Source organism: Mya arenaria, chromosome 4, assembly GCF_026914265.1.
Source record: "Mya arenaria isolate MELC-2E11 chromosome 4, ASM2691426v1".
NCBI lineage: Eukaryota > Metazoa > Mollusca > Bivalvia > Myida > Myidae > Mya > Mya arenaria.
The window spans coordinates 59235316-59379494 of record NC_069125.1 but is presented as its reverse complement, the minus strand read 5'-3'; the positions used below and the strand labels follow the sequence as shown (position 1 = coordinate 59379494).

The 144179-nt window shown below is 36.4% G+C and overlaps 7 protein-coding genes across 12 annotated transcripts; 4 read left to right on the top strand and 3 right to left on the bottom strand.

Moving 5' to 3' along the window:
- Positions 1–15758: 15758 nt before the first annotated feature.
- On the bottom strand, positions 15759–20996 carry LOC128229636 (uncharacterized). Of its 2 annotated transcripts, none has more exons than XM_052941403.1 (3): positions 20775–20996; positions 16462–16631; positions 15759–16201 (listed from the first exon to the last, which is right to left on the bottom strand). In XM_052941403.1, the coding sequence occupies exons 1-3, from the start codon at positions 20859–20861 to the stop codon at positions 16027–16029; spliced, it is 432 nt and encodes a 143-aa protein (XP_052797363.1). In that variant the 5' UTR covers positions 20862–20996; the 3' UTR covers positions 15759–16026. The 2 variants fall into 2 exon arrangements, with proteins under 2 accessions (XP_052797363.1, XP_052797364.1); XM_052941404.1 differs by lacking the exon at positions 20775–20996 and adding an exon at positions 19207–19516.
- A 7473-nt stretch (positions 20997–28469) lies between these two features.
- LOC128232396 (uncharacterized) lies at positions 28470–30983 on the top strand. Of its 2 annotated transcripts, none has more exons than XM_052945912.1 (2): positions 28470–28726; positions 28919–30983. In XM_052945912.1, exon 2 carries the CDS (start codon positions 30173–30175, stop codon positions 30563–30565), a length of 393 nt encoding a protein of 130 aa, XP_052801872.1. In that variant the 5' UTR covers positions 28470–28726; positions 28919–30172; the 3' UTR covers positions 30566–30983. The 2 variants fall into 2 exon arrangements, with proteins under 2 accessions (XP_052801872.1, XP_052801871.1); XM_052945911.1 differs by having other exon boundaries at positions 28919–30161.
- A 4285-nt stretch (positions 30984–35268) lies between these two features.
- Positions 35269–43326, bottom strand: LOC128230352 (putative ferric-chelate reductase 1). 2 transcript variants are annotated; one of them, XM_052942549.1, is made up of 12 exons: positions 42801–43326; positions 42067–42252; positions 41579–41674; positions 41152–41326; positions 40668–40781; positions 40334–40452; positions 38806–38892; positions 38524–38580; positions 38148–38247; positions 37778–37930; positions 36128–36174; positions 35269–35858 (listed from the first exon to the last, which is right to left on the bottom strand). In XM_052942549.1, the coding sequence occupies exons 1-12, from the start codon at positions 42897–42899 to the stop codon at positions 35757–35759; spliced, it is 1335 nt and encodes a 444-aa protein (XP_052798509.1). In that variant the 5' UTR covers positions 42900–43326; the 3' UTR covers positions 35269–35756. The 2 variants fall into 2 exon arrangements, with proteins under 2 accessions (XP_052798509.1, XP_052798510.1); XM_052942550.1 differs by having other exon boundaries at positions 42973–43326.
- A 5327-nt stretch (positions 43327–48653) lies between these two features.
- Positions 48654–74653, top strand: LOC128232277 (Na(+)/H(+) exchange regulatory cofactor NHE-RF1-like). Of its 3 annotated transcripts, none has more exons than XM_052945751.1 (5): positions 48654–49122; positions 56365–56886; positions 57465–57836; positions 66129–66181; positions 68405–71920. In XM_052945751.1, the coding sequence occupies exons 1-5, from the start codon at positions 48741–48743 to the stop codon at positions 68576–68578; spliced, it is 1503 nt and encodes a 500-aa protein (XP_052801711.1). In that variant the 5' UTR covers positions 48654–48740; the 3' UTR covers positions 68579–71920. The 3 variants fall into 3 exon arrangements, with proteins under 3 accessions (XP_052801711.1, XP_052801710.1, XP_052801708.1); XM_052945750.1 differs by lacking the exons at positions 48654–49122; positions 68405–71920 and adding exons at positions 51629–52484; positions 72911–74653; XM_052945748.1 differs by lacking the exon at positions 48654–49122 and adding an exon at positions 51645–52484.
- On the bottom strand, positions 74509–93705 carry LOC128232276 (transforming growth factor-beta receptor-associated protein 1-like). Its single transcript, XM_052945747.1, has 21 exons — positions 93532–93705; positions 91279–91331; positions 90156–90249; positions 89816–89914; positions 89452–89643; positions 89022–89156; positions 88026–88186; positions 86643–86775; positions 86250–86342; positions 85795–85899; positions 85091–85282; positions 82722–82915; positions 82366–82434; positions 80035–80107; positions 79183–79317; positions 78610–78710; positions 77486–77597; positions 77055–77215; positions 76655–76727; positions 76256–76446; positions 74509–75959 (listed from the first exon to the last, which is right to left on the bottom strand). Exons 1-21 carry the CDS (start codon positions 93604–93606, stop codon positions 75815–75817), a joined length of 2586 nt encoding a protein of 861 aa, XP_052801707.1. The 5' UTR covers positions 93607–93705; the 3' UTR covers positions 74509–75814.
- A 58-nt stretch (positions 93706–93763) lies between these two features.
- On the top strand, positions 93764–123348 carry LOC128230945 (nose resistant to fluoxetine protein 6-like). The gene is made up of 27 exons (XM_052943375.1): positions 93764–93833; positions 95563–95899; positions 96209–96403; positions 97051–97141; positions 97578–97674; positions 98475–98620; positions 99851–99919; positions 100566–100662; positions 102108–102206; positions 102456–102621; positions 105695–105813; positions 112359–112566; positions 114520–114853; positions 115174–115376; positions 116476–116566; positions 116801–116903; positions 117088–117317; positions 117505–117672; positions 118626–118722; positions 119751–119849; positions 120122–120284; positions 120683–120762; positions 121180–121299; positions 121456–121579; positions 121747–121936; positions 122591–122733; positions 122964–123348. Exons 3-27 carry the CDS (start codon positions 96254–96256, stop codon positions 123084–123086), a joined length of 3510 nt encoding a protein of 1169 aa, XP_052799335.1. The 5' UTR covers positions 93764–93833; positions 95563–95899; positions 96209–96253; the 3' UTR covers positions 123087–123348.
- A 2121-nt stretch (positions 123349–125469) lies between these two features.
- LOC128232953 (UPF0764 protein C16orf89 homolog) lies at positions 125470–135223 on the top strand. Its single transcript, XM_052946765.1, has 8 exons — positions 125470–126036; positions 128569–128719; positions 130411–130566; positions 130817–130928; positions 132490–132643; positions 132902–133091; positions 133480–133529; positions 135115–135223. Exons 1-8 carry the CDS (start codon positions 125865–125867, stop codon positions 135207–135209), a joined length of 1080 nt encoding a protein of 359 aa, XP_052802725.1. The 5' UTR covers positions 125470–125864; the 3' UTR covers positions 135210–135223.
- Positions 135224–144179: the final 8956 nt, after the last annotated feature.

Genomic DNA, 144179 nt, shown 5'->3' with positions numbered 1-144179 from the left:
TGTGGTGTTAGCTGAATTTGCTGCGGGACTGGGCTCCAACTGGACGGGTGACACGGTGTGGAAGAGATTTAAAAGCTTGCGAACTGACTATGGGAAGATTAAAGCCCTACATAAGAAAGGGAAGAGCGGGTCCGGGGCCAAAAATTTCACCCGAAAACAACAGTGGAAGTTGAGGGCCCTCCAGTTTCTTGATCCATACAGCCGCAAGGGAGAAGGCAACTCCGAAGAAACAGAGCTTGGGCAGGTAAGCAGTTGCCAGGGCAACGTTGTTTATTTATAACTTATGTTATCATCATTTTTGGTCTTGAAAAATATCTTGTTTCAGCTAACAATTGTATATGCCATTTGAACACGTTCTTATCCTTTCAGATACCCATACAACCCGACGATGATGATCTGCCTCCCCCGGACGATGCCCTAGTGACACCGACTTCTTCGACTTCGACTTCAGCTGGTTTTTCTCAGAGAAAGCAGCCGTCAAAGAAACCCCAAGGATCGTCAGACTTGGCGTCTTTTTTGAAGGAAGTTTGGGCTGCTGACCGTGCTCGTAAAGACGACGTCAGAAAGTCGGTGAGTTTCAATAGAATACTGCTTAAGGCGCTGCTAGGGGGCGTCAGTGGCGTCGCACATTCCATCGCCACTGATGAACAGCCTCAATAAAACCGAGGCTGCTGTTTTCTGTTTAATTTAGTAGATGCTTCTAAAGGATGAGAGATTCCTATTTCAGATTATATTCCATATGTTTGTATGGTTAGCAGTGAATTGAATGATTTACTGCTACATTTATTTTCAAGTCATTCATTGTAATTATATGTTGCTTACAGGTGCAGGATTTAGGAAAACCACTGGACGCCAGGCAGGCTTGGGCTTCTTGGTTTACCTCTGTTTGTCAAGACGTCCCTGATGAGCGCTTCAGAGAGTTCCAGCAGGAGACGTTTACAGTGTCCATGCCATACCTAATGGCCCCTACTCAACAGCAAGTCCAGCATGAGCCGATGTGGCAGCAGGCCCCGATGACCCAGGTCATTCAGCCTATGTGGCAGCAGACTCCTTGACCCCAGCAGCATTGGCAGACCTCCCCCCAAATTCCACAGCAACACATACAGCCTTTCCCGCAGCAGTCTCTGTCGTACACACCCACACAGGACGTTCAGAGCTACACTGTATGTACCTATTTTCTTGTTATTAGTTTGTCTTCAGCTAGTGTTTACTGTTGTATGGTGGCATTTAAATGTCGCCCCGTACATCAATACATAGTTTCATTCAGTTGGTGCCCTTGGGTAATTAATAAATGTGCATATTTCAGAGAACGTAGACGTGTTATCCTGTAAATTTTTGTTTGGGGGGATAAGTGTGTCCTGTGCTCTTTTGTAAGCTAGGCGACGCCGCCGAAGTTGGTGAAATTGTTTACGAAAGATACTTTATATCTAAACCCATTGTATTTGTATATTTCCAGGCTACTAGTATCACCACAGGTGAGATGGGTACCTCATCTAGTAACCTCAGGTCCAAGTCAGCCCCGCCGACATCCAACATCTTTCATCAGGCTTTTGATGCAACTTTGAGACCGGCCGCAGGTTCACTCACCCCGGTACTGACCTCGCAGTCCCCACAGTCGTCACTTTGGCGTCTTCTCAGTCACAAACTGCGCAGCAATCCACAGCTACCGGCTCTGCGCTTAGCTTTACATCGGAACTGCAGGATTCGAACTTTGTGTAGCAACTTAGTATGCATCATGTGTGCCTTTGGATTATTATGTGCGTCTGGGAATGTATATACTATAACATATAATGCGCTGCCTATCTGGGGACATTGTACTGAAGATTCTTTTTATCTGTGCTGAACTTTGAAATAACTTTTGAAAGGTTTTAACTTTTCATAGTTTTTGTTGCATTTGGTTCTATGTGTATTGCCAATTATGTACACGATCTTGTTTGTGAATGTTTCTGTTTTGTTTCATTTCATACCGTTGTTTAGCGCAATAAGTTGCAAGTCTAATGAGGTCAGGTAACAGGTCACTTAATTGTCGTTTGTTTGCAAATTATATAAATGATCTAAAAACATTATTTATTGCTTTGTTTCTTATCCATATGTATATTCAGCTTGTTTGCAAATGCTATAATTAAGTCTAATCAGGCCAAGTAATGGGTCAAATAGTAGTAGGTCAACTAAAACAACACACGGGATGAACACTAATTAGAACATTTTTGAAACTAAACGTATCAAATTAAAATATCCATAGATACATGTATGAAGATTTTTCAAACGTCTGTAGTTCAGCAAAAACTATTTGCACACTTTCATATTTGGTAAAATATGTCGACACATTATATTTGCTACAATTGACAAAACCTTACACTGCTATTTTTATTGTGATGATGTGAGTAAAAATGAACGACTGTAGAATTTAGGTGTTTATTGTTATGCTCCGTGTTTACTTATTAAAAGTATTTAAGTGTCATGTACATACACCACAAATAATACTTCAAAAGTATAGTACACAAAGGTCAATTACACTCTTAAACAATTGTCAATCACGTGCTGCGATGGCTGCCTCTGACACTTCCAACGTCACTGTTGTAATAGGCATTGAGATATGCTCGCAGTTCCTTCCCTTGTACGGTCTGTCGCGGCCCACGCCCCTCAACGCGCATCTCCGCCAAATCACCGGCATCTCTCCACGCCCCTGGCAGTATGGCCCCGTTATCCAGCTGAATATCCACTTCGTTAGCAGCAATGGAAGGACGCAGATCACGAAGTACATTGTGGAGGGTCACACAGGCCTTTGTTATCCACGTAGCGACTTCTGGTTTCACCCATAGGCATGTGTGATGCCATCTAAATCGAGCAGCTAATATGCCAAACGCATTTTCAACGACGCGCCTGGCCCGTGAACACCGGTAATTGAAGATGCGCTGGTCGTGGTCCAGTAACTTGTAGGGATACGGCTTTATCATGTAGGTGCGGAGGGGAAATGCGTTGTCACCAACCAGGAAATATGGGGTGTCTCTGTCGTCGTGGGGCAGGGGGGATGGCACCGGGAAATCCATGGTATTCAGCCGAAGCGCGGGCTCTAACTGCGACCTTTTGAATACGCCACAGTCCTAATACGACCCAGGGGACCCCACGTTGACCCAAATGAACTTGTAGTTGTTGCGTCAACAAGCCCTAGCAGCACGATGGAAAAGAATCCTTTGTAGTTGTAATATAGACTGCCTGACTTGTTTGGCTTCCGGATGCGGATATGCTTTCCGTCCAATGCTCCGCATGTATGATGGAAGTTCCACCTGGTGCTGAACTTCAAGGCGACTTCCTTCAATTATAGCCTTGCAAACCTCTGGCACAAACAGAGAAATAGTATTGTGTGCTACTCAAAAGTCAAACTCCAGCGCTTGGTATGAGATTCCTGTTGCCAAAAACCTCAGTGTTATGGCAAGCTTGATACCCGGGCTTAGCGGCGCTCGGTTCTTCGAACACTTTGTAATGCGGGGCGTCACTCTCTCCAGTATCTGAAAGGAAGGTTATATTACACTAAATCAATTCCCCTTAGGGTCCATATACAAATCAAAATAAATGGCATTTCGAGTGTTTCAAACATATAAAAATATATATTGCCAGAAAGTGTGAACAAAAAACCAGTCGATTAAGCCAATAAAAATGATATGGCATGTTACATTTAAGATTTTTTTCACTTTGAAGTAAGAGACCCTCAAAATTTTTCATAAGAACGCATTTTCCGGAAGAAGGGGCTCCATGTTTTGAAATTTAGAACAGTAATCTCTAACAGAAAATTGTTAAAATGACTGATTTAGACTGAAATTAAACTGATTTGCATTTTAAACTACATAATACATTCTAAATAATGCTATAACAATGAAATACTATGCATATTATAAGAATTTAAGTTTTAATTTAGAGGTTGCAAATTGGATTTATTCATAACATACCTGGAAGAAGATATCCACATCCATTCGCAGGAAGGATATAACCCCCCCACGATCTTCTATTCGAAGCTCGTTCATAAGGGTGTCATACTGGCCGAGAAACACTCTTCGCTGCAACCATGACCGCACCCAAACCGTCCATCTTCGTCGCTGCTGTTGGGCACGCTGTTCTTCTTCATGCAGAAGAACAGCAAGAACAAACTGCTGTCTTCGTTCATTTCTTCGAAGCCGCCATCTTAACTCCGCTATTCTTAAGTCTCTTAGTCGATCTGGTGCAATTAAGAACGCCATGGGAACGGTTATGTATGGTAATAGTCAATTCATTATAAACTAATGTCTGGTAGTCTGAATTTCCAAATTTTTCATACATGCTTCACATATTACAAATCTGTCATTGCTCAACTCCTGTAAATCACACTCTAAAACTTCAAAATGCTCTTTAAACATGATGTTTTGCATAGCAACATTTCTCAGATTTCTTAAATGTCCTTGTGCTTGGCTGTTACATGTTAAACAATGTCGTACAACCTTTACTGGAGTATCCATATTTGTGCGTTTTCATTTTTCACGACATTCTTATCAATATGACGTTTATATATATACTACATCTAAATAAAATACAATAAAAGAATAATTAAATAAATTGAACATTATCAAAATCTGCAGTAGATCACACAAACGGCGTTTAAATTGAATTGTTTTTCACTTTACAATTTTATAATTTTGACACTTCCGTGTTTAAGCCGCCATCTTGAAAAAGTAGTGCGTTCCCATCATGCTTAGAGTGCTTTCACACAGGTCAGTTAGACCGGTGTGTACACAATGTTCATCAAACTGGTTCAACACTGAACCATTAAACACATAGATCAAGCAGCCGTTACAGTAAGACATTTCCTACACGGATAACCTTCTTGAGACTGAAAGACAAACTTTGGGATTTGGACCTCATTGTAGAAGGCACAGACTGAATTGGGTTTAGGTAAGTGCCACCTCTACTTTATCTGTTACCACGGGTCATATTTTGTAATTGTATGCGGTTGTTTAACTTAAATTAGCATGAACCACTGATATTTGGAGTATACTGCATTTAAACAGATTCATGCAATTGACAATAATTATTCAATATATTGTGCATACGTTTTTTTTTTATCTAGCTACAATAATAAGCGATCAGGGATACTTTTCTTATGTATCCATGTAACGCTAGAACTCTCCAATTAAATACCGGATAAAAGTTTATATAGCAATATTATGTATCTTTGTTGAAAAATAATGATGAAATTGTTCCAAATTGGCAAATATACTTAAAAATTGCGCCTATAACATTTACAATAAAAAATAATAAAATTCATCACTTCAGGCCTTTTTCTATAGTACCCCTGGATATTTTTCCCAATCTTCATAAAAACATATCCCTATCAAAAGTAACCTTAACGTTATTGATTGAACGCATATCAACTAACGAATATTTAATGAATTCCATTTGGTTATAAATATATTACAGCTGAGAAGAAAGGAATGAACTGTTATACAGATGAACAATATGATTAATGCATGCCACTTTGTGGTGACAAAACAATCATAAAACGAAAGGGTCCAAACTGATTTCATATATCCCTCTTTCGTAGTTCATGAAATTTCGGCATCTTGTATAGACACACTCTCCGGATAGGTACCTTTCTATATATGAACTGGGGCTCTTTTTATTTACAACACAATACATATATAAACTTATTTTCTTATAACTGCCGAGGGATTTTAATCCGGATCAGACAGCTAGTCCATACACCATTTTATGTCTGTTTTTCAAAATAAAATGACAGGGATACCTCTTGCATACCTACAAATTTAGACCATTTCATCAAATTTATTATCTGATGATGAGTATCCCCCGGGAATGTGGCTCCAGAAGGACGAAGTCTTTATATTTCAATAATAGCAGGGGCCTAGGATAGACAGAATGGTGGATGGATAAACAACACCATAACTATATCCCTCCACCTTACAGATTACTGACATACCAGTTGACAAGCATCATGCTCAATCAACACAGATTCTGTAGTAATACAATGTCAATGTATATGGATAGATATTTTTCATAAATTTTGCGCTTTCAAAACTTTTTTATCTGGTTAACATTTACGGTATCGCACCACAACGTTAAACATACCTGCCAGGGAACCAAGCCTAACAAGAGCGTTGTCCAACAATATTAAAATTGTCATAACTTTGTGTGATCCATGCTGAAACAATTGACGTATTTGTTTATGTCTTCTTATGTACAAACTACTGAATTGACACTATTAATAATCAGTTTATAACCACTGAGTTGAAACATGTAATAGTCAATTTCTCATTCATACGCGAATGTTAACGTGTCAATTATATTATTTTTCCTTAAATGAGTAACTAAACAATCACACAGTCTTGAATGTTGTGTCGTTGGTCGAAGAGAACAATGTTTCTGTGAATGGCTGGATGTGTTTAGAAGATCCCTTTGGTAGATGCGATTTGGTTGATTCGTCTTATGTCTTTAACCAGTATATATCATGTCAGTACATTAGTATAACTTTTTCTCAACAAACTGCACATGTAGCGATCATTACTGCAGTACTACACAGTGAGCATTGGTCTTATCTGAAATACGTTTGAAAGTATTACAGTGTTTACAATCGCTAGAATTTTTTATGTAAATCGCGTGCTTGCCAGTTGACTACCACTTATGCATTTGTTATCGCCTGTATATCGATTGAGTTAGACATAGAAACATATTGTGAACATAGCTAAAAATGGACGCTCAAAATACTGAAACACACGCTTATCCTGCAAGTGATCTGCAAGTGTTCAAACTGGATACACCAAAGACAAACACAATTGTGGATAATTCTAATGAGAAGGAATATTTACCAGAACCGATGGTTTCAAGAGAGATCACAGAAAATTACAAAGAGCTAACGAAATGCTCGATAGGATCTGGATATAGTTGGGGGTCAGAAAGACGAGCGAGTGTTGGATCCTCTCAGTTAGAACAAATATGCTCTTATATGTTGGTTATTTTTGTGCTCGCAAGTTTCATTTACTGCGTATTGATGATAAGATTTGTTTATGTAATCTGGGCATGTGTGTGTGTTGTCCTGTTTTATTTATTTAATAAAGCAGTCATGCGTTAGTTGTGTTGCAAGGAGAAGATGTTGCTGCTGTGGAATTCGAGTGTTGTATATGGCCTTCCTCCAACGTGCATAGACATGAAGGTTACGAGTCTTGATGGCCTTTGAATGACTATAGTGTTATTTTGGCCAACTGACACTACACACGGGAAAAATAACAATATTTTTGTTACGTGTTTCCGAATTAACGAAGTTGAAATCCTTTTTGTTTTCGTTTCGTGAAAACAAGGAAAAGATGATTGAAAAAAAGTATTTCATTTATACTGCAGTAACTGTGGCTCAGTGCTCACTGCTGAATTGTTTTGAGTGAATGTTTAATACATCGCCTTTGACTTTAAATGGTTACCATGAATATTATCCTTGTTCTCCATCATTCAAAGTTTCAGTATGTATTATGTTGTTTTGTTTTACTTAAGGTGTCAGTACTGCAAATTGATTCCGGGTAACCACGGCATAACACTCTTGTCTCATTTTTTTTCATCCAGTGCTGTGACATACTTTTTCTAGGCACTAACTTGCCACTACAAACTTGAGCTTTTTTAACTGTGATGAAGACTAGATTAGCATATTCAGGAAACGTGACATGGACTCATTTTGTACAGAAACAGTCTTGTCGTTTGATAATTTCTCCGTTTTTATCTGTTTGATTGTTGACTATATAGCCAGATGAGCGTATATAAGAAATTTGTATAGGCACCTTTTTCTCAGTTAATTTACTAATCCCATGGTTTGGTGCTATTTTTGTAATTTAGATTTTGTACATACTTCAGAAGAAGTGTTGTAGCATTTCATTGTTGTATTTGCTGAAACACCTGATAAACAATGTTTGCTTTTCCAAACAATGTTGGCACTAATTGACCAATTGCTTTCTCTGACTGTATATCACTGGCATTGCTGTGATCTTTCAAATATTGACAATGAAGATCGCTTGAGCTGACACAAACTGTTCCAGTCACCCGCCTATACTTCCTTGGGAGCATGTTGTTTGTTTAATCAGTTGAACGTGTTCAATTAAAGAATACTTACAGTTATTGAAAAGGTATCAAAAGAAATGTGTTATGTGCTAGATATGGATATAAAAACTACCAATACATACCGGGAAAAAGGCAGAACAAGGACATCAGGACAAAACAGAACACATCAAGGAAATGCATCAAGCAAGGAGAACTTTATTGCATTTATATACATGCACAAAAAACATGGACATCGCGCAAGCAAGCCCGGCACATAATGCGTAACGTCAAATTACTTAATCCTAATACAAATCTTCGTCGTTCAAGAGGTTCAAACATGACCAAGATGGGCCGTTGTGTGATAATTGGCTCCCGTGCTCGTAACGTATCTGGTATCCGGTCAAATTGTCACACGACGGCCCGGATTCGCTATATATTAACCCCTACGTATGGCTCATTGTGTATTCTTGTGTTGAATGAAAAATATTCGTGTGTCGACTGCCTATGTAATAGAGAAGCGGATGGTATGTGTGTGTCATCGAAATGCAGTAATCCGGTAATCCCAGTTAATCTTGTTGTGATATATTTCCGCTAGTGAGTACACAGTTCGTCAATGTTTTTATCACATGTGTGTTGTCTATTATAAATGTAGGTTTTTGGATATGTTGATGAAATAAAATTCGTAGCCGAGTATTTGTCTTCTCTTCAAGAAATTGTTGACTGTAAGTGCCCCGTCTCAATAGAAAGAACTATTTCCGTAAACGCGTTCAAATTTACCCACTGAACTGCTTTTCGAAATAAAATTTAAAACACACACCCACCCACCCACGCACACACACACACACACACACACACTAGGTTTGCCTTGTGAAGCTAGAAGACATGCGAATGTAAATCGAAATCCATTTCATCAACAGAACGACAACTGAAGCTCATGTGAAGTTAGTTTCTTTTTCCTTATTTACCACTTGCTAATGTAAATATGTTTGTTTTTACATCCCCGCTTCGATATAGCCATGATACCCCCATTATATTACCCCATATCCAAATATAATCTTCAATTAACATTGCTTCAATGATAATGCGCTAGAATATGAGTCATCAAATGTTTAAACTAGACTTTAATCTTTGTTATCCATTCAAAAATTCAATGTTAAAACCAGCGTTTGCCACACATTTTTTCATACAATCGTTTACCAAAAAGAAGGAATTGTTTGTTTCTCAGACACTTTTTTAAAATGGGGAGGGAGCGCTATTTTTTTTATCTGCCTTAAGTTTTTTTATCATATTTTGAATTCACAAAATAGTTGACAGAAACATGCATGTACACAACTTATTGTACTAACGACTAATTTCAGAATAAATAAAGTGTCTAACATGTATTTAAAGTCATAAACAGAGAATTTACACGTTGACATATTATATTTAACCTGTATGGTTTGTAGACGATGTTCTTTGTACAAGTCTTAATACAGTGGCTGTTTTGTTCTTAACTTACATGTGTACAATTAAGTAATGAAATTAAAGAAAGAAATTTATATTTCTTTATATGTCCTGATTGTTATTTAAAGAGTGTATATTCCTTGTACATTTATTGGAAAACATAAAAAAGTAAAACATTGGCATTTCTTAAAAGATGACTGAAACCATAGTGGATATAACAAATTTCAATCTTGGATAAAAAATATGAAAATGATGTTCATTTTATACCATTATATATACAAATGCATGTGTTGGTTAATCACAATATTTGTTCAATACATCAGCTTACATTTTAATCTTGTTTTAAAAAGGTAGCCATAGTGGCCCATTTATCCATGTCTACCGCATGATCAACACTCAAGCCATGCTGATACCCTTTGCAGCCAATTGTTTTCTATTGTGGGTCTATATACCATGGACACTATGATAAAATACGCACAAAGTTCTAGCCACTTTACATGCATGTTAATGAAAAACCCACTTTCATACTTCTTAGAAAGTCTATAATTGTATTGTATAGCATCAAACTATTTCGGGAGTTTTCTGCGTGTTTATCCGTGTATTTCTCTGGCAGAGACAAACGCTGATCAATTCAAAGGCATTTGTGTGTGGTGATAGAGTTGCCACTTTTCACATTAAGTAGTGCAAACCTTTCAAACATTGCAACAGCTTCGTGTACTTTAACATCAATGTTCACATAAGCGAAGGCTGTTGTTTTCAAACCCCATGTTTTTGCCTCTGTTAAACTGAAATTGTGAGTAACACAATGACTAAATCTACGCAATAATGCAGGGAAATCAAAAGTAGTCGAATAACTGCTAAAAATTATCCAAGGCATTATTACGTTGGTCCAACATTGTATTAGGACGCTTATTTCTTCTGTATTCGGCCTGCTTGATCTATATCATGGCGACAATTATAAAAACAGCTTATATGCTTCAATGATCAAATCTGATTAAAATCGGTTGATTTTGAGTGAAAAAAACAGTTGTAAAATAGAATAAAAAATATGATGAAATCTGAAAAACGGATGAGGCGATGCCTGAGAAACTAAAGTGGAATTTGTTTTTGGTCATAGTGAAAGCAATATCCTTACATAATATTTGCCATGCCTATCCCTAGACATATGTTGTTATGAATTTTTTCTCTAACTTATGGCTGTTTGATACTTAAATGCTTCGCCTCTTCTTACCACAGTGGGTGATAAATATCTTCGTGAACCACTCGAAGATCTACGTGGCCCAAGCTTTATTAATAGTCTTGCCTGTCAAGAATTTATTAGTATAAAATTTTCATTCTTAAGAATTTAAAACAGTTATTGTATATATATATATATATATATATATATATATATATATATATATATATATATATATATATATATATATATATATATATATATATATATATATATATAGTAGGGTGAAAATTACTATTCAATAATGAAAACCAATCCTGATATATGACTATCGACATTTTTTTCTCACAGCGGCAAAGCAGACGTGCGCCGTGATGTAGGTTCCCATCCGCTTTGAGATGCCTCCAAATCAAAAAATACAACCGGTCTCGTCGAGGTCTAAGATCTGTAAAATAATGCATAAATTACTACCACCGTTATAATCTGTAGGTATAGAACATACTTTGGAAAAAAGAAAACGTATGTAAATTTTGATTAAAAAATCTAAAGTGCTCAAGGTAAGCGTAGCCACCAGTGAACATATTATTTTTGTGTTACCGAGTGAAATAAAATAACCACTGTGTCAAGTTTAGTACTATTCGCGCGAGAAGCACGTCCACTAAAAATAGTTCCCTACTATATGGAAATGATTGTTGCAATTGAAAAATATTTTTTTATCAAACTCTAATACCATGAACGGAACCCAAGATTTTTTTACATTTATTAAGGCTTAAAATAAGTATTTAAGCAAAAGCATAGCGGATAGAAAAAAACTAGATCGCGTAGAAATACAAGTGAATGAAACTTGAACACGTGACATAGATTCAAAATATTTATTAAAGTAACTTATCCATATACATGCTTCTCGTTACATGATATTATGAGTTAAACAAACATATCATCAACGTGAATATTTTTAGAATAAAACGTGAAATAGAAAGAAAGAAAAGAAAAGAAAAATATTACATTAAACAAGTTTGTGTTAATTCACGAACTATTTCAACAGATTTAAACAACACATATGGACTTATAGTAGTGTGTATGCATACAATCAACAAAAGATTGTGTTCAGTGTTTTCGTAGTCTATTTATTCATTTGAGATAGTTCTATGTTTATTAAAGCTGCACTCTCACAGATTGACCATTTTACAACTTTTTTGTCGTGGAAAGAGCAAATTTTTTGGTAAATATCTGCAAACTAATGATATGAGATTGCTGACAAAAAATCAGATCGTAGATTTTCATACTTCCGTTCGAAAATCTATGTTGGTATACACACACTGCGATATGCATGTACTAAAACCTTGTTACAACCTCAGGAAAACGTTTTGTTTAAAGTCTCGCAAAGTCCTTAACACACCGTTAACATAACGTTGACTCATAATTGAAAATTCATTTTCAATTAAATAATTCATCATGAATTATTTATTCCATTACGCATTATTTGAATGATAATTGGTGATTAAAAGTGTATTTAGGCACTAACGTTGCCACAATACAATAACTTTATCACTTAGTGGTCTTGATGTCTGTTTTAATGAAAACATGTCCTCTCTAAAAACTGCCAGTTTTCAACAGCAATATGTGTATGCTGTATTGAGTTAATCTGTTTCTATTATAAGTGCTATATTATTGTAAAAAGAACTTACCCCATTTCATCATTTAATATCTTATATCTCGAACAATAACGCGAAAGCATCCCATAGTGCATTCATGGCACTCGTTCAGTAATCGAAACGGGTTGATTCAGTTGATTTGTCAGTATTTGACCCAGAACATTATGAGTTTCAAAATTCGGACCAAAAACTAAGATGAATCGACGGTGTTTATTTTCTGCGAATAAATTGTAGATCAAACTCGTTGAATACACTTCCACCTTTTGATGGTTTATCCCAGAATTAGCGAAATCACCCACAAACTTGAAATGAAAGTTTAAAAAAGTTTATGTAATTCACAAATAGTTATAACCATAGTGTACTGATATTTATAAATGGGCATATATATTTGATTATGAATTAAGTAAAAACGTATCTTGAATTATCTCACTACTGAAAGAGTACAGTCGACAATTATTTAAATTGCATTACTTCCCTTTAATCATAAACTATATTGCATGTATTGTTTATTATATACTGATGTTGTACACTTCAATAGCACTTATTAATCGGACTTCACATAGTAATAGTTTCTTTCTTCAAGTCATGCACACATAATATGATGTAGTTTATAATAGCTTCCGAAAAACATGAACAACCAAACCTACAGGCGACATTGTTAAACGGAATTCAAATTCCAACTCCGTTGAGAAGTATCACATATATTTTCACAAAAGCTGAGAGAACATAAGAATGGTCTGCCCGAAGGCCGACCGAGAAACGCCATGCTTCTGGGTGATATCAGTGTGGTGGGCCCGGTCGCAGAAAAAAGAAAGGCAGCACACAATCGACAGGATATGAGGGAGAGGGTCGTTCCTCATCGTTGTCGAGCCGATGGTAGGCCCCAGGATGTAAAATTACAATAATATGGATTCTGGATTTATTCTGTATCTGTATTTAATGCTCTCAATATGTAGCACTGCTTAAGGGTTGTTTCCGTCGACAAACACCCGCGGTTTACGAGGTAATCGAAAGCGACGGTACCGGTTATATCGGTCGAGTTATCTCTCCGCCATGGTAGTTGAGATCAATCAGCTTGTGAGACAATACTGCAGAAGACTCACAGACTCAAGAAATCGAGTCAGAGTCTCAAAATAAATTTAGTCGGTGATAGGTGAGTCTGAGTCCAGACACAGATTTGGTACCTAAGTGGTTAGACATAGAAACGGACTTGTTTTTATATCTGGGCCACGATCGTTTTATCTAGGTTAGCCTCAATTCCAGATTCACTAATTCACTGTCACATTTCTTTGGATATAGCGTTAGGCTTGCTTTTTTCTAACTTTGGAACATTATGTTCAGTCTGGTACTCCTGAAACGTTTTTGAAGAACATGATAAGTAAGACATATTATAATGGTATATTGTTAACAATAAGCCTTTCGAAGACCAATGGAGAGGTTGCCATGTCAAATGACAATGTTTCACCACTTATTCATAAGGCTGTTACTGGTCTGTTCTCCTTAACTACTGAATTCTAATGGCAATGGTGATCCACAGTTCGTTGAAGAGAAATACCTGTCCACGTACAATCATTGGTAGAAAATGGTCATCATAATTTACCTTGGCATTTACTTGTCATATATGTATGCAAAAAACTATGTATGGTCCCAACGAATATTGTCGGATTTTCAGCACAACTACAGCATGTGACAACCATGAGCTTTGAGACGGCCCCATCAAATAAACAAGTAACCCTAACATGTCAACATGCCCTCTAAAATTCAAAGTCATGCTCCTGACGTGTACCAAAAGGGCTTATCTAAAGTTGTCTTCCACGCAAACTTTAGAAAACTGACTATCATATGTAATATGTTACGTTTACACTATGTTCCCGGTAGCCACGGCAGCCCCGTTTGCCCGAAACGTATTGCGCCGTGGGATTTTGGCCATTTCTGTCTCCATAAACAAGTTTTGTTAGGTTGTGCTAAGTTTCCGCACGTTTTATCAAGGTAACCGTGACAAGCCGTAGGGGCGAAAAAGTGGTTCGTCCAAGGCGCACTAAGGTCCGGGCGCGGTCTACCAGGGATGCATGTACGTTGCGTCCCGGTCCGATACGTTCTGATGGGATCCCTCACGTTGTTCACGTCTTTATCTACGTCTGATGCGTTTTCCACGTTTTGTCAAGGCCTCCTATGCATCGAACGCGAACACCGCAGAACGTTGGATTACGTTTGTGTTCACGGTATAAAGAAAATCCCCCAAGCAACAGCAATCACTGTATCAGAATACTTCGACAAGTAAACATGAATTCCCAAGATGAAGAAGATTTTGTTTTCACCGCAAATGAAACGTAACGAAACGGCTATCGTCCACCCTAGCTTGCCGTGAAAACCGTGACAAAACGAAGCACAACGTGACAAAACTGGAAAGGAACTTCAGATGCCGGGGATTACATATGATACCCGCCCCCCTACGGACGATTTATAAGTTGTGTAACGGCCTATTACGTACTGTCACGAACTGTCACGTACTGTCACGTGTCATTGCGTTTTCCCCGTTGTATTACGACTTACTACGTTTCTCATCCACACCGTGGCTGCCGTGGCAAAATTGTTGACAGTTTAAAATTCTGGCCCGGCATGCACGGCAATAACGGTCTGTCACGTTGGCATATCTCGTTCCCCGCGCTGTCTCACGTTTATCCCGTTTTCTCCACGGTGGTCTGAAACGGGGCTGCCGTGCCCACCGGGAACATAGTGTAAACGTAGCATTTATATATATAACGCTTTTAGGGTTGCATGGCATCGCTATCTTTTCCTTTGCCCTACTCGTTCCCAATATCTTAATAAAATACACTCCTATTTTAATGTACGCAAATTTTAATTTACATACGTTCACACGAACTCTTCCCCAAGACGCACATAAACATACGTACACAAGCACGCAAGTATACACACTCGCACGTTATCCCGAGTACAATGCACTAAAGACTTCAAGGTCTGATAAAATCAATGGTTTGGTAAAATTCCAGACGTATGATGATCTTGTACGCTTGCTGTGACAAATACATTCGTATGAAAAATACAGTCAAAGAATAAGTCACATGTGAATAATGTGCTCCTCATATGTCTGCCAAATGTGTAAGTGTGAAATATTTAACAATGCATTGAATGAAAGTTATGGTTTGTCAAAGAAAGCCAATTAATAAACGACTTTCAGTCATTTGAGTAAAGAATTATGTTCTGACGAAATGATTCACAGATTCTGAAATAGAATTATATTTAGAAATGACCGAACAGACCTGAGATCATACGTGTTTAGTAATAGTGGATTGTGCAAACGTAATTTCAGAATTAAGCTTCGTCCACTGATCACATACATCATATAAAGTAAACTACACATGCGAAGAGGTATAATGCAATAACACTTAAATGTTTCATTATGTAATGAAGAAAATACATGTACATGTTTGTAACAGTTATAAATAAACAACTCGCATAATAATATTAAAAATATATATAGACATACACGTGAAGAGTACATGGCGTGCAAAGTCAAGAACAGTCCAAGCAAAATAATTGTCCATTGCATGTGCGTTCCCTAATACTTGAAACGAGATCACAGATCAAATCCAATGATGGCCTTCATTATCTACCCAAGACCAATCGTGCCAAGAGGTACAGTTCTCAAAGATGTGACTGCTCATGTCATCTATCGAAGGAGACAGCAGGTGAGCCATATGACATCGCCTCTTGTCGGCTGGCGGCGAGACTGAGACTGGTGCGAAATCGCTCGAGATAGAACTCGCTTTTTTCCAGTCGCTTTCGTTCTAAACTGCGCCACCTGGCAGAGATGTCGGCCAATCGAGCCTTGTTCTGGATTCTGGAATGCAAGCATATCGTTGAAAACATTTCTAGATATGCGCAAATGAGGGTCTACATAATGAACACAACTACAGTTCATGTTTCTGGCCCCGTCTGAGTTCACAGTAAAGTCCAACTCATTGAAACGGCTGACTTTAGTACAGCGACATTTTGAGATCCAAATGAATCATCTGTTTAACTTTAAACAATATATATTTTAGTATGTTAAACATAATAAACTACCGACACGCGTCCCCGAGGCTTCGTAAGTAGTTTCACCTCTTTTTAGATGAAATATGTTGTTGTTGTTCGAGCTCGTTCTTGCGCTTTGAGAACTCTTGGTCCCAGCTGCGCTCTTCTTCCTGTTGCCTTGTGTCCAACAACTGCACGTGCTTCAGTTCTGTCCATGTCTTCCGGAGAGTATCCAGGTCCGTCTTGGACCGCTGGACCTGCAAATATAATAAATCAACCATAAACTGTTATATACGACTTTGAAATTGTTTAAATTATATATATAGATTTATTTGAAATATATGGGTTTTACTACTTAGTAAAACCCATATATTTCAAATGAATCAACTTAGTAAAACCCATATATTTCAAATAAATATATATATATAATTTAAATTATCGATAACCCGAATATTGCACACGTTATCAGTATGTGTATACCACGTGATAAATTACGTCATATATGCTACGTGGGAGGCAAAAAATTGCTTTAAATGAAGACTTAAATCAAAGATAACTTTTTATTTACAACACCATTTTAAATTAAACAAAGGCCAGTCTATGCCGCTTAAAGACTCCCGCATTTTTTTATTTCCGAAATTTGATGAGGTCATTAGTTTCATCAAACACTTCGACAAACCCGTTTCCAAAAAAAAATGACAATGCTCCTCAGACGGCCGTATTGTGAAAAGGTTGTCGAAGAGTTATAAGGAACTAAACTTGCAAACAAATTCTGGTAAAAGACCGCAGGTGGGGCTCCATAAGCGGCGTAGACTGCGCTATGTTTCATTTAAAATGGTGAACAAATAGTTAAGTTATCTTTGTTTAATTATTTTTTTCAAATCAAAATATTGCCTTCCGACGTAGCATTTATGGTGCAATTCACAGTATACACACACTCTTTATAAGTGAAATTTAGTGTAGATAATACGATAATGTCAAGTAGGTCTTTTTTCATTTAGAGAGCTTTTAAACCTTCTTTTGAGTACGAATAATATTTAGATTTAGTACCTAGTAAGAGTAGTAAGAGGTGTTAAACTAAAAGGTTTTGTACACCCGTTGAGAATAGAAACATGATAAACCATAAGTTAAAATATATATCTCGAAACGAACGCGATCGTTTATGGTGTAATGAAAGGCAAATAGAGGGTATGAATGAATTCAGAAATTATGTTATTGTCAATGTCATTTTTAACTACGAAAAAACCTATATCAAACATTATGTCTTGGTTAAACCATCTGTATTAATTTTTTATGAATAACTGACTTCACCTGATAAGAAAGAAATCAGAAATATTGTAGCTGTGTCAAAGAAGCGTTTGTTTATGTTATTCAATTATTGATATTTAAACATGGTCGATTTTCCTCATCGCCTATGTTAACAAAAGTTGTAATACTTGTGTTATAGATCTTTCTATAGCTTTAAAATTCATCATCATCATTATTGTTTTTGTAATAGTAATAATGATATTTTCATAATGTATTTATGAAAGATATGTGGCACCCCGGACGGCGAGCGAACATGAAGAAAAATCTAATAATCGTATATACAAGTGTCAAGGGATGGTCAATCTAGTAATTGTGGAAATGTCCCTAATGACTATTGACAGACATTGTATAATGCCTTGGGAATAAAGGTTGTGTTTTTAAACAAAATCAAATATTTTCAAATCAAATATTTTGATAATTGGAACCATACGTTAATTGCCACATTGATTTGGTTCATACTCCGTTGATTCGACCAACATTTGACCCTGTTGACGCCGTTTATAAAGCAATAATAAAAAAGATTATTTTTAACAAAAAAAACCCGACAACAACAAAATGAAATACATTAATGGTATTGATAAATCTATTTGAAGTGACTTGTAATAAACACTATAATATATATAAATACTATTAGTAAAACTCTGTTTACAGACATAGAGTTTGGGCCAAAATGACAATGAACGAGAGACGAACATAATCCAGTAAAACATTTTTAGGGAAATTGATATTTAAAACAAAATAAAAAAAAAACAAGTATGTTTTTTAAAACTAACGATTAACTTCAAAACTAATATGCTAAATGGAGGTCGGTAGTTTTTAACTTTAATATATTGAAAGATTTTCACACTCAATGCTTTTAAGAGACAATCTTGGCCGAGAAGTTTCAGAATTTTTTTTAAAAGAATGAAGAATAAATTATGCAATTATACCAGTTTTCTTTCTATAATTTTGTAATTTTATCGAATATCACTGAAAAAAATCCGAAAATCTATATATCCCCGGGGAAATTCAGGTGTTGCGTTTATATGACATGAATTCACATGGGGGGGATTTACCCACCTCCAAACATGCCTACGAGGGTAACCGGGGTATTTGTCTCAAATTAGGCAACGGCCCGCAAGACCAATCACGATGAACGATGCGTTGAAAATATTTTTAAGCGATAACGGGTTACATTCTAAAAACCAATCGCCTTGTATGCCTTAGCGGCTGTTTTATTCATATTTCCGCATGTTTTAGTGTTAAGATATTTGTGGCATGATCCCTGTCGTGAATGACCCCCACATGTGTAAACGACACATAATATAAACGACGCACGGTGATAACGCACGTATACAAACTAATAAGACCATTGATACTTCGATCAAAGGAAACTTCAAAATAAACAAGTTTAATACTCATTGACAAAGAGGATAAAGAAATTATACATGTGAAAGAAATGAAAAAAAAATCTTAAGTTACTAGATATATAAAGAATATTGATATTACTTTTGAATTATTTGACATCATTTTTGTATAACTTACTTTTGGCTTATCGCGGTTCATGGATGATACAATAATCCCAAAACCACATCCAATATATATATATATATATATAACGTAGACCTTATCAGACTGCGGTCACACAATACTTTGATAATCCAGCAATGTGCATACAATGTTTGCTATAGAGAGAACAAAGTCTAAAACATATCTTTTGAAAACGTTTCATCGAAGGTTAATCTGATTGAAAAATTCGATTGTTGTTTTCAATCCAAACATTAATAAGAACTCTTGACAAGAGTCTATGACTGCAAAGATTTAGGAAAGCATAATATGTGACAGCTTTTCATGGCTTAAGATTAACGATTCCTTCATTCGCCTTTATACTTTCTGATTTATAAGTTTGTATTATAATGCGTTGTGTAATTATACACCAGAAATCAAATTTATCGATAACATTTGTCAATGTGGTATAATTGGTTAGATCTAAAATTCCAAAATAATTAGTCGTCCCACAACCCTTGTATAAACAGTGTTTTCTATTTCAAAATGTTGTTAATAGTGGTATAGTAGTAGCGGTAGTAGAGCTGGAAGTTGTGGTATCAGGGTCCGTATTTCAGAAGCATCTTTTAGCATATTTTAACTGAAGTGTAATATTCGGAATTGTTATATTTCTTCAAAAAATATAAATCTTAAAATGAAGTTTTCGTTTTTAAAAAATTAAGTGTCCATATTTTAATTGCAGAAACAACACTAAGCATAACATTTTGTTAGCTGTGTAATAAAACAGTTAAGGAAATTGTTGAATTTAAGGAAAACGTAAAGTTTTAACTAAGTATGCTTCTGTTATATGGCCCCTGTAGCAGTAGTTAAAGTTGTAGTGGTAGTTGAAGTGGTCGTAGTGGAGGTATTAGCGGTGTTTATGGTAACAATGGTGATTGTAAGTGGAGGTGGGGAAGGTGGTGATGGTGGTGGTAGTTATGGTGTACAAGTAGTGATATTAGTAGCAGTGGTAGTGGTGGTGGTGGTGGTGGTGGTGGTGGTGGTGAAAGTAGGAGTAGTAATAGTAGTGGTGGCGGTTGTGGTGGTGGTGGTGGTGGTGGTAGTATAGTTGTAGTGGTTGTGGTAGTGGTTGAGGTGGGAGTGTTGGAGTTGGTGTGGCGAATGTGATGGTGGCAGTAATTGGTAATGATTGTAGTGGTAATACTAGTAGTTTGAGAAAAAATGAAAGACAGCTTTAAATTGTAATTGAAACTAAGTGTCAAACAAGCTAGTAACTAAGATATAGTTAAAAAGGTTCCGTCCGTCCGTTTTTTGATAAAAAATATCTTAAATGTTAAAACATTACCGTTGAAAAATTCTTAATATCGAATCAAAATATAAATCAAAATAGAATTTCAAGATATTATTGACAACTTCTGAGTTTAAAACAAAACTGTTTTTCTCACATTAAGCGAGTTAAGTTTTCTGCAAATATGAACGAGTTTTTGTTCTTGTTGTTTTCGTTTAACAGTATGTGAAACACGCAATAGATGAAGGACGCTAAAAAAATACAATATTAAATCACATCAGAGAACAACATGTATTACTTCAATGACGACTTTCCTTACCGGCCTGCCGTTGACTATATTCCACATGTTAACAAAATCCATCACGTTTACCATGACCAGATTGTGGACATGGGTCCGTTCAGTCATAGTTTACACCTTCATGCTGCATGCATTTAGCATTGGCTTTCATTTCTTGGTCTTTCACTATGAAAGTTTAATTGTGCATATGCGGCCTTAAATTATAAAATAATTGACAAAATATCCTCACATGAAAGCAACGCAGTCCGTATTTCCGGACAAAAGCCGTTAATCGACCTGTTTTTGAAGAAGAAAAGCCATTTGTGCAAACATTTGTAATGGAGCCCAGAGACAATCGCTCCCGTGTAAACACCCGGGCTCTGTCAAATGTCGGACTGAATTGTTACCGAAGCTGCTGTAGCGTTTGTTTGTACTTCCACTTTAATATGGAATGGCAAATCGATCTTAAGTTAGATAAACGCATATTTCAATCTGTTATTTCAGAATTGAAGTTCGACGAAGAAACTCCATGGTCTTTGCTGCGTTGAACTTTTACTCAAAACCAAACACAATGTTAATATTTGTTGTCGACAATGAGGTCTCGTTTACTTAATCAGCGGGTTATTTGGGGCGTTTTCCTTTCGTGTGTTCCGCGCGTTCTATAATGATGTTCTACGTCAAAGGAGCAGTTTAAACAATGTGATTAATGCAGAACAGTGCTTTCAATGGAACAATTAATAACAGCGTTCGTCTTTCCACAACACTGCTCTGCTGAAAGGAATATCCAAGAATAATGGCTGCCCTCGTGAAAAAGAACAAGGACATATTCTAGATGAAAAGATTTTTGAAGAGATATGTGATGAGCAATATAATCAAAGTACTACTATGGTGATGATGGTTATCCATGCGTTGATCATCATGTGAAAGCTTTATTTTTCAGCTACCTACATTTTACTATAAATTTATGTTGAATGTATACCGCTAAACACAGCAAACACTTTTCAATAGCGTATAATACTACAGCCACAAATGTCATATCGAGAGATTGAACGATTCCAAAATAATAAATACAATTTAAGATAGCAAATAAACCTCAAAAACAGCTTTAATTAAATTTCAGGTTAGCAGTTGCTAAAAATTAACATTTAGTTTGAGTGAGAAAATGTTGCCCTATATCATACTTGCTTCTAATAGGAGGTAGAGAACATACTAAGCGTAAAAAAACAACTTTACTTACACTTCGGTTCCTTGCAACATAGGACAAAACACATTGCAGACAGGTTCTATGTTACAGAATTCTCTATTGTTAGGTGAAGAAATCGAGTCTAATATTACGTGTTCCTGAATGATCTATAGGGTAAGTTTCTTGTATGGCCAAGGCACAATAAACAGCAGGCTTTGAAAGAAGGCAAAATTCGCTGACGTTGTTGGAGTAATTGAAGGTACGCATAAATATATAAAAGCCCCAAAGGAACACAAAGATGTTTATATTAACTACAAAGGAATTGAGTCAACAGTACTACAGGGAGAATGCAGAGAAGATAATAGATTTAGCCATGTGATGGCTAGATGGCCTGGTAGTTTTTATAGTGCTAGTGGTTTGAGTTGGAACAAAAAGGCAAAATATTTGTGGTAAAGCCCATCCATTAGCGTATTATGCATATCCTGTGTTCTGTGAACTTGGTTCATTACACTGAAGAGAGACAATGGATCGTCCTTTCTATCACCCGAGTAACCGTAAAGCGTCCATTAGGACTGTTGAAAGGTCGTTTCCCAAGACTGCAGCAATTGAGCACCCGTGAATTGAAAACAACATATGATACAACTGGGAGATTTATTGAAATCATTTATAAATAATATCCTCGAACTGTTTTGTCAAGATCTAGATTGAGTGCACATTCATTTAAAAATAGAAACCGGCAGATTCTATAACATTGTAAAAGACAAAAGAAAATGTACAATATGTAATACCAATACAGATGAATCAGAGTATCACTTCTTGTATATTTGTTCTGTGTATACTGACCTGAAAACTAAGTATAATATGAATCAATATCGTCACACTTTTTATAAATTTGTATCCATTTTAATATTTCTAATACTATCAGTCGTACTATTAGAAGTCTTTCAAGATTTGTATTTAATGCTGTAATGATACAACGTAATCTTGCAGTCGTTGCTGTTAGATTTGTTGTAATGTATTGCTTCATTTATATATTGACCATGGTTAGGTAGAACGAAAAACCAGTCTAAGGCGAACTAGTATGGACGAAGGGAAAAACAAACACGTTGATTGAATGAAAAAAGGGCATTTATTCAAAATGCCATAAAAGTGTTCTAAACTATTATATATATACATGTAGTTTTTCCAAAAGATCATATCTGGGTGGATAAAACCGCCCCATAAGTGTTAAGAACCAATATATATACAAATGTAGGTTTTACATAAAGGAAATAAAAGTTAAACATAGAAATCATGAAAAGGAAAAAATGTAAATAAAATGAAATAAGAATATTCTATAATCAAACCGCATAGAAGGAGGAGGGGAGGAGGAGGTAATCAAAAATTTAATAAGTTTGGCGAGGCAATCGCCCACGCCGAAAAATATCTGAGAATGGTCAAGAAACAATGTCATTGGCTTAGGCGTGTCACGTGATAAAATCTAGTCAAATGATTGGTTAAAGATAATAAACAATGCTAAGAAAATACCCTAACGGCTAAAAAGGTGACACACAACTAATAGGTTATTGTTCAAGTTTATAAATGATTTTATGTTTTTCCATAAAGTTTCATTTATATATTGACCATGGTTAGGTAGAACGAAAAACCAGTCTAAGGCGAACTAGTATGGACGAAGGGAAAAACAAACACGTTGATTGAATGAAAAAAGGGCATTTATTCAAAATGCCATAAAAGTGTTCTAAACTATTATATATATACATGTAGTTTTTCCAAAAGATCATATCTGGGTGGATAAAACCGCCAACAGGAGAATCCTACGCCACCCAGAGATTTGATGTATTTCGTGTAGGTACATATTTAACTTTTAGATAATAATCGGTTCATTTCTTTTTCTTTTGTGTGGCTATTTGTTTATTTGGTATGATGTTTGTGTTTAGCAAAATACATGTATTTGCTGATATTGCCAATAAACTGAAACTGAAACTATTGACCACAATATTTGCATTTTAAATGAATATGGAATGCAAGAAATTGCAGATGACAATATTGGTTACTAATCACAATATATTCTTCTAAATGATTGTTATGGGAAAAGTTAACGCGAGGTAATTAAAAGACGTGATCGACTTGTCCGGATTGATCTTTGAAGGACTGTTCTGTGATGAGCAGAACTTGACAAAATATGTCGTTTTGATCAAATTCAAAACGGCTTTTTGCTACAAAGGCATATTTCCCCCAAGCCAAAAGCTTGAAGGCACTCAATTCACAGTATTTACGGTGACATTTATTGTTTTCGAAATTTTGTTTTATTGGATTTTTTAAAACTTTTTTTAACAAACACTGCAGGCATATTCTTATCTGAACAATTTCGTAACTCCATGACTAAACATAATTTTTAAAGCGTAACTTTATGTTAGATCTGAAAATCACAGACAGCCTACAATTAATGAACAAAAACAACTACAATTTCAATAATGTGTATTTGGGTCTCTAAATGCAGTGAGCATTTCTCTGAATAATTTCTGCTCTTCTGTTATTCTCTTATAATAGCGTTTTTGTTGACTTGTCATAAACTGATATTTACATCTTTGATTTCGTCCTGCTTTCTTTTCTTTGAGGCAGGACCTTCATTTTTAATAGAGTCAGCTTTTCTCAAAGCTGATGTTTACGTCCCATTTTCAGTCTGTACGATCCACATCATTTAAGACCAAACATTAGACGAATCCCTTTATATATGCGCAATATATATTTCGATACTGGAAAAATCTACGACAGCTAAGGATGAAGACTAAATTAATACCATTTGTTTACCAAACTATGTTTATGGGATTGATGGTCCAATAACTGACAAAAGTCTTTTTGCAAATCCATTAAATGATCACTTCATTCATTCATTCGTTCGTTCGTTCGTTCTTTCGTTCGTTCGTTCGTTCGTTCGTTGTTCGTTCGTTCGTTCGTTCGTTCGTTCGTTCGTTCGTTCGTTCATTCATTCATTCATTCATTAAAACTTCTTTAATCATTGAAACAACATTTCTAAATAACAAACTTGAAACCTAAACATTGTATATTAATTGTGTTACGCCAGTTGAGGTAAAGAAGTCCAAACAACAACAGAAGACATCACTAATGTAGATGGGATCGGGCCTAACAATTGATTAAGTATTCGATAATCGTTTTGTTTTGCCACAAAAAGTACATGTGAATGGATCTTTCAATATCCATTAAAGAAAGCATTGTAGTGTATTTGTATTTATCTATAAAACATTCGGTAGAGAAAGTAATAGACCCAATTCGATTTTCGCTAACAATGTCCTTTTGTTAAAGTTGTCTCAAGTGGGAAAGTACTTCACACGTGCACACATATAACATACATATTAAACAGGGTTACGAGAGAATCATTCCAGTCACACGGCACTAAGGATTAAAGTGTTCCAGGTGTCCGCCACTCACCCAATAAGTCGTGGGTTCGATCCCCACGAGGGGAACTTTCTCATGACGTCTCATGAAGGATGCAATGCTTGTTTCTGCCCTGGAAACGGACTCGATTACCTTTCAGCTGTATGCAAAATCGAGCTTAAATATATCAGTATAAACCACACTGCATTAATGAGTTTCCTTAAAATTTCAAACATACAACAATACATAAAAGTTGGAAACATCACATTTTCAAATGTTCTCTATCGAAATGGAGTGCCCCAGGGCTCCATACTTGGTCCGTTTCTATTCATCTTGATTACGAATTATAGCTAATATTTTTTTTTGTAAAAATACCTCTAACATCGGAAGACGCAAATCTCTTGAGTGTACGATAGCACCGGTGGTGCTGTAGCTGCAGTAGTAGCCGGTATGATGTTCGAAAAGGAAAACAAATAATTAATGGACTTTCTTCGTAGCAGATGTATACTTTGGTATTTATCTAGATTTTGGACAATTTCATATAAATAAACGCGTTGTTTAAATACAAGGCAAAAAAAGGTTTTGATTTGTTTATATTTTACGTTGCCGAGGCACTAAATGGTGTTTTTTTAATATATTTACATTGCATGCTAGTAGAAACATATTAAATATATGACATGTGTAACTTTTTTGTACTAAAGCTTGAATGTTCCAAAACCTGAAACGTTTTTTTCATGTACATATAAACCACCCATGGTATACATAACTATAATGGAACGTGTTCCCCTTGACCAGGAACACCCAAAGTAGACTCTTATCTTGGTCGAGGGAGGTGGGATATTGGCTAATTATAATCTAAAATGGTCCATTTTGGTTTAATATTATGCCAAACGCTGTTCTACCATATTGACATGAAATATTCATTTGTATAATTTAAGGGGTATAGGGGCGCCTCTGTGTTATTTTTGTCAGTGACCTGGAAACAGTTTGATCAATATTGCATTGTCGAGATATTGAAATGGTGTCTTAGATACTTCGTATATATTCTACATGTATAGGTGATGGGTTTTTTTTGCAGACGTATTTATGGAAGCTAAACGTTTAACTTTGAATAAAGATTTCCAAATAATTGACGCTGCAGTAACCTTATTTACGGTTGAAATAAAAACATCTGACAAAGAACGCACCTAACACGTTTTTCCCTACCCCTTAATTGTGTGCGTGTCAGAAACTGAGTCATTATGAACCACAGATGTTTGTTAACATCGTGCTCCCTGAGCGATATGTTGCCAGAAAGATTTGGACACTTGAATTAAATACGCATGGACCGAAATATACCACCTGATTTGACATGATAACCTCAAAATCATGTACTGGTCATACCAAACCTCTACGTCGAGTTTGAGGCTCGTCGGTGCAGGCATTGTCAAGTTTTCACTCGGACAAGCTTTTAGCGTTTAATGTAACTGCACCTTTGACCTTTGATCTCAAAATAGGGGTTATCTACCTCAGGTCAGGTCCAATCTTCATGACAAGTATGATGGCGATAGGGAAGACATGTTCAATGTCACTGTGACTTTGTCATTTGACCTCAAAATCAATAAGAGTCATCTACCTCAGGTCAGGACCTATCTTCATGTCTAGTTTGATGGCGATAGGTGCAGACATGTTCGATGTCATTCCGACTTTGTCATTTGGCCTTAAAATCAATAAGGGTCATCTACCTCAGGTCAGGTCCAATATTCATGTTTAGTTTGAGGTTGATAGGTACAGACATGGTCGAGTTATCACTTGGTAAATCTTTTCAAGTTCAATGTCACTGCACCTTTGACCATTGATCTCACAATCAATAGGGGTCATCTACCTCAGGTCAGGTCCAATCTTCATGTCTAGGATGTGAGGCGAGCACGGACACAGCCAAGATGGACTTCTCTTAAAAGTGTGTGGTTATTTGTTGTTGTTGTTGCTGTTGTTGTTGTTTTTCAAGAAAATATAATATTCCATGGGATTGTCTTTGATGGGCATATGGGGAGTGTATTATCAGTATCATCAATCAACATATGTTGAACTTTAATACAGTTAAAAACTGCCCACATAGCCGATAAAGAATCTTAATTACTTACAATAACAGTTATGATCAATCATCTGGCCCAAATGATTTGTCTTATGCTCCTTGATTGATGGACGAGCGTTGGCATGTGCATACAAGGCCCTTGTTTTTTGTATTATCGAATGAGGATTCATGAATATTATTCAGTTTGACAACAACAAAAAAGATGCATTTTAAAATACGCAGATCCTCATTGTTTCAATTACCTTTACTTCTTATTGCTCTTTAATAGAAGTATGAAACTTACGACACAAAACAATCAGACAAACTATATGCTATCGTTTAAACTCTATTGGCGAACAAACAAATAATTACGGCAATTCAAAAGTCGATCGATCTGGAATTTAAATATTTTGAAAAATGCTGTCATTCGACCAAAAAAATACCGATATTAAAGATTTTTTACGAACTGAGACTGAGCTCGTGAAGTTAATCAGCACACGTAACTCCAACATGTTACTGGTGCATTTAGTGGACCAAATAGCAGTTTCTTACTCATGGGGAGTTTTGAGTATGCTACATGCAGGTACATCTAAAACATTAATAATTATTCATTTTGCCCAAGTCCAAAAAGAAAAACAGGAAGTAGCAAATGCATTTTTAAAATGCGGTTAGTTATAAATAATAAGTCTATTCTTTTTTTCTGTGATATGGGTGATATGGCAAAGTGCTTCCCGGACTTCAACGTTCCATTTTCATGACAATAACACTTGAGTTCAAGTGACGATCAAACAACTTGATTTCCCGAAGATACATTTTTCTCATGGCATATTGCTTTACGTTTCCACTCGGCACATCTTCATATGCCTGATAAATAATATCAGAACATGAGCCGCTGATACGCTTTAATGCAATATCCCTTGATGTTTTGAATGTATGTACATAAATTAGTGAAGTCCATTCAATCTTGTAATCCGGTTCGATCAATTAGATAGATTGTGATCAATATCGGATGTCCGTATGTCAATATATTATGTACACCTCCAAGCTTGAATCTTAACAATGCTCTTTTTTGTGATCACGATTCATTCAACGAAGAAAATTACAACCCATTTACGTGCTTGTATAGGGTTTGCTAGGAGATTACAATAAGTAAAAGCCGAATTTTTATATACCAATGAATAAACGTATTTAGTCATAAATTGTGTCTGAATATCTTTTAAAGACTTATTTCTTTGTTGATCTTTGTATTAAATGTGAATACGAGAGCAAAATATAACATATATAGTGAACACAATTATTTGTCGTTGAAAAAGTTTAAACAGGGCGCAGTTGAAATGATGAAAGATGTCTGACGAGGAAAATGTAAGTATTTTACGTATAATATATTACTTGAAGTCCTAAATAATGCAGCTTCATCTTTGGTTACAAATCAACGCAAAACAAGATTAGCACTGAAGTGCTTGCTTTTATTGACTAGGTCGGAAAAAGAGAACTGTTAATGTTTATTTATCAATTAAATACATAAAATACAATTTCGTTAATATTTACATACAGCCGACAAACACACCTGTATCGGACGATGAGGGCCAGGAGGAGGAAGACGATCTCCATGCTGAGTTGGTGCCTTCGGAAGCAACCTCAACAGATGACCGGTTTGACGTAATTGACACCCCGAAATCGTCTCGCGCAGGCATTGATATTGACGTCATCGATGACGTATTGATGTCGGAACAGGAAATTAAGGAACTTGACAGACGACTGGAAGAAGTGGTTGATCGTCTGCAAAAGCAGAAAGGCGATTATGAGAAATGGGAAAGTGACATAAACACCCGGAAGCTTAGAGCGTTCGCGAGACTTAAGGCGCTGGAGCGCTGTCACAGGAAAAGGCTGGAGGTGTACGAGACTATGAAGGATTACGTCCAGAACAGCCAAACTAGGGTGGGAAATACTTGACTTCTAATGGAACTGTGTTTGTATTATCCATTGTGCCAAAATAGCAATTGTAGCAATAGTGATATTAGTGAAATGCTTCGCTTTGACACACTCTTGGTCTGGGAATGCCGTTGCTTTGTCCCAAAAGAAACCATAAATTTTATTAATGTACTCTATATATTAACACTATACTGTGAAATATAAGTCGCATTATGAGTTAATTGATTAGATCTGACTTTAGTGTTGACCTCTGGCTATTATGTTTGACAACGAATGAAATGGTTCTTATAAGGGTTGGGGGTTTGCTTTTGCTCTTTCTATTTCATAACAGTCGAGGGGAAATTAAATCGCATTTATTATGCATTTTAATAACCATCTAGGTTAATTTAACTTTTAATCTCATTTTTGATACTTATGCTCTTTACGGGCCAATCTTGTTAGTTTATTGAGTAAATATTGAATATCGACCATCGTTTTGTTTAAATATTCTTACAGACAAGATGCTAATATAAAACAACGGTGTTTGTTTTATCATTATAAAACAAATCATTGAGGGATTAGTAGAGACAAGATTGAAACAAGTGACTCGCAGTACGTTGATGCAAGAAAAATCGAATAATAATATTAACAGATATCATATGTTTTACAGTATAATAGAGAGTAACTTTAAAAACATGCATGGTAGCTGGATTTTAGATAAACATTTAAAGTGGTATTAATAATAAAACTTTTGAAAGTGTTTAATACTTGGAATATTGTTGTGACTTCGCGGTCTTATAAAACGGCAGATTGTCTATCTTCAAGAGAACTATTAAAGATGTAAGGCGGTGAATGATATATTGTATTTTAAACAGTTTAAATGACATTTGAGGAAGCATGTCGAGTAATGTAGATTCACTCTCGGATATTTCGGACATAAGCAGCTCAGACCAACATGGAGAGGTATTTGAAGACCATGCGGGCAGCCCCGACGGCAGTCACAAACAAGCCACCGGCGGAGACGACGATGTACTTGTGTCCGAGTCAGAGAGGGACTTGCAGGAGAGACGGCTCCAGCAGTGTCGAGAGGCTCTCGATCACAGCCGCAATGCTCACGAACAATGGGTTGACCGCTTGACCAGGCGCCGGATGTTTGCAATTTCTAGCTTCCGGAAACTGCAGCGCGCCAGAAAGGACCGGATGAAGTTTTATGACGACGTGAAGGTATACATAGCCGATAATGAAAACATTGAAATTAAAGATATGACACAAAAACCAGCAGGGTTGTGACAGAGGCCATTCATTGGAATGTATGTGTGTTGCATGTCGCCAGGTAGTATAGAAAAAGAGGTTTGGAATGCAGCTTTCAGACTACTTTTTCGATGTCCAGGACGAAAAAACATACATAGCAAATGTATAATTATATCAGTAGTTCACTAAACTAAAATACATGTAGATTATTATTTCAACCATAATTATTATACTGCAACTGAATCAAAATATGTATCGTGTGCTTTCTTCGTTCGTGCAAAGGAAAAGCGCTGGAACATAAAATACAAGTTATACACTTAAATGTTGAGAAAGAGTGTCATGTACATGCATGTTAATAAATATATTTATCCGAAAGTGTAAGTAATGTTCTCATTTTTTAATAAGAAACCAATAAAGTAAACGACAAAGCACATGAACAAGATGTTGAATTTTTGAAATACGGTGATAGACACTATTTAAGCTATAATACGTGAATATAGCGCATGTATATATAATGTGCTTCACAATAAAAAAATGTTTGACATGCGTTTTGTGAAATCAATAGGGCCTTTGATAGATTTAAACACTCTAATCAGTTGCATGAGACAGCATTATATCGGGCAAGCACTTTGAGCAAACGTTGGAGCATCTTTTAATAAAAATCGCCGCCAAATATCCTTAAAAGCCTGCTGATTCAGACAAACATTCAGCTGCATGTTATATGACAGTGTATGGAAATTCAGCTCCGCCTCTTTTGGTGTCTTGGAAATTGTCGTATATTTTCATCTGATGAACATTTCAATTAAATATTTGAGGAATCGGTCCAGAATATTTGTATTAAAGCCATATCAAGATGAACAGCCCCGCCCTCTGTCGGACCTGTCATTCCAGAAATAACATGCATTTCGGAATATGGGTAGTACAAAATAAACAGTAACTCTACATTTCTTTGAAGGTTTCAATTCATTAAAGTCATCATTATATGTTTACAATAGACATACGTATAATGCATATTGTTGCATTTGAGTATACATACAGTTTGTGCTGATGAAATTTCAGTACTTCTTTGTATTTTTATCAGTTTTGACGATGTAACAGAAATGACATTGTGTAATGGAGTTGACAACAAGTAATGGAGTTGACATTTCATATGGAGGCATTTGCTAAATCACAAATCTAATGGATTATCTGGACACTCTTAACATTTATACATTCATAATTTACACAGAAGATGTGATTATATTTTCAATACAGATATATTTAATACATATTTTCATAGATAAAAAACAAGCAATAGCTAGCGTTAAACAATATCAGTTAAGCGTTTAAGATATTTTTCAGTATATGTACTGTGTACTTTATGTTTCATTTAAAGCATTACTTCTTATAAAGATTATGGTACTAATTTTATTAAACGTTTTCTACATTGTTGTATATACAATATACAACATTTATTTATAAATGGTTATCAATTTATTATACTAGTAATGGATCATGTGCTATAGAGTTACTTGAAACTTGAATCTATTATATTTTCAACTGTAGCACCAATAGACACCATGATGTCCATTTCTTTTTCAATCAGCTTCAATGTTTAGAGTGGTATATACAATGTAGCAATGACGAGAAGTCACATGTTGTGGCTCTTGATGGAGAAGAGTAATGACTTTATCTGCAGTGTACCAACACTGGTCGTTGATTAGGGGAAAGAAGTATCGGTTGTTGCCGATCTTGTGCATAAACTGAAAATTGTTCATATACATGTATTAGCTACTTGTAGTTCGCAGCTATGGGTGTATGAAGCTGGCATCAACATAACTATGGCACATGTTATAATTCATGGAATACTACAAATACGGAACATGTTTCAATGCATGGTTCTGCGGTCAAAAGAGAGGGACAAACATGGAATTACTTACCTTAAAGTCCATGTAATCCTCGTCAACCCCCAGTATTATGCCAGGAAACGGGGACCCGTCATGTGAGACCACCGCGTACCTACCGATCATAGGCTCATCTATACGTATGTATCAGCCAGTACCTCAAACGAGGATATATACCAAAATCAATATCTAAATCATTTTAATATAGTTTACCAGGGACTTTTAGTATTTATGTGTTTTATTCATGTGTGTTTGGAAAATGCAGTATATAGTGTTGATAAGTAAGTTGTTGTTTTCATTTAAACTGATAACAACAAATATGTGAGTATGTCCGTTGCAACTACCTCATGGTAAATTTGCGGCAGAGGTATTTACTGCTTGATCTTAGAGGTTGTAGTGTGTGCCCTAGTCAAATGGTGGGTTCGTCACCTGTTCCGAGCCCAATTGTGGCTTGGCCATCTGCCCTCAGTGCCCTGAGTCCACTGGTGGCTTGGTCACCTGCCCCAAGTTCTGACTGGTGGATTGGTCACCTGCCCCGTGTCCGCTTGGTCACCTGCCCCGAGTCCACTGGTGGCTTGGTCACCTGCCCCGAGTCCAATGGTGGATTGTTCACCTGCCCCGAGCCCAATTGTGGCTTGGCCACCTGCCCCCAGTGCCCTAAGTCCACTGGTGGCTTGGTCACCTGCTTCGAGTCAACTGGTGGCTTGGTCACCTGCCCCGAGTCCACTGGTAGCTTTGTCACCTGCCACGAGTCCAATGGAGGCTTGGTCACCTGCACTAGGGGCGCTTTGTTTTGAGAAGAAAAAAACATGTATAAGCTTTGTTGTTTAAACTGAAACCTTCGATGCGCATCAATATTTTCATTGTGCCATTAATGGAAAATGTTGCCTTTCAGACTCCAACAACTTTTTAAGACGCTGTCATTACGAAAGTACGAAATACTATTTTTCAAGACTCACGATGAATAAATGTTTGTAGTTCTAGTGACGACTTGACATCCATAAAATATTGTTTATTTAAAAAAATCATTAGAGAGAAACGCAAAACATACGCAGTAAACGTATTGAGCAGGCACATGTAATACATTATCGTCTGCAGTTTATGTTCTAGTGTTGTTAAGAAGAAATTATGAGTAATTATACTTCAAAGGTTGTTACCACTCTAGCCCCTGCATGTATCTGAGAAATGAACGGCTGAAAGGAGGGTTGACTTCAGAATCAAGGAAATTTCACGCCGTTTAAATTCATTCAGTTTTAAACGATAAGTTGCAAATATTAAGAAATGAATAGAAGGATAATCCATTTAAAATTTTCAAATTGTATGATATTGAGTTGTGTTTCTTTGTTATTTAACAGTTTTCAAAACAATGGGCTTAACCTAACCATTTATATTACGTTTTATAAAAGTGTGTTTACCTGATGAATATTCATTGTACTGGAAATAGGAATTAGTGCACTGGGTAGTAACTGCCCGACATCTATTGACGACTCTTCAACAATAAACAACTTCACAGAAAAGATGGTTGGACCGTAGCAATCAACACTGCAGCGCATGAGATTTCATGGCCCTTTTCATGCTTTTACTTGGTGGCCATCAGTCCTTTTTATCGTTGCACCTGTATCATTAGCGGCGCCTTTTCCGTGGGGAGCCTCTAAGAAATTCGATGTTGCGAACTTGAAGCCGTAAAACCATATTCGTCCAGAGATAAAAGTTAATTTTATTTCGGTTATGAGTTGTTGGCCCGTCTGTTAGGAAATGTATTACGGATATTGGTTTGATAGTTTTGACGTAACGGTTGACTGCTTCCACGTTTGCCTATTTTAGTCATCAGAGAGGAGCATTAATTGCTTCCATGCAGCTAATTTGTTTAAAGTTATTTTTTTCTAAATTATTGCATTCTCCTTGCACTTGGTTATTTTGTACCCATTACGAATATTCATGACTCTCTCTCTCTCTCTCTCTCTCTCTCTCACACACACACACACACACACACACACACGCACGATTTTCGCTACAGCCACCTACCTCTCCAGTGGTCATAATTTACGAATTGGATATCAATAGCCAATTAACATTATTTGGTGTGAAAAAGAGTGTGTGTTCTTTTCAATTACTAGCTGTTAGGATTATGAGATGCCAGTTCCCCATCGTCCAGCACTGATTTGTTAACGTGGCCAAGTCTTAATGAAACGTGGCCAGAAATGTTCGAGGTTAACACATTTGGCTTTAAAAAAGAACTACACGATTGATCTGAAACTATTTCCTGCGTTTCCCTACTCCTAAATATTTTGAGTTTAATACCAGAAATAGGTTCCGCAGTGTGTATAGGTATATTAAATCTACTTTTATACCATCATAGTGTTAATGAATAGCATTTCATGTCACCATTCGTAACATGGACTGAAGACTGAAGCCCCATGTTATTCATATGTCTGTTTCTTTCTTATTTTACCAAATCTTTACCATACCTTGTAACTGTGTTAATGGGCATATTAATTTCTCGGATGTATCATATAAACAATCTTTTTGTTTCGTTATTACACGTTTGTTGACCTTATGTTTATTTTGAACATTTTCAGCATACCTTTACAAAACGCTGCTGCAATGTGTATTGCCATCAAATACCTTTCATGGGTTCTATTACCAGTTTGATCACTTTAGTATCTCGAGTAATGCCCTTTCATTTTCACAATTGTCCTTGTTCGCTGTGAAAGGTTATGATCAAATTTTCCCGCACGGGTCTGACTAAATAATCAAAATTTGACCAGAATAGTATTCGCATTGTCAACTCTCGTTTTCATCCGTAGTTTACCTACTTGGTTGGCATAACGTCTTCGACGAATTAAAAAACACACACAATATTATATGTCCCTTTAAGTATCTACCAACTTGACCTTGTCCATTCTCTAACTCGACCAAAGCTTATCCGATTGTTATTAAACTTGGTTACACAAACTAAATTGAAAACCAACCTGCTGAACACTCCCGTAACATGTGAGTTATTTCCCTTTAATTATCACAAATTTTCCAAACTAGTTTTGTCCATTCACCACGTCCAATCTTGTCTAAACTATTGCTTTGGGGCATTATGTCTCGAAAGAGTTATATAGCAAACCATATCGAGACATAAAGGCTCATAAGCTACATTTTTGTTGCAATGAAATGTAAACTATTACTAAAAATATATTCTTGTTCACAAAAAACAAATACAAATGTACAACAAAGCTTATAGCAATACAAAAACTAACTAATATAACAGTATGATTGATCGAAGTCCACACGAGCAGTGTTTTAAGTTCATGTCACCGGTTTCAATGTAAGTTTTCAATATCGTGTGTACGATTTGGTTATTTTCCCCCAGCAAAGAGCACCCAGAAGGCGATGGACAGCGCCAGAAGTCCGACAACGTATACAGCTGTGATCAACACCCGGACATTGTCCAGCGGCTCCTGGAAGAGAATTTAAGTAATGGATGCCATTTACTTAAGCTTTAAAAAAGCATTTAGTTTTATTAGGTATCACTCTAATTTCAAATTTAAGCTACAGCAACCACTAATTGTCTTGGCCATTCACTTTATTTCATGTAAATGTGTTGATAGTTAGGCTTTGTTAAGCCTCGTACATGGTGATAGATCAGTTACGACAAGTACATTCTTACAATTATATCCTACAACCAAGATTTGAGAAGAAAGAGTTAACCTTTAAGTTTAAGACCAACCTTTGTTTCTTGCCCAGAATCGTATGGTTCAAGCTCTACTTCATTTGCTGAAAAAAACAAAATTCTAATTATATGATTTAGGCTTTGAGCGTTTTGCGAGTACATTATTCTGTAGTTTGTTATTCATTCTATACATAAAACGTGTCATGTTTATATTCACATTTAATAGTCAATAAAAAGCGTCGTGCCTAATTCGTTTCGGGAATCGGAAATAAAATCCCTGAACGTACGTATTTGGGATTGAATTCCAAGTGGTCAACAGGTGCTCCGTCATGTCACTGAGGATATATATGGTGTTTAGCATGATTTTTATTGTTTTCAGTAGCCATAAGTTATCAATGTGGCTTAAATCTGGGGACTGTGCAGGCCAGAACAAGACAGGAATGTTATGTTTTTTTCTCTCCATACTGTGGCATCATGTGACTTGAGGGCAGGAGCATTGTCTTCCTGGAATGTCCATGAGTTATCGTCGAAATGTGTAGATACTGATGGCCATAAATATTCATCTAATGTCTGAATGTATGTCTGAGTGTTCAAAGTTTTATCAAAAAAGACAAGCACCCCAAAATAGTAGATGCAGCGTCATCTGGACCATAATCTACACGGCTAGCCACATGCCCCAGATACTGCGCGCTACAACATTTCACACAGAACATTGTTCAAAGTTGAACTTATTGTAAAAAGAAGTGACGCCTGTCCTGTTAAAGAATCTGAAAATTTTTTCGCGTCCCTCGTTTACTGTCAAATATCCACAGCCTAATAACCATTAAGTCATAGAAACGATGGTGTATTTGTCACCCTCTGTCATCTTTTCACCGAGTTAACCCACAGAAGTTTCTCTCGATTTTGTTACCCTATATATATAATCTATTTGACAATGGGTTGAAAACACATTTTGCATTTCTCAAAAAAAACCACTGTATAACAGTTAAAGTTTTTTATTGAAAAAACAACAACACTAATATATGTATGAAAAGTGACTTCTGAAAAACCGAAATCAACAAAATATTGAGCTACTCAACAAAATATATATATTGTTGCATTTAGACACGCGTTGGCAAAAATCCAAAATATAAATTCAACTGACTAAAAATATGTTGTGGGCAAATGCTGTATGAAAATAAATATCCAGTTCAATGAAGATAAAGCAGATGTTTGCAATTGTAGTGGGCGACTACCTCCGCCAATTTCGTGTATACGAGTCAATGCAAGTTGCTTCCCTTATACCATATAATTTGACTAAATGAATCAAAATAACGAATGTAAAAAGTTTCACATATTCATGTCATGGCGGTGTAAATGCTTGCTTTTGTACAATACAGCAGTATTGCTTACTCAAACACCGAACATAAAAGCGTGACAATGTAGATTTCAGGTTGCAACCTGTGATCAACCCCGCCATCAGCATGTCAACCAAATATACCGGAATCGACATGCACTCGAACTTACCACAGAAAGTTGAATGTACTCGAACCGGAATGAAAATTTACACGAATTTACCACCAAAGTAACGTGTACTTGCACTAACCACCGGAATTGAAATATACACGAATTTACCACAAGAAGTTACGAGTAATCGAACATACCACCAGAATCTACGTGTACTCCAACTTACCGCAGGATTTTTCATGCACTCTGGGATATACTTACACTTGTTTTGTTTAGGCTTTCGACTGAAAGCGAGGTAAAGAAAGGCGGCGATAGGGACGACCACGATCCAGACGTTGAAGACAATCAAGACGATCCGAGTGGAGGCGGGGGCGTTCGCAGCCGACAGACTCGCCCCCGTGTACAGGTTAACCGCTGAGGACATGGACAGACAGAATATTTTTGAATGGTATGGTGCAAAGGGGAATTCAACCGAGATTATAGGTACACACCAATTAATCAGTCAAACATCTTAACTCTGGTCTGGTAAACGCAAAGAACAAGATAAGGTCGAATCACTGATAGTAACCTATTTTTTTCGAAAACAATGAAAACATTCATCAAATTAAATTATTTGTTTCAATTATTTTACTTGCAAGAATAATGGCCAGGTAGCCGACGAGTGTGTGAGCTATCCTGAAGATAATACGTCTCGGGTGGTCAGGCTTCGGACGAAATGCCGCCATAATGGGCTGAAAATTTGCGGTACATTGTATAAGCTGGAACCGTTGGTGTGTTGAAGTCCATTCACACAGTTTGATCCTGATTGTAGTAATGTTTTATATGAACTCTTTTGGAAACATTAAACACTGTAATAATTAACCCTACCCTATGTTCAGCAATGACATGAATAATGGTATAGGACAACACTTTGTTGTACATCAGTAAGAATTGGTATCCAAGCTAGCCTTATACAGTATTTTTGTCATCTTTAAATTATATGAAGCATAGTAAAACGCTATACTTACATTGATGAGAACTAGACAGGTAACAATGATGCCTATAACTGGATGTGAAGCAGCGTTCTGTTGGGGAGCAAAATATGTGTGTAGGTTATCATGGAGAGGTTTACAAAACATAATTTGTGTGAAAGCAAATGTAATGACCAAATAACGTGTATATAATACTCTGAGTTAAGTTTGAAAGAAACGAAAAACGTTATAAAAACAAAACATTTGTAAGTTAAATGCCTTTGAGGACTAACAACTCTATTGAATGACTAAAGTGTTGTGTGAAAAATTGGGACCGGCCTTTGAGTATCCCTCGGCGTGGACAAATATGGCGATGAATGCTACTAAGGTCAGCAACGTGCTCCCCAGCATGCATCCTATGTGGAACTGAAATCAGTTGACACATTCCATTTTGTATAGTTGTTTACATAGAGTGAAATGAAGGCAAAGCTTTTTAAGGCCGGAGACCAAGCACTTTCGGTCTTCAAGAGAGCCGTGTCAAGCGCCATCTGGGTTGGTAGGTGTGTAGGTCCTAGGAAATATTTAGGTGAATAATTCAAGAATGTAATAAAGAGAACACAACAAAAAATCATGACTTATCGGTTTTGATAAAAGAACATCGTATTAGGGTTGAACGCTCTTCAGCGTTAGTCAAGTACAAAGATGACCCACTTATTGTAGGTAAAGCGAAATCCCTTAACGCATTATAAGTAGGGATGCAAACGAATGGCAAAATTGATATTCGAATATTCGGTAATTCTTTCGATCGAATATTCGAATATTCGATAACAAAAATACATCTTTTCGAAGTTGTATTAAACTATTATTATCATTCGCCAATTCATTTTGATCCTTCTTTGTCGTAGCAACTACGCGCGGCGGACTCTGATTTCCCCATATGAGCCTCTGAAATTCCCCATTTTTATATAGAAAACGGTAATTCATTATGAACAATCAAAAATCAAAATCGAATAATTCCGCTGCCTTCATATTGTGAAACAATGTGAAATTAGATGGATTCCTAATCATATGGCGTAATGAGCCAATGGAGGGTCTTTCCGTAGGACGAGCAGTCTCGTTCTGGGATAGACCTCTACCTTATATACCAAACCAACTCGGGAACTAGTAAAATGATAAAAAGAAACATTTATGAATTTGATTCTTCTACATCAATAGAGGCAATATATCCTAAAACGCTATACTATACAGTAACATTTCAAAGCAAGAACAGTGCATCGAAACATGGAAAACATTTAACAGCACATACATCTGCATTATTGTAGCAAATGCCATACATAGTATCACGGCAATTTGAGCAATGTTGCATAGCTTAATCTGCAACCAAGACAGCACATTAGTGTGAAGGCCGTTACCTTAAATCCTTAATTGGCAAAGGCATTGGTGTCACTTGTCCAATAGCAAGTTGTAAAATTACGGGGACTTTTTATAGTACCCGGCGATATGTCCCTAAATGACATATGACGCGTGTTTAGTGTATTGTCATCACATTCACACCTCTGGCATTAGGGGCCAATCATTGTAAAAACATGACAAAAGAACTAAATACACAATTGCAGCCTTGTAGGTCAAAGGTTTTTTTATTTTATTTATTCAACTTTTTTTTCGAATAATCGAATACCGATTTTGCCATTCGAATACCAAACGTTTGATCGAATATTCGAATATTCGTTTGCATACCTAATTATAAGCATACAAAAACAACGACGACGATTGATTTAAAGTTAAGCTCATAGCTATGACATTTTCTTGTATACGTGAAAAAGCATTAAGTTTTTAATATGCCTGTAACAGCGTCAAAATATCTTACCACGAACCAAGGTTTGAGGCCGAACCAAAGGGTGGAGTCCGGCCACGTCTGTTTGTTGATCGACGCCATGAACACACCCACGTGGGCAAACAACATCCACACCAGCGACATCAAGATACCTGCAGTTGAGTTGTATACTTTATGGCTATTGTATTTATAATATAATAACGCTAAAACATATACAACCTTCACATGTTAATGGCAACAAACGTAGCACACATTATAATTCAATTAATTAACTAGTTTTTTTATTTTATTTCTTACAGTAATTTACAACATTCTATCACCCCAATCCTAGAGCGATAGCCCTTTTGTCCCGCCCTAGGGATCCTACCGTGTAGTTTGACGAGCGGGCGGTCAGTGGCGCTACATCCTACGTCGTCGGAGCTCTGGAAGTCGGCAGTCTCCAGGGAAGCGCACGGATTGGAGCTGTGCTGCTGGATAGAACCTGGAAGGAGGAATGAAGAGTTGGACATACTGAGTTAGTTTTAACGAATTAGTATATATCAACAAATTTAATTTCATACAAAATAGAACAACAAATCTTATGTCTAGCGCGACGCGTATATATCATCATCGTTCGACCAACTGAAACAAGGATGAAACCTAGAAACGAGTTCGTTTCGATGTTAGATATTCAACAGCACTGCTCGAAATCCTTTCATACACAATTGCTCTTATGAGTATTGCTGCAGCGGCTCCCAGTGGCTCCCAGTGGCATAAAAGAACGACCAAAATGGCAGTACCAGTCTTTGAAGACATATATATGGTGGTAAAACAAATTACGCGCATAATAATAGAAAACAACACACACTAACCACCTGACGAGGACCCATAAGCATACAACAGCGTCCAGTCACTGTTCATATCGAAGTACTTGGTTGAGTCTGCGACCGACGCTGACGCCAGAGTCGCGGTCTTTTTACGTTTGAACGTGCACGTGAATATCCCGTTTGTGTGGGATGATGACGTCAGTGTCAGGCCAAGTTGGTTCTTGAAACATGCATTAAAATGGATCAGTTATGACTAGGATCCAAGGCTGTTTGAACTCCTTTGCTATTAAAATAATTGCTTAAATATCGACTAAAAGATACACCACTGAAAATATGTTACATACACACACAAATAAAAGTCTTATTAGGAAATGAATTTGAAAAATAAAATCAGGAACAAGATGGTGTGTTGATATATTTATAATAATGATGTTGTCAGTGAAAGTGTCTAGGTTTTTACTAGGACGTGCACCTGCGACAAGCGGCTGTTGGAATAGCCGGTGTTGTATGAGACGTAGACGGCCGGGGTGCTGCTCGTTGATACACACTCTATCACACTCGCGCTCGCCTGAAATGAACGGGTGTGAAAGACGTGGTGACAATTATACGTATATATTATAAGCATGGGCGTTTTTTGCCAAATTTCCAATTCCTCTTCATGGGAAAATAATACTTTGAAACAAGCAGTATCCTTACAGTGAAAATATTTCTTTGGAAACAAACACTGTCCTAAAATATAGAAAATATCATTAAACAGCAGCTACGCACAGTACTGTAACTGTCTAAAACTAAAATACACTAGCATCAAGTACGAACCCCTGAATGTTTCACAGTCTCAGAATCTATACGATTATAAATTATTCACATATTGATATATATAATTTGAATCAGGACTCAGGAGTATTTATATGTCTTGCAGTGACATGCATCTTTCTAGCAATATATAAATGATTTAATTACCATTTTGGAGTCGCTGGAGAGTCCAATGGCGCAGTACTTGTCGCCGGTGCCTATACAAGTCAAGGTGAGATCAAGGTCATCGCCGCCCCCGTCCTGCCACTTGAGCAGGAATTCGCAATCGTCCGACGTGCATCCGTTATGGAAACATCCGGTGGAGTCCCCACAACTGCTTGGCTTGCTTATAGTCTGGACGACAAGAAAAAAGATATATGGCTACCAGGGGCGTAGCTAAACAAGCTTAATAAGTACTGATGTGCAGGCCCGTATGCTCCTCCGCGACTGTATGCACTATATCTTGAGGGAAAACAAAAACATAAAAAATCCAAAGAACGCAAAAAAACAAAGACTGGCAAATAGTTTTACTTGAAGCTTATATCCCCTGTCCCTACCCCTTAGTTTTACATACATTTTTTGTTATTTAAAAAAAAACACACTAAAAAACGATGTGCATGCCTGTGCCGTTAGTGCCCATGTGGATCTACCCCTGTTGCCACTTAGTTAAACGTTCGTGAGTTTGGATAACATTATGTTTTTGCTAATTGACAGTGTTGGTGGCCGGTGATATTAACGGCATAAATAAGGCACGGTATAAACGTCAGGAGTCCCTCAGAAGCCAGGCAAAAGGATGGATATGTTAAACTAATATTCCACATCATGTAAACTACAACTAACAACAACAATGCCAAAATATACCCAACATGTTGACAGGTTATCGAAGCGAACACTGTACGTACTTGAGCGCAAACGCTGTTCAAATTGGACGACACAATACCCAGTATCAAAGCTTTCACCAACACGTATCCCGAGTTTGGCCACATCATGTATATTCTCATGTAATTTGCTTCCTGTTCATATCATAGCACAACTCAATACACACACGTTTTAATAATATAATTTGTAATTCACCTTTAAAACAATAGAACCGTTTTTACACTCTTACACTATAAATATTTCCCGAGGAATGCAAATTCGTATTTTGCACAATTAAAATAACTAACTTCTTCGGTGTCAGCACAAACAAATTCCGCCAATATCAAACGAATATCAGATTACCGAAAATTATTTTTAGTTAAAGCGCTGTCTTTGTGTATACGCCTTCTGCTTTAAAAAGGAGATATTGACATGCCCGTAACCGACCACTCGTTTCAACAGTTTATAATAAATAATATTTTGAAGAGACTTCTTCAGATTCATAAATACAATTCGGAAATACATGTCAACACATGCCACTCATTAGCCGATACCTGGGACCACTCCCAGCCGATACTAAACGTATAACAAATAGTATTTTGAAGAGACTACTTCAGACTAATAAATACAATTCTGAAATACGTGTCAGTCGATAACCGATACTAAACGTATATACATAATAAATAAAGTACCGGGTTCCGTTCATTATGCTATAGAACACAAATAAGGAAGAGAAAAAACATTGTTCACGGATGACTTTAGAATATGTTGAAGACCCCATAGTCATGTTCACGCTTTGGAAGTAGATTTGTGCCTTAGTAAGTGCATTTAAAAGTGATGGCAAATCACACCAATTTGGATTCGACTGTTCAGTGTTGAGTACGTTTTCTTCTTTTTGTTTTAACACATGGCAATGAATCAAGGCATGTCTTTATCATTTCAGACCATTGGGTACATTCCATCTTTGTAGGTTTTGAAGCTAATGGTTTGTGATTGAACTTGCTGAACATGCTGAATTGACTTGATCTACTTTTTAACACTTTCAGTGCAATGGTCGTACTCCTACGCATGAGTGTGTAACATTTTGAATATATAGTGATTATCTCTCTTTCTTTTAAGACACTAAACTTTTTCTAACATTTTTATTGTACACAAGTGGATTCATACTTTATATGATTTTTGGGTCGTAAAACACTAGAACTCAGATTAAATTCGCATATAAATTCACTATAGAATATATAAGAAATTTATTTGGTGTTATATAACCTATGACAATCAATACATCTCGTGGACTAGAGAAAGAAAAAACAACAACATTTTTTTTTATAAATTGCCAATGATTCTGGTCAAAATAGACGCTCTGCACAAGATGCCAGATCAGCTGTGAATTAAGTCCTCGAAATAGTGTACGCTCCTTCAATATACATGTACTCTATATACACTTTATGGATTAAAACATAAAGGGTCATATTCCTCGTGATCTGTGAAAGAAGACCCTCCAAATCGTTAATGATCCATATGGCATGGATTTATCATCCCGTTATCGGAATGATTTTGCCATAAATATCGACGCGACATCGTTTAAAAATCGGCCCGACATCAGTCCGCCCTTGATTTTGCAACACAGCTTGGCATCTGTCCAACATTGGTTAATACCACCACCTCGCCATCAAAATGAAGTTGAACCGACATACTTTATCGACATCGGCCCGAAATCAAGATATATGGTGCAATAATATTATTGGTCCGATATCGGTTAAAATCGGTTTTATGTCGATCCACCTTAAGTTGGCAACACGGCGATACATCGGTCCAACATCGGTTAACAACATGACAATGATATTGGACACGGTCAAAACATTTGCTGCTGAACAAACTCGGACTGATATTTTAGGCCAAACGCTATCAATATATGTTAAATATGAGGCCTATGTTATGTTAATGTAAAAGTCTGGACACGGCTTTTAAATCATCATTTGCATTTTTTTTATTGCTGAGCAAAGAGAGAAATGCAGTTATGGCTACAAAAAAATCGTTAGTGTGCAAATGGTGCGGAGATGTCGAACCTACGTTAAGTTGATGTCAGTCAGACATCGTAAATTGTGTTATGTGTTATAACTAACGTCGATCCAATCGGTATGTTAGCTGGTGAGGTGTTCGTCACTATAGATGAACAGAGGGGCCATAATTTTGGTAAACAATAACGCAACACTAAATAATTTCTTTTCGACCATATACCCATGATGCATGACCATCTCTTATCGTTTTGGAATGTATAGCGGAGGACAAATTAAAAGTAGTTCTTGATCATAAACACATGATGCATGATAATATGTGAACGTCTTGCGTAAATTTATCCGCTATATACTGTAAGAGGATTCCAACAGACAAGACCTCGAAACGCATGTGAATATAGATGGACAAGGACAACTTTGTGTCCCTCTCACGTTTGAATAGACATAAAAAAGATGTGCTAGAACGGATGGTCGGATTGGTGAAAGATAAATCCTTGCATCAAATCTATTTTTCATGTGCCGTATGTACAGCATATTATACAGCATAGTAAGAGTTAGATACAGTATCACTTTTATCCTTGACATTTGCGCCGATATTGTCCGGTCATAGTTCCACAATGCTGGTAGATAAAAACTAAACTACTTCTGTTCTTCCAATGCAAACACAAATATTTATGGAACAATTCTGTTGTTTAAGCCACTCCAAAAAAACCTTTAGAACTCTTATTTTATTGTTCATTTTTTATACTGACTTCTTCGATAATGTCCAAACCTCTGAGCATGGCCTTGACCTTTGACTATTTGACCACAGGGACAAAATGTGCCTGCATCTGGATATGCCATTTGGAGATGCAAGTTTAAAAAGTCCAGCATGCGGTCGGCCAAATGATACTTAACTTAGTAAATAGTTGTATGAAAAGCAGCGCGTTTCCACAGGGCCTTCGTTTGGTCACCAGAGAATGAACCACTGGTGAAGGATATACATGGCCGTCCGTTTTCAAAAAAATTGGAGGTTCGAGTTCTGAAGAAAATATTTATAACAAACATAGCGGGACTTATGGTTTCAGACAAGAATGATTATGAGAGGTCTGTGACTTTCTATTTAACATACATATACGAATAACAATGACAACTGTTGAGTTTACTATAGAAGAACAGAACTAGGCTTGCGACTGTGTATATATAACGTAAATTATAAAGATCCCAAACCATTATTAAAAAAACTAGGTTGAATACCTTTATATCTCACGCTACAAATCATATTATTCAGACCATCGTCGTCAACTCCGGTACTTTATCCCGCTCAGACTACATTAGTTCTCCTTTCAAGCAGAGCAATCCTACGGTAGATTCAGACAATAGTTTTTATGCTGATTCAACTCTTCATTTTTAAGCAAAATGTTGCCTTCCGACGTAGCATACATGTCGTACTTAATCACGTGGTATACACACACTGAGTCAGTGGAAGCAAGTTTTAAAGAAATTGCCCATGTTGTTCAAGAGAAGCCGATTAATACATTTGTTGACGACGGATGGTGGATAAAGGAAAGTCATAATCACTTACTTTGAGCATCATCTGCTCAGGAGAGCTAACCGCAAGTTTACAGTTATATTAATTAACTTTTATAAGAAAAAAGTAAAAATAATCTGAGTAAGAAAAACAACAATATGATCAGTAATGTAGTATATTATAGCACATGACAAACACTATTTGTACAATAGAGGTCTTTAATCAACTCAAAAGATTAAATTTGTTTTTAAGTCTTTGCCCAACGCATATGTCTTGACTTCATTGGAAATTGTCTCCGCCTTTTTGGTTTTGCACACCAACATGACAACAAGACACAGAAAGTTGCTTTTCGCTGCTTGTTAGACTTTCTTTTTCGGTAGAGCCCTTCCAACGGGTATGTTGCCGCTCTGTCTTTTAACTCGTCGCAGACACGGTCAAAGTTCTGTAAAGATCTGGCTGAATTGATCGCTTGACTGCTTTGTATCTTCAGTCTGGACACCCGCGATAACGGTGTCCTTGGTTGGCCTACCGGGATAATGTATTTGTCGAGATCAAAGCTCTCTGATATTTGGCTTCCTAGAGTGCATTTCCGCTCATTTTCTATTCCTTGATTCTCACGTTCTAATTCTTCTCTCGCTGACCTCAACGATCCATACGAGTTTGTACTAGACTCCCCAAAAGAAGTTATAGTGCGCTCCCGAACGTTGTAGCACTGACCACGTTTTCCGGCACCCTTTTCAGAACTTGTTGTAATAAATACATTTTCACAGGAATCTTCACAATGGGAGCGATCAGAAGCGGTAACAAAACTACAACTGTCTAAAGTGTTACTGGAACCCCATGCGTCAGGGTCAACACAGTTTCGTGTCTCAGCAAAAGCTGCTTGTGCGACTAGAGTGTTTTCTGTGCGGTACCGCCGCAATGTCGGCCGGTCTCCGGGACACGACTTGCAGCTTGAATCGTCGACAATCGTTGAACGCGATTGTTGTCTCAGAATGATAGCGATCGGCTGCGCTTCGTCATTAAAGTGTTTAAATTTTGCACCAGGTCCAGATATTAGTTGTTCGTCTTGGACACCACCCTTGTTGTGTAAGAGGTCAGGGGTATTTCTGGGCAGATTGGCTCCTGTTTGCTTATTTTTTGACCCCGATGGTGAAATTTTGTCATTTAGAATTGTTCTGACACTAGGACACGTATTTTGATGTTGTTCACCATTATCTGCCGGGTATTCCTTCACGTGTCCTAGTTCTTTGCTTTCGCCTACAGTAAGTCCCAAGTACATCACAGGGTTGATCCGGGTGTCATCATCCGCCAGGTTTCCAGCAGCAAATACCTCCGCCACCGTCCACTGTAAAAGTAAAGACATGTCATGAAAACTGGAAAATTTATGAACATGATTGCAATAAAACGAAAAACAAAGAATGCTTCATTATGCGCGCGGCATTGTTTCGTCGATTGAGAGTAAAACGTATATACATGTACATATGGTAATACAGATTGGACGACTATTCCAGAATGTCTACGGAGACCGATCTCAGTCCCCTTCTGTTTTCAAGTTATACATTATTTTTTTTCGATAGTCTTGGAATACTATAAGTTGATGTTATTATCCTCAGTGGAACGTTCTTTGAAAATATTATAATTTGAAATAAAAAAGTGATTGAAAGAAGATACGAACCTCAAAATGCCAAGGGTGCAGAAACGATTTCCTTCTTCGAACAGATGTCATTGTGCTTTCAATAATAAATTCTTGGGATTAATTTTACATTTTATCAAATTATGTTTTATATGAATGCGAGGGTTAACGTGTGGTCTATTCCCATTAATCAAGAGTAAAATGAGCAGGCGCCGAATACCTTCAGTCCGAGTGTTTTGAGCAAAACATTCGCACATTCCGATAGGCGCTAACAACAAAAATGAAGACGTGGAGACCACTCGCGCACAATCTGTCTAGCACCACATGAATGAACTATTGAACATTGTATAAAGAACCCTAATTAAATTAAGATAGTTAATTAAACAGTTTTATGGGAGAAAGCAACACTTAAGGCCACTTCATATTGCATGATCGCATGAATGACTTTCAAGAATGAAATGAATGCATTAAGAGGAAATTAACAAGTCAATAATTAACTAAATAGCCGTAAATTAATGAATGAATATAATGGTTATTTCTGTAATCATATTAAAATCGCATAAAAATATAAATAAAGTTGTTTTCATGGATCAATACATAACATGACAGGTTTTTAGGCAAGTTCAAAGGCTGCGGGTCACCAATTATCACCTGTGCATGACCGTTCGTAAAACACACCTGAGTTACCTGTCCTATCTATTTTTAGCGCATTGATTGGTCGATCTGGGTCATGTGACCGACAGTTTTGACAGCCGCCATATTGTTCCTTGGTCCAGGTAAATAGGAAGAACGATAGCTTAAATTATTGATAAATATCTACAAAATGGGTGATGAAAATAGCTTTGCGCCAAGATTATGCACTATACGAAAGTGGCCTGATTTTGGTGGGTATGGTTTTAACCTGCATGCAGAGCGAGGGAGAGCGGGACAGTACATAGGGAAAGTTGACGACGATTCCCCTGCTCAGGCGGCGGGTATGAAGGAAGGTGACCGAATTGTGGAAGTGAATGGCACCAACATTGGCAACGAGAACCATTCCCAGGTGGTCACCCGGATCAAGGCAGCCGGTGATGTGGTGACCATGCTGCTCATGGACTCGGAAACTGACAGCTACTTCAAAGAAAGGAAGGTTGTTGTGTCGAGCGACATGCCCGAAGTTGTCCGAATGGAGACCCCGCCCCGTTCCGGACAAGAGGAAGAAGAAGGTATAAACATGTTTAATATATTATACAAGCATGAAGTAGCATCAGGCAGATATTTGTTTGTATGCTTTTTTGATTGATTGTCTTTTATATACATTGCAGTAGACGTTATGTTAATCAAAATGCAAGCACAGCTTACATACATCTGTACATGTACATTCTGTCATTGAGTTTGTTTCCGCCAAGTTCTGACACAACTGTGTAAATGTAGTGATATACAATTAAAATGTACACATTCAATTGTGTCAGTATATTTCTGATGGTAACCAGTTAACATGCATGTAAGTCATTGAACTATCACAAAGAATGACACCATGTCACTGGGATATACAATTGACATGTTCCTTTTCTGATTATGCACCAGTCAATTGTAACCAAGCCCCCCCCCCCCCCAGGTCCGGGGGTATACCGTGGATAGCGGGGAAAATGCAGTGGTTTTGTCTTTGCTCAAAATATAGCGGGAAATGGGCCTAACCTAGGGTCCCTTGGGTGCGGGGGCATTCGGCAGGGATTTTATCATCGGATTATTCCAGCAGTGCAGGGATTTTACCCGGGGTTGGCTGGACCGATAGTCAAAGTCCCCACTATTCCCAGAACCTGGAGGCTTGTGGCTACAATTGACTGGTGCATTATATTGTCATTTGTCACACACACTTTGAGTGGTTACACTAAGAGCTACTTAGAACTACTCATGCATACTTGAAAACACATTGAAATGTTACTAAAGTTTATAATGAAATAATAATATTAACAGTAATGTTGGAAAAGGGCTTGAAAAATGAGTGACAGTACTAAGTTATATTTATTTTGATACACCAGTAGTAAAAGTAATATAATAAAGTATTTTCTTTTAAATGATGCTTCCCCATGAACAGAGTTTTTAGAAGTTTTTATTAGTCCTCAGTAGCTCTTAGCAGGACCCCACTTTATTCTACTTGACTGCACAAGCCCAAAATTTTTATAATGTTTGAATGTTTTGAGGCATTCTGACAGTGGATTAATCTGATCAGTATTTTTTTAACTGGCACCTGGGAAATACAATTTGAAGACTAGGCCAGGTTTCATATATATTTTTTTAAATCTCTGAACCCAAGGGATATGAAAAATTCATATGTGCCATGTCGAGATAAATGCAGTTTGACAGTGGTTGATATTATTTCTGTTTATATATCTTATGATGTAACTCTGCTTGATGGAGACCATTAAAGACATGTTTATATCAAATTGTGGTGTTAAGTACATGTACATGTCACTCACAGGTAACTTGCCAATTATCAACAATAGGGGGATTTTGATACATTCATTACAAAAATCTACAATGTCTCAGACTCAGTTATCTTAAGTGTCTTAAGAGTGGTAAATGACTTCAGAAGACGGCTTAGATTATGTTCTGATAGTGAATGCATCATTTACAAAATTAGTAGATCAAAAGAATAGTGTATCGTTTATGATTATGACTGTGGCAAAATATCAGAATGCGTATATCCTTGCCAATCACATACATGTATATGTTACGTTATAGTTGGTTAAAAGCTGATAACAATTTATTGTAGCAAGATTTTTCTACATAAATAATACCAAAAACATTTAAATGCTATATATACAAATCAGTTTTATATACATGTACTTTCACCTTCTAATATAATATTCAAATGGCTCAGCCATGATGAGTGGAAGTTAGAGAAATCTACATTGTCATGAAAGGCGTAACAGGTAATTAAAGTTTAAAATCTATGATATTTGAAACATCGGCTGATAAGATTATTAAAATCAGTGAGAGCATTTCAGTTGACAATCCCTTAAAAGTGTTGGCAATTCTTCCCACACATTAATTTGGGTAAAGAAAATCAAACTAAGTATTGAAGATAACAGTGTTTTATAGATGAGTCTCAATATAGATATCAAAATTGTGAAGTGACATTTTGAAATTTATTGCCACATGAAATACTTTCGTATGAATTAAGAAACTTTTAAGTTATTCATAAGACATCTCCTTGAGCAAGCATCAGAATGTTAGCTGTCTACAACAGGTTGTGTGACAAATTAATGTGTTAATTATTTTCTATGAAAATGCATCATTAGAAAATAAAAGCTCATTTCGTGAGACATGATCATTTAATAATTTGATTAACTTTTATATACTTTCATGAATCCCTACAACTGCTACTAATGCTTTTAAAAGAAATATTAAGTCCGGTTTAATTGAATTGAAAAGAAAGCATTAGTCATAAAGTTATATATTAAGCATCACAAGTTTTTTTATTTCACTGACAAATTGTAAATAAATACTGAAGTAAGCTCTGTTTAACTGAGATAAGAATTTAAACAAAATAAATTACATCTTGAACTCCAGTGTTTTTCTGGCGGATATTTAAAATGATGTTTAAAGTAACAATTGAAACATTTGCACTCAATCATCTACAGTTTACTTTCCTTGTTTAACAGTTGTATGTACACAGTGGCAAAGTGCAGGGTTGTTCATGTCACATGAATGTATTTTATGCTTGATAAGAGCTGGGGGTGTAACCACTGCGTTGTACAGTCGTGGAAACTTCTTGCGGCCAGTTCTCATTCAGACCAGGATTTACCTTGTGAAAGCTTCTTGTCAGTTCATTGTGAGAACTCATGATAGATGTTGACATAGGATTACTTTAGGAATTTGCATTATTGTATCCTAATTCCAGATAGTCTTAAAAGAAAAAAAGATATTAATTTAACAGTAGTGATAAAACAAATTACTGAAAAGAACTATGTAAATAAAGGTTATAAATTGGCCTCACAATTGAAAACAATACATTGATAAACTATAGATTTTCATTGAAGAAAGTTTTTGGTGCTGATTAAAATCTTTTGGAACTTACTTGCAATTCAATATAAAGTTTTTTTTCCTTAAGTAAGAATTTAAATCAAGAAAAAAATCAGCATGGATTCTACACCAGAACAAGCCAGTGCACCTACAGAGGACAACAATGTAGAGACTGAAGACACCACATCAAACATTGACAACACCAAGCAAGATGTGGAAGACAACAAGCCAGGACTAGATAAAGAAGACGATGCCCCACTGTATGCAACAGTTGATAAAACCAGCAAAGAAGACCAAACAGGGTATATGGTTGATGGAACAAATGAAACTGCAAAACAAGAAGAAATTACAGAGTCAGTAGGTGATCAGGAAAAGGAGACCAAAGAAGTGGCTCAAGCAGATTCTCCAGTGGCAGCGAGGGCAGACTCCCATAGAGCTGGTGGGGATCAGGCTTACACTGATGATGCAAACCCTTATGAAGAGATTGAGGTACAACCTGCAACACAGGAAGAGAGCACTGGTGTTACAGAAACACAGGAAACCAAAGAAAATGTCTGCGGTATGTAATGATGTGACAAACACATTTCCTGTCATGAATACTTAGAGAATAATTATACATTTTCTATACTTCCTGAAACCTAATTCATAAAATTTGCATTGATTTCATATTTCACATAAACTTACAACATTAAGGAATAATAAACAAGTTTTGAAGTGAAAGAAATTATCCTGTCAATGCTTGCATGAGTAATTTTTAACTTTTGAATGACATTAAGTCTGTGGATAAAATATTCAAGTCATGATTTTGTTTAATTTTAAATATCAGGTTTTGGATAAGTAGGTTTATTGATGAATCACTTGCATTGCACTTATTATTGAACAATGAGTGCAGACTTTTGCTGCTTACTTAACACCACACATGCTCCATTGAATGCCATGCTCTGATGGAATTGAGTTGTATAAATATATATATTTATGAACATGAAGGTGAACTTGAGCTGTCTGTTAAAATGAGCTTTTTAAATCTTACATCTTATGTAGGGAAAATAAATGGAATGTCAGTCACTTCATGCATGGGCAATTATAAAATTCATCATTGTTCTAAAATCTGCATCATCAGCCGAGTCCTAATGTACAAATACCCTGGGCTGGTATTAAAACAACTTAAGTCATTTCCTATCTTAAGTCATTTTCCTTTTAAAAGTACAGTATCTTTAATTACTGATCATATGATCAAATAATTAAAAAAATATCTAAAATACTGAATAGACATTGGTTTTGTTCAATATTCATACTTCCATTTTTAATTTGACTACGAAAAAATTAAGAAATCAACTTAAGTTAAAAAATGACTTAGGAGGTTCTGTGAATACCAGCCCAGTGTAAATGCTGCTGTGAAATTGGCAACATATCTCTGTCCTTGAAAAGTGTTGTCTTTTTTTTCAAATGTTTACAGAGTGTAGATATGAAACGTTTTTTCATTGTCTCCATTACAAAGTTGGTATGCTGTTTACTTGGCGAGGAAGAATATCGGAGGTTTGCATGTAAACCTTGGAAGGACATGACAAAACTTTAATAGTTAAAAAGGAAGTTGTGTGGTGAAAACAAGACTGGCATTTTAGCCTTTGTTATTTTTCAAAGCAATGATGTGTCACATGCAGCTAATGTCTCCTGATTTTTAACCTGAGTGTACTGTCTCTGTATTTACATGATTGGTATACAGGCTTGATTTAACCCTTAGGCTGCTGATGGCGATTTTAAAGGCTTTGCAAACAGCTTGGAACCAGACCAGACGCCGAGTAACTCGGCGCCTGGTCAGGTTCCAAGCTGTTTGCCACTCAGTCAATAAATGCCCAAAGCTTTAAGTAAATTGAAAGAAATTTAGAATAAACCAGACGACATTTTTGAGCAGACGACAATTTACCCAGCATGCAAAGGGTTAATATATATATACACCATATGATTTGCAATGAATATTAAATTGGCAGACATTTTCATCTTAAATTTAAAAGATTTAGCCTTTTAATATAGCAATTCTCTACATTTGAAGGCCTTCAGTGATGGTTGAAAGGAAGTATTATAGAATATTTATCGCTGAACAATTATGCAGTCTCCTAAGGACACTATCAGACCTTTTTGGTTGGTCATGTGATTAAGTGCTTGTTTATGATATAGAGGACATAATTAACATTATCTCATACTTCCTTATTGACATAACTGTAGTGTCCAACCAATACAGGCCAGCCTCTTGACCGACACGCCTCCTGACCAGACTTGAACAATCCTTTATGTATAAAGCATCATAAAAATCTATGGTATAATTTAATGTATATATTCCAAGTTTGACCACAATTTGTTAAATAACGGACAAGAAAGTTTAAAATCACTTATATCAGTCATTGATTGACAAAATGTACTATTAATGCAGATTTCTGTACAGTTAAGGAATTTTACTTTGTGGGGGTTGAAATGTAAAAGATAAAGGATTGAGCTAAGATGTACTTGATATGGGTTTAACTGCCACACATGGCCTGTGAATAAGCTTAAAAATTGTCAGCTACTCATTGGAGTCATATATTTTTTTGAAGAATACTTAAACATCTTTCAGAATACTGTCTTACATAAAAGTATACTTTTGCACCAAGCAACCATTGCATGTATGTATGTTTCATGTAAAAAACACCGACTTGCGTTAATGTGTAATTGGTGAAACTTGACTCTCATGCATGAATTATCTTACAGTACTATCTTACACTGGTACAACAGTTAATTGATCTTAAAGGGGCTAGATACCAGATGGTAAAAAATCAGCAAATACCGGGTACATGAATATCCACAAGGCAAGCCCAGAATTGTCAATGTGAATTAAGGAGTCCAATAAGGAGTCATTTTACATGATTAAAATAATAAACACAACAATCATGTCAGGGGCGTAAATGAATGTTACGCACGAAAGGGGGAGGGTGTGGTAGGTGAACATCCCTGTAGCCGTAGGGGGGTTCGGGGGGGGGGGGGGGCTCCGCAGGGAAAAAAAGGTAGATGGAACTAACAAGTTGAGCACTGATGTGTATTTTGAGGGATTTATAGGTTCGAGGCCGCCGACTTTGTAGTTACCAAGTGATTGATTCATGCTCAGTTAGCCGTATCTAGCACAGAGAAACAATGCTTGTTAAAGCTTATCTTCCCTTTATTCTGATATCAATAATTAGCTTAGCCCTCGACTTTGATGCCATTTATGGCCATATTTATTTTTTCCATTCTTCAAATTGATGTGACGCACATGCGTAAGTGCGTAACGCTGGCTACTCCCCTGCATGTTGCTGTCTCATCTGACTGTTTCCCTGTTTAAAAATATTGCACAATGGTTTCCCAGTTTATATTATATTTGTTTATGAGTACAGATAAATATACGAATGCTATTTTGTAACCTACTGGAATTTACGCCGTAGAAAACCCCAGTAAATTTTGAATGGGAAAAATACAACAAAATTGCGAACGATGCATGTGGCGATATGATAGTCATCATGCAGTAAGTTTTTGACATTTTTTTTTTTTTTTTCAGATTGTATCATCTGGTGTCTAGCTCCTTTAAGAGAAGCATCTATATTCAGTTATCACATTCTATTGTTTACCTCAGGCCCCAGTCTCTCAAAAAAAAACACCTTATCGAACAGGCTTAGAATCTTATTTCAATAAGTCAAATTACATAATCTTGATTTCATAAAATGAACAATTACAGTTTTTGGTGATCGTCATAAAAAACTCCTTTAAAAGCATCAGAACTCATCATTTGCCAGAATAAAGCTTGATCTTGTTATAAGATGGTTCAACAGCTAGTGCAGACTTGCAAACATTGGTTTGGATGGTACATTATATACCAGTCTATGAAGACACTTTCTAAGCTGCATTGTACAAAGAGTTCTTTATATTTAAGGGTTATAAAAAACAGTGATTTGTTAGGGAAGATTTGATAATCTATCACAGGTTGATGTATATAGTGCATCTTGTCATGATGAATACATTACATGTTATATTATGACGACGCCCTGTCAGTTCTATGATGTATTGTCATTACTTATATCTGTCCATTACGGCCAATAAGATATTAATATGAAGTCAGTGTTTTATATGATTTGCCTTTTCCAGTCTGATTAATCATAACGAACCAACTGTTAATTTTATTGTCTGTTATTTGCGCATTAATATCAACAAAATATAGTCATTACATACCAGTGTTATAGCTCCACCTATATTTGCTTTCAAAGAAATAAATAGATTTCAGTTTGCTTGCAACGGGCAAAGGGGTACATCTCAGATATTATGTCAGTTTGTTTATTTCTTCTTACTAGCTCTATTAGACCTTCTAGTGGTTGCCAACTCCCTGAATATTTGATACTGTTTATCTTCAGTATGTTTAATGTTAACTGCCTTTATTACAGAAGAAAGACCCCCTACCCCTCCTGCCAGTGAGACACCTAGTGAAGAGCCTCCCAGCTACAACGACGTCCAGGATGATGACCAGCAGGAGCCTGAGGAAACCCCTGAATCTGAACCTGAGCCTGAACCAGTTCCTGTCCCTGTGGTGGCTGACACCCCTTCGCACGATTACCATCCCCGCCAATGTCACATACGCAAGTGGCCAGACTTCCAAGGGTACGGTTTCAACTTGCATGCAGAGAAAGAAAAGAAGGGTCAATACATTGGGCTTGTCGATGCAAACTCACCTGCTGATGATGCAGGGCTCCAAAAGGGTGACCGAATCATTGAGGTCAATGGTGAGAATATTGAAGACACAACCCACCAACAGGTGATTCAGAAAATCAAAGCTGGTGGTGAGGAGACCATTCTTCTGGTGGTCGACCAAGATACTGATGACTTCTACAAGAACAACGGAATCAAAATTACGGCTGACCTTCCAGAGGTCATTAAGGGCGAGACCACCCCAAGGGACTCATCTTCAGGTAATAGGAATAATATTGCAGACATTTTTGTGTCTTTCTTGCAGCATTCAGTGATTTATTGCCTCATCTAGCTCTTAATATCTTTGATAAAATGAGACACTTAATTTGTTCCATTAATTAATTGCTATGAGATTAACAAAAAGCTGTTCGGTTCACAATTTCCTCATACATATTAAATGTAGAATAATTATTCATTTAAGGAAATAACCACTTTCAATCACAGTGCCCTATTGACAGTAGCTGTTTAGTGGGACTTAATGTCTCCTATTTGTAAATGACCCAACAAAGCATATTTCAGATATATAGATACAGCGAAGCAAGAATCTGAGAAGAAAGACAATGTACTTTAATGCCTTACTTTTATTGTTTAGACAAATTTGTTGAATACCAGGTATATAAGGTATTGAAAGAACAAGGAGTTTTGAATGTCTTAATAATGCAATACTTCATTTGAAAATGTTGTTCAAGCTAATTGACACAACATTTTGACATTGGGAAATTCCTGTGAATCTTTAAACTTAAAAAAAAGGTCAGTTTCTCTTAAACAAGTTGATAAAGATGGTGTTTTATCGTATCAGTTCCAGAGTCGAGTCCATACAATCCCCGTCTGTGCCACATCATCAAGTGGGCGGACTTTAACGGCTACGGCTTCAATCTGCATGCTGAGAAGGAGCGAGGCGGCCAGTATATCGGGAAAATTGATGCCGCATCCCCTGCCGAGGATGGGGGTCTGCGCGAGAACGACAGAATCATCGAAGTGAATGGTGCGAACGTTGAGAATGAAACCCACCAGCAAGTTATCTCTCGGATTAAACAAGGTGGCGACGAAACAAAGTTGTTAGTGGTGGACAGAGATGCGGATAAGTACTACAAAAGTAAAGGAGTTACGGTGACCTCAAGCATGTCCGAAGTGAAGAGAATGGCAACAGCTCGAAGGTCCCCAAAAACTAGTAAGTATATTACCTACATACTTGAATCATACAAATCATTTTCAACAAAATAATTTGTTCATTCAATGAACAAATTATTTTGTTGAAAATGATTTGTTGACATATTGATAAGCTTTTGATTTTTTGAGTATAGGTTTGAGTAGATGTAGTGCATGGTTTGTTTTTGTTTCTTGGAATTTAAAGTTTATGACAGGTAGTAAGTTATAACGAAACATCATAATATATATCATTTAACAACTTAAAACCTTGGACCCCCAAACCGATTTGTCTGGAAGAGTTGATGTTTATCACATTCCATTACAATTTTTTATTTTTGTCGATTTTTTTTAAGCATTCCTGTTCATTTGTAGGAAAATTTGGAATTTCCAATTTGACTAAAGTGACGAGTTTTTCCCAATTTGAAAGGATTCCCAAAATGGTGAAAAAAGCACTGTAATAATTTTGCAATGGATGGTTTAATGGAAATTGTGTAAAGTTTAATGGAAATTGTGTGAAGTTTTTTCTTTTAGAATATAGAAGTTGTCTGACTCTTCATGCCTTTATGGAATTATTGTTTACATCTCTTATCATTATTAATTCCATTTAGCAAACAATTCAAAGTATGACTTATTAAACGGCTGTCTGAACATTCTAGGAATAACATTTCATACACGGTTATTATTATCCTATAAAAAGTTAGTTATGGTACATAATCCTCTGAATTGCCACTTCTTATGTTACAAACTTTGCTGATAATCATTTTCAAAGTCATTCTTTCTTCCGTTTTAAGCATGTGACTTTAATAGTGAAGTATTAATTTTTAGAAAAAAATGCTGTACTCTTGTGTGGTCAATGCATGTTCATAGATAGGCTAATTACCTTGATGATGACAAAGTTAGTTCAAACATGATGGTATCATGTGCCCTATAGGCAAAACGTCTGTCCAGAATGACCTATGTCCGAATACTTTTGTTAGCTTTTCAGTTGATTTAACATTGGTAATTGTACCATTGAGTTTGAGTCATTATTTTGGTGGTCATCCTGTTAAAATGCTTAAAGCTGCACTCTCACAGATTGAACGTTTTGACAACTTTTTAATTTTTTGTCTTGGAACAAGCCAAGCGAAAATCCATGGAAAGCAGTTAAATAAGACTCCTTCGAAAAATTAGATCGCAGACTTTTACATTTAAGTTCAAAAATTTATGTTTTATGCATTTTTCTTAAACCATTAGTAACGGTTTAAGCTATAAAACAGTAATTTTTTAACGGAAATATGAAAATCGGCGATCTGATCTTTTGTCAGCAATCTTTTAACATTGCATCGCAGATATTTATGCAAAAATTTGCTCTTTCCAAGACAAAAAATAAGAAAGTTGTGAAAACGGTAAATCTGTGAGAGTGCAACTTTAAAGATAACTATGGGCTTGATCTTTGGCTTGATTGTTGTAAACAAAAAAGATAAGCAGTGGGAGTGTCATCGGAGGTATTTGTTTATTCTCTAAAATAAAAAGTACTGAATCAGAAAAGATGTACATGATAATCAAGATATTTGTTCTGATTATCCCCACAGATGGATAAATATTTGGTGGTCTATATTACGAAAGGAGTTGCGTTCATCGCATCACGACCCATCTCATCATGTTTTGGCCCTTGAATCAGTAAAAAATGGTTAGAAAATCTTTGTGTAACATGTAGCACCAAAATTAGTGTATCTACATTTCATGAAATTTCATCTGTATGTTAGCCTGTCACCTTTCATTCTGGCTAACAAGAGTAATTGCCCATGAAATAAAAAAATGTCTGAAAAAAGTTTGTTAAATGCATCACACAATATACAATGATAATAATGCAAATGCTCATGTTGTTAATTCAAAAACATGACAAAAACATTCCAGGCTTTGCATTTGGGGATATTCATCATTTTATGTTGTTTCAGAATGGATAAAACTCTTCCATGTTTGTTATGCTAAGCATTAAACATGTCCAATCCTCATATGTCTTAAACATGTGTTCATGAAGTTAGTATTACGAAGATTACAAATGACTATAGAACACACAATTGTTCCTGGCAGGCAAAGAGTTTATTTTGTCTTATAAATAAGTGGTTCTAAAGACAGATAAATAACCATTTTCATAAGTGCTTTTTACATAGCTCACCTGCACGCTTTGTGCTCAGTGTGAGCTATTGTGATAGGGCGAATATCCGTCGTCTGTCTTCAACGTTTTCCTTCAGACAACTTTTCAGTGCTATTGTGACAGTTTCAACCAAACTTCACAGGAATGTTCCTTGAGTGGTCCTCTTCCAGATTCATTCAATAAAAGTTGTTCTATGCAGACATCTGGTTGCATGATGGCAAGGAAAACGTTAAAAATCCTTATCTCAGAAACTGCTGGCCCTTATTCAAAAATAAATTAACCAAAATGTACCTTAGGTGACCATATAATTATATCAAATGCCCTCCTCCCATTGTTATTCATATAAAAACATGTTTTTCACTATGTGTCATTATGGAAAACAAAATATTTTCACAGAGATATTTTTTATGTGACCCTTTTATCATTTATTTTTTTATTTTACTTTTTAGCTCGACTATTCGAAGAATAGGTGGGCTATACTAATCGCCCAGGCCTCGGTTTCCGGTTAAAGTTTTAGGGCAAGTTGGGATTTTCACTTATAAGTCCAATACCTTCATTCAATTGAGTTAATACTTCACACAGTTGTTCAGGGCCATCACATGATGAGGTTAGATAACTCCATATTATTCTTTACACAGATTATGGCCCCTGATTGACTATGAGACTCAGGTTAAAGTTTTAGGGCAGGTTGGGATATTTATAAATGACTTCTATACCCTTTGTTCAGTTGACTTAATACTTCACACAGTTGTTCAGGACCATCACACAATGAGGTTACATAACTCCATCTTATCCTTAATACAGGTAATGGCCCCTGATTGTCTTAGGTTACAGTTTTAAGGCAGGTTAAAGTTTTAGGGCAAGTTGGGATTTTCACTTAAAACTCCAATAACTTTCATTCAATTGAGTTAATACTTCACACAGTTGTTCAGGGCCATCACATGATGAGGTTAGATAACTCCATATTATTCTTTACTCAGATTATGGCCCCTGATTGACTATGAAATTCAGGTTAAAGTTTTAGGGCAGGTTGGGATATTTATTACATTTTAATAACTTCTATACCCTTTGTTCAATTGACTTAATACTTCACACAGTTGTTCAGGACCATCACACAATGAGGTTACATAACTCCATATTATCCTTAATACAAGTTATGGCCCCTGATTGACTTAGGTTAAAGTTTTAGAGCAGGTTGGGATATTTATTATACCCTTCATTCAATTGACTTAATACTTCACACAATTGTTCAGGACCATCACCCAATGAGGTTACATAACTCCATATCCGTAATACAAGTTATGGCCCCTGATTGACTTAGGTTAAAGTTTTAGGCAGGTTAAAGTTAAGGGCAAGTTGGGATTTTAATAAAAAAAACTTATATACCTTTCATTCAATGCACTTAATAAAATTCAAAATTATTTACAACCATCTTACAACAAGAAACATAACTCCATTTTAACCTAAATACAAATTATGTCCCTTGAATATGTTTTTTTTAATTATTATTATTTCTTTTGACAGGCAGATTTTTACATTCTTTACCAGTTTTTTACCAAGGGAAAACAAGGAGGGCTATACTATATGGTCATTGATTTTTTTTTTTTTTTTTTTTTTTTTTAATTTCTTTTGAAAGGCATATTTGTATATTTTTTACCACATTTTCATAATGGGAAATCAATTTATTTCAATGACTTGCTTCATTTTTTGGGTGGTGGGAGGGCAGCATCAAAGTCACCTTATGTAGTGAATAATTTTAGTTAGGTTTGACATAAATAGAGCAAACTTGGTAATATTACATTGTTATTGTATTCACTTCTAAGTCAAAGCGTCAAAGTCGAGCGCGCCTTACGACGGCTCTTGTTTTATAAATAATTTCATTGTTTTACAATCATTTAGGATATTAATTTCAAACTTCATGAACTTATCCACAGTAACAATAACTTGTGCTCTTTCACGTTTTTTATGCCTGTAAAAGAAACTGGACATATTATAGTTTCACCTGCAGCCTAAGGGCGGGGGTCGGGCAGGCGTTTTGGCTTGCGACGTGCAGTAAATTGTTTGATCAGTTATCTAAAGAACTCTTTGTTCAATAAGGCCATCTTGGCCCTCTTGTTTCAATATTTTCTCCGATGATGACTTGTCTAGCAGCATTCCCTTTTCTGTGGGATTGTGTGATCTTTACACCCGATGTTACAGGGTAAATTCGGCTGTATTGAGCTGTATAAATGGCCAAAATGTTATCTGGAAAAGAGATTTGATGGGTGGAAATGTCAGGGCATCCCAAATATTGGATAAATGATCAAATTCCTGTATTGAAAACTTGAGGCTTTATCTATCTGTCAATTTATGGTTCCTAACAATTTAGGAGTTGATGATTGTTTGTATTGATCAGTGGGTTTTTGTAAAAATTATCACTTGTCTGAGAGCAAATGGTATTTAGGCTAACATTTGAGGATAAATATGGATCTGAAGTCTCTAGTGTCCACAATGAAATGTGCAATGAATATAGGTCTGGCAGAATGAATCAACAATCTATTACAGCAGATGAACCATATTTAGCACTTTGCATCGCGTTAGGTAAATCCAGAATAGGCACCATTATACCTCATTTTGCAAGACAGCTAATGGTATAGTCATGTTTTTTGTTAAGCCTGCAAAGCATGGTAGACACAAAGGGATTACCCTAGCTGTCTGGTGTCAGTACCTGCGTAGTTGGCCGGCGTCACACTTCTTTTCGAATTCATTACTTTTTAATGACTTTGTGTAGTCTTCAAACATTGTATGCACATTGCTCATGATCAGAGGATGGCCCCTATTTATTGTATGCTCAGTTAGTGAAAGGTCTAGGTCATGGTGACCATAACTAGAAACAATATGAGCGTTTTGACAGGGGACACATCCAATTCACATAATTCCAGTTTGTTGAATCTCTAGGGACGTAATAAGGTGTACTTCAGTATGCCTGGGTGAACAAATCAATTTTGGTTCTCCTAAAATGGCACCTGCTCTTTAATCTCGATGTCACGTTTTAAATTTAAGGCTGAGGGTATACATGTACATGCCACATTTTACTAGTTAAAATTTGTAGTTAGTTCACTGAATGTTGGCGTTCAGAATGCATGAAACATGTTTTCTTCAAAATGTTCCTAAAAGAGGGGGCAGCCCCAGGAGTGTATAATATACCAAACAAAGTTTAAAAAGCTCTTATTCACATTTTGACGGCTCCCCCAACATACAGGCATACAATTCAAAATGCTTCATGTAAGCCCTTGATGATCTCTGTTATTTTCTAGAATATCAGTTTGAAATCAGACAATATGAAGAATAATGCTGACTGACCAAACACTTGGAGTTGTTATAGACTATTAAATCCCCCTTTTATATGGGTGAGATTGGCTTGACGCTCAATGTCTGATTTTGATGTTTTTAATCCTGTCAATCCGGTATTTACTCACATGCCATTGCTTTCTAAAATAAAACATTTCTTATCTTCCCTACAACCATTAAGATTTTGGAATGCAACTTCACAGTATAATAAATGATATGAATGAGTGCAGGTCGCCTAGCTTCGTCTTTTCTGAAATTTCATCTATCAGATGTCCAAGTTGCTCATATAGAAAACAATTACAAATTCCGTAGTTGTCACAATTGGAGCAATTCTTTGAACCAGGATAATTAATAGATTAATTTAAGTGATGTATAGCCTATACATACATTTTTGCCACATTTGCTTGGTTGAATAGTTGATTGCTGACAGGATTCCACAAACATGACTCCCACACAGTAGGGTGGGGGCTCCAATATTAGCAACCTTTCCATCGCTAGGGAATGACACACTGTGGTTAATGCACTTGAGTGGGTGGCAAATTTTTCTATCAACAGAAATACAAATGGAAACATTAATTTTCAATCTTTCTGCAATTTTGAAGAAAAGTCATGGAAATATTGTAATTTGGTGTCATGTGCAGCAGCTTGATGCATTGATTTTAAGCAACTCGAGGTAGTCACTTGAAACTTGGCTCATCTGTTGTCATTGACATTATACTCAGTTATGAAGAAAGTCACTGGCTTTTAGCTGTGTTGTGTAAATGTATGCCAATGTCTAGTACTGGTGGCTACAATTACAATGATTGTTGCAGTATTTCACCAGCAATGTTTAATATTATGGTTCCATTAAGTTGTTGTCAGTTATGTCTGCAGTAGGCAGGATTATAATGGCATAATATACAGTTTCAGAGTTTTTAAGAGGTTTATTTTAAGGTTTTTATCCCTCTCATTAGGATATAAAAGTCAGCGTGATGTGTAACCTACCAAAAGTTTTATAAAAAAATTTTTTTGTCCTGTTTCACATACTGTTAGTGCTGATTATAAGCATTCAGTTACATACTTGTTTGCTCAAAATGAAGGGTCTTTAACATATAAAATGTTATTGAATGGTTCTACCCTGTTCATGGCATAGTCTCATCACAATTTCTGTTAAGTTGCAATATGTGATTAAATTATTCAATGAAAAACAGAAAGTAAATGAAATAGTATTACCTTCTCTTGATAGTGTTACCCCTCAAAACAATGAAAGTTTGGAGGGGGTGTAAGAGCAATGGGCTTATCGGTCAGTTTGTCGGTCAGTCAGTCAGTCATGTCCAGACAATAACTCATGAAAGGGTTCACAGATTAAAATAATTTTTGGAGGAGTAACGGCCCCTTTTTAACTTTGCTAAAATATGGTGTCCAGATTATAACTAAATTAGGGTCAACATTTGTTTTGGTACACATGTTTTAACACCATGTTAAAAAAAATACAGGTCAAGTTTAACTTGGGAACTACTATTTGCCAAAATTAATCTCTCCTGTCACAGCTCAGTTCCAAATTAACTCTAACTAATCCATGTTGCAAAACTGAAGCTTAATTGTTGAATAAAAGTCATTTATTCTCAAGATCTACTGAAGCTGGCATTTACTCATAATTGCAACTTTCCATTTTTTTTTTTGCATGACCTATGGCATTTTTCAGGTTATGAGAAATTTTAGTGGAGGTTTTCAGAGATCTGCAGCTTTCTGGCAATGTTCCCGATAGTTGCAGAGAAATTGCAGAGAGTTCAGGGAGATCTGCGACCCAGCAAACATATTCAGTCTGGAACAAAATACATTACATTACTAGCTGATAAATCCTGAAGGAAAATAAGTTCTAAATGGAGAATTTAGGTGAAAGAGAAAGTTCAGAGAACAACACAGGTATTTAGTATGATAGTGCTTTAAGCTGCCATAAAATTGTGTTGTTGAATTTATTGTCATGCCTGTTTATAGATAGTGGTTAGTGTTCGAGGGATAGGTCTGTATCATTTAGTTATGTTCCGTAAAATTTATATGGTAATGGTTACGTATTGTTTAGGTAATAAGGAGGAATACAATATATAAAAATTACAATCTGACTTATAATGTTTATTTTGGGTTTTATTTAACGATGAAATTGGCAGGCTGGATTTAGCCAGGCGCTGACTAATATTTTAGCAGGCCAAAAATAAATGCTATATTTTTAGTGCTCTTTACTAGCCAGTGAACATGCGCAAGCTTCTAGATTCCTCACTTCATATTCACCAATTTATGACTTAAAGGAAATTTGGTGGTTGTTATCTGCTTCATAGAATTTTGGTTGTCACAGCTCTTCTGGATGATTGAACCAGGATCAGACTGGCTGATCTCATTGGTAGAGGCAGGAGCCTGAACACTTCTAGTTTGATAATATCTGCTTATTATAAGACACTTGAGCTATCCTTTGATTTGACATGTTCAGGCAATTATAAGTATTATAATGTTTTGTCTTTGAAAGTATTGCCAGCATACTAATTGTTGAAGCTCCAAAAAAGTGTACTATTTTCTAAATATAATCAAAATCAAAGCACTGACCACTTGTCAGATTTGCCTGGTCACATTTCATATGATGCATTGCCATACATTACATATGAGATGACATTCTGCGTGTATATGTCTGTGAGCTTTCAGGACATTTGACGGGCCATTAGTCTTCTTCTGGGACAGACAGAATTTTATCGCCATATGATGTAAAATGCTTGACTCATTTTGTCTCTAAAGATGCCTCAGGGATTTTACATTTCCCAGATTTATTATTGAAAACCATGATACTGAGTTTTTACTATCTAACTTGTATTATTTCAGGTTCTGCAGTAACCAATGGTGACAGCCGCCCAGCCCCCCAGCAAACAAGAGTGGTGAGTCTTAAGCTATTGAACCATGACTCATGGGCTTATGTTTTTGTGCCGCTTTAAATTTTATGTTTCTGTCATTTTGTCCAAGATTTATAGGATTAACGAGAAGTTTATTTCTTTGCAACATACACTCTATACCAAGTAATGTATAACTTGCGTTGATACCACACTTACCATTTACTCTGATTCAAAATTGCCATTAATTTTCTTTAAAAATAAATGTCTTAGAATTTGGTGTGAACATTTCCTAAATGAGTGAATGACTGTCAATGCGATACTCAGAATACATTTCGATACTAAATCAACTAAGTAAGTGTACTGTATCAACTAAGTAAATTGTCAGTGTGATAAGACGAGGTGTGTATAATTGAATCTAATGAAATCGCCTTAAATTATCTGTCACAAATTTGCTCAAAGTGTATAGATAATAAAGGTCAGTCAATCTGCTATCATATAAACTAAACATTTTAGTGTGTGGTAGTCGAAATAAGAGAAATCATTTATGCCTATTGTGCCATGCTGTATTGTGATGTTCTATGTGTTTATATGAGTATACTTCTGCACATAATATCACTACAAGCGGTCTATTAACAACTCATTTATTATCTATAGTATTATTCACCAATGCTAATAGTCTGCTATAAACGAACATAGACATAATCAAGTATAGAACCTAACAAACCATTGTTATATAATACAGTGCCATAATTTTATACAAGTAGCTTACTTTTTGCTCAGCTTTGGATAGGCTTTGAAAGCAGCATGAACTTCAGCATCATATTTTGTTAAGAAATCAATGTTATTTAGACAAATTTCAAATTTGAACAAAGACGCAGCTGCAAAATGGTTTGGTAAACTGCTGTTTTCAATGAATTAGGGCTGCTTTCAGAGTAAAATTTGCTTTTACCGTTTTGCTTTGTTTCACAACATACATGGAAACTTATTTATAATTACACCAAAATAGGGCACATTATGACAAAAATGAAATATGGTAACAACTTCTAGTTATAATTCTTTGTATAAAGCATCTGAGGTGCAATTGATTTGTACAGAACGTTGTGAAAGGGGAAGAACCATATATGACAATTATGATAAAATAAAAGAGTTGCAGACACAAGGGAATTAATTAGAATTGAAAACTATTAATTTTACTCTTAGATTTAATTAGTTTAATTGTTTCATTCAATTATTAGGATTTCCCACAATGTTATTTGATGTATTGTAATTGTGGTGTGGTTATTTAATATTATTTGAAAATTAAACTTCAGGTAACACAGCAGAAATTTCACTCAATTATATTCTTGTCTGAACAGCCTTAAGAATTTTGATGGATATTCAATTAAGCACTTTAGTGGTTATAAAAAGATGCATAAATTTATCAGTGAGTTGGTAAGTAGGTAATACACTCTTGGCCTTACATTGGTAGTGCTCTGTCTAAACAGATAATAACTTCAGATATTAAACACCATTCAACTGCATTTGATACATAAATTGTAGAATTTGATCTTGAGGAAATGGCAGGAATCATTCATAGTCTTAAAAGCCAATCATTTGAAGGTATGTTTTCTATGTATAGTAAGGCAGTCAGCCTGGTGCTGACCTTATTGTTCAGAAGACCAAAAATACATGCTAACTGTTCATTAATGACTACATGGAAATTTGGCAGTTGTTTTTGATAGAGGCTTTCTACATGTTTAAATGTGAAACCCTACAAGTGATCTCGTTCGCAGAGACATGAGCGTGAACACTAAGTACTGTAAAGCCAGCTTTATTAATCCAGTGATCCCATTGGCAGAGACATGAGCGTGAACACTAAGTACTGTAAAGCCAGCTTTATTAATCCAGTGATCCCATTGGCAGAGACATGAGCGTGAACACTTAGTATTGTAAACAGACCAATTAATTACTGCTATATGTCTATTTTAGTTTGAGATAAGACTTTTTATGTGTCTTTCCTTCCTAAAAGTCCAAGCAGGACTATGTCAGTTAACACAAACTGTAGGAAGAGCTCCAATTATTGAACACTTATAACCATCAAGTGCAACATCTCAAGCTCTTTCCTCTATAATCAAAGTGCTTAACCTAAGCCTCTCCTCTATAGTCAAGTGCTTAAAAATCTGAACCTCTTGCAAATACCCAGAAATTAATGCTTGGTCAGTATTTCAAAACTTCCTGTGTACGACAGATACTTTGACGGTTTCCATGTGTGTTTTCTCTGTGTTACAGGAGCCAGCCATCACAAACTCGCAGCCCACGCAGGCTAATGGCACTGACTTCCTGTCTATGAACGTCTCGGCCAAGGAGATGAGAGAACGCATCGCATCCAAAAAGAAGAACGACCCAAAACAAAAATCCAACATGGACTTTAAATCGAAATTCGAGATTTTCCAGAAAATGTGATCATTTTATAACTAGTAAATAATTGTGTATTCAAATTCATTATACATATAACACATAGCAGTGACTGTATTTAGAGATATATATATTATATTGTTTGGTCAGACCTTTTTGTTCTACCCAAATAAACTGTGAAGTAACTTTTTATGGGAGTTGATGTGGAATATTAACTTTTGAGACGAAAATATACCTATAAATTTTGTTTACCCTGATTTGCCTATTCAAATATACTTTATCTGCAAAATTGATAAAGCTGCCATAACTATGAATGCACATTTTTGAAGCTTGAATATCTAACATTTTATATACCCAGATATATACGGAACAGATTGCAATGCAACTTGTGTAACAATGAATAATTTGTTTACTCCCTTTTTAGGCATTGTGTTATAATAATGTAATGGGAACGGTTACATGTATTTGACCAAAGCAAAATGTGATGTTTGTATTTCGCTTATACATTTAATAGTATACCTTTCATTCGCACCTGAATTTGTGGGGTTAACAACTGTGGATTCACTTGTTGTTATCAGATTGTGTGCTCATGTACAGTGTTTGTCCATCTTATAGTGGTAATATTATCAGTGTTAGTGTGTGTATAGATGCAAGATTAGGAAAGAAAAAAAATCAAATGTATTTGATAATTTCCCCATATCTATTCCAAGTAAATTGAGTTTGTATTTAAAAAGGTGAATATTATGAAGAGCCTTTCTATTGCAACATGGGAGAGTTTAGACATGAAAAGCTTATGATTAAGTTGTGAATAGTGCATTGCAAACTATCACAAGGGAAATCAACAGTTATCAAGTTGATGAATGGATTTGTGTTTGAGTAGGAATAAATCGTACATGTGTATAATGTAGCGCAAGCGTATCTCAATAAACAATCACTTGATTTTTATACCATTTTTGTGCTCACAGCATTATTGCTTTTTTTCTAGCGCAGTAAAATGCTCACACACTTAGCTCTTTTCTTTGCCTTTGTATTTAAAAAAAATGTATTGTCTTATAGATAGCAAAATGCCTTGACACATTTTTTTGTCATATGTGAATGGAGCAAGTTTGTTTATGATGAATATTTAAGGAGATTTTGTTGTTAAGAAAGGTTCTTGGCCTAACAGTAATGGTCGTATTTTGTTTATGGTTGTTTCAGCACATGTGCTCATCTCATCTGGGCCTAGCCACTTACATTCCAGGTGTAATTTACCAAATCATCGTACTTTGTTCCAATTATTGATTGTCCCCCATGAATTTATTTTCATAAAAAATATTTCTCTCATTTTTTGTGACATTTATGAATGGATATTTGATATTTTATGAAGTTGGAGAGATTTCAAGTGTATTTTAAAAAAGCTATTGCAGTATTATTTTCTCCTTGCTTGGGAAAGAAAAAGAACTGCTTTTTTTGCCTAAGTTGTAAATGTCACCATTCATTAATGTCAGAGGTTTTTGTTTAAGGAATCCAATTTACTTAGTCTAGAGGAGTTGATGTATTGTATATTCTATGCATGAGATAACTTTATGTGAGAATGACAAACTTTCATATCTTGGGCTCAGCACAACACAAACACACTCCTTCTACTTAGTAAGGAATTATATTCGTCTTGCTCTGAGCCCTTGAATTTTTATATCTTCTTTGAGTTTGTCATCATGCTTTGTCATGTTGTTTTTTCATGTTTGTAAAATCATTTATATCATAAGCAGAGTGTGTACACTTTCTTTATGTATAATTCTACTTCATACATGTTATACTAAAACTCTTGTTCTGTTGAAGAAATCTTTATAATAAATGATCTATTTGATGTTAAAGTTTATTATTTTTTTAGTATGTTTTTGCTGAAAATGAAAAGCAATTAGCTGTATAGATTGTTTTTTGACAAAATATTTTAACTTGCTTAATTGGTGCCAACAAAGAATGACCAGTAGTGAGACTATGTATTATTGATTATATGACCGGTTGAAGATAGCCAAACCCATATGTATCTGACCCTGGTCACTGAGTCAACACAACTGTCTCTTTGCCTTGTAAAACATAGCAACTTATATCTGTATCGACCAGTGTAGGACATGTAAAGTAGATTCAGTGTAGGCCATAAATATCTAAGTTCAAATTTGTTTTAGTTTGTATATCCATAAATCTTGTAGAACAGCAGTGAATGGTTGACATTGATTGATTCCTTTGCCCATCTGAGGGAATAAAATACCATAATCTTTGGTTAATCCACAACTTGTCTGCAGCCAACAAATGTGAATCTTGCCTCTTATCATGTTTGGCCAGAGTTTTGTCTTGTAATGTTTAAAGATTCTGTTCTATTTCTGGACTGTGATTATAGATCATTAATGTTGCTGTTTCCAAATTGTTCTCAAGTTGCTCATTGTTTTAGAGTGCTACCAAAGAAACAAGACAATTTTTTTAATTGGATTTTATAAAGAGTTCTTGTGAATATTTGTTGAAATGGTGCAATAATATGTTTGGGTAATTTCATTTCCTCGAAACATAAGATATTATTGAAATTACAAAAATAATAATTGCTCTCAGAAAAAAGGTTTTAGAAAGATCTCTCTATTTTTAAAGTTCATGTATTTTTTAAGTGCTAGATAAAGTAACTGTTTGCCTGAGACTCCGAGGACAAGATAATTGTGTTGCTTCCAACTAACCCACATGTATTAACCTTTAGTTCCTTGTGTAGAATTAACATGAAGTAATTCAATGATGGCATTTGTATATATTTCATATTTCTTATGTGATTGATCATTATGCCATTATAACACTGCAGAATTTTTTCAATGAAATATCTCAACTATAGACACTGTTCATAGAGCGGACTTATGGTGACTGGAGCTTATGCTAAAGTTATGGAAATAGACCAGAAATGTCTAGTTCCATAGCAGAAATCTTAGCTTGTAGTAACAGAACATTTCAAGGAGAACTACAATTATTATAAATTGTTATCTTGTTAAATTGTGTTTTCTTAAAAGGATTTTTTCTGTGCGTTGTAAATAGTGATAGATCAGCGGGAACATTGTTCATACAGCGACCACACATAGATAGAGGCTGTCATTTCTTCCAAACACGCTTCTCCATTGTATAGCAATTAGCAGTCAATCATGTCGAAATTTAAGACTTAATATCCTTAAATTTTAAGCAACTAAAGATTACTCGAAGATGAATGTCATGAATTTGTTCACCATTTGATATAAGCCTGTTTGGTTGAAGTGTCAGGAGTAGGGTTTTGTTTCTGCTGGCCAGTGCCTATAGTCTGATGTACGTATTGGCATATACTTTATTACATAATATTCCAGGAACAAAACATATATTTTGTTACAATAAAGACTATAATACAAATGATCTTTTCTGTTTTTCTGTCCAATAAGCATCAAGTATAAACCTTAAATGAAAGAATCTATTGAATCCACTTCCACATGTGTTCCTGTTCAGGTTGGCTGAGCATCTTGTCAGTAGTGAACTGTCATAAGCTAAAAAGCAAAACAAATGGGCAATAGAAATCAGATGTCCAGTTATGTGAGGCCAGGGGAAGGCAACCCACCTGGGAAATCCAGGAACTATTGGGGTCTGCTACATTATAGGCATCACGTTCCACAACCCTGACACATTGTGATCACAACAGATTAATTCCAATGATCAAATGTCAAGAATATTGCCTAACAAAATAAGAAGAACTATCTCTCAAACAAAGAAGAAAGGAAAGTAAAATATGGTGAGATAAATGTACGGTAAGTCTCATTTGCATATATCCATATAAATATTTCAGACAGGGCCAACATGTTAGCACATGATGAAACATTTTGGCTCTTTTTGAACCATACTGTAGACAACCTTTCAACATCATTAGTCACTAACTGCACGAGACTAACAAGGAAAGGCTACCCACATACACTTGATTCATTATGCAAATTATACAAACAACCCAGGATTAGATGCACAAAGATAAGATGCCACGATGTAAAATTGAACTTAGTAACATTTTTTTATCCTGTGTAACTAGCCTTATGCATCTAGACCATGTTTTGTTTTGTCCTATTTTGTTGTGCAATTTTAGGCTTGTAGGCTGCTTTTGCTATTATGTGGCAGACAAAAATTGCTTCAAGGTTGATCCTATCATGTAGTTATAGTTATACGTCAATTGACAAAATCATATTTTAAAAACTTCTTGATTATCTGAACAGTTTAAAAATAATACAATTGAAGAAACACAAATTTAATTTCGAATTTTTATGCTATATACCGGTAAGTACTTAGCAAAAAATTGGAAATAGTACCAAACTTTTACAAACGTATTGAAAGCAGGTAAAATAAAGTGTTGTTACATTCCAGATGTTCAAGAAGCACGCCCCATCCCCTCCTCGCTCCCCAGAGGTAACCGAACAGGAAATATTCACCCTATCTGCCAGTGACATCAAGCAGCGGATACAACGGAAAAAAAGCGACAAACGTCTGCAGCGCCATAGTATGCGGGAAAAAGTGAACATGTTTGACCAGTTGTAATTTAGCAGAGGAAAGCTGTGAAAAAGTGAACATGTTTGGCCAGCTGTAGCCCAGCGTAGAAGGCAAGCAGAGAAAAAAAATACAAACAAGTTGATTTATTTCAATGCCCAAATGAATTCTTTTGTATATACTGTACATAGCTTAAAGCTTCAGCGAACACTCTTATATCATATGGTACAGGCTGAGGCAGGTAATTTTTTTCCATTAAAAGTGGTAACATTTTACATAATGACAGCCATTAATAATATGAGAAGCACATTATTGTAGATGCACAATGATTGAGTAAATTGTGGTAAGGTAATGTGGCGTTATAATTCAAGTTATGATTTTAAATCAAATTTTAATGTCAAAAAGATATTTGGAAAATAAAGCAATTGATTGTAAAATATTGAAAGCACATTTCTGTGGCAAATTCCTCATATGTTAGATGAAAATGATATAAATGTTTTTCAGGTGCTTTAAGGTTTTTGAATATTGTTTCATTTTGTGCAATGAGAGCTTAATGGTCTGGGTAATTCTGGTTGGGGCATTATTTTTTTGACAGACACCTGTTTCTCCCCCATGTGTCCTGTCAGTTTTGTTTTATATTATTCTTATATTATTATGTGTGTTTTTGTTGTTCCTATTTATATGTTAAGGAAGTTGGAAAAGTATTTTTTTGTTAATTCATGCTCATGCATCTTTTCACTGAATCATATCATCATTATTCATGCTAGCTATTTTAAATGATAGAGGAGCCATTCTACCAACACATGTATCATACAACCTCTTCCGAAATGTTATTTCTGAGTACTTATTATACTTTTCTCGAAACTAAAAGCTGTTTTAGTAAGACTTTCAAAGGTTATTTACTTTTGCAAGTACAATTTTTAATTTTAATTCGTCACCTCCACACTATTTCACTGAAATTCCTGATGAATGTCTGCAAATTTGTGTTTGTTTTTAAAATCTTGGATCATTCCAGGGCTTCAAATGTATACTAGTGCCCATGTTTACGAAGTCTACTGGAATCTACTCTCTTAGAAAGCCATTTTTAACATCTTAAAAACATTAGATTTATTTACAATAGATTAGGGCTATTCCAATGACACATATAACCCCTGGGGTAAAGGTGCTTTTAAAATATACCGCCTCCTACAGGAGCAAATTAACCCCTTCTGGGTCCAAATTAGTAAAAAGACATCCACCCATATACTACCAGTATTTAAATAATTGCCTTCCCCCCCTTGGGTTATGTTTTACTGAAATAGCCCTTCATATTTAATCGATATAATAAGGTTTTAAGCTTTCAAGTCTTGAATCATACTGCAATATCTAATCATGAACTGGTACATTCCTGTGTTTTGTAGTAGGTAATTGTTGTACAATATGTCCATGCACACGCCGTATATCACTGTAAAAGTATTTGAAAATAAGAATACATATACAAGAATTTATTGTATTTTATTATATTTTTTATACAGTAATTGCTATCACATAATATTTAAGTAAACAAGACAATAAACAGAATAAAAATGTTAAAATGTAGCTTTGCAATGGGTTGAATTGGGAAATAAACTAAATGCAAATGAATTATGGTTTTGTCGTTAGCCAATGAAAATATCGGCCATATCCATACCGATAAATAACAACCTGAACTGCAATAGAGAACTTGAGGAAATACCCAGGTAGGTTGGCCTCATATGTTAATGAGGATAAACATGTCCTTTGACATACAGACGTCATGAAACTTCCAAATTACTGAAAATAAAACCTTAGATATTCACAGATACTTGGATCTATAAGTACCTGTGCCCACCTAACTCGTTTAAAACATTAATTTCTTACACAACTACAACAGAGGCTGTACTACAAAAGCATCTTGAGAATATTTTACTACAGTGAAATTTTTCGAAATACTTTATTTCTCAAACTAACTAATGCGTTAATTTCTTTTATCATATTTCGATTGGATAGTACAGATTGGGCATTACACATTCTACCTAAAAATTAAAACAGTTACAGGTCAATTTTAAGGAAAAGATGCAATATTAATAAATTAGATGTTTCTGTAGTACAGTGCAAGAATACTGATGTGCTTTAAGGGCAAGTGCATTATTCTTATTTTAACTATAAATCAAAGAAAGTCTCCAACATCTTAAATCCCTTATAACAGGATCAAAATAAGCTCATTATTTTTGACTTTGTATATTTTCACATTAAAGTAAATTATCTATATGATGATCATGATAAATGAGTTTTAATTTAGTAAAATTTATTAAGTTTGTTACGCTACAGAACTTTGGAGAAATTTGTGCCAGTAATTTACAACACTGACCTCATAGTTTAGTTCAACATTACAAATTAACTTGATGTAAAATGTCAACATACACATGAATTAAGCTGACTCAAAGGCTAAACATGTCTCATAATACATGCACCTTATCTCTGCTTACATTGATTCTACAAAGTAAAGAAAAAGAAGATGAAATAAATTGAAATGAACACAAACATAAATATCACAACATCTAGGTTTTGTGGATTACTGATATTCTGACTATTCTGAACGTCAGCAACATAAAGATATTTGTCAGTTCTGGTAAATTATAATGCACCTAAAGCTGAATATGATTATCTGTTATAATTTTCTCTTCCTCACTTATCAAAGTTTAACTTGATACAATGGTGTGACTTCTTTGGCACAAAGCTCATTCTAAGCTACTGTATGTAGACTGTTTCTGTGGTTTCCTGCTGTCATGAGTGTTTAGTTGTGCTGAAAAGCCTACCAGTCACTGGACACACATGTTTGTTCTTAGCACAATGTATATGAGTCACAATGCCATTTGGATATCTGACAAAGGCTGGGTCGGAAAACGTTCTATTGCACACCGCACAAGCACTGAAAATATATATGGATATTTGAGAATGTCAGACATAAAGTGTTACATTTCAAACAACAATAATTCTTAAATTGATCATTAAACCATTCTTGAAAAGTAATAACTTTAAGTGGTTTGAACTTCATGAAATTGAAAGAACTTTCTAATAAGTGCTGTCTAATATTTAAGACAATATTAAAAGCTGAAACTGACCTGAATAATGTGATGATCATTTATCCATAAATTTGAACAGATATTGCCTTTTGTAATTGACGATTTTACAGCACTGACCCAGATCTATATCACTGAAACTCACCGTTCATCATTCATGACTACAGGCTCCCGTTGCTCAGTTATAAATCCCTGTTTAACAAGCAGGTTCTCTCCCCGAGACATCATGCACTGTATACGTGTGGTCCGGTTTTCGTGCATGTTTGTACGGAGGGCCTTTTTTAGGAACTGGGACATCAAGCCTATTGACCAAGAATCTGGGATGATCTGTATCACCTGACATAGAAGACACATTTATAGGACTCAAATTTAAAATAAAATCTGCATTTTAATTTTGTACAAGTTTTGGGAAAAAAATACAACTATGGTCAAGCATTTAGGTGTACATGCTTAAATACGTGGTCAATCATTTTAATTGTTTTGCTACGTCAAGCAGTCTGTGGTGAGTTTAGAAAGTGTTTGAATGACAGCGTTCAAGAGTTACCTTTGCAACATCAAAGTCACTGACATTGTTGTTCAATAAGACTATGGCAGGTTCTATCAAAAAATCTTTTCTCCTGAAATTTAAAAAATATTTATAAGAATAAAAAGTTGGTGAAACATGTGATCTATTAAACATAAGTGTGCCTCACATTTCTGAGTAACAAGGCATAAACTAGAATGATTCTAAAGTGAGATTCTTACTTACAAACTTCACCATGGATTTATACCTTTTTTTGCCCCTCAAAAAGACACTATTACTGCTTTGTACCCAAGAAAACTATTAAACCTTGACTCATGGCAGCTCATAACTGTCGTCACATTCAAAGTTAAAATGAATAAGTATCAACAAAATTTGAAATCAAGGCACTGTAGGGCAGTCACGCCAGTATAGAAGCACCTACTCGTTGGCTGGGTCCAGGTAGACACTGAGAAGGATGTGGAAGAGGCGTTTCCTGTAGGTGGGGTCACGACCCTCTGAGTTGACAAGGCAGTAGTTCTCCGCAGCTGTGTAGTCCCGTAGCTTGTGCACCAGGATACGGAGAGCCTTCTCATGGTCCTCCAGCTAGGATACGTATATGGAGGTGTAGTAAATGAGAATTGATAATACAACATGACGGCATTAAACAAACCTGCCAATTACTTAAACTTTATTAACAATAAAGCAGTTTTATTTTTTCATGAATTTCTCTATAAACTTGTTTTAAATTCATTGCATCTCAATAAGTGCATATAAAAGTCATTATTCAGTTCTGTAATTGAGGTGATGTTTTGTAACTTAAAATTAGAACTGATGTAAAAGATTGTTACAAGGGCAAGAGTGTTGCTGTGTTACCTTCCCATAGAGTATGGCACACTCAGCATGCATCTCCTGTTCCTTCGCCTTCCCCAGTATCAGCTGTACCCGGTATAGGCTTGACATCTGTAGCATTGTACGTAACTTGGACCTGTAACACAAGCTACTGGTGAGAGGCAGAGGATTTATATCAGCTGTACCCTGTACAGGCTTGACATCTGTAGCATTGTACGTAACTTGGACCTGTAACACAAGCTACTGGTGAGAGGCAGAGGATTTATATCAGCTGTACCCTGTACAGACTAGACATCTGTACCATTGTACGTAACTTGGACCTGTAACACAAGCTACTGGTGAGAGGCAGAGGATTTATATCGGCTGTACCCTGTACAGACTAGACATCTGTAGCATTGTACATAACTTGGATCTGTAACACAAGCTACTGGTGAGAGGCAGAGGATTTATATCAGCTGTACCCTGTACAGACCAGACATCTGTAGCATTGTACATAACTTGGATCTGTAACACAAGCTACTGGTGAGAGGCAGAGGATTTATATCAGCTGTACCCTGTACAGACCAGACATCTGTAGCATTGTACATAACTTTTACATGTCAGAGGCTACTATGAGATCTGAGGGAATTTGATTACATAGTTTGAATAATATTGAACAATTTATTATACAAAATTTGACAACCAGCTAAAGTTTTTAATACAATCTTATGCTTAACAAGTTTAAATATCATACTTAATTCAGCCAAATTACTTGTTTAAACTGGATTCATAAACCCATATATATTTTATCATGTTTCTTTTAGAGTAATATTCTTTAAGAGTCTCAAAACTCTTTAAAAGGAGAAAATTACACAGTTCAGTTCAAAACAAAAATATTTAGCTTAGCTTGATCCTGTTATAAGGGTCTTGAGATTCTTCAACAAGTTAGGGCCTTCATTTTATTAGCAAACTTTATTTAATGGAATTACATAAAACAGTGGAATGAATATATTCAAAAGATCATTCAATTTCATCAGAGAAGTTACTAGACTAGAAAAGTATATTTGACTTACTTGCATTTTTGTAGATTTAGATTTTTTGATCTGCTTGGAAAAGCAACTATTCAATACAATGATTCGTCTATATTTAATTGAATATCATATCATTACCTTGCCATGTCAAGTTGTTCCTTTTTCACATTGTTGGTTTTCATCAGCTTCAAAACATTGTCTAAATATAAGACAGCCAGGTGGGTATGATACTTCTCTTTCTGAAGAAAACAACACAACATGTTTCAATTTCTGAAAATTGACATCAAGATCATTGGAAAAAAACAACAGAAAAAGGATAAAAAACACCTTGCTCAATGAACGTTCCAATACATGTGATAGTTTATATGTTTGAATATTATTTTATATGTTTTATTTTTATATTTTAATTATAAAATAACTAATTATTCATCATGAATATTTACAAGTTTACAATTTATTCATCGTGAATATTTACAAGTTTACAATTTATCACTTCTGGTTGAAATCAAAATATTATAAATTTTTATTTCTTGTTCCATCTTGCTAAGCATTCGTAGAAAAAAATATTCTTATTTTTATTTGATCTTTTTTCGTTCTCTCTGACAGAAAACTTTTGAAAAACATTTGACTATCATTTGTTGTTATTCCTTAATTTAAGTTGTTACGTTCATGTCATATAGGAGTCAGAGCTAGGGATAATAATGGCTTTACTTCAAGTTTTCGTTGAAAGACCAGGTACTCCAGGTATGTGACCACTGCCATAGGGAATCTATGAAGGTAGTCTATCACAGTGTCTGGTCTCATCCTCTCAGAGGGGGGCTCCTGGGATGGACGCTCTGTGAATATCTGCAAATTTAGAGCGATGATGCTATGTATACTTCACTCTGGTTCAATCGCCTGACCTGAGACAAGAGTCCAGCTTTTCATACTTCTTGTATGTTGATTAACTGACACTTATACTGCATGTTTCTTTATAACATCTTCAATCAGTTATCATTATCAAATCTCTAATGAATGAAAATGGCTTTAAGTTGCATGGCTAGTAAAACCTACTTGTAATTGTTGCTATGTACTACTGCAATTTGTTTATAAACAAATTAATAATGTACTAAAACACTGTATGTGAAACTACATCAAGTAGGTGAGAAGGCTCTTTCATTTTCCTCAGTTTCACCCCAATTTTAGAAATTGATATACTGTGTCATTGTAAACACGTGTAACAATTTAAGCAATATTTTGGTCTTTTTTTTTTACCTGGGTAATTTGTGGCCACGTAGCTATTAATTGAAAACGTCATTTATAAAGGACTTATATCTATACCTATACCTAACACAAGTCATGCTTGTTTATCATTTAAGTCAAATGAATTAAACACAATAATGCATTAAAGTGAATATGTTTCTTTTGTACATCTATCAAGTTTATACCTATATTGCATCCCTTCAATGCCATTGTCCACAGCAATCATGACACGACTACTATGATAAAAAATTATATATTTTTTTCAAAACAACTACAAGCTTGAATGTTCCCTTCTTCATATTACCACAGTTGATTTCCTACCTTTATACTCAGTTCCTGGTCCCTTTCTAAGGCCCAGTCTACATACTTCCACACCAAATCATGGTCACTTAAACTGAAAATGAAAACTTTTAAAGTGGTATTCTTATTTATAGTCAATATAACAAACATAAATTTTGAGTGATAAACCTTTAACTACTTACTAAATAGTGCCTTTATGGAAAATATCAATTGCTGATAACCAGATTGTAACCGTGTATTTAATAACTGAAAACGCACAAACATTAAATGACTGGTGGGTACTTAAAGATTTACGGAGAGTATATCATATTGAAAGTATATCATTTCATAAGGTGGAAATACCGTGTTTTCTGCACCTTTCTTTCAAATTAGACATGGTATCTTTCATAAGAATCATTGTTTTTGATATTTATCTATCCTTTTTGGTAAATTAAAACAATTGTATTAATTGTGGTACTGCTTATTTTGAAGTAAGAGTGCATCTTTGATTAAACAAACTCAACATCTAAAACAATGATTCAACTAAAATGAAGTAGTTCTGACAGTGATACACAACTAATGTATGGAAGTTTTCAGTCATGTTTTCAGCAACTCTGTGAACAACATGAACATGATGATGTCATCAGTGAAATTCTGTCCAAAACAAGAGCTGTCACAGAGACAGCGCGCTCGACTATTCCGCCGCTTTTCAATGTAAGGATTGAAAAGTTTTGGCAAAACATGCATGGATCACTGTTAGATAAGATTTCAATGCAATACATGGTGTGCTGAGATATAAACATAAATGTGGTTCCATGCAAAATATTAACGAGAATTTCTAAGTCTAATAATAAAGGGCCATTATTTGCAAAATATAGTTATCTAACTTGGTTATTCAATTAAGTTTGGTGGTTGAATACCATTGTATGAAGTCTCAATGCAATACATCAAATAGTTGCTGAGATATTATCCTATGTGTGCTAACATGCAAGACCTTAACCAGAATTTCTATGTTGCATAATAAAGGGGCAAAAATTATATATTATAAAAGATAGAGTTATCTTACTTGATTAAATAAGAAGGTTAAATAGATGGGAGCCTGTGTGTAAATTTTTAATGCAATACATGACGCTGAGGTATTGACTTAAAAGTGGTTACATGCAAAACCTTAACCAGAATTTCTATGTCGAATAAAAAAGGGGCCATTATTTTAATTTAATGCAAACTGGAGTTATCTTACTTGGTTATTTAAGTAGATGGTTGAGTACCATTGCATAAAGTATCAATGCAATCCATCAAGTAATTGCTGAGATATTAACCTATGTGTGCTTACATGCAAAACCTACAGCAGAATTTCTAAGTCAAATAATAAAGGCCCATAATTTGCATTATATTCGAAAAAGTGTTATCTAGGAATACATATCTAATGTTTCAATGCAATACATGATATATTTGCTGAGATATTGACTTAAATGTGGTAACATGCAAAACCTTAACCAGAATTTCTAAGTCGAATAATAAAGGACAATTATTTTGCATTAAAAGCAAACTAGAGTTATCGAACTTGGTTAATTAAGTAGGTTGGATGGTTGACTACCATTGTATAAAGTCTCAATGCAATACCTCAAGTAGTTGCTGAGATATTAACCTATGTGTGCTTACACGCAAAACCTTAACCAGAATTTCTAAGTCGAATAATAAAGGGCAATTATTTGCATTAAATGCAAACTAGAGTTATCTTACTTGATTAATTTAGTAGGTTGGATGGTTGAGTACCATTGTATCAAGTATCAATGCAATACCTCAAGTAGTTGCTGAGATCTTAACCTATGTGTGCTTACACGCAAAACCTTAACCAGAATTTCTAAGTCGAATAATAAAGGGCAATTATATGCATTAAATGCAAACTAGAGTTATCTAACTTGGTTAATTTAGTAGGTTGGATGGTTCAGTACCATTTTATCAAGTATCAATGCAATACCTCAAGTAGTTGCTGAGATATAATTAACCTATATGTGCTTACACGCAAAACCTTAACCAGAATTTCTAAGTCGAATAATAAAGGCCTATTATTTGCATTATATTCAAATAATTGTTATCTAACTTCATTAATTTAGTATATAAGATAGTTGGGAATACATTTCCAAAGTTTCAATGCAATAACTGATGTATTTACTGAGATAATGACTTAAAGGTGCTTACATGCAAAACCTTAACCAAGGTGTGACGCCAACGCCACCGCCGACGCCAGGGTGAGTAGTATAGCTCTCCTTATTCTTCGAATAGTCGAGCTAAAACTAGTCTCAGGAACTGTTTTAAAGCATACATTACTGAAGGATATTCTCAACCAGGGATCTTTGTTCTGACTCTTACCTTGACAAGAAATTAACCACAAATTCAAAACCAGGGAAAAGATCATCTTTAATTTCTCCATTTACTAATCTGAAAATGAAATAAACAGATTTAATAAATAAATAACAATAATATATATAAATAAATGTTCATATTATATAAATAATCTGTTATAAGCAATTCATGACATACATCCTGTAATTGAATATTTTAAGTCAAACCTGTCTTAAAAACGCAAAAATGGGAGAATATCTAAAGTGTATTAAATATAATTATTTTCATAGTTCTTATATGATACAGCCTTGTCAAATGATTTGCAGGTGGAAATTTTGACTCCATTATAAAGCTATCTTTCCAACCATTTAACTATTCCTTACCTAGACCATATATTAAGAGCCTTGTCATTATCTCCATGGTATTTACACAGCATTGCCAGTGCGTGGTGACGATCATACTTCTCGAGACATTCTGCGCAGTCCTTCAGGTTACAACCAGAGTCCACCTCTATCAGAGGCAGTAACTCTGGGGAATTTATCTCTGCATACAGCTTGAGTAAGGCAACATCAACCTCCTGGAAGGGAATTCAGAAAAATATATAAATAGTGCTCACATTTACCATTAATTCACAGTTTAATCATTTCCTTGGTTTGCTGCAATTTAAATCAATACCCTTTTTAAAAAAAAACAACACTTTAATATAAATGTAGGACTAAGGCAGGTCCAAGAAACTGCCATGTTTCCATATGGGGCATTTATGCACTATTTTTAAACATTTTCCATTAACAGGCTGTTTTTCAAAATAGATCCCTACAAATGGGCTTATTTGGATTCCTACTAGATTTTGAAGTATTGGAAATACAGGTAACATCAATAAGGTCATCATAGCATTAATTTTTTTAACCTTTCAGAGGCTTTTGGAACAAGTACACATTTTTTCTGTCTTTTTCCCTTTGTAAAATTTGTTACATGCTGCTTATTTAGTTAAGATCACAATATATTTATTAATTTTTATGTAGAACTTTGATGCATTTGCTTTTCCTATAATTAATATCTTTTTACTTCTGTGATTTTCAAAAAAAGAAAAGAATTTTAACTACTTAAACAGCTACAACAATATCATTTCAAGATATGTCGTATTTTGTAACCCTGTTGATCATGAAAACAATCTATACAGTACAGCAGAGGTGTGAAGGTGATAGCCCCTATAATTATTATCAGCTTATATTACAGCTAAATTGCCAAATGAAATGTGTTTGAAGTAAGACAATGATAAACAAGAGCCGTCGTAAGACTACGCCGCTTTGACTAAGAATACAATAACGATGTAATAATACCAAGTTTGGTCTCTTTAATACTTTATGTCAAACCTAACTAAAATTATTGGATACATAAGGTGACTTTGATGGTGCCCTCCCACCAGCCCGCCCAAACAATGACGCAAGTCATTCAAATAACTTGATTTCCCATTATGAAAATGTGGTTAAGAATATACAAATATGCCTTTCAAAGGAAATAAAAAAAAATCAAAAAAATTAAGGGCATAACTTGTATTTAGGCTTAAAACGGAGTTATGTTTCTTGTTGTGTAAATAATTTTGAAATTTATTAAGTGCATTTAATGAACGGTATAGAAGTTTTTTTATTAAAAATCCCAACTTGCCCTTAACTTTTACTTGCCTAAAACTTTAACCTAAGTCAATCATAGGCCATAACTTGTATTAAGGATATGGAGTTATGTAACCTCATTGGGTGATGGTCCTGAACAACTGTGTGAAGTATTAAGTCAATTGAATGAAGGGTATAGAAGTTATTAAACAATATCCCAACCTGCCCTGAAACTTTAACCTAAGTCAATCATAGGCCATAACTTGTATTAAGGATATGGAGTTATGTAACCTCATTGGGTGATGGTCCTGAACAACTGTGTGAAGTATTAAGTCAATTGAATGAAGGGTATAGAAGTTATTAAACAATATCCCAACCTGCCCTTAAACTTTAACCTAAGATCTATAGTCAATCAGGGGCCATAATTTGTATAAAAGATAATATGGAGTTATCAAACCTCATTATGTGATGGCTCTGAACATCTGTGTGAAGTATTAAGTCAATTGAACGAATGGTATTGGAGTTTTAAGTGAAAATCCCAACTTGCCCTTAAAATTTAACCTGCCCTAAAACTTTAACCTAAGTCAATCAGGGGCCATAACTTGTATTTAGGATAATAAGGAGTTATGTAACCTCATTGTGTGATGGTCCTGAACAACTGTGTGAAGTATTAAGTCAATTGAACAAAAGATATAGAAGTATATATATAAAGATATATAAATATTCAAACTTGCCCCAAAACTTTAACCTAAGTTCCATACAATCAGGGGCCATAATCTGTGTAACGAATAATATGGAGTTATCTAACCTCATCATGTGATGGCCCTGAACAACTGCGTGAAGTATTAAGTCAATTGAATGTAGGGTATTGGACTTATAAGTGAAAATCCCAACTTGCCCTAAAACTTTAACCGGACGTCGACGCCGACGCTGGGGCGAGTAGTATAGCCCACCTATTCTTCGAATAGTCGAGCTAAAAATGTAAAATGCCTGTTTGTTGGATTCTAAAAATAGATCTGCCCATTTGTGGAGATTAAACTATAAATAGCCCTAAACCTGCCCACTTGTGGTAATTTGTAGGACCCTGTCCAATAGGAAGTCTTCCATACACATCAACATACAAGGAGACACATCATTTAAACCTGTTTAAATCCTCTTGCATCCTTGGTTCCACGAATGTCCTCCAGATATGCCTGCAGGAAGTCCTTATATTGGCGTACAACATTCTGGTCCCCCCGTGCCAGCTGGTTCACGTCCGCAATCTCGTGCAGTGGTGGCATGGAGCGCTGGAAACTGCAGCCTGACGGCATCATGCGGGGATACAAACTGATTACCTTTAAACAGAGGATAGATTGGTACAAAATTGCAATGTATCATGCAAACACAGTGATTTTCTATTTTACTGCCAATATATTTAGTAAACACCAACCAATACACAGTGTAAGGTATTTATAGTAGATAACAACAAGTAGTTAAATCAGAACTCGAGTACTCTGATCTTTTGGCCCCAATTTCTGAACGTCTTTAGACCCTTAAAACAGACATGAGCTAAGCTTAATATTTTGTTCAGGTATATTTGTGCAATCATTCTTAACAGTTATTGGACTTCAAAAGGAAATTATCTTTATGCTTACCACCATAAGCTATGTTTTATTTAGTAAAATCACAATTAAGTATGATATTTGGCTTAATGAAATAAGATGTCTTTGTTTATGAAATCCTTGCAGCCACAGCTGGTGGCACAAGAATGTACCCCCACAATGATGAAATCAGAGGTTCTAGCTTTAACATCCATGAAACTAACACAACCAAACAACATTTATAACTTGTTCCACAAGATACATACCTCTCTGACATCCACCTCTCCATTTTTAAACAGATCCTGAACATCATCAAAATTACGTTGAGAAAATTCTATAAATGCTGCCTGTTGTTGAATTCTTTTGAATATCTGGAAACAGCATTTAAACAAAGCATATTATGTTTGAAAATGGAGTTTTCTAACAATAATTCAAAGAATTGTAACAAATTAAAGAGCATGTCATACTGCTATGTTGATGTTTCTTACACTGTGCCAGCACAGCAAGTTGCACACAATAACAACTGACATCAGGCTTCATTAAAAGATGACCAAGCTTTATTCAACACTAAATATTTAAAATAAGGCTATCATTGGCAATGATGTATGCTCCCAGATAGGGTACACATTTGGAAAGAAGGACGGACAAAGTGGCGACTATGTGTGCTCCCTTTGGAGAGCATGATACAAAAAAAAAAGTTTTTCATTGAATTTGATCTTACCTTCAGAAACTTGTCTCTTGAGAGGCCATGGTTTGCGTTACGGGCAAGGTCCAGGGCCTCTGTGGTTCTCTTGTCTGCCAGCAGACCCTGAACCTGCGAGGAAAACAAACTAATCAATTAAAAAAGAGTAAAAAAAGTTGCATAAAAAAGAATAGAAAAAAGAAATCAATGTATTTCAATGATAGATACTAGTAGTAATTACATGGCAAAGTCCTTATAACATACACACACACATGTTTAATAATAAGAATCATTGCATTACCTTTAAAATGAAAAATCATGTCCTTGCAATTGCACTTAATCCATTAAGTTCATTGAATTTAAGAGGGTCTATACAATTTGAATTAATTTGTTGTAAAGATTCATTACATGTGATATAACATAACTTTTCACCTGCTTCTCCCAGGCTACTGGTACTAGACAGTAGACCTCTTTTGCAGACGCCACAAAGATGCGACCATCATAGTCGTTAAGGATGACTCCGCCTTGGAACGGGATAGCCTGCTTCTGGTGCTGGTCAAGTATACTGCAATCACACATCAGACGTATATTTACACAAAAAGGAAGAAGTAAATACCATGAAGAAATACAAACAAACCAATATCAATTCCATATGCTAGGTCTACCTTAAAGAAAGAATAAAATCTGTTTCAAAAAAAAAGTGTAATATTTACATGGCAAGACTTAATGAAATTACAATGTAGCATACTTTCTTGATAACAGTCAAAAATATGTGATTAGGGTCATCACAAGCAATGCAAACTCTCACAAATCCCCTTCACAGAATATTATAACATAGGGTCAATGAAAAACTGTTACAATCCACTGTATATTGTAACGTTGGTAGGTAGATATGGCATTTACACCATTATAAACAAATACAATTAAAATCTACAGAATCCTAGCAACAAGTACCAAGGAGCTCATGTAACATGCCTGTGTATGGTGATGAACTCATCATCCATGGCAAGGATGTATGGATGGGAACCTGAGTATGGCAAGGATGTATGGATGGGTACCTGTGTACCATGATGAACTCATCATTCATGTCAAGGATGTATGGATGGGTACCTGTGTACAGTGATGCACTAATCATTCAAGACAAGAATGTATGGATGGGTACCTGTGTACGGTGATGAACTCATCATTTATGGAAATGTTGATGGATGGGTACCTGTGTACAGTGATAAACTTATCATTCATGGCAAGGATGTATGGATGGGTACCTGTGTACAGTGATGAACTCATCATTTATGGCAAGGATGTATGGATAGGTACCTGTGTACAGTGATGAACTCATCATTCATGGCAAGGTTGATGGATGGGTACCGGTGTAGAGTGATGAACTCATCATTCATGGCAAGAATGTATGGATAGGTATCTGTGTACAGTGATGAACTCATCATTCATGGCAAGGATGTATGGATGTGTACCTGTGTACAGTGATGAACTCATCATTCATGGCAAGGATGTATGGATTGGTACCTGTGTACAGTGATGAACTCATCATTCATGGCAATGATGTATGGATGGGTACCTGAGTATGGCAAGGATGAATGAATGGGTACCAGTGTACGGTGATGAACTCATCATCCATGGCAAGGATGCATGGATGGGCGCCTGTGTACGGTGATGAACTCATCATTCATGGCAAGGATGTTTGGATGGGTACCTGTGTACAGTGATGAACTCATCATTCATGGCAAGGATGTTTGGATGTGTACCTGTGTACAGTGATAAACTCATCATTCATGGCAAGGATGTATGGATGGGTACCTGTGTACAGTGATGAACTCATCATTCATGGCAAGGATGTATGGATGGGTGTAGCCAACACAGAGCAAGTTTTCTGACCACTGTAGAGGGGGACGTTGGGAAATTCCCTCTGATGTCACAAACATACCCAGAGCACTTGGACCAGTCAGCAAAAACTCCTCCTGAAGAACAGTAACAAACAAGCCATATCATAGCAGTCAGTAAATAGGAACGAAATGTCTCTTTCAACATGCCGCTTACAATAATTTACTTGAAAATTTGTACAGATGTGCGATGTTATTCATACACCAATATATTGCGATATGGAACATAAGTGACACGTATCCATACAAAGGGGCAATCAAATCATTATTTTCTTTCGTCTTTTACATGTATGCATATGTGTTGCCCATTTTAAATGCATTTTAATTGTATTCATTGACATCTTTAATAAACCTATTATATAATCATTTGGTACAAAATAATTGATTCTAGTAAAACTCTTCAAAAAGTATGCTCGTCATTCAAGCATTACAGTGGAGAAAACTGTCACACTGCAGCCAAAAATGACAAATAAATATATAACTTATATAGCAATATTATTACATTTACAAGGTTTTCAAAACAGAAAGTAAAATAAGTATGAAATTAATTCTAAAAATAATTCAATAAACATACATCATCCTTTAAATTTTCAAATGATATATATCCCGATACACTGATTCACTGAAGAAATATCTTGATATATCGTGATACATGTTTGCCTTCAAGATAACTCCTTGTAATCAACCATTCTTAGCAATAGATATGCCCATGTTTCATTGCACGCGCTGTGGCAGGAGCTCAAACATTTAAATGGAAGCATCTCTGCTTTGACAACTCATAGACTGTTCAACATCTGACATGTCAATTATTCTGAGACAAACACCCTGGCTTTTTTTCCAAATAAATGCTTCGAATTTTGTGCGCAAAAAAATCCTGTGAACTGACCCAGTACTTAATGTACAATTTATCTACCTTGCTGACGCGTTTGACAATGGGTCGTACATGCTCGGTGTCGATGGGGAACAGGTCAGTGTTCTGGCCTGTTTCGTAGTCCAGCATGCAGTACTGGGACATTAGCCCCGCACAGATGACATGCCCGTCCAGAGCCTGGATACAGTGCAACAATTTTGTTAGAATTAATAGGGTAAAATACTGCAGTTTTACTTATTCAGGATTTTCTATTTCAATTTTTAAAGGGCTTAACATTTCTAATACAAAACAAAAATGATGAATTATAAATAATAATTCTGTTAAAATAAGTCTGAAAAAAAAAAGAAATTCAAATGGTTTTCAAGAAAGTAAAAAAAAATCAGGAAGTAAATAATTCAATGAGTTCAAATGTGCACCTCAATGTCAATGCATACATTATTAAATCTTTAAGACTTAAGTACAAACAGCTTACAATGACAGAAGCCGGTTCCTGTATGGAGATGTCCCTGTTGTGTGTTATTCTGTCATCGGAAATGGAGTATAGAGCCAGCTGCTTCTTCTTCATGGCAACACACACCTCCACCATGAATGGACTGTTCCCTACTGGGTTCTCATTAAGGCAGAAATGGGTCACTCCCTTGATCTTTGCACCACCCATTGCAGGCTGCAAATAATTTACAATAGCTGAACACAGTTAAAAATTATACTAGCGTATGTCAAAATGACAGCTTTTAAACAGCAATAAAGATTTACAAATTTAGGGCTATTTCAAGTCATCAAGATGGTATGCCATGTTCTGAACCTCTTTGTACCGTGCTACATGAAGGTTTGCATACCTCTAGATCTAGCATGTTGAGCAGGGAGACAGTGTTATCACAAAGCACCAGGATCCTCTTAAGAGCAGATGCTGCCTTCAGCTGGACTATGGCCTTTTTCTGCAAAGGATTAATGTATTATTATTACATTTGTAATTACATTTGATAAATTGCATACTGATGGTCTCACTTTAATTATAATCAATAGTGTTTATAATATTAGTAAATATAATTAAAACAGCAAACATCTTTGTTCAGAAACTGCTTATAATACTATCATTTACCAGTGTGAAGTGTGATTATTACTAGACATTATGTTGAAAATTGAATTCATTCTAATGTATACAACAGTCTACATTACCAATCCAAGGTGCTTCTGTCCTTGGTTCTGGCTTTGGAATGTGACTTTCCCACTTTGATTTGCTCTTTCTTCAAGCATAAAATGCATAACGAAACTGAAAAGAAAAGCACACATATCTGATTGATACCTTTTACAATGAGAAATCTTAAAAATAAAGATATGGCTAACATAAGTAATAATATAACAACGAATTTCCTGTGTTGATTCACAATGTGATATCATACATGTATACATAATGTATACATGGGTACAGGATAAGTTGTACCAACACAACATCATAACACTTCAACATAGTATCATATTTGAAAAACTTGTCTAATATGATACATATTCTATTCTGTTGATGTTGGGACAAAGGCAATTTGTCACATTTCAAGTCTTTTAGAGAATGCTTTTACCTATGTTACATTTATATGGAACAACTTCTCCAAATATGGTTGTCCAGTTAGCACACTTGCTTCTCACCTATGTGACCAAGGTTCAATTCCTGGCCTAGGTGCATATTTGCTTGGTTTGTGGTCACCAAGCCGGACAGGTGGTTCTCCTTCAGGTACTTTGGTTTCACCCACAACACAAGACTACAATCTCAGGACATATTGTGCCATGGAGAATGATTAAAACAGTGTTGAAATAACTTGTTTCACAATCGTTGTACAATAATTAAGTTTAAACTAAAAATGGTCGTGTCTTGTAATCATCGGTGTTATTTCCCATATTTCAGTACATGGGGCAAAAGCCCTTAGAATTGTGAAATACAGACAAAATGCTTAAATTGTGAATTTACTATAATAGTATATTGCAAACAAGGAAGCAAAGCAAAGCACCCATTGAGATCATGTATTTGAAGAATTTTATAAGAAACAATTGTTTTTAAACATATCTGTATAAGTTTTACTTGTAAATGTTGATACATTTGTTTTTTAGTTTAGGATTGTGAATTTTGAGTTTATTGTAAAAAAAGTATACTTTTTGGGATTATGAATGGGGGCGAATTTTGGTAAAAACAACAACAACACTGATCATATATTGTTATAAATAAAATAATGTATTACATGTACAATTTATTTAAATAAATACACTATAACTTTTAGTATTATAGCTAGCGACTATTTAAATTTCCTACCAATCAGATGTTCCAAGGTACATGTTTTTCCCACAGACATCCATGCACTCTATCTGAAAAATAAATACAAATTCTCACTTACATTGAGTGCATTAATTACCATGGGTATCTTCCAGAGTCAATAAGATCTCCAACTGTTAACAATATACATGAAAATCTGTAAATTCTGAAATCATTAAACAGGAGGCAAGCACACAGCATACATGCTCAAATGTATACTTAATTATGCTGATATTTGGTTAGGTAGTCCAAGCTTCTAAGATATCCCTTGCTTATTTTAGCAACGTATAATACTCTCAGGAAGCCTAAGTCAAATAATAAGAGGTAGTCAACAGCCTCATGTCTGAGTTTCAGGCAGGCTGGTATTCAAAAATAATGGAAATTGTAATTTTCAAAAAAACTTATAATGTATTAGACCGATACTCCTCCTCTAAAATGGGAGCTATTACTAAAGCATGGGCCACCGTACACCGCTACATACTGTTAACACTAAGTCTTGTTCATTTGATGTTTCTGACTGTTTTAAGTAATATTTTTTAAGGTTCAATGTGTTGATAATGTTAATATTTCTTCACAATGTAACCCAGCGATTTTTTTGGAATTATTTTCACCACCTGCTCCTTCCAAATTGGGATTTTTTTCGACATTGAGAAAAATACAAAAACATGCTAAAATAGCCAATATAATAGCAAATAAACATCTTTTAACTTTTTTATGCATGCTTTATGCTCTAAAAGAGCTAGTATTACCAAGATTTTGTTTATTTATTTATAAATTTATTGCTTTTTTATATAAATTCATTGCTTTTTTATTCATTCACAGGACCTGCATTCAATTAGTTCGGAAAATATCATGATTTTTTTGGAAAAATGAACACTTTTTGCTAGGGGAAACAGCCTTTAGAAGGCAGTAAATTGCACCAAAAAAGTCACTGATACCAAACTGTTATTTAGCAACACTGTAGCCAAAACAGTTACTTTGACAAAAAAATGGTAGCCTGGTAATAAAACTGGCAGGCTGTGAGCTCAGGGTTTGTTACACTTCTTCACCAGACATGACACTGTATATACAGTGGAAACTCACTAAACTGGATCTCCACAAAACCGGAATCCTCAGGATACCGGACTTTTTTCCCAGTCGCAGTTTTCCCCTTCTATTTTCAATGTAAAAATATCCCTACAAAACCGGAACCCCGGAATTCCAGATACCGGATAGAAATTCGAGAAAATTTGTTAGTTGTCAACGTGATTTTACCTCACAAAACCGGACGTCTCAAACATGTCAAAATAATTTTGTGTATTAGGAATTCGCGAATTGCGTGTCACTTTGTTTTGACAGCCGGTGCGTCGTTAAATATTACACCTGTGATGTTGTATTAACTCGATAATCGATAATGATGATTGCGCTGTGGATTGACTGTCGCGCGATTATCAAACGATAATCAAACTTGTGAAAAGAAAACTGATTGAAACATTAGTTTGTTTGTTGAAGAAAATAAAGAACTAGAAACAGTTATTTAGTGATCATTTTGGAGGGTTGTTTTATCCAAAGACTTGAATCAAATTAGAGCGGTGCGTTAATTAAACTATCAAACCTACTAAACAAGCATTAAATTACGCGAGTTGTTTTATTTCAAGACTTGGAAAAAAGATGATTATAAAAACGCAGAAATGTTTAATTATGCTTATCACTTTTGCAAGTGCTTTAATCATGTCTCAACCTCCGTCTAAACGTCGGAGAATTGAACTGTCCCTAGAGGACAAAAGCTTTTAAAGGTTAACTCAGTTAATATTTTGAGTAAACTAACCCCATACATCAAATCCTCACTAAACCGGAATCCTCACTAAACCGTAAATTTTGCCCAGTCTGGACCTTGTCCGGTATAGTGAGTTTCCACTGTAGTTTTAAAAATTTTAACATATAAGACACTGTGCGAGTTTTAACATTTGAGACACTGTTCGCCACCACCACGCCTAGTCTCGTTGAGCTACTTACGCCCAGCTCAGTATATGGAAGAAGAAGAAGAAACACAGTTATGGCACAGTGTACTGTACAGCTTTTTAAATATAATAGAATTTTCTGCAACCAAAATTTGTCTGGTCTCACTCTCATGTACTATTGCAAAGTGTCACTGCTCTACAAAGAATATCACTAAACCCTGTGCACACCATGTACTGATTTAGGTACACTAAGGTAGGTCACATTATCAAAATTTTGAATGCAAGAATGAAAAACTTAAAAAAAGGGCTTAACCTGTGCTTTTAACTTGTCTGACATGCGAGGTACCCGCTCAACGGCGGGTACAAGATCAAAGGCCTTGATACTCATTATATTCCTAGCAAGACAGGCTCAAATAAACGCTATTTTCAGCGAAAGATACATTTCCATCTGTGATCTGTCAAATTCTATGGGCGCTGCCATCTTGGATTTCACAGCGCCTCTATCGGCCACTCCTCCTTTTTCAAAGGGCAGCTACTCTCAATACCATTTGGTGACCGACCAGTGAACTTGAATTTGCAAAACATATTTTTGCTAGTAAATTGTCTAACAAACAGGTAATGTCATGTTATCAACAATTTGTCAGTGTTGTATAATGGTATATTAGTATGTTTCGTCAAAATCAAACGCTTGAAATATGTTTCGGCTTTAAGTAGTTGGTGTTATTTTTGTGTGACAGCTGGAGTGCTAATCACAGGGACAGTACTAAAATGCGGTCTTTACAGCGGACGTTATAGAAAGCGTTGAATAGTGCGGACGACATAAACAAAAAAGGGTTTTGAAAACTGCGGCTAATATAGTCAAAGAAGGAAATCTAATACTTGTGTTTTACTTGATTCGCGTGATCTGAATGATGCAAATTTTTTATGTTTTTTTAGTTCGACTATTCGAAGAATAAGGAGAGCGATCCTACTCACCCTGGTGTCGGCGTCACACCTTGGTTAAGGTTTTGCATGTAAGCACCTTTATGTCATTTTCTCTGTAAATACATCATTTATTGCATTGAAACTTTGGATATGTATTCCTAACTATCTTACATACTAAATGAATGAAGTTAGCTGACACTTACATGTATTTGAATATAATGCAAATAATACTGTAGGCCTTTATTATTCGACTTAGAAATTCTGGTTAAGGTTTTGCGTGCAAGCACACATAGGTTAATATCTCAGCAACTACTTGAGGTATTGCATTGAGACTTTATACAATGGTACTGAACCATCCAACCTACTTAATTAACCAAGTTAGATAACTCTAGTTTGCATTTAATGCAAATAATAGGCCGTTATTATTTGACTTAGAAATTCTGGTTAAGGTTTTGCATGTGCTTACATGGTTAATATCTCGGCAACTACTTGATGTATTGCATTGAGACTTTATACAATGATACTCAACCACCCAACCTAATTGAATAACCAAGTTAAGTTGATATATGCCAGTATTCCATATCTACTTTATTGGCCGATTAAATAAACAGGTAATAAAATACAGGGTACGTATGTCCTCAGGAAAGTACTAATCCTTAGATTTGATCAACAGCAACAATAATCTTTAACGAGACACAATTAAAGATGTAAACTTATGTTAAGACGTAATTATAACACCAATCGAACATGAATTAGCAGCCATATTTTTCAAACAGTAGCAGCACCTGGAGAGTCTTTCTATATTCCTCTAAGGTGAAAGATACTTTAAGTGTTTATTCACAAGGGAATTCTGAATATAAGGACATAACAGTGTAGGCTGTCAAGTATAGGTGGTATTTTTTTATGTTCAGAGGCAATTTAAAATAACTTGCCATATGTATTTGACACGTAAAGGCAAGATCAACTTTTCATGTACTGACCTTGTTCGTAGGTCAATGTCACATTCGGGGGCATTCGTCACATACTGTGACAGCTCTTGTTGTTTCATGAAACAAGTGTATTAAGAGAAAGGAATTGGCTCAAAATATTTTATTTGTAACTTGTGTGATTTTATTTTTATTTAACAATGCAGTGTTAAATTTTGTGGAGTTACAATTCAAAAATATATTTTACATTGGTATGAATCAGTCGACTTGTGGCGTTTAGGGAACAAAATGAATATCCAAATGTTCCTTAAACGTGCATTATTGTGGCTAGTACAGAATTAGTGTCATCAATGATTTACCTAACTGGAAATAACTTATCATATTAGTATGAAAAACATGTACCTTCACCATTTTGATCATTTGAATTGTTTGTAATTTCATGTTCTTCGTACATGTACTTTCTTTTCTTTAATTGTATTAGTATTGTACTACAGGTAATAAAATAAACCAGATAAAGACAGAGATGCAACATGTTGAATGTGTTGCTCATCTCTGTAGTAGCTGTGTCATTTGGAGTGGGTCACACTCTAACTTACTCTGATGCGCTGTCTAGCTTGGGAAGCCTAACCTGGAACATCAGGAATGCAGAACTTCTCCAGAGTCAGTTGGAGCTTGTTGGCAACAATTTCATGCTGTCGTATAAGGCTACCCTGCAGGAGGACTATTTACAGCAGCTAGAGGGGTCTGGCTTACTGTCCTCTCTCTGTGCCAATCACCTTAATGCCACAGTAAAAGCTGCCACTGTGTACAGGGAGAATTGGGCAATCAGAAGTAAGCTTATAAAATTAATGTGACTTTTCTAGACTTAGGTAACATTCTTGCATAATAGCATGTCAACAAGTTTGCTATATCTCAAGTTAAAATAACCTGTTTCAAAATTGTTGCTTGAAACTATTTTCCACTAATGATGATAAGTATAAAGATTGAAAGTATTTCTATAACTTCCTAAAAGATATTGGATTTCTGATTCTTTCTGTGTCTTGTTTTCCCTCTGTGAAGCTAGAACTGATTGTGCATGGTCATAGAAAGAGAAAATGAAACTATGGTTTTATCATTGTTATATATATATTTCTTTCTCAGTGCAGATACTAAAGTGCCCACAGGTATTATTAATGGGAACCTTTTATGGGTGGGCGACTACCAGGAGTGTGTGAATGTGACAGCCACGGTCTACACTGGGCCCAAACGCACCCAACCCACCCACCCATTCACTGGCCAGTACTGCACCACTGGTGTGCCTCTTGGACCACCCAAGAAGCACCAGCTGAGGTTGAAGTGAGTTGTTCCGATAACCATCATGTTTTTCATCAATGCTGTATTCTGTTGCCTAAATGCAAGAACTCAGTACATTGTATTTGATTCTGTTTCCCTATGCAGTTATTGCACAGGAATGGCAATATAATAATAATTAATAAGCATTCACTTCACGTCAAAATCAAATGACATTGCGCACAGGGCTAGGACACAGTTTAAACAACTTCATTTTGAAAATGAAATTTGGTTCCATACAATTTGGCCCCCTTTTCTGAAAAACCTACAATTTACCGTCATTTTTTATCACTTTTTAGGTCTAAAATTAAAAGAAAGGTTGTTTGTTTCAGTGTCCAATTGCATTTAATTTCACCTTAATGGCTCATGAACACAAAGGTTACTATTTCATTCATGGATATGCCCATTGCTTGTGGTGCAAACTCGGTGAAATATACTGTGATCTAACACTGATACAAACAATGGTCCTCTAGAATACATGTTTCATTAGTTTACTCTTATGCTTTGATTAGTATAACATAATGCAACTACTTCTTTTACCAAATTCCCTGAAAATTCATGACAATTAGACATGGAATTTTGCAAAATTTCTGATATTGGGTCTTATTGAAACCTCTGAGTTTCATTGATTTTAATTCATTTTTCCTCCTCAGAACTCTGCATTTCCCTTGAATGACCTGAAAGTTGGACTGTGTGTACCGAGTACCTGCTCAGAAAAGGATATGTCTGCATTGTTTAACATGAGTAAGTTTACAAAGCTAATCTTGCCACTTAGACGCTCATGCCTAGGAATGACCCTTTGGCTGTAACAGTATGTCAAAAATTATCTTGTAATAGACAGGGCAAATAGACAATATGCAGAGTCTAGCGCTGTAATGCATTTATTATTGACTTTATTGAGAACAAACTATTCGAGCCCCATCATCATAAAATTGCTCATTTTAGAACATGAATCATTAAACAAATACAGAATGAGCAAGGAATCTGTATTATATGCAATATGGTTCTTTCTCTTTGCTTTATTAAGCTCTAGAAAATCAATCTCTAGAGCTTATTAAAGCAACATGTCAGTTTAAATTAAAAGTAGTAGAGTGAATTGAACATAGTAAGAAAATGAAAGCATGTAGTAGCATGACAATAGTTTTATTTACATGTGTATAAAACACATGCTCTTTTCCAGCATTGGCCCTGATCCCTGGCAACCAGACGCTATATTCTGACATCACTGTATGCCAGAAACAACGCCTCGAATATGACAACAAGGCCGTGGCAGCTATGTATGTTAGACATTTTTATATTGTCAATTTTAGAAAAACAGTTGAGGTATTGTCATAGCCTTGTTGTGGTTGTTGGCACTGGCATGATGTGGTCATACAAAATCTTTAATCTTCACTTAAAATCATTAAAACTATTCAAATGAAAATTTTGATAAATCGCGCATGTACATAGCAATGTCTGTAACTCTGGCATTAATCGTTGTTGGGTAATACCCTGTTTTTACATAAAACAACTTCTGCATTGGCATTCGCTACGTAACACTCTTGTTTTACTTTTATTTGATTTCGTTTTCATACATAAATGATTGTTGTTTGTTAATACAGTATATAAGAGTATATTTTTATTATAAGAGGGTTGTCTGAAAATGTTTTCAAATGTATATGTATCTTTGTACAAACTAATAACAACAGACAATGACGTATATTGGATTCACTTTTTACAAAGTATCAAATCCAAATTAAACCAGGTATATTCTACAATACATCTTATGTTGTAATTTTGTGTACATCACAGGAGTTTTTTTTAACACAGGAATTTGACAAGTGAATTAAGTAAGAGTAAAAATTTCTTAAAAAAAGTTATTGCTTCAAGTTCCTGTGCTTTGTAATCATAGTTTTTAAAAAGTCCGACCATCCCTCGTATTTTGCTGAGATGTTCAAAGTTTTAGCACAATATTTATGGATTCAGTAATGGGTTACTTTAATAAGAGCTATGCTTGTATATGTACATGTACATTATGTGACATTCACATTGTAAAGATTTAGTTTAATAAAGATCATGTACGCTTTTGTTTTTTCAGTGGTTTCTGCAGTTTTCTGGCCTTCATCATGCTAGTAGGCACACTGTATGACATTATTGCTATCCATCAGCTACATAAGCCCCGAGATGTGTATGTGCAGGTGGCTCAGGAGGAGTCTGCTGCACTCCTGCATGGCCCACAGCCTTAAGACAACCAAGAAGGCAAACACCGGACATATGGCTCCCAGGGCCATGTGCAGGAAGGCAGGGGAGATGAAAACAAGGATGTGATGAGCACAGAAATAGGTTATAGGTTTTATAATTCCAAGTGCTGTTGATAAAAGTAAGTCATTGGACATGATATTTCCTTTCAGAGCATTTAAACTGTTATGAGGCTTGTACCATGTATAACATTTAGGGATGCAAACAAATATTCAAATATTTGATCAAACTTTTGGTATTCGAATGTCAAAATCGGTATTTGAATATTCAATGTTTTTTGTTCAATATTGTTTTTTTAAACCTTTTGTCTACAACTGTGTTGTTGCATATATTCGCTTGTCTTGTTTTTACAATGATTGATCCCTAATGCCAGAGGGGTGAACGTGATGACACTATACACATGCAAATTTCGTCGCGACTACAAACAGTACCCCTAATTTTACGAAAATTTACTATTCAGACAAGTGACATCAAATAAGTTTCAATTATTTTTGGTAAATTTTAATGGCAATGCCAATAAAGGATAAACGGAATCAGCCACCAAAGTGGTGTCATGGCTGCCAATTAAGCTGTGCAATATTTTTCAAATCGCCGTAATGATATGAATGACATGTGCTAGTTATGTGCTCTTAACTATTTTCCATGTTTCAATATAACATTCGTGCTTTGAAATGTAACTGTATGGAAAAGCTTTTTAGGACATTGTTGTACAATAGATGAGTAAAATATTCAGGGTTATTTTCGTTATTTAACTAATTCCCGAGTAGGTTTGGTCTTTCCATAGTTCTATTTAGTAGAGATCAATCCAAGAATGAGGCTGCACATCCTACAGAACAACCATCCACCCATCCAATTCAACCAGAAATATACGATCATGGCCTTGTTAAAAATATGAATGCTTTGGAATTTTAATTTATTTTGTTATTTTGTTTTTTCAAAATCTATTGCTTTTTGTTGGATTTTTCTTTCTGTAAATGGGGAATTACAGAGTCTAATTTTGGGGAAAATCAGGGTCCATCGCGTGTACCGGTTATTACAAAGGCCCCGGCTATTACTGTACCGTAGCTAATAATAAGAGTAGTTTACTACATTTCTTAAATGTTCATTTTGGTTATCGAATATTTGAATATTCAATTGAAAGAACTACCAAATATTTGAATATCAATTTTGCCATTCATTTGCATCCCTGATAACATTCCATTATTTGAACTACAGGTATGTGTGGTAAAGTCCTGCCTGCTTTCTCTGTGTATACGAATGGCTCTAAGATCCTGAACACGTCTGGTCAGGCGGGCAGCCTGGGGTGTCTACAATGAATCAGGTTCCTCAGCCTGACCTGGGTCATACTTGGACACTCTTACCTCTTCTGTCTCAGTCAATCCAGTATGTTCAACAGAATTGTTTGGATGGAGAAAAAACTGAATACATTTAATGTCATACATGTACTTAGTTTAATCTTTACTTATTTTACAACGATTGTGAAGAAAGTTTAATAAATTAAATTATGCTGAGTCACCATGTTTGGCACATGAGTGTCTTCTTGTGTTGTTGGTCAAACCAGGTGTTGAACCTAGGTCACCTTGATGAGAAATGAGTGTGCTAACTGTAAAACCACATACACCTACTTGTAGGTACTGTCAGTCAAAGTTAGGGACAAAGTCTTGCTTAGAGGTGTATGTCAGACACTCCTATAGTGTTATTTTAAATGATTTAAAGTTATATAATATATTTATTACCTCAGTTTGAAACAAAATTTACATACTTGAGTATTACCCTAACCATGTTTTATGGCTGAAATATTCAGACAAAAAAGATTTTTTATTATTATATTTGAGTCAAATACTTTTGAGTCAAATAATGATGAGGATTACTCCCAAATGATGATGTAACAGAAGACTTCCCCTGCTCAGTGATCTGATGTGTATTCCAGAAAACATATTCCCCACCATGCTGGAACACACGAGGCGTTTCAGTTTCCTGTGTGTCATCAATGCCACCATATCTGTGGATACCTTCTTCATTTTCAGGTAACATACTGTGAAATCATTTATATTTGTAGGCTTGAAATTTCGTAGATTTTCAAAAAAGGGCAATTTCATGGGTTCTTAAATTTTTGGAATTTCATTTTTTAAAAAAAAAAAAAAATCGAAACTGCGATCATAAATCATCTGCAAATTCACCATGCGCTTAAAGCATGCTAGGTATCATCTAAGTCTATGTCAAGTTGCGCAGATACCCATGTCAGTTATCGCTTGATTGGTAAATTAATGGTCATGTGTAATAAAAAAAAAGTTTGTTGACCTCATGAACACCAAAAGCAAATATTTCACTCTTGACTACTCCTTTCATGAATATTACTTTTGCTGTGCTTGAGGAGAAATATATTACAATCTCAAATTACAATCACTGAAAACAAACAATTATCCCCTATTGTTCATGATAATTTCCAAATGTGTTTCTTGTGATTTTGGTACATTATACAAGAACATAATTTTTATTTGTTACCGGTATAAAATTTTACAGAATTATTTGCTTTAAAGTTCATTTAAAAGTGTTAAAAATCCTAAAATTCAAAGTTTTGAATGTAACTTATGTAAGGAACGTATCATAATCAGATATTGTCATACAAGGGGCATATATCTCACTTTTAACAGTCATGTTGCTGATTACATCAGTGACATTCAAAGACTAAATCATACCTGGGCTTACCATAGTAACATGCACCAAAACTGGGTTGATTGAACCATGTCTCAGACAGACCATGATATTCACCAAGCATGGGCAGAATCCTATAATGTTTAAAGTCTTTAATGATTTTCAGCCCAACATCAGTCTTCTACCAACCTGACAAAACAAGCACCTGACAGCAGGTATTATCTTATCAGGGTTTTTTTATCCTGTGTCTGGTATTAACCAAGTCGAAATCAATTTAATGTCTCAATTCTTTATCTTTTATCTTGTAATTATTTAAACAAAGTACATTGCCTGAAATGATAAGCTAGAAGTGTTGTCTAGTATATATGTTGCAAAACCCATAACTTCGGGTTAAATCATATTTGTTGAGCCCGCTTGTGGCAAGTTCGCCATAGTTATGACGGTGTGTGTACATGCGTGCCTCTGTTTGTATGATTTTGGATTCTTTAGGCTGTAATTTGGCTATGCATTGGGAGATTTTTGATAACTTGGCACAAAAGATCACCAGGAAAGACATGGTTCAAGGTTGTTTTTTTTGTTTTGTTTTTAAACTAGCCAATTGTATAAAACTGGGTTGGTTTGGTCATGGTAAGCCAAAACAATTTGTCAATAAATTTACCCAAACAATATGCAACCTTAGCCTAAATATACTTTGTGGACAACTATTTAGAGTTTTATAAAATTCACTACAGACATTCATGCAATTTTCAAGGCTCATTTCAAGACTTTTAGAGATGTGTTTTTGAACATATAATTATAACACTGAACTATGCTCTAGCGGACTGTTGGTGTCGTACCTGTCCTTGAACGAGCTACAACGTGTTGGAGGGGTCAGCAAGTTCTGCTGGGGCATTTACTACTTCCACAGGATTTGGAGGTAACGGGAAACTGTGGGGTTGGAAAACCATTCGGAATTTTTTCACACTGAACATCATGCAGAGATGGGTTTTCATTATGTACATTTAAACTTGACGACTATTACTTTTCTTTTTTATAAGATAACTGAGAATTCTTTGTATTTTTTTTTAGATTTCATGATCTACTTATAACATTGAAATTGACATGAAAACCACAGAGTACTCTTCTGCATAGTATCCAATGTTTTTCACGTTTTTGTTCACTGCAGATTGACTCCGACCTATGGCTTGTTCATTTTCCTGTATGTGTCTCTGACCCGATACTTGTACAATGGTCCGTTCTGGGCCCAGGGAGGCACAGAGCACCATGAGTGTCGTGACTCATGGTGGATGAACATTCTCTATATCAACAATCTCTTCCCATCCAAGCAGACTGTAAGCATGTTTAAGAAAATCTCTTCCTACAGTTAAGAAAGACTTAACAGGCATTTAAGATGTGATGACTACTAATCAGAATCCAAGATTGCATCGCATGAATTTTTGTGAACTTTCATCTTTAGCAACCACGGTACTTTCTTTTGTCACACTTTGTACATACTGTGGGAAAACTGACATACAAAATCAGGTTTATATGGATATGCATGAGGCAGGGGGACAACATTTCTTTACACAACATCAAATCTCTTCAATAACACTGTTCTGTCAGTTTTATAACAAACGAGTGGTCTAAGTGGCTTGTTTAAAAATTGTAGTGAACAGTCGGACCACGTTCAATTCGAGCTTTCGCCAGCATACCTTTTTCTATGGGAAAACATTTATATTACTTTTTGTGCATATGTAGATTTTAGTAGAGGTGCTCATTAATTATTCATGATTATGAGATTTTCCTAGCTGAATTGCCCACAGTACACAACGAAGCATGGTAGTGTTATGGGCGTATCTGACAGTGGTAAACTTTTGATGTTCTATTTTCTTTGTGAGGACTAAGACCTCCTCTTTCTGTCCTGTAAGTAATTATTGATTTATTTTACGAACATTAAATTATTTCTTTGGGAAGTTCTGTGGAAAAGTATAGACTGCAGAGATGTCTGTATGATTTTGTAAGTATGTTCTATATTAAATGCTTGTTATTCATTTTTGTGTATAGGTGTACATATATGTATATATATGCTAGCCCTTTTATCTGCATATTTCAGTGTATTTTATGGAGCTGGTACCTGGCCAATGACATGCAGTTCTACCTCATCGGTCCTCTGTTAATTGTACCTCTCTACTTGTAAGTGACATCACACTTATTCACACATACCGTACTAAGGTTTTTTTATTAGCTTACCTGACCACAATGCTTTTGTGATCACCTTTTACATGTTTTTCAGCCATTGTCCACAGTTAATAGATTGTTACCTTTAAGTATCCACCAATCTTATATAAACTTGGACACAATGTATATGGCCACAAGATCTCGAGTGAGTTTGATTATGGGCTGAATCCTTTTAATAAGTCTAGAGTTATTGTCCATGATTTATCAAAAGGTGTCATATTAAAACTTGTTACCACTCTAGCCCCTGGGCAAAATTTGACCAGTAGGTGAAGAGTTATTGCTATTGAATTATGAAAAAATCCCATATTTAACATTATTTTTTCATTATCCTTATCATATTGAAAATGAACATGACCATAACATCTCAGAAAATTTTGATTATGGACAAAATCTGGACCAAATGCCATGGTCCGAGTTCCATACCCAGGGTCCTATTGGTCCCTCTCTTTGTAATATGACTGTCAGTTATTTGAAGAGTGATGTATCATGCTTTTCTTCTCATTGCATGTAAAATTGAATGATGTATTCAATGTTATTGAACAAATTTACCTCACAGTTTGTTTGTCAAAAGGTTTTAGTTAGTGCAAATATGAAGTACTAGTAATTAATCTTAGATGTATAGGAGAAATATATAATTAAAGCTACATTGCTTGTCTTATCATCATTTGTCTTTGGGCAGCCAAATAACCTTGTACTGCAAAATACTATATACAGTAATTTATATTAGACATTTTGTTTCTTCAAGAAAACATAGAACTTATTTCAGTTTATGTTTGTCATTCCTGTTTTAGTATTGACTGTGTGAACACATTTTAATACCAAATATCTCGTACAGATCAGGTGTGCTGGGCCTCCTGGTCAGTCTAGTGTTTGTTCTGTTCAGTATGGTCACTGCTGGCGTAATCTCTATGGTTCAGGACCTTCCCATAAATGTCTTGGATGGTTCTGGAGACACCTCGTTAGTACTTTCATTATTTTTATGATTATTATTTTTGAATAAATGATATTCTGTAGTTAAAAACAAAATTTTAGATTTATTTTCTCTAAGATTTTACTTGAACGTTATACTCATTTATATGATGTTACTACCGGTACTAATTACTAATAAATATTGAACTTGAACTTGAACTACTAGTATTCTTTTTGTATTTATCTTGGTACTTGATATAGAGGCTCTGCTGTTTTAATTGTTGGCTAAAAGTTATGGAAACAAAACTTGTTAGCCCCAAGCATAACATCAAAAGTTGTGTTAAGAAGTTTTGTTTTTATTTCAGTTGATTTGATGACTACTTTGACAACTACTATATAAAACCCTACGGTAGAATCGGCCCATATGTGATTGGGGTGGTGCTTGGGTATTTCCTCTATAAAACGGAGAGCAGAAGGAGAATGTCTCGAGTAAGCTTTCTCTGGTATACAGGTATTGTGTGATGATGTGGTGGATATCCCTGTGTATGGACCTGGTTATTGTGATATTAGCAGAAGTCATGCTGTGCTGGTTGAATGTGACACATATCCAATAACATAAATGCATATTTGAATGTGTAATTCTCTTTCTTTACCCTCGAAAAAATGGTATTGGGTCAATTCGGCTTAGTTACAGAATAGTTAGAACAGATATCATACAAAACTAAATAGAGCAGGCTGAAATGGATCAGGTCAGGTTTGCTTCCATTAAGGTAACCAGGTGGTATTACATTCTATTTCTTAGAAATATTCTTCCTATTGCACACTGCTTTTGATTCTCCTGCATTTTGGATTTACAGCATAAATGATACATACAGGTTTTGAAAAACACTATTGCTCATTCTGGTACTTACTTATTTGTCCCATGATTTTGTTTGTGATTTTGTGGTACGTCCTCCATGTCTGGATGTTTAAAGACTTAATGGTTGTGACAGGAAACTGTTTGTAACAGTACAGTCTAACTTATATGAAAATACTAGGTTATGGATGAGCTAAACTTCTTAAAGACATCAATTTATATAGTTGAATCAAAGAAATATAATACATAAATGACAATTTTGCCATGTTTAGACATGAAATGGTAGTTTTACCCGAACTTTTCTTGAATTCGTATAATTGTTGTTGTTTTTGCTATTCTTCTTACATTTTTTAGCCAAACAAAACAAGCGATCAAACTAACATAATTGTAACTGTTATTTTATCATTTTCTTGGGTTTTCAGGTGTATTTCTTCCTGGGCCATTTGGTTGTGTCATACAGTGTGGCATTCGTCCTCTCTCTCGCCATAGAGGCCCCCTTTATGGCCCTGGAAAAAGCCTTCATGAAGCGAGAACGCAGGCAGTAGTAGGACTACATGTATGTCTTCATTATAGGCATGCATAGGGCATGTACAAGTATTGTTGGAAATTATAAGAAGAGTGTTAATCAAGTGATATTAAAATCTTGTACCTCAGATTGTACTGATTGTATAAATGACTTGATTGGAAATATTAGGGCATGTAAACAGCAGAACATATCTTTATAATTTTTACTGTATGTACTGCTTTTTTTATGCCCCCGAAGGTGGGCATATTAAAATCGCACCGTCCGTCCGGCTCTGTAACTTTCCCTTGTATGGACAGATTTTAAAATAACTTGCCACATGTGTTCCACATACCAAGACGACGTGTGGCGTGCAAGACTCGTGTCCCTACCTCAAAGGTCAAGGTCACACTTAGTGTTTATTCACAATGGAGTGCTGCATATAAGGACATAGAGTATAGGTTGTCGTGTCCGGGCTGTAACTTTCTCTTGTATGGACAGATTTTAAAATAACTTGCCACATGTGTACCACATACCAAGACGACGTGTCGCGTGCAAGACCCGTGTCCCTACCTCAAAGGTCAAGGTCACACTTAGTGTTTATTCACAATGGAGTGCTGCATATAAGGACATAGAGTACAGGTTGTCGTGTCCGGGCTGTAACTTTCCCTTGTATGGACAGATTTTAAAATAACTTGCCACATGTGTACCACATACCAAGACGACGTGTCGCGTGCAAGACCGATGTCACTACCTCAAAGGTCAAGGTCACACTTAGTGTTTATTCACAATGGAGTGCTGCATATAAGGACATAGAGTATAGGTTGTCGTGTCTGGGCTGTAACTTTCCCTTGTATGGATAGATTTTAAAATAACTTGCCACATGTGTTCCACATACCAAGACGACGTGTCGCGTGCAAGACCCGTGTCCCTACCTCAAAGGTCAAGGTCACACTTAGTGTTTATTTACAATGGAGTGCTGCATATAAGGACATAGAGTATAGGTTGTCGTGTCCGGGCTGTAACTTTCCCTTGTATGGACAGAGTTTAAAATAACTTGCCAAATGTGTTCCACATACCAAGACGACGTGTTGCGTGCAAAACCCGTGTCCCTACCTCAAAGGTCAAGGTCACACATAGTGTTTATTCACAATGGAGTGCTGCATATAAGGACATAGAGTATAGGTTGTCGTGTCCGGGCTGTAACTTTCCCTTGTATGGACAGATTTTAAAATAACTTGCCACATGTGTTCCACATACCAAGACGACGTGTCGCGTGCAAGACCCGTGTCCCTACCTGAAAGGTCAAGGTCACACTTAGTGTTTATTTACAATGGAGTGCTGCATATAAGGACATAGAGTATAGGTTGTCGTGTCAGGGCTGTTACTTTCCCTTGTATGGACAGATTTTAAAATCACTTGCTACATGTGTTCCACATACGAAGACAACGTGTCGTGTGCAAGACCCATGTCCCTACCTCTTAGGCGAAAGATACACTAAGTGTTTATTCACAAGAGAATTCTGAATATAAGGACATAACAGTGTAGGTTGTCAAATATGGGTGGTATTTTTTTATGTTCAGAGGCAATTTAAAATAACTTGCCATATGTATTTGACACGTAAAGGCAAGATCAACTTTTCATGTACTGACCTTGTTCGTAGGTCAATGTCACATTTGGGGGCATTCGTCACATACTGTGACAGCTCTTGTTAATTATACTTTGGGCATTCATTGGTGCAAATATAAATACTTAGAGCTTCAAGTTTTGGTTGTGTACAATGCAATGATGTAACCATGAATAATTATATTGCTTCTATGATGTGTATTGTCAGTTTTGCTAATTATTAGGCCAATTTTTATTATTATTAGTTGATAAAAACATGTATATATCTTGTTGAGGTAAAATTAAAAAAATCTGCATGCTTTATTTTCACTGTTGGATATAGAAAAAGAATATTGATACAGATATGATAATTATTTTTATAATATACCCATCATAAATCCACACGCAATACATATCACAAAATACAGTGGTCCGTATTCCACTCCAGTGCAATACGGCCGTATTCCACTCTTGTAAAACAAAATAGTGCGTCGTTAAAATGACATTAATTATGAAAACATGTGGCTTTTAAGTAATGTAACCAGTAATGTATATAATAAAAGGGTTAGTAGTACTGCGTGTTGTGCTGGAATGTCGTATTCAACTCTCGTGAATTTTTGCAGATTTTGATTTCACTCGGCTTGCGCTTCAAGAAATCCGAATCTGCAAAAATCCACTTGAGTTGAATACAACCTCCCGGATTAAAATGCAGTACTAAAAAAATAACCCTGTTATATTTCATTCGGTGTGCCCCCTGCATGTTTCTGTGCTACTGTTAAGCCAGAATAAGTCTTATCTATTAGTTTGTTTTGAGTTGTTGTTTGTTTACAAAGATATTTTTACAAATTTTATGATACATTTACAAGTACTGTCACATATTTTTATAATCTTGATTTTTATTTACAAACTGTTATTTGCCATTACTGCAGTGTTATGAGGAATCTCAGTGTCTATTATATGAATACCCACTCAGTCCATAGCCAGAATACCTAAACATTGTATTTTTGCATAGCATTTTGTGTATATGTTTAGGTAAATTTTGTTGACATAGTCAACAGTTTTAAATAAAGTTTATTAGTTGATTTATACATATTTGATTACTTATCTAAGGAAAAATAAAAGTGTTTGTTTAGTTTGTTAGACTTAGTTTTTCTCTCAAATTCAAGTTGCCTGGAGAATTAGCATTATTTCCTGTGTATATATTAAAAGCTTAAATCCAGTTGGTAGAACACGACCCGAATAACTGGTTTTACAACTGATTTTTTTTTACTACATGTGAGAGTGGTCTAGTGGTATAAGTGTCCACCTTGCATCCCAGAGCTTGTGGATACGTTCCTGCTAGAGTGAGAGTGGTCGAGTGGTATAAGTGTCCACCTTGCATCCCAGAGCTTGTGGATACGTTCCTGCTAGAGTGAGAGTGGTCTAGTGGTATATGTGTCCACCTTGCATCCCAGAGCTTGTGGATACGTTCCTGCTAGAGTGAGAGTGGTCTAGTGGTATATGTGTCCACCTTGCACCCCAGAGCTTGTGGATACGTTCCTGCTAGAGTGAGAGTGGTCTAGTGGTATATGTGTCCACCTTGCACCCCAGAGCTTGTGGATACGTTCCTGCTAGAGTGAGAGTGGTCTAGTGGTATATGTGTCCACCTTGCATCCAAGAGCTTGTAGATACGTTCCTGCTAGAGTGAGAGTGGTCTAGTGGTATATGTGTCCACCTTGCATCCCAGAGCTTGTAGATACGTTCCTGCTAGAGTGAGAGTGGTCTAGTGGTATATGTGTCCACCTTGCACCCCAGAGCTTGTGGATACGTTCCTGCTAGAGTGAGAGTGGTCTAGTGGTATATGTGTCCACCTTGCACCCCAGAGCTTGTGGATACGTTCCTGCTAGAGTGAGAGTGGTCTAGTGGTATATGTGTCCACCTCGCACCCCAGAGCTTGTGGATACGTTCCTGCTAGAGTGAGAGTGGTCTAGTGGTATATGTGTCCACCTCGCACCCCAGAGCTTGTGGATACGTTCCTGCTAGAGTGAGAGTGGTCTAGTGGTATATGTGTCCACCTTGCATCCAAGAGCTTGTAGATACGTTCCTGCTAGAGTGAGAGTGGTCTAGTGGTATATGTGTCCACCTTGCATCCAAGAGCTTGTAGATACGTTCCTGCTAGAGTGAGAGTGGTCTAGTGGTATATGTGTCCACCTTGCATCCCAGAGCTTGTGGATACGTTCCTGCTAGAGTGAGAGTGGTCTAGTGGTATATGTGTCCACCTTGCATCCCAGAGCTTGTGGATATGTTCCTGCTAGAGTGAGAGTGGTCTAGTGGTATATGTGTCCACCTTGCATCCCAGAGCTTGTGGATATGTTCCTGCTAGAGTGAGAGTGGTCTAGTGGTATATGTGTCCACCTTGCACCCCAGAGCTTGTGGATACGTTCCTGCTAGAGTGAGAGTGGTCTAGTGGTATATGTGTCCACCTTGCATCCCAGAGCTTGTAGATACGTTCCTGCTAGAGTGAGAGTGGTCTAGTGGTATATGTGTCCACCTTGCACCCCAGAGCTTGTAGATACGTTCCTGCTAGAGTGAGAGTGGTCTAGTGGTATATGTGTCCACCTTGCATCCCAGAGCTTGTGGATACGTTCCTGCTAGAGTGAGAGTGGTCTAGTGGTATATGTGTCCACCTTGCATCCCAGAGCTTGTGGATACTTCCTGCTAGAGTGAGAGTGGTCTAGTGGTATATGTGTCCACCTTGCACCCCAGCGCTTGTGGATACGTTCCTGCTAGAGTGAGAGTGGTCTAGTGGTATAAGTGTCCACCTTGCATCCCAGAGCTTGTGGATACTTCCTGCTAGAGTGAGAGTGGTCTAGTGGTATATGTGTCCACCTTGCACCCCAGAGCTTGTGGATACGTTCCTGCTAGAGTGAGAGTGGTCTAGTGGTATATGTGTCCACCTTGCATCCCAGAGCTTGTGGATACTTCCTGCTAGAGTGAGAGTGGTCTAGTGGTATAAGTGTCCACCTTGCACCCCAGCGCTTGTGGATACGTTCCTCCTAGAGTGAGAGTGGTTTAAGTGTCCACCTTGCACCCCAGAGCTTGTGGATAAGAGCTTTTCTTGTGGGTTTGATCCCCACCAGGGTGAGAGTAGTTTTTTGGTTCAGGTGTCAGCCTCTCTCCCAAGAGTTTGTGGATACAATCCCACCAGGGTTTAGAGTGGTATAGATGTCTACCTGTCACCCAACCAAAGAGCTTATGGATATGATTCAGCCAGGTGTCTGGTTCTGTGTTATAGCTTCTCAAAAAGAGACCCAGGTCTGTTTGGACTTCACAGGGAGTCATATTTGGGTGGTCAAAATGTTAATTAACTAAGACGTTGTCACCTGGAATGTTTATGCGGGACTCTTCAACAATAATAGAATTCAAGGAGGTCCTTACACTGTTTCTCAACTATTTTCTAGCTGGATGACCAATACATGTTTAGCACACAATCGGTAGTCTTCAAAGATATCTTATTACACAAAATTTAAAATTTTCTCTTTAATAGAGAGTTCTAACAACATGGCTGCCAATTTAAGTCACAAATAAAAACAACCAAGTTTAGAATAAAAAATAATTCCCAATGTGCACATTACTGAAACAGCATGCAAAGAACTTACCAAGAGGCTGTATATTGAGCAACAGGTGTCATTAGATAAAAAAATACGTCTTAATTTTTTTTAAAGGATAACACAAAGAATAAAGATGAATGCTTTGATAATAGAACAAAGTTGAATGACATGAAGCCAATTATGAACCAGAACCAACAAGTTTATTACAAAATATTTTTAATTATTATGAAAACAGTCTACATGTAGATAATGACATAAACAATAATGAAGGATGATTGTTGCATTATGTTCAACTGTTCAAAACTAAACATTATCTTGTGAACAGGCTGGTATATTAAGGGAGAATAGATTGTTGTACCATTTTGTGGCAGATATGTGGTCTAGTGATAGCACACTTTACTGTCATTTCAGAGGTCACAGGTTCGATTCCGTGCTGCATCACTTAAAAAACTAATCGTTGCCCAATAGCTGTTGCACACATGCACACACAGACTTGTATGAAGGGTGAACAGGTCGGTGTACAAAGGGTAAAACAATCTGATGCTTGAAGAGGTGAACAAGCTGGTGTATTCAGAAGTGAACAATCTGGTGCGTGAAGGGGTGTATAAGCTGGCCCATGAAGGGGTGAACAGATTGGTAAGTGAAGGGGTGAACAGGCTTATGTAAGAAGGAGTGAACAGTATTATGTTTGAAGGGATGAACAAGTTGATGTATGAAGGGGTGAACAGACTGGTGTATGAAAGAGTGAACAAGTTGGTGCGTGAAGGGGTGAACAGGTTGGTGCGTGAAGGGGTGAACAGGCGTATTTATGAAGGGGTGAACAGGCTTATGTATGAAGGGGTGAACAGGTTGGTGCGTGAAGGGGTGATAGGTTGGTGCGTGAAGGGGTGAACAGGCTTATGTATGAAGGGGTGAACAGGCTTATGTATGAAGAGGAGAACAGGTTGGTGTGTGAAGGGGTGAACAGGCTGATGTATTAAATGGTGAACAATCTGGTGTGTTAAGGGGTGAACAGGCTGATGTATTAAATGGTGAACAATCTGGTGTGTGTAGGGGTGAAGATGCTGATGTATTAAATGGTGAACAATCTGGTGTGTGAAGGGGTGAACAGGCTGATGTATGAAATGGTGAACAATCTGGTATGTGTAGGGGTGAACAGGCTGATGTATTAAATGGTGAACAATCTGGTGTGTGTAGGGGTGAACAGGCTGATGTATTAAATGGTGAACAATCTGGTGTGTGTAGGGGTGAACAGGCTGATGTATTAAATGGTGAACAATCTGGTGTGTGAAGGGGTGAAGAGGCTGATGTATTAAATGGTGAACAATCTGGTGTGTGAAGGGGTGAAGAGGCTGATGTATTAAATGGTGAACAATCTGGTGTCTGTAGGGGTGAACAGGCTGGTGTATTAAATGGTGAACAATCTGGTGTGCGTAGGGGTGAACAGGCTGGTGTATTAAATGGTGAACAATCTGGTGTGTGTAGGGGTGAAGAGGCTGATGTATTAAATGGTGAACAATCTGGTGTGTGTAGGGGTGAAGAGGCTGATGTATTAAATGGTGAACAATCTGGTGTGTGTATGGGTGAACAGGCTGATGTATTAAATGGTGAACAATCTGGTGTGTGAAGGGGTGAAGAGGCTGATGTATTAAATGGTGAACAATCTGGTGTGTGTAGGGGTGAACAGGCTGATGTATTAAATGGTGAACAATCTGGTGTGTGAAGGGGTGAACAGGCTGATGTATTAAATGGTGAACAATCTGGTGTGTGTAGGGGTGAACAGGCTGGTGTATTAAATGGTGAACAATCTGGTGTGTGAAGGGGTGAACAGGCTGATGTATTAAATGGTGAACAATCTGGTGTGTGATGGGGTGAAGAGGCTGGGTACGAAGGGTTGAACAGGTTGGTGAAGAGCTAGGTAAAAAGGCTGGTGTTTTAAGGGAGGAACAAGCTGGTTCGTGAAGGGGTGCACAGGATCAAAGGTGCTCGTCACATTGCCTGGATACAGTTTTTTTTATTATTTTTTTAATTTTATTTTTTTAATTTTAATTATCATTTATTTTGGTTAAAATAGTGAATATATGTCATTTAAAAAATTAGTATTATATATAAATAATTATTTATATATTAAACTAATTTTCTTTCACGAAAAATTGTGGAATAATTTTTTAAATGACATGTATTCACTATCTTGACCGAAATAAAAAAAATAAAAAAAATAAAAAAATAAAAAAATATATTTAAAAAAAGGATGTATTACTGTATCCAGGCTATGTGACGAACACCTGTGCACAGGATGGTGTATTGTTGTATAATTATATTGATGAATTAATTAAGGGGTGAACTGGCTGGTTTATTAAGGTAAGCCATCATTGTGATGCAATGATAGCCATCATTAGCCATATCATTGTGATGCAATGATGAGATCACAATTGTGAGTCAGCGCATTCTAGATATTAAAATTGAGGTTATTTTTAATTTATATTGATTAGCAATTATATTATTTTTGCATTGATTTTGTACATTTTTGATTTACACAATAATGGCGCTACTTTTATGATGTTAAATTTTAAAGAGAGGTAAATACCAAAATCTTGCCATAATTATATAGCAATTTTACTAATTTGTTCCTTAAATAACATAATGTCTATATAATACAGCTCTCGGTGAAAGTTGTTAAATATTCAAACTGAGCATTTTGTTACTTTAAAATGAAACTTTACTGGTAGCATTTTTTGGACTGATAATAGATATGGCCGGCCTTAAGAGTTGTAGTGTAAGGACGTCGGACTCGCTATTGATTGATTTCCTTACAACGCGCTAAGTGCTTTAATAGTAAAATATCAAATAAAAGGGAGATAAACTGTAGATGCACGTCATGGATGAGTGGCTAATGCATACATAATACATGAACCGAATACCAATAGTACATTTACCTCTTGGGCTTAAGTGAAAGGGACTGTCGTTAAACTGGAACAACAAAGGTAATGATTGATTTGTTTGATATTGTAAAGATAGCTGATACTATAATAGCTGATTGCAGACAAAAATGTTTGAGACCGAACCGGTACATATTTTCATAACTGAAAGCCACGGTCATTTTTGTTCCATTTAAATATGATAGTTCATGTATGTATGTCAATGATACGTACTATACCCGTCCAGTACTGTACTGTGCAAACATCAAATACATGTATAGCCGAAATAGGTCATTATAATCACGAAAACGTTTACATGCTATGAATCCTGCATTATTTTAGAATATAAACTTGATCTTCTGATACAATTTTTACAGGGTGTCAACATTTATAAAAGTTATAATCGGAATCGATGATGTTCTTATGACCATAGTTTCAAGAGCAGTTCATACCTCGATCATGCAGTTCTTACATGATAAGAATGTAACGTACGTTGAGATAGATATATTTTATTGCAACGCATAATACACATGGCACAGATCGGCGACGATTTATTAAAACATTTTACCTTGGTTTAAATATGTAAATAAATTTTCATTTGCTTAGCCGTGTACATACTGTACTATTTGCAGGGGCAAACGATGGACATGCTCCATATATTGACCACACTATTCTTGTTTGGATGTGGGATAATATTACCGTGCCAGTGTGATCAAGTCAGTTATAACGATGTCCTGCTCAATGTTCATAAGATCAAGCAAAAGTTGACGAGTCTTGATTCTGGCGATGAGTACACCACCCCCATGATCCTAGGGGAGGGGTTTATGAGAACCCTGAAGCTCTCTATGGGAGCGGAGGCGCTCCTGCGGTTGGCAGCCACCCAGGCCGTGTCACCGGTTTGTAGACAACACCTGAACGAGACGCTGTTGGCGGCCACCAAATACCAGGAAGACTGGGCCATAAAAAGTAAGTCCTTTACCGACGGATTTTCGTTATCATTTAATTTATTTCATGGAGAACATAAGTGCGTCCTCCAATCATAAATCAATGAAATCAATAAAACACTGTCATATGCCAAGCGTTGAATATAAAATAAATGTAGAAATACTAGTATTTCGAGGCAAACAAGCGCTGTACAGCTCATGAGTAACTAATGACACCGAGATTCTCATTCCACTAACACTGATTTATAGTCTGTGTACAAGACCGTAGTATAATTTAATAATATTGCGTCGTATTAGGTATTGACTATTATGAAATACTGAAATGATTATTTTGATGGGCAGTGTTTGACGCGGACACGAAGTTGCCCTCTGGCTTCCTGATGGGAAATCTGCTGTGGATCGGCGACTACGAAGAGTGTGTGAACGTGACGGCTACTATCTATGTTGGCCAAAACCGTACACTCCCCACCCACCCGTTCACCGGACAGTTCTGCACTACCGCCATACCTTTAGGACCCGAACCCGAAGCTGGTGTTGACGTCGGGGTAAGATAAAGTTCATTGACAGGGGGAAAAACTGGTCGTTTGATAGAAATAAATGTTGATAATTTTAAACGCGAATTCGGCTTCAATCTGAAATGACTCGAACCAACAAAGTGTGTTTAATCGTCAAAGTAAGTACATTGACCTAAGATGCTCATCATAATGCAATAAATTAAACCGTTGTGGTTGGTATTCAAATACAAATGTACAATTTACACCAATGGAAAAAGAAAGCTAGGGCGTCGGCGCCTGCCTCGTCCTCGGCGGTCATTAGAAGCCTTTTGTGTCGGCGTCTGCCGCGTCGTCGGCGGGCGTGGTGCTCAAAATACTCATTGGTCAGCACAACATAACGTGAAACTTAATGCCCATGTCACCAATATCAATGACAATAAATGGAAGTGTAGTAAGTTTCCAATGTATATGCGTCGAATCTTTTTCATGGTTAATATTCCATTTACGTTGACGAGGGTCGGCATCTGCTTGCAGTGCTTATGTTGTACACTGTTGTGGCATTATCAGCCCTCCACTTGCGCTAATCTTGTTGTACATTGTCGTGGCATTGTCAGGTCCACGCTTGCAAGCCTTGCAAGTCTTGTACAGCAAGACCATCGCAAGCGTGGACCTGACAATGCCACGACAATGTACAACAAGATTAGCGCAAGTGGAGGGCTGATAATGCCACAACAGTGTACAACATAAGCACTGCAAGCAGATGCCGACCCTCGTCAACGTAAATGGAATATTAACCTTGAAAAGGTTCGACGCATATACATTGGAAACTTACTACACTTCCATTTATTGTCATTGATATTGGTGACATGGGCATTAAGTTTTACGTTATGTTGTGCTGACCAATGAGTATTTTGAGCACCACGCCCGCCGACGACGCGGCAGACGCCGACACAAAAGGCTTCTAATGACCGCCGTGGCATTGTCAGGTCCACGCTTGCGATGGTCTTGCTGTACACTGTCGTGGCATTGTCAGGTCTCCGCTTGCGCTGGTCTTGCTGTACACTGTCGTGGCATTGTCAGCGGAGACTGTCAGGTCTCTGCTTGCGTTGGTCTTGTTGTACACTGCACCTGCAAAATTCATACGTTTCAGGGGAACGGAATGCCTGCCGCTGCTTTAAAATTGGGTCTCTGTGTCCCCAGCACGTGCTCCGAAATGGACATCAACACACTCATTAACTCAAGTGAGTAGTTGAGCTTTCAAATCAGCCCTGAAATTGTTATAAACTCTAAATAATACCATTTCAAATTAATGGAACTTACTGCATATTTAAGCAAGTGTGAAAAGATTTATAACTCGAGAATATGTAATTTGTACTCATAACTACATGCTATAAATCTGCTCTTGAAAGTACTTAATGGCGAAGATAACTTGCTCTGAAAACTATTGTTGTTATTATTGCTTCATCTATCTTCAGCTTTGGCAATTATCCCACAGGCAATGAACACGACGCTACAGGCTACGGTAACTTCCTGCCAGAATACAAATCTGCCCTACGACGACAAGGCCCTCGCTGCAATGTAAGGACAAAAGTTACATAAAATTGAAATAAAAGTTTGTGTCTGTTTTGTTAAATACGTTTATTTGTAAAAGCAAAATCTAAGGAAGTAAAATGTGCATGTATAATACCAGCATTTCAAACAATTAGATGCTTGAACATTTACGTGATTTTATTATTTGATGCATGTTTTTTTCCGTTTTCAGCGTATTTTTTAGCATTCTAGCATTAATCATCGTGGTCGGCACATTGTATGACGTAGTGTATATCCGGCAGCTGTTCCGGTCACATGATGAGGAGGAGGCAGAAGTGGGTGAGTCAGCAGGACTTCTTGCGGACGCCAGCGCCCAGGAGAGCCGGGACATCAAGTATCGGACTTACGAGACAAACGGGGACGTCAGAAAAGAGCAGGCTCATGATAACACCGTTGTTGTTGGTAAGAAAGCATACATACGTAATATAATCATAACGCTAAGTAATAGGTTTGTAAAACGTTTATGGTTGCTATATGGCTCGCGGAGTTGTGGTCTGTTGATATACCGTCATATCAAAAGTTAGAGTTAAAGAGCTTTAAATACTAAGTACGCTTGCTACATAGCTTACATATTGTCTCTTGGTCACAGGAACCTGTGGTAAAATCCTGCAGGCGTTTTCCGTGTACACTAACGGCTCCAAGATACTTGACACGTCGAGTAGGGCGGGGAATCTGGGATGTCTCAATGGGATCCGCTTCCTCAGCATGTCATGGGTCATCCTCGGACACGCACTCACATTCTGTCTCTACCAGTCACGTGAGTAGCAAACACGACCTTGCCAATTAAACACGTGAGTAGCATACACGACCTTGACGATCAAACTTGTGAGTGGCATACACGACCTTGACGATCAAACACGTGAGTAGCATACACGACCTTGCCGATCAAACACGTGAGGAGCATACACGACCTTGCCGATCAAACACGTGAGTAGCATACACGACCTTGACGATCAAACACGTGAGTAGCATACACGACCTTGACGATCAAACACGTGAGTAGCATACACGACCTTGACGATCAAACACGTGAGTAGCATACACGACCTTGACGATCAAACACGTGAGTAGCATAAACGACCTTGACGATCAAACACGTGAGTAGCATACACGACCTTGACGATCAAACACGTGAGTGGCATACACGACCTTGACGATCAAACACGTGAGTAGCATACACGACCTTGACGATCAAACACGTGAGTAGCATACACGACCTTGACGATCAAACACGTGAGTAGCATACACGACCCACGACCTTGCCAATCAAACACGTGAGTGGCATACACGACCTTGCCAATCAAACACGTGAGTGGCATACACGACCTTGCCAATCAAACACGTGAGTAGCATACACGACCTTGCCAATCAAACACGTGAGTGGCATACACGACCTTGCCAATCAAACACGTGAGGAGCATACACGACCTTGCCAATCAAACACGTGAGTAGCATACACGACCTTGCCAATCAAACGTGTATTTCAACGTATAAACTTCAATCAGCCAATATCAACTATTCAATAAAGCGACCAAACGAAACGGTTCTTGAGAAGCAAGACTGAGCCATACATTTATCAATGGTGAAGATGTATTAATAGGATGGCCATGACAAGCCTAGCTAGTAGCATTCATAGTTGCTTTACATTTTTAACAACACACCACGATGCGGGAAAATGCTTCACTCAATTATTCCAATGTCCCCACACAGGTAACACGTTACCGTTTATCACGAAGATGTTGAACCGGTTCAGCTTCCTGGCCATCATGAACGCCACCGTCTCCGTGGATACTTTCTTCATGCTCAGGTATGACACTGACACCTTTGTTTGCGACTAAGCTTCTGGCGGTAAGAGAATAAATGTGATCGCAATGATATAATTGTTGTTATGCTCATCGAAGGGAGGAAAATTAAAAAAAAATATAGTCGCCGCTTTGTCCGTCCGTACGTCCGTCTTTCAAAACTACTGATGGTATTGAAATAAAACTTGGTATTTAGATAGATGGGAATGAGAGGAAGTGCAGTGCACAAGAACTATAATCCTATATATCATGCATCCTTATGAAGTTAGCTCTCCTCAACCTTTTTTCATAATCGGTGCTTGTCCTGGCCATAGTTTGAAAAAAATACTTAAGGGATTTAAATGACACTTTTAATTATAGATAGATGGCTCTGAAAGGATGCGCAGTGCACAAGAACCATTCTCTTGCCCAACATATTTTTTTTTTAACTTTCTCCTGATATTTTTCGGAAATGCCTTCTTGTCCGTTCTATATCTTGTTTTTTTGCCGTTCTATATCTTGGAAAACAAAAATTGAATAAAAATTTAAATAGATGGCAATGAGAGGAAGTGCAGAACACAAGAACCACTAGTATGACCTGCATATTATTTATGTCTCCTTTACCTGATCTTTTTTTCAAACATGGTTGCTTGTCCGGGCCATGTGTTGGAAAATACTAAAGGGATTGAAATAAAACTTGAAATGTAGGTATATGGCAATTAGAGGAAGTGCAATACAAAAGAATCATAATTCTACCAGCACATTGTATAACATTTTCTGCCTTTTCATTGAAAATGGGCGTTAAGGGAGCATCCATCGCTGATATTCTTATCGTTGAAATGTAAGCGGTTTACCGCTCTGATGAGGATTGCATTCAAGAGTAACGATTTACGCTCTCCAATTTTTGGAGGGTTTAGCACAGGAAACGTTTACCTGTATGTTAATCCGACGGTTTAGTAGGTTTGTAAATTGTTATCTACTTTGCAATATTAACCATTGTTTCGATGTTGTGATATTTCTTAATGTAGTCACGCTTGTCCTGTTTCTATTACAGCGGTTTACTGGTGTCGTATTTGAGTATGAAAGAGTTGAAAAAGGTTGGCGGCGTCAGAAACTTTCGCTGGGGCATGTTCTACTTCCACAGATTCTGGAGGTAACTATGCCAACACGAGTTAAAGGTTATGTATGACCTACCCTAGAAGCACAGACTTTACCACCCGGTGTCATATACGATATACTATGGTGTAATACTCAACGCTAAATTTCTTTAATGTCTCAACAATACTATCAGAGGTGTAGCATCGGACATATTTTAAATAATCGATCCTGGTAATGGTATCCATGCCAACGCACTCTTACAATCACTGACCAATTAGCTTATACACACGTTTACTAGCCCTTATCCCCTCCATGCACCCCCGGCAGACTGACCCCGGCGTACGGGCTGTTCATCTTCCTGTACGCATCCCTGACCCGCTTTTTGTACACCGGACCCCTGTGGCCCCAGCAGGGCTTTGAACCCACCAACTGCACATACTGGTGGGCAAACCTCCTCTACGTCAGCAACCTCATCAATTTCGACAAACAGGTGAACCAGTTTAGATGCATGAAGTATCACGGTAAATCATATACATTAATCATCATAAAGACAAAAATGATATATAAATCACACAAACACGTATTTTTAAGCTATTATGTCGTATCGTTCTTGATTTACCCGCAGTACGAAATTCGTTATCAGTATATAACATATACATATAATATTATGTTTGAGAGAAACGCAGTTGATTGAAAGACAAATGGTAATTACTTGCAGCATAGCATATACAATACTTCATTATTTAATTACATTTTGATAAAATCAAAAAGGAAATATTCGCAATCTGTAAGACTTGCTTTTTCACATCAAGAGTAGATATGTATATAGAAATATGCCAAGTAAGTCGTCCAGCTTTGTTTGATGTATTGTTATAATTCCCGTTTCAGTGTATGGCGTGGAGTTGGTACCTGTCCAACGACATGCAGTTCTACCTGATAAGCCCGCTCATCATTATACCGCTATACTTGTGCGTATATTAGAAATAGGTTTGAGTATTAAGCTATGGTTTGGATTTGGAAAATTGAAATAGTACTGATATCTCATTTTAATGTAATGGTCAAAATAAGTATGATGTTTAACCTCATCACACAAGCTAGGATACGTCAGACAAATCGGAGTCGTCGGATGTCTACTGTACTGGAAAACAAACGCTCAAATGCAATGCCATTCTATTTTATCCATTCAGGTAGTCGACTGTTTTGAGTATACTTGTTCAGAAAATACAGATGTTTTTACTTCCACATCCGGCTTGTTGGTTGTGGCTGTGTACATCGTGTCCCTTTTCGCCGAATCACGATGCTGATTTCCAGCGCCGTCGTCTCCACTGTGTGGTGTATGCCAACAATTAATGTCCTGTATATAATCAATATATTTCTACTTCCAGTTCGGGCGTATTGGGTGTGGCTGTGTGTCTAGTGTTCCTTGTCGCTACCATGCTGGCTTCCGGTCTCATCGCCTCCATCAATGATCTTCCAATGACCTTCGTGACCCCTGCTGGGAACACGTGAGTAATAATGTCTTTAGTAAATTTGTTTAATATTAATGACTGTAGCGCGACGCTTTTGATTTTACTCATAACTTCTAAAATATTGCTAGCTACTAGTGTATCGTTCTGATCATTTTGTTGCCTTTTTCTCCTATGTTTGCGATCCCTTTCAAGCAAAATTGGTCAATATTTCGACGACTACTACGTAAAGCCATACTGCAGGATCGGGCCATACGTCGTTGGGATGCTCCTTGGGTATATATTGTACAAGACAGACGGCAAGACACGGATGAGTCGGGTAATGCCATCTGAAATTCGTTCCTAGCATTTTCCTTTTTTTGTGCCATAGCTTCTCTATACTTTTCTCCGATTTGACCTCGAGATAAAAAGTCTTCAACCGACTTCAGTTGCCACCTGCACGTGGTTGTACATTTGGAAAATATATTGTTTTTATCATGTCGACAGGTGCGGGTGCTGCTGGGCTGGGCTTTGGCGGCGGTCTGCTGCATGTCGGTACTATACGGTAACTACGACTCAGTACGGGGTGTCCACATCCCCTCGCGATACGAGTCCGCCCTCTACACTGCCACCCACAGCACCGTCTGGGCGGTGGGTGTCTCCTGGGTTATATACGCCTGCTGCACCGGCTACGGAGGTAGGGAATAAGTCTTTGATATAATTGAATGGTTTCTCAGACAAAGATATAGGCACACTAAAGGGATTCGAAGCACATATAAGTTTGTCATTTAATCGAGCAAATGGTAATTCTGTTAAAATTGTATGAGAAATAACACCTTATGATTCTAGTATCATGTAAATGGTATTGTGTAATGACTCTAACTTATAATTATACCTGAAAACATATGTAGGTGATAAGTTGGTAGGTAAGTAGGTGTCGTTTTTCATTGGACGATAAATGACCTATTGTGCAACTTTTTAATGCCAACAACTTATAAATATCTTTCAAAAAGTACCAAAATAATTTGGTGTCACCACCATCAAAAGTTCACTTAATTGTCCAATTGATACCTAATTAGAAAGACCTTAATAGAAACGTTTCGGCATAAGCTGTAACTTGTCTTATATGAATAATTCATGGGTGCTGTACGTCATCAAATGGTTGTACATGTATAATACATGATCATCTTTTAAAACAACACTTGCTTCACTTCCTCAGCATTCGCTTTGCTGGCTTGGTGACTTCAAGACTTTTTCAGTTTTGAAACGTGAATTAGTTGGCAAGTGCGTTGTCTAACCTTAACGTATTGTACACTATATTGATAATTAAATTGTAATAATTATATTGCAGGTTTTGTGAACACGTTGCTGTCGTGGAAGGCGTTCGTCCCCCTCAGTCGGCTCACATACACCGCCTACCTGGTCCACCCCGCCCTGATGATGGTGTATTATGCAGGGAAACGAGAGGCCATATACCTCACCGACATGGAAGAGGTATACGATATACAGCCAGTTGGAAATAATTCTCATTTCATGTATACAGTCATTTTGTAACCATGGTCAAAACAGTCGAAAACAATCACCTATTAAAAACATTGCCATTTTTGAACACAATTATACCTTAAACAATAAAATGGAATCACGTACAATTTACCTATACATTTCGCGCAATACAACCACTTCACAGGTTTCCATTTTTAATTGTAATACATTCTCTTTTTCAGACGTTTTTCTTCCTTGGTAGTTTGCTTGGGTCGTTTGCTCTGGCCTTTGTTCTGTCTCTGGCCATCGAAGCTCCCTTTATGGGGCTGGAGAAAGCGCTGTTCAATCGAGAGAGGCGTCACTGACGCAACGGAGTCCATCAGACTCCCGCACTGTGATCTCCCTTAACGAGAGCAGAGATGGCTGTATTGCAAAGGGAAGTAACCGCTTCGAACAGAAGTGGACACTGACTATATGTCCCCTGTTCAAAAGCCATTATAGAGAAGGGATTTCCATAGATATGCTGAAAGAATAAAGCATTAACAATGTTGTGTTTATCTTTACAACTTGTGATTCATAGTTTTTTATGTTTATCTGATAGACTTTACCAATAAACAAGAAACCATAGGTTCGATTTTAATTAGCTTGTCATTTCGCCTTCACTTTCACGCCTTCATGAACAAAGAGCATGGTTCCTCTTCGCAGACGATGTTAACATTGCATCCAAACTGCAGATAAGGAGCAGCGAATAATGCAGATAAGCACCATCGAATAATGCAGATAAGCACCAGCGAATAATGTCGAGAAGCCCCATCGAATAATGCAGATAAGCACCAGCGAATAATGCAGATAAGCACCAGCGAATAATGCAGATTATCACCAGCGCATAATGCAGATAAGCACCAGCGCATACTTCAGATAAGCACTAGCGCACCAGCGCATAATACAGATAAGCACCAGCGAATAATACAAATAAGCACCAGCGCATAATGCAGATAAACGCCAGCACATAATGCAAATGAACACCAGCGCAAAATGCAGATAAGCACCAATGGACAATGCAGATAAGCACCAGCGCATAATGCAGATAAGCACAAGTGCAAGATGCAGATAAGCACCAGCGCATAATGCAGATAAACACCAGTGCATGATGCAGATAAGCAACAGCGCAAAATGCATTTACACGCTAGCGACTAATGCAGATAAGCACCAGCGCATAATGCAGATAAGCACCAGCGCATGATGCAGATAAGCACCAGCGCATAATGCAGATAAGCACCAGCGCATAATGCAGATAAACACCAGCGCATAATGCAGATAAGCACCAGTGCATAATGCAGATAAGCACCAGCGCATAATGCAGATAAGCACCAGCGCATAATGCAGATAAGCACCAGCGCATAATGCAGATAAGCACCAGCGCATGATGCAGATAAGCACCAGCGCATAATACAGATAAGCACAAATGAAAAATGCACATAAGCACCAGCGAAAATGCTAAAAACTTTCAACAGAATCATGTTATATTTCTTCCGGACATGAACCGTTTTGAGATCAAACGAACAAAGCCTTAACCATGCAGGGGTGCGATATTTCATTGTTTTATAAATGGCTGCCTATAATATATAAAGACTGCAAAGAGACACGCACGCGCGAATGCATACGCTTACGCACGCACATGCACGCACACACGCACGCACAAGCACGCATGTGCGCGCCCACACTAAACATTTATTCAACATTTTATATAAAAAAATTATTATAGTTTTCCTTATTTAATTCATGAAATAAGATTAAAGCGAGCCTTGCAGTATCAATGCGTTATCAATTCCAAATTGGTGTGAGTAATAAAGTTCTGCAGACTAATGTGTTTTGACACTGGAATAAATATAAGTTATTACTTACTCGCCTTAAGAAAGTTTTATTTCGTTAAACATCTGCGTTTTTTAATTTTCAATGTCAATTATTGTTCTGAAATGTTTTACGCAGGGACATAGGAAATTAATACTTCATATTTTTTCTAACATCCTGCTTATACGATAAACACATTTATGGGAATGATTGTAGTAAGGAATGAAAGAAATGAAAAGAGCCTTTTTATCAATAACTATTTATTACGATCAAATGCCAACCATCCTGCCGTGGGTTTGATAAATCACATTTCTTCTAAAGCCGTTTTTATCCAGTCGTGTTTATTATTTATGTGTGTATTATCGTTAAATTTGTGGCAGTAATTTATCATTCAGTTAGCCTTTTGCCGATTAACAAGCACATTCTATTCTGTACTTATTTGTCATATGGTATGTTACAATAATACAACATTATCTATGTGTCACCTATTTGACATAAATTATGTCAATATGGTAGCAGTACATGTATACATGTTGCTTATGATGCCTACCCCATGTCATAGGGTTTACTCGATGATTATGACACAAGTCAAACCCCAGCATTACAACATTTATACAATATTCCGGCCATTTCATTTAACATGTATACAACACGGGAAATGCCACCATGAACAGGAACTCTTTTCCGATTATAACGTCATGTTTTTATGACATTATTTATTTTATGATATACTAAGTTGGGGATTAAAGAAGGTCGGAACACGTTTTGGAAGTGGGGATATTTTTTATAATAATGCAAATGTCACACTTAATGCAATTTAAAAATCGAAACATTTCCTATTCGTCTACTGTAAACGAGAATGTCACATGAACAAAGAAGACTGAGAAAGGCTGAGCACTTTAACCACATTACTGGAAGCCGTAGATGTCCCCGCGTCCCTGTCGCCAGCCATTTGGATTACTGCATCCACCGCTAACACACTGATCAATTTGGAGCGCGATAAGAAATATGTTTATAAATTTGACAAGGTTTTACTTATGATTAAACATAATGAGGAGATATACATAGAACTAGGAACGCAAAAGATTAAGCAAATAATTCAGTGGTTTATAACAAAATAGATACCAGATTAGGAAATATATAATCTATCGGCAATTATAGAGTCAGTCCGAAATGGTGACACAGCTGCAATGTTCACAAAATTTGATAACAGCACTATTTGTCTGAGGTCGTACATGTATACTGTTAGGTAAAGGATTTCTACTGTAGTTTGCCATAGTCGATACACGCGGATGCTCGCGTTTCTCACGTTAACGTTACTCGGTGGCGTGTTGACGGTTCCGCCAACTGAAAACGTTCTGCTGACGAGAGTGGTGAACGCTGTAAAACATACGCTGGACTTTTTCGCGGAAGACTACAGCGCCATAAATGTGGATGGACTATTTGGACTAAGATTGGGCCAGGGTGAGTCGTTATCTTCTTCTGTAAATACACGTATCAAGGAAGGTTTGTTCAAAAATGATTAGAGTTGAAGGAATGTTCAAACTTCTCGATCTAGTGTATGGTATAAACTAACTGAATTCAATAGAGAAAAAAGTAAAAAATCAACGGAATCATGTAATAACAAAACTTAATATATTAGAAAGGAGTATGGATTTCCTTTGTTTCAATTATTTCAATGTTGGTTGCATTGTCGGTTTGTCAGTGTCTCAATAGTTGTCAATTCAAAAACATTGTCATGTGAAAGAAACTATTTCACTCCGCATTGTTTTAAAAGATCCTTTATCCGTTTTCACTTAGTAACAAACGTTGGTATTCCAAGTACCTAGCACTACTTTTTCAATGTTTTATAATAGGATGAACAATCGAGAATAAAAATATACCAAGCAATAACTAAGCAAAACAGGCATCTATATTTTATAGACATGCACCAGGTTCGCATAATAGTGCTGGTATCATGCTAAAGTGACACTCTTATTCAAAACAAATACATACATATGTATAAAAAACATAAATTTTGAATGATAAACCTTTAACTGCTTTCTTAAAATACATTTATGGAAAATATTAATTACTGATAGGAAGATTGAAACCGTGTATTTTATAGCTGAAAACGCAAAAATAATAAATGATTGGTGAATGCTAAAAGATTTACTATGTTCTTCTATGATGTCATAAATAAGAAATACCATGTTTTCTGCACCTTTCTTTTAAATTATACTCGGTATCCCTCATAAGTACCATTGTTTTCGACATTTATTCATCCTTTTAGGTCATTGTTTTAATTGTGTTAAATCTTGTTCGGGAGTAAGAGTGCATCTTTATCCTTACCGTTATTGCAATTCAATCAATGTCATGCATATACATGTACATATATTGCAAATATCAAGTCGATATCAGAGTTAAAAGTATATGTGATAAATTCCAATGTTGGTCTAGTGTAGTCTATATTTGAGTATTGAATATTTTTGCAAGACAGGCCCTGATCGCTTTCGAAATCTGACACTCTGGGACAAAATATAATACTCTTGGCCAGACACCGGATACCGGGAAGTAAATGAAGTTCCTTCACAACCAAATCATGTTAGACATTCAATCGACGGACGATGAACAGCCCAATTTAATGACAATTCATTCTTTGCAACATCCTGTTTCATTCTTCTGCAGATATATTATATTTATACACTAAACGCCTTTATAGCTTAACCATGCAGCTTTATACAGGAACAATACAATACCTTGGTATTTGGAATTTCCTGAGTGGGAAAAAAATAAACTGGCGTAGAAACAGGTTGGACACTGACACACTACTTTTAGAATGCGATCGACCATAATACAGCATCTAGTCTTAATACTCTTGGCCAGACACCGGATACCGGGAAGTAAATGAAGTTCCTTCACAACCAAATCATGTTAGACATTCAATCGACGGACGATGAACAGCCCAATTTAATGACAATTCATTCTTTACAACATCCTGTTTCATTCTTCTGCAGATATATTATATTTATACACTAAACGCCTTTATAGCTTAACCATGCAGCTTTATACAGGAACAATACAATACCTTGGTATTTGGAATTTCCTGAGTGGGAAAAAAATAAACTGGCGTAGAAACAGGTTGGACACTGACACACTACTTTTAGAATGCGATCGGCCATAATACAGCATCTAGTCTTGGAACATACTCAAAAGGATGAATTGCAACCAGTATTTTACTTTTATGATTGACTGTTCGAACGATTCAAAATAGTGCCGTTATTCATTTCTTTTCTTTACAACAGTACACATATGCGAACGCAAATTATGTCACGAATTATTATAATGTCATAGGGTCGTCAGCCGCTTTCTTCAAAGTTTACCCAAAGCTACGTGAAAAGGCGCTACGCCTCCACCCATCATATCCTATGCCATCATTCGAAATGAGTTGAAAATGTTAATGAAAGGCAGAACAGAAACTGGTGGCTCATTTTAAAGAAATTCTTAACCAGCTTATCTAAAAGACATTCCGCATCAATTAGCATTTATTCTGCCAATTATCCTAGTACATTATTAATAGTATTTCGCTCTCGTTGACAATAAATTGCCATGATATTTCCAGGGACTGTATCATAATGGCATGTTCATTTCCATGATTCCTGCGAAGGAATGACAGGGACCAATTTACAAATGAGTATATTTACATTCCAGTGGCATTACATGTTCAGAGACTCAGCCTCAGACTCAAGTACAATGTACTAACATAACAAAACGCTTATCCAGATATTACTGTGTGTGTACTGTATGTGAAATATGTTTACATACACTCCTCCCCTCGGCAGGTCACTTTGGCGTGATTATTAATGCATTTGCTTTAATGGGGATCTTGTCCAGTATAAAACATTTTTTTAAATGCATACCCTTTTCCTTTGCAGGTATGCTTCAAATGTTGTTCCAGATTTTGTGACGTATGCATATGAAAGACTCTAATGATTAGTCTACCTCTATCCCCGCTAGGTCAGTTAAAGAGTGCGGTGCGTGAGTGTGAGCGACGCGCGTGCGACAGCCGCCTCCTGGCGCGCCTCCGGGAGCTTGAGGCGCTCCTCAACACCGCTGCGGACGCGGCTCTCCCCTACCTCAAGGATGAGGATCCGCAATACTATAACAGGTAGACTATAGAACAAATCTTTCGTTTTAGCTGTATTTTAACGTTTATATTGTATACGCCTCTTAAAGGCGCAGTTTTTCTCGAAACAAATCATGTCTTTTTTAAGTAAACTAGAACTATTGTATATTGAATAGTGCATCGATATACATATACACAATGTATATGCCTTAAAAGAGTGTATACATGTGGTCTTATATGAATTGTTTACTACTTCAGCTGCAATTTACCTGTATGTACATAACGGTTGTCGTATGACATAAACATACGAAACACTCAGTTTTCTGCTTCACTGTTTTTCCTATTTGCGGACATAGCATTTCTCATAAGAATCATATTTCAAAATGTAGAAAATGGTGTCGTAAGACATTTTCATAATGGAACGGTTTATGGTAGACACTAGATCATTCCGTCGTCTGGTCACGTTCCTGTGACTGCAAAACTGCGTCTAACGGCCCTAAATTGCCACCATTTATCTCGCATTTGTTACTCCGCAATGTCTCCGAGGCGTCGCGAATGCCGAAATGAGGAATAATTTGGTAAGGTACATGTCATAACGAACTGCCCGTAAAAATCTGGTTGGAACAACCTTTAATGGTACATATTGCAGACAATGATCATTCATTGGTCGTTTTTTAAAAGCAATATCAAGAAAGTTCTATTATTCTAAGGCCTGTTTAAATAAGCTGTCTTAGTCGTAAACCTTACGGTGCTATGGAGTGCTCGAGATACCAGTCAAGTTACAGACGATTAACGTCTGCCTTCTACTACCCTACAACTACTTGAGTGGATTGGACGATGTATTCACTCATTCATTCATTCATATTGTTTTGATTATTTACTATTAATGTGTTATGTGTGTTGTAAAATGCTATTGTGAATGCTTCAATAATGATTTATTGATTAGTTGCGCCGATCAGGTTCATTATTGTTATGTGCGCGCTTCTAATTAGTTTGGAGCTGTAGTTAGTTGATGGTAGCAATAAAGCTCTCAGTATCCCCTTACATATTGTTGTTTCGTTTGTTTAATACGCTGTCTTAGTCGTAAACCTTACGCTGCTATGGAGTGCAAGAGATACCAGTCAAGTTTCAGATATAATCTATAGGTCAAACACCTAAAAAAATTGACTAATTTGCACGCAAGATAACGGTGATTTTAGTCATGCGCGACCCCAACACCATATATGGCACTTGTGTACTAAACATAAAACAAAGTCAGAAAAAAGTTACGTTGCTCATGGGAGAAAAAAAATAAACCACTGTGTATACGGTGAAATGACCATAGTCGGCGTACGAGTACAAACAACGCGTGCAAATGTAGACAAAACAATAGATTAAGTAGATCCAGCATGTTCAGCTTGTTTTGAAATCACAAACTATTTAGCTTTCAAACCTATAAAGATGTAGGTAGTCTATGGTCTGAGATGGTATAACCATGCTTTGATCTCTGGCATGTGTTAATTAAAAGAAATTATACATGTAACAATGATTAGGCACTTCCGAATTGGTGTAATTTGCCCTATACCAATAAATGTCTTTACGAAGCACTTTACGCCAAGGACGGGGTTACGCCCGGAGACGGGGTTACGCCTGGAGACGGGGTTACGCCTGGAGACGGGGAGATTTAAGCCTTACGATCTGGCACTTTTCCACGTGTATACAAAACGTCAATGGAAATGCGTATTGCTTTGCAGGTTCCACGCTACAATAGACCAGCCGTATGTACTTCCATACGAGCCCCGGACGTTCTCGAAGGTGGGCGACGGGCAAGAAAACAGCCTGTCTTACGACGAGGAGCGCGGGGACGCCTGCTATGCGCGGCTCATGGGCACCTACGAGGAGGGCGGCAGGTAGGCACGACTAGCTAGAAACATTGGTTTGTAACAGTAAGACACTTGGTGATGACACTATTTTTTAAGGATAATTATTAAAAGTTTGCAAATCACAAAGGGAAATATATTTGAAGTGAATGGTTATTGTGCTGAAGTACCTTTTCAAGCCCCATCGACAATCTACATACTCATCTCCATAACTTGAAAAATACTCTAATTTTCTAATATATAAATTAAGAAGCTCATATACCGCTCCTATCTGCTCCAGGACGCTGGCGAAGTGTAACACGACGTCTGACTGCTGGGACTATATGACACGGGAGGGGACGGGCGGCTACTTCCTCACCCACCAGCTGCTATTCTTCATCTTCATAGAACACGTGCGTGCCATTGCTATGGGTATAGAAACAGTGGCGTATAGAAAAGAAAAAAAATGTCAAAATGCCTTTTTGTTCTAGTAACCATATTTGCTGTATCAGAGAAGGGGTCAAGAAAAATAACAAACCAAATCATTTTTATTTGCCTCTGTGTCACGGTAACTTCCCGGATGTTAAATAAACGGAAAAGCCATACAATGATATTATGCACCAGCCAATTGTACCCCCCCCCCCCTCAGGTCCGGGGGTTACCGGGGATAGCGGAGGGAATGGGCCATGTTTTTACCTTCCAGGTGGCCCCGCAGTACCGAGTAAATGGGATGGTTTTGTTTTCGCGCCAAAATTAACGGGGAATGCATGGGCCTTACTTATGATGTCCCCAGGGTGTAGAGCGGGGATTTTACCTGGGATTGGCTGGACCGAAAACCCCGTAATTCCCTGGATCTGGGGTCCGTGTTTACTATTGACTGATACATTACAAGACAGTCATAATTTATCGGTGATCTTTGACAACCTGCCCTTGTAATTGAATCATGATTGATGTGAGACACGCGCATCCAAGGCGTAGTACAAGATAACAATGGTCAGCCATGTCAATACAGTGGTGATCAGTTTAACTTGATAACAAAATGACATTTACTTTGTTCCTGGAAAACATACAATACATATGGTCATGGTGATCTACGCCCTTATGGTTGAGTTCAAGAGTTTTAATATTGTGTAAAAACCAACTTTAATCACAGGTACTCGTCTATGTTTTTGAAAGGTTATCATATACATAATACAATGATAGCCTAACTTATTCATCAACGGAATTCTTTCAGTGACATCGCGGTCGTCCATCGCCCGATGAAACTGCATAAGAATAAAAAAGAACGCAATATTTTGTTATTTGATTTCAAACTTTGATTCTGTAAACTTATACGTTTTCTCCTCAAAATCCATAACGAAGGAATGGAAATGTAAAATCGAGTGTCATGAAAGAAATATATATCAAGGTGTAACTGTATCAACAAGAACAAAAAAAGCGCTGAAATGAAAATAAAATCTCGCAGTTTTTAAGCATTTTAAGTTAAAAATTATGCGATAGTGTAAAGTTGAATCTCGCGTTATTTTCATTGATAAAATTTAATAATACCAGTATGATAACAGAAGCGCGATAGTAAAATGGAACATCTTTGTATGGCTTTCAAGGAGAAAAATGACATATGTAATATTATCTATTATCATTTTCATCATTATTTCATTATTTTAATCTCGAAATGTCTTTCTGTGTATTTTCAATGAGCGAGGGATGGGATCGGTTTCCTTACAAAGCATTATCTCTTTATCTTTCCATTATTCTTTTTATGAATACCGTGATTTATGTTTCTGGCAATATAATTGATACATTTAAGCAATTTACAAAGAAAATATTCAGTGTGCCACAACCAACTGCTCCGATGGTCTACCACTTTTGTCGTAATAGTTAATATGTTATGACGCAGACAGAAGCGGGATAGATCTGAAAATGTAGTCATTGGAAACAATATGTTTAATGTTATTCACTAATTATGCCTTATAGATGGAATGTCGGGAAGCGGTGGAGGGTTCTGATCGTAGCGGACAGGTGCGCGCCGCTCAACAGACTATGTGCGCGCGTATCTTCCACGAGTCCCGCCAGCTCGCAGCGCCAGGTGACGTCAACTCTTTCCGCAAGGACCTCTTTCTCGAGCAAAGTCAGTCTCAGTATTGTACATCGTATTATCACAAAAAATGAATAGATGAACTGTGTTAATTATTATATTTAACTGTGACAAAGAGAAAATGCTCATTATGTTGTTGCCATTGATTGAATTCAGAAGTTATTTCCCATAATTTGTGTTTCCACTAAACATCGTCTTTGGAATCTTAAATAAAGCCATATCATATAATAACAATGATACGTATACATAAATTCGTTTTTGTATTGATCATTTAACTGCTTACTTTGTCAGCGGTGTTATGCGGGCCGCTGGGATTCGAGGACTTTTACCGGCCGGACTGGATTCAGATGGTGCTTGGCTGGCCGGACAAGCGACTCGGCTGTTTCCGGAGGCCTTCGTTCTCCTCCGCCCTTCAGGATCTCCTCAAGACAACAAAACGCGCTCGAGCGCAGATTTTCCCAGAAGAAGATGACTACGAAACGTAAATATGTTTTCGCCTTTTATCATAAACTGTTCAAACAATTGAACAATAAATCATAATAAATCTAGTCAACATGCAGTTTTAATAATTTAATTTGTTAGTATCAATGCACTTCTTGCATATCTACACATTATGCATAATATTTGTTTAATTTAATAACATTAGAATTTTGGATATAGGTTATTTTCCCACATCTGCATGAACCTTTATGATTAGATTATACAGAGGTAATTCTGGTTTCTAATACGACAATTCCTTCTCAAGGGATGGGTTGCTGTCACATATATTATTAAAATCTATTGACGTGAATTTGCCCAGAGTGTCGTCAAATTGGATGTGTTTTCTTTGAACAAAAAAGCCTATTAGCGAGAAACCTTTCATATTTCAGAGTGGCTGATGGTTCTATGAGGAAATTACTCAGAGAAAAGCAAATGAAAGGTTGGTCAATACCTTTAAAGCTGCACTCTCACAGATTGAACGTTTTGACATTTTTTTATTTTTTGTCTCGGAACGAGCCAATTTTTGCAAAAATCCATGGAAACCATTTATATAAGACTGCTGACAAAATATTAGATCGCAGATTTTTATATTTGAGTTCAAAAATTGATGTTTTATGCACTTTTCTTAAACCGTTAGTAACGGTTTAAGCCATAAAACATTACTTTTCGGAAATATGAAAATCTACGATCTGATTTTTTGTGAGCAATCTTATATCATTGGTTTGCAGATATTTACGCAAAAAATTGCCCTTTCCAAGACAAAAAATAAAAAAGTTGTAACAATGGTATATCTGTGAGAGTGCAGCTTTAAAGACGCAAGTCAGTGAACTCCATTGAGACTATGTAGTATTCCGTTTTCTTCAAAGTTACACTTAGAAAAAAAATATCAATTCAAAGATATATGAGCTCATGGCAGTAAAAACAACTACATTTGAATTTATTTATCATTATCCGAGATTCTGCTCTGAAAGTATTAGAGGGGCTGCAGAACATAGCGTGTACATGTACGCGTAGCTTCTTATACTTGTACTTAAAATGTCTTTTGCAAAATATTTCGTTTTACGTGAATGTTCATTGGAGCACACAAATGCGCCTTGACTTATGTTTGTATACACTTTATTACCGTTATATCGATTGTATAAATAATTAAAATCATACAATCGTTTGCTTGATGTGCGATGTTGATCACACATTCATATTTTTATGTGCCCGTGATGTCGGCTTTACGCTTTGAACTTACACATGCCAGGCTCATATATCACGACCATACTTAAAGGGATTCGCTCATGTTTTTTTAACCAAAATTATTTGTTCACGGTATTGCATCTGAAAACACTGATATTATAATCATTTTACTCTGTAATACCGAAAAATACAATTTAAGTATAAAAACCTTGTTTTAGTGGGGAGCGAACCCACGCCGGAACAGGGAAGAAAAATAGAAAACTGATATTACAAAAGCGCTCGCTCACTAGGACTCTTACATAAGCTTGGGGAAAATTAAGCTTTTAAGCCCTTTGTTGAAAAGAGTTACTAAGGCTATCAAAATCGTGGATTTAAAAGACAACATTTGAGCGTATATAAACATTTTTTGAAGAGTTGCCAGAATTTATTTCGTCATATGAAGTGCGTTTAACTAAATATGAGCGAGTCCATATAAGTGGTTTTCTCAATATCATGGTCAACTCATTTTTTCATATAACAGAATGACATTATTCAAACTTACTAATGTTTTACCAATTTTAAAAGCCCATTATCATGTGCATTATGTTGATGAACATAAACAGTTATCTATGAGAGAATGCCCTTTTAAAACTAGTAAAACGTACAACTTTTGAATAATTTCACGCGGTTTTGTTGTAAACTGTATTGAGATTGAGACAGACTTAGAATTGACTTTAGTTTTTTTTGTAATGACGAAACGCTCAAGCAGCATTTCGCAAACACAGTCTATTGTTACACACTTGTATCCTGGTATATGGTGTTCCAAATCGTATCTATAATACTGAATGTTTTCGTTGCAGAAGGTTGTTTGTCGCATACCTCCGGACTTGGTTTTGGTGTCCTGTGTTCTTACCTGAGGTTCATGGTCAGGGACTTGTATGCTACGGTGCAATAAAGATTGAAATCCAAGTAACCGTGCGCCTTGTATTTACTAAGGTCATGATACATGTGAACACACGGGGCACTAACGTTATAGTTGGGTGTGTAAGCTTTTAGAGATCGTAGCTGACATCGGTGACATGCATCTAAATACGTTAATAGGCCATATAACCGAAGCTTTATTCGCCAAGAACCGCATGGGGTCGTCTGGCAGAGATAATAATTATGAAGTAACATTTTTTGTGCAATGCTAATCCCGTAATTAATGTTTATTGTGTTTTTGTTCAACGCCAGTTCAAGAGTTTTTTGCCACAAGATCATTGCCAAATATGTCACATAATTATGAACAAATGAACAAGTTGTACGGTACAGTGTACGTCAGAGTTTTAGTAAGATGCGTTGCCATCTCATAGAACTATTTACTGATTCCTTATTTCCGACATTATTTGCATACACGCCAGGGAGAGCTTGTTAAAACTTCTGTATTGTTCCTATAAGATACATTAGGCACACCTGACCAACATATAAAGTATGCCTTTCTTTTAATATTGAACATTTAATATTGTTGCGATATTTTGAAATATAACACTAACAGCTAACAATAAATAATAGTTTAATAAACTCGTCCTATCGTAGACTCTAATAAGAATGCTTCACTGCGGGGCCAATCTGTGGAAGAGATTTGCAACACAAACTACCACACCCTAAAATGCAAAGGCAAGCAACAGGTTACAGCGCACGAAATAAATGTCACATACAAGTACACGTGCAATTTGGGGTAATTGGTTTAGTTGTTAGCGCATTGGCTCTTATGGCCGGTTGATAATAATAATAATAATAATAATAATAATAATAATAATAATAATAATAATAATAATAATAATAATTAAACAACTTAGCAACCCGCCTTACGTCTGCACACAGTTTAGTATATGTCAAGGTCACACCATATTCAAGGTCACAAACGGGCACGGCTCGCGGAAAATACATCAGGCACGGTGATAATGCATGGAGCCCCACACCTGAATAATGCTGAAACACCTTAAATGTAACTGATATTATTTATGTCTAAATTACATGTTGTTATGTCCGAATGGCATGCTATTATGCTATCTCTAATGACATGTAATATGTTATTATGTCTGACAAATGTGCTACAGCTACAATGTCTAGTTGATAGTTTTTTATTAGTCGGCGCCCTTTTATAGTTATTTGATATTATTTTAGAAATATTCCAACTTAGGGACTAGTTCATAAATTGCAGAACAATGCTTTCAATAGTTTAGTGATAAAATATGAAGTTTTTGTATGTTTTATAAAACTGTACTCTTTAATTGATAATGAAACCTTAATTTATAATAGCCCTGCTTATCATTTTTATTTATTTTTTTATTTTAAAAACCAACTCAATCATAACAAGATTTCAAGATTTCAAGATTTATTTAGATCATGGGTTATTACAACCATGTGATCAGAACAATAACGCTTTAACAAACAATTAATTAAACATTATATATAAACAAAGTGGACATATATTACATAAAGTTTCCTATAATAGGAAATAATAAGACAAATAAGTCGTATTGTTTTTAAAGGAGAATGACTATTTGACATTAGATAAAAGGGATTTACAAAATATAGCCAGTTTAATAAGTTCTTTTTTGTTTTTACTGTTCATTAATTGATCTAACTTAATACAATTAGAGTTACGAGAAAAGTACAATTTAATATTTTTCTTTCTATCGTCTGAAAAATGTTGACATTCAAACAAGTAATGAAATTCATCACCTAAACTATTACTACTACACAAATGACATCAAACTCCGCGCAGTGTTACTTCCCTTGCAGTACAGTAATCACTGCCTTCACAAATATCACGTGATGATAGAAACGGCACGTGATTGCAATTTACAAAATGGACGGAACACCTTTAAAAGAAATTCCAGCAACATGTTTCATTTGTTTAGAAAATAAACGATTTTATTCCATAAAAGGAAAAAATGCAACGGAAGACGAAATCATCCAAAAACTAAGTTCAATATCAGGTAAAAATTTCCGAGATTTCTTTTCCGTACATCCTTCAACACGATATGGACTTTGTAGGGCTTGAATTTGAAAAAAGACCGAACATTTCCGAATGTTTTTTTTAATTGTTATTTTTTTATAAAACATATTATGCCTATCAACTGGCGTAAAGTAATTATTTAAGAACGGATATAAGAATAAATATATATGATTAAAAAAAATGCCATTAAAAGTTTTCATCCAATTTTGGATGAAAATCTTGTGGTGGCAGTGTTACTGTACTGTTTACAAAGGGAAGTAACCCTGCGCGGAGTTTGAAATGACATGTTCTACGAAATCTCTCAACAACTCGGCCATCTCCGAGATAGATACAGGCCGAGGTGTTCCGATTGATATCAATAGATGAAGGTTACACGGTACTATTACAATATCCGTTGTTTGTAAACCTCCTACGCAGTAATCTCCCTTGGTGACGGCAAAAATGCCGACTTTTGAAAAATTAACCTTGAGCTTAATTGTTTGTTTTGAAAATTTCATTCGAAAGAATGAACTCCACATAATTCCCTCTTGATGTATATTATTTTTAACCCCGTTCTATATACTCATATGAGTGAAATGTGTTACAAAAATTTATACAAAATATAAAGCAAGGAATTCACATGACATGCCGGTACAAATAAAAGGTGAATTTCATGTTACTGAAATCTATGTACTAGACCATATTTCTTCCGAAGAAACGTATGTATATTTTTGTTATAATTTAGTTTTAACCGGAGGATTAGCTTGGGAAAAAACCAGAATATCTATAATTCCGGGCTTAAACTATTGTAACAATATTATAATATTAACCATAATGTCCTTCAAGCATATGTACAACCAACATAAAAACAAATATTATCATTGAAATTATAACCATTTTTGGTTATCTGCATGCACGTTTTTCTTCTAATTTCATTGCGCCGACTTGATGCTATGCATCAACTTTTTTTCTTGTGTCCTATTTGTATGTACGTGAAGTTAGCGGCCTAGCGGCCTAGCGGCCTAGCGGCGTGAAGTTAGCGGCCTAGCGGCCTAGCGGCCTAGCGGCGTGAAGTTAGCGGCCTGGCGGCCTAGCGGCCTAGCGGCGTGAAGTTGGCGGCCTAGCGGCCTAGCGGCCTGGCGGCCTAATTATTTTTTCTATTTCCAAGCAATTGTTAATGCGTTTTTTTAAAACAATGATAAATCAAGGTTTTTTATTCATATAGTTACATAGCGGCCTTAAATTGTTATAAATTCAGAATATTTTTCTTTACCTTTTATTCTAAAACAATTTTAAATTAACGTTTTATGCACAAATTATCACTCTGAAGCGTTTTTCAAACTTTATTCAAAAAAGTCGATCAAGCACTTCAGCGACCAAGCGGATAGAAGCCTGAAATTAGCGGCCTAGCGGCCTAAATTGAATCCTATTTCAAAGCATGTATACATGCATTTTCTTCTAAAACAATAACATTTTAACTGTTTTTATGCACAAATTAACACATTGAAGCGATTATCAACAGTTTTTTTCCAAAAACGTCGATAAAGCAGTCAGCTATTTCAAAGCATTAAACATGCCTGTTCTTCTTAATCAATGATATATTAACTGTTTATATGCACAAATTATCACTCTGAAGCGTTTTTCAACTTTTTTTCAAAAAAGTCGATCGAGCACTTCAGCGGCCTAGCGGCCTAGCGGCGTGAAGTTAGCGGCCTGGCGGCCTAGCGGCCTAAAATGGTATCCTATTTTAAAGCATGTATACATGCATTTTCTTCTAAAACAATGACATATTAACTGTTTTATGCACAAATTAACACTTTGAAGCTATTAGCGATTATCAATATTTTTTTTTAAAAGCGTCGATTAAGCAGTCAGCTATTTCAAAGCATTAAACATGCCTGATCTTCTTAATCAATGATATATTTCCTGTTTATATGCACAAATTATCACTCTGAAGCGTTTTTCAACTTTTTTCAAAAAAGTCGATCGAGCACTTCAGCGGCCTAGCGGCCTAGCGGCGTGAAGTTAGCGGCCTGGCCTAGCGGCCTAGCGGCCTAAAATGGTATCCTATTTCAAAGCATGTATACATGCATTTTCTTCTAAAACAATGACATATTAACTGTTTTTATGCACAAATTAACACTTTGAAGCTATTAGCGATTATCAACATTTTTTTTTTAAAAGCGTCGATAAAGCAGTCAGCTATTTCAAAGCATTAAACATGCCTGATCTTCTAAAACAATGATATATTTACTGTTTATATGCACAAATTATCACTCTGAAGCGTTTTTCAACTTTTTTCAAAAAAGTCGATCGAGCACTTCAGCGGCCTAGCGGCCTAGCGGCCTAGCGGCGTGAAGTTAGCGACCTGGCGGCCTAGCGGCCTAAAATGGTATCCTATTTCAAAGCATGTATACATGCATTTTCTTCTAAAACAATGACATATTAACTGTGTTTATGCACAAATTAACACTTTGAAGCAATTAGCGATTATCAACATCTTTTTTTTTTTTAAAACCGTCGATAAAGCAGTCAGCTATTTCAAAGCATTAAACATGCCTGATCTTCTAATACAATGATGTATTTATTGTTTTTATGCACAAGTTATCACTCTGAAGCGTTTTTCAATTATTTTTCAAAAAAGTTGATCGAGCACTTCAGCGGCCTAGCGGCCTAGCGGCCTAGCGGCGTGAAGTTAGCGGCCTGGCGGCCTAGCGGCCTAGCGGCCTAAAATGGTATCCTATTTCAAAGCATGTATACATGCATTTTCTTCTAAAACAATGACATATTAACTGTGTTTATGCACAAATTAACACTTTGAAGCAATTAGCGATTATCAACATCTTTTTTTTAAAAAGCGTCGATAAAGCAGTCAGCTATTTCAAAGCATTAAACACGCCTGATCTTCTAAATCAATGATATATTTACTGTTTATATGCACAAATTATCACTCTGAAGCGTTTTTCAACTTTTTTTCAAAAAAGTCGATCGAGCACTTCAGCGGCCTAGCGGCCTAGCGGCGTGAAGTTAGCGGCCTAGCGGCCTGGCGGCCTAAAATGCTATCTTATTTCAAAGCATGACTACATGCATTTTCTTCTAAAAAAATGATATGTTAACTGTTTTTATGCACAGACTATCACTCTGAGGCGATTATCAACATATTTTTGAGAAGGAAAGGCATGTATGCTGACTGCTTAATCGACTTTTTTGAAAAAAAAATATGTTGATTATCGCTAATAGCTTCAAAGTGTTAATTTGTGCATTCAAACAGTTAATATATCATTGTTTTAGAAGAAAATGCATGTATACATGCTTTGAAATAGGAAACCATTTTAGGCCGCTAGGCCGCTAGGCCGCTAGGCCGCCAGGCCGCTAACTTCACGCCGCTAGGCCGCTAGGCCGCCAGGCCGCTAGGCCGCTGAAGTGCTCGATCGACTTTTTTGAAAAAAAGTTGAAAAACGCTTCAGAGTGATAATTTGTGCATATAAACAGTAAATATATCATTGTTTTAGAAGATCAGGCATGTTTAATGCTTTGAAATAGCTGACTGCTTTATCGACGCTTTTAACAAAAAAAATGTTAATAATCGCTAATTGCTTCAAAGTGTTAATTTGTGCATAAAAACAGTTAATATGTCATTGTTTTAGAAGAAAATGCATGTATACATGCTTTGAAATAGGATACCATTTTAGGCCGCTAGGCCGCTAGGCCGCCAGGCCGCTAACTTCACGCCGCTAGGCCGCTAGGCCGCTAGGCCGCTAGGCCGCCAGGCCGCTAGGCCGCTGAAGTGCTCGATCGACTTTTTTGAAAAAAAGTTGAAAAACACTTCAGAGTGATAATTTGTGCATATAAAGAGTAAATATATCATTGATTAAGAAGATCAGGCATGTTTAATGCTTTGAAATAGCTGACTAATTAATCGACTTTTTTGAAAAAAAAAGATGTTGATTATCGCTAATAGCTTCAAAGTGTTAATTTGTGCATTCAAACAGTTAATATGTCATTGTTTTAGAAGAAAATGCATGTATACATGCTTTGAAATAGGAAACCATTTTAGGCCGCTAGGCCGCTAGGCCGCCAGGCCGCTAACTTCACGCCGCTAGGCCGCTAGGCCGCTGAAGTGCTCGATCGACTTTTTTGAAAAAAAGTTGAAAAACGCTTCAGAGTGATAATTTGTGCATATAAACAGTTAATATATCATTGATTAAGAAGAACAAGCATGTTTAATGCTTTGAAATAGCTGACTGCTTTATCGACGCTTTTAAAAAAAAAGATGTTGATAATCGCTAATTGCTTCAAAGTGTTAATTTGTGCATAAAAACAGTTAATATGTCATTGTTTTAGAAGAAAATGCATGTATACATGCTTTGAAATAGGATACCATTTTAAGCCGCTAGGCCGCCAGGCCGCTAACTTCACGCCGCTAGGCCGCTAGGCCGCTGAAGTGCTCGATCGACTTTTTTGAAAAAAAGTTGAAAAACGCTTCAGAGTGATAATTTGTGCATATAAACAGTAAATATATCATTGATTTAGAAGATCAGGCGTGTTTAATGCTTTGAAATAGCTGACTGCTTTATCGACGCTTTTTAAAAAAAAGATGTTGATAATCGCTAATTGCTTCAAAGTGTTAATTTGTGCATAAACACAGTTAATATGTCATTGTTTTAGAAGAAAATGCATGTATACATGCTTTGAAATAGGATACCATTTTAGGCCGCTAGGCCGCTAGGCCGCCAGGCCGCTAACTTCACGCCGCTAGGCCGCTAGGCCGCTAGGCCGCTGAAGTGCTCGATCAACTTTTTTGAAAAATAATTGAAAAACGCTTCAGAGTGATAACTTGTGCATAAAAACAATAAATACATCATTGTATTAGAAGATCAGGCATGTTTAATGCTTTGAAATAGCTGACTGCTTTATCGACGGTTTTAAAAAAAAAAAAGATGTTGATAATCGCTAATTGCTTCAAAGTGTTAATTTGTGCATAAACACAGTTAATATGTCATTGTTTTAGAAGAAAATGCATGTATACATGCTTTGAAATAGGATACCATTTTAGGCCGCTAGGCCGCCAGGTCGCTAACTTCACGCCGCTAGGCCGCTAGGCCGCTAGGCCGCTGAAGTGCTCGATCGACTTTTTTGAAAAAAGTTGAAAAACGCTTCAGAGTGATAATTTGTGCATATAAACAGTAAATATATCATTGTTTTAGAAGATCAGGCATGTTTAATGCTTTGAAATAGCTGACTGCTTTATCGACGCTTTTAAAAAAAAAATGTTGATAATCGCTAATAGCTTCAAAGTGTTAATTTGTGCATAAAAACAGTTAATATGTCATTGTTTTAGAAGAAAATGCATGTATACATGCTTTGAAATAGGATACCATTTTAGGCCGCTAGGCCGCTAGGCCAGGCCGCTAACTTCACGCCGCTAGGCCGCTAGGCCGCTGAAGTGCTCGATCGACTTTTTTGAAAAAAGTTGAAAAACGCTTCAGAGTGATAATTTGTGCATATAAACAGGAAATATATCATTGATTAAGAAGATCAGGCATGTTTAATGCTTTGAAATAGCTGACTGCTTAATCGACGCTTTTAAAAAAAAATATTGATAATCGCTAATAGCTTCAAAGTGTTAATTTGTGCATAAAACAGTTAATATGTCATTGTTTTAGAAGAAAATGCATGTATACATGCTTTAAAATAGGATACCATTTTAGGCCGCTAGGCCGCCAGGCCGCTAACTTCACGCCGCTAGGCCGCTAGGCCGCTGAAGTGCTCGATCGACTTTTTTGAAAAAAAGTTGAAAAACGCTTCAGAGTGATAATTTGTGCATATAAACAGTTAATATATCATTGATTAAGAAGAACAGGCATGTTTAATGCTTTGAAATAGCTGACTGCTTTATCGACGTTTTTGGAAAAAAACTGTTGATAATCGCTTCAATGTGTTAATTTGTGCATAAAAACAGTTAAAATGTTATTGTTTTAGAAGAAAATGCATGTATACATGCTTTGAAATAGGATTCAATTTAGGCCGCTAGGCCGCTAATTTCAGGCTTCTATCCGCTTGGTCGCTGAAGTGCTTGATCGACTTTTTTGAATAAAGTTTGAAAAACGCTTCAGAGTGATAATTTGTGCATAAAACGTTAATTTAAAATTGTTTTAGAATAAAAGGTAAAGAAAAATATTCTGAATTTATAACAATTTAAGGCCGCTATGTAACTATATGAATAAAAAACCTTGATTTATCATTGTTTTAAAAAAACGCATTAACAATTGCTTGGAAATAGAAAAAATAATTAGGCCGCCAGGCCGCTAGGCCGCTAGGCCGCCAACTTCACGCCGCTAGGCCGCTAGGCCGCCAGGCCGCTAACTTCACGCCGCTAGGCCGCTAGGCCGCTAACTTCACGCCGCTAGGCCGCTAGGCCGCTAGGCCGCTAACTTCACGTACATCCTATTTGTAATGTGTAATTGCAATGGCATGCAGTTCTCGGACGAGTAAAACGTGGCCAGGTACTACCTAGCATCATGGCGATAATTTATACCAAGTATTAGAGTGAAACCTTTCAATGTGCGGAGGAAGTTTACTCAACAATGTACATGATAGCAAAAAGTGTAAATTTCATATTCAATGACACGTTCATGTAACTGTTAAACTAGTTGGCCATTGCTCATAAAAATACGTGAGGCACTTCTTCACATTGTGTGATTCTGTGTACCAAAAGTCAACGTGGTACCTCTAACATGTGAATGTGGTTTGATCCACAAACGTTTTGCAACAAACCGACTGACCGACGCCCCGGCAACTGACCGACTAACCGTTTTGTTACTCGTATGTATATATCCACGTTCAAGCTTCGTTAACGGGGTTTATTATCATATTAACTGTGCCTACACAGTCATATAATACTGATCATGATATAAAATTAATGATGATGCCAACGAGACG

Coding starts and splice junctions, on each gene's coding strand:
- LOC128229636 (XM_052941403.1), bottom strand. CDS start 20,861: ATGACTGAACGGACCCATGTCCACAATCTGGTCATGGTAAACGTGATG. Junction 16,632..20,774: donor ATATAGTCAACGGCAGGCCG/GTAAGGAAAGTC, acceptor TTATATTTGCAG/GTCCAGCGGTCCAAGACGGA. Junction 16,202..16,461: donor CATATTTCATCTAAAAAGAG/GTGAAACTACTT, acceptor CTTGCATTCCAG/AATCCAGAACAAGGCTCGAT.
- LOC128230352 (XM_052942549.1), bottom strand. CDS start 42,899: ATGAGAATATACATGATGTGGCCAAACTCGGGATACGTGTTGGTGAAA. Junction 38,893..40,333: donor GCCTCAAACCTTGGTTCGTG/GTAAGATATTTT, acceptor AACTGATTTCAG/TTCCACATAGGATGCATGCT. Junction 38,581..38,805: donor ACGCCGAGGGATACTCAAAG/GCCGGTCCCAAT, acceptor GCTCCCCAACAG/AACGCTGCTTCACATCCAGT.
- LOC128232277 (XM_052945748.1), top strand. CDS start 52,043: ATGGATTCTACACCAGAACAAGCCAGTGCACCTACAGAGGACAACAAT. Junction 52,485..56,364: donor AACCAAAGAAAATGTCTGCG/GTATGTAATGAT, acceptor CCTTTATTACAG/AAGAAAGACCCCCTACCCCT. Junction 56,887..57,464: donor CCCAAGGGACTCATCTTCAG/GTAATAGGAATA, acceptor TTATCGTATCAG/TTCCAGAGTCGAGTCCATAC.
- LOC128232276 (XM_052945747.1), bottom strand. CDS start 93,606: ATGAGTATCAAGGCCTTTGATCTTGTACCCGCCGTTGAGCGGGTACCT. Junction 80,108..82,365: donor GTGGTTAATTTCTTGTCAAG/GTAAGAGTCAGA, acceptor TTTCATTTTCAG/TTTAAGTGACCATGATTTGG. Junction 77,216..77,485: donor GTGCCATACTCTATGGGAAG/GTAACACAGCAA, acceptor TACGTATCCTAG/CTGGAGGACCATGAGAAGGC.
- LOC128230945 (XM_052943375.1), top strand. CDS start 96,254: ATGGGTGGGCGACTACCAGGAGTGTGTGAATGTGACAGCCACGGTCTA. Junction 97,675..98,474: donor AACAAGGCCGTGGCAGCTAT/GTATGTTAGACA, acceptor TTGTTTTTTCAG/TGGTTTCTGCAGTTTTCTGG. Junction 121,300..121,455: donor GTGACCCCTGCTGGGAACAC/GTGAGTAATAAT, acceptor ATCCCTTTCAAG/CAAAATTGGTCAATATTTCG.
- LOC128232953 (XM_052946765.1), top strand. CDS start 125,865: ATGCTCGCGTTTCTCACGTTAACGTTACTCGGTGGCGTGTTGACGGTT. Junction 128,720..130,410: donor GATCCGCAATACTATAACAG/GTAGACTATAGA, acceptor ATTGCTTTGCAG/GTTCCACGCTACAATAGACC. Junction 133,530..135,114: donor CAGAGAAAAGCAAATGAAAG/GTTGGTCAATAC, acceptor TTTTCGTTGCAG/AAGGTTGTTTGTCGCATACC.